This window comes from Phoca vitulina, unplaced genomic scaffold (genome assembly GCF_004348235.1).
Source record: "Phoca vitulina isolate PV1807 unplaced genomic scaffold, GSC_HSeal_1.0 scaffold11, whole genome shotgun sequence".
Taxonomy (NCBI): Eukaryota; Metazoa; Chordata; class Mammalia; order Carnivora; family Phocidae; genus Phoca; species Phoca vitulina.
Window position 1 is genome coordinate 10949748 of NW_022589714.1, and position 144179 is coordinate 11093926.

Consider the following 144179-nt stretch of genomic DNA (forward strand, 5'->3'; position numbering starts at 1 on the left):
TTATATTTAGCTTTTACTTTACAGATTCTGCCCCTTTTTGGGTCTTAAATCCTTTTTGTAACACAAGTTTACAAAGATAATCTCCTATATTTTCTTCAGAAGTTAAACATTATATATATATATTTAATCCATCAGGAATTTATCCTTTGGTAGTGATGTGGGTCCATATAGGAAAAGATTGTCCAGGCATTACTAAGGTGTCCATTCTTCCCACACTACTCTAAAATTGCAGCTCTGACTTCTTTCATACATGTGAAGCTCTGCCTCTGAGGTTCCAATTTTTGTTTTATTGCTATATTTGTCTATTTCTGCACCAGTAACACATTAGTGAAACTTTAAATAAACCTGGAAATCTGGTGGGCAAATTCTCTCCATCTCCATATGCACATTATTTTCCTCCAATAGTGTATTGACTATTCTTCTTCCTACTTGGCTATTCTTGTTCTTTTGCTCTTTTATATAAATTTTGCCATTAGTTTATCAGATTTCACAAAAACAATTCAATAAACTTGTTGCAGGTTTACTTTCTTTCCTTATAATTTTTCTATAACATAGGCTGAGTCTGCACAAATTAGTGTTAAACCATTTCAAAGGAAGGCTGAGAGATTAAGGAATGCGTTAACTCAGTAGCATCAATCCTAAAACATTTAATTAGCGAGATTTCATTCTGTTTAGAAAACATGGAGCATCATAGCCTATAGGAAGCCAGCCAAGATCAATGAATAGAGATATATACTCTATTTCAGCTAGTTCATTTTTGAATCAGGCCTATCTTGGGAGAATTGAAGCTTTCAATAAAATCAGTGAACAAGTATTTATTCATAAGCAATTATAATGTACCAAACCCTGTTCTAGATACTATAGAAAACATATAAGTGGAGTAAAATGTGATTTAAGTCTTCTAAGGATTTATAGTTTATTGTGGAAACAATAGATAAAAAAATAAAATCCCAAACTTTAGTTCTGACTATGAGCTGTAATGGAGTAAGTTCAGAGAAAGGAGAGAACAGTGCAAATTAGAAGTAATCAGGATAAATTTCATACTAAGTAAGTAGGGTTTTTTAAAAATAAGGAAAGGAAGAGCAAGTAGTAGACATCCAATAAATATTTGTAGACATCCAATAATATTTAGTAGACATCCAATAAATATTTGTAAAATGAGTAACATCAAGAATTATTTGGCCAAATTGGTACAGAAACTATATATGGCACTCCACAGGAAAGTCCGTTTGATAGGTTAGATGGAGGACAGAGTGAACAGAGGAGAAAATGAACCACAAGGTAGTGGATTAATCCAGTTTTAAGGCAATAAATTTCTGAAAAACACACCCTGGCAAAGTGAAGAGAACATAACTTGGCAAATTAAGAAATATTTATCAAATAATCAATGAAATTAGTGACCTCTTAGGTCACTAAAAAGGAATTATTAAGATAATTAGTATCTAATAAGAAAGGGAAGAGTCAAAGGTTACCTCAAATTTTCTCACCCAGGATCCATAAGTATGATTAAACTGCTGATTTCCTCTCCCCTACCCCACAAATTAAGAAGTTAGAAAGACTTTCTAGCAGGTTTGAGGGGACTGATAATACTTTTGTTCTGGACATACTGAGTTTGCAATAAGCAATTGGAAGCATGAGATGAGAACATAGTTGAGATGTTAGCTAAGTTTTTAAAAACTGAAATTACAGTGGGATGTCTCAGCCTGAGAATTTAAATAGGGCTCTGTTTGGATGGGGCACTTCCGAATGTCCTAGAGATTGGCAGAGGCTGCTGCTCAATTCCAGAGGTTTATTGGATGAATTCAATATGATTCCAAGCCTCAAATGTTTGAGCACCAGCAATCAGCCGGATATTGCTCCTCAGAAGTCCCTGCTGTCGTGGAATCCAAAATCTAGTAGGCACTGAGAGACTCTTGGGAAGTAACTCACTCAGAGGGAGGCGAGTGTTGAACACAAGTTCTGGGATGAAAGGAGAGAGCCCTCAGCTCCTCTGCTCCTCTACCTTCCTCCTCACCCCAAAACTCACCATGGCAGACCACTCATCTCACTTAATACTAACTATAGGAATGTTGAGGAAACATGCAAGTTCTGAGAAGCAAGTTACACCAGGATCTACCCGGGAAGAGCTAGAGCAGGAAAAATCACCAGCAATGATGAACCAGATGTCATTGCAGAAAGTTAAAGCAGGAAGAAGGCAATTAGCTGCTGCTGTGTGGGAGTGGAGAGGACTATTTCATGAGTACAAGTAAGATGTCCCCTAGAGGCTCCATAATTAGTTGGGAGAGATTTAGAGGGGAGAAGGAGTTCTGCCTTTCTCAAATTTGCCTGTACCAGTGAATCTCACACAATTAGGGACGATACCATACCCCCAGAGTATTTGTAAATGTGTGTAGGCATTTTTGCTTATCACAGTGACTCTGGGGCCCCACAGGCATTAAGTGTGTTGGGACCACGGGTGGCAAGCTAATGCAATGCTCAGAACAATCTCACACAAGGAATTCTTTTTCTGCCCCAAATGTGAATAAATAGCGCCTCTATTGAGAAGTCATACATTGTAACGATACCAAACATGGTAAACTGAGAGGTTGTATTCTAATTCTCTTTGTTCCCCAACATTTAAGATATTTGGTAAATGATGAAACATCAACTACATTTAATGAGCATTCATTTTTTAGTAAAACAACATGGTACAAGTAGTAAAAGACGTAATTTGCGAACTCAAGGAAAATACAAACCAATGTTGAATTTAAAAAATGTAATACGGGGGGTGCCTGGGTGGCTCAGTCGTTGGGCATCTGCCTTCGGCTCAGGTCATGATCCCAGGGTCCTGGGATCGAGCCCCGCATCGGGCTCCCTGCTCGGCGGGAAAGCTGCTTCTCCCTCTCCCACTCCCCCTGCTTGTGTTCCCTCTCTCGCTGTGTCTCTCTCTATCAAATAAATAAATAAATAATCTTAAAAAAATAAAATTAAATTAAATTTAAAAATGTAATATGGAATAAAATACAGTGCAGTTTTATATTCTTAAAGTTTCTTCTGCCACGCATAATGATCATTGTAGGAGGCCTAATTATTATTGTGTTCTTGTTTAAAATAGAGAATTTTCTCTTTTCCAAATCCCAAGAGAATGGAGATTATGAGGCAATTCAGCGAATGAGGGCTTAAAGAAATTTATCATCTGTCTTCTCTAATTCCAGGGAAAATAACATATAAATTGTTCCAAGAATAGTTTTCTTTCCTTTGTGGAAGGGAAAAAGAAACAGCAATTATCCTAACTGAATGTATTCCTCCCTTCCTAAGTAGGTTTAATATTATATCCTCCTGTTGTTGAAAATCCATTTCTTCCTTGTTCTCCTGCCAAGGAAAATTCCATTTCATTAATCTAAATGGGAATTTTCCAAATAAAAAGGGAGAAAAACCTTATCCAGAAAAAGAGGAAGACGCTAAGCCAGAAGCAGCAGGAGATATACCAGGAGAGCATTACGGGTCACATATCAAAGAGAGTCCACCTTCAACTGCACAAACTGCTGGGACACCATAATTTCCTCTCTATTATAATTACAGAAGTGGAAAGCATATTCTAGCCCTTCATACATAATGTATCATTCTATCACCCATCTTGAATATTAAAAGGATTCACTTCTGTGAAGTTTGTATATTTTTTGAGAATCCTTATAAATGAAAATAGAGCATATATTTTATTTTAAGTTAAATAACGTACATTGGAAGGGTCTCCTTTTTGAAAAAATTTAGAAAACAGGGAGGAAGAAAAGGTGTTCTGAAAAGAATACTAATTTGGGATCCAGATAGCTCGAGGTTAAATCCCAGCATTACAACTTGCTGTGTGCAATTGGGCAAATTTCTCAGCATGGAGTACCTCATCTGCAGCCTCGGAGATTCACATTTTCTAATAAAATATCATGGCAGGATTAGTAAAAAACAGAATTTGCAACCTCAAGAAAAGTACAAATTAATATTGGATTTAAAAATCTAAAAAACTGAGGGGCACCTGGCTGGTTCAAGTCAGAGGGGCGTGTGACACTTGACCTCGGGGTCGTGAGTTCGAGCCCGATGTTGGGTGTAGAGATTACTTAAAAATACAATCTTCAAAAATAATCTAAAAATGGACTAAAATATAGTACAGTTTTACACTCTCAAGGTTTCTCCTTAAGGTCATTATCTTCTAAATCCTGTTTATAAACTGAACAGTTCCTACGTGAGCTCATCTCTCTCTGATACACAGCGACGAGAAACCGGTTGGCACTGCCTAGAAATCTCTTTAGTCAGATCCATAGGTTTGTCAGACATATTTTCTATTTTCCAAGGTACCACAGGTGACATAGTAAAAATTGTTCCACTAATAACTCTCATGGGTCACCCTTTTTTCAGCCTGCCATAGCAGCTTACTTATTGTTGTTCCAGCCTTCACTCATCGTCTGCTCAACATTTTTCCAGCCTCTGTTAACACTTTTCTTGCTACTATTCCTGTCTTTGCTAACAGCCTTGGTCCACAGCTTTCCCAGCTTCCACTTGCTGCTACTCGTGCACATTTTAGGTATTTGCTCTGGCAACACCCCATTTATAGATACAAATTTTTATATCGGTTAATCTTTGTTTATAACAAGCCACCCACCCCACAAAATCGTCCTTTAATAGCATAATTAGTTATTAGCTCACAAGTCTGTAGATTAGTAATTTTGGCTGCATATATCCGGATGTTCATGTCTGGATGGTCTCTCCCAGATTCACTTATGAGTCTACATTCACCTGGGGTGTCACTGGGATCTAGTTGCTTATGAACGGCCTCACTCACATATATGGTAGGTGAATGGCAGGGCTCCAACATGCAGCTAGCTAGCCTAGGCTTTTTCACATGGTTTCTGTGTTCCAAAAGCAGCAAGAGAAAGTAAGTTTCAATGTGTAATCATTTTTTTAAGTCTCTGTGTCACATTTGCTATTTTCTCATTGGACAAGCAGGACACTTTGGCAAAGGCAAAAGTCAGTGGTCAATGTGGTACTTATTTTCCAAGGTCATGGGTGTAAGGGAGGAAATTTTAAAAACAATGTATAACAGGTAGTGATGACTGCACTTGGTTTTACAGATAGTCAAGTGGGAAGGAAACTCACTGCAAGAAGAGGGAAAATTATATTGAAAGCCATGGAGGAACAAGCATCATAACCTTTTCTGAAAATACATGTTTCTACCCTTTCTTCATTTTGCCACCATTCAACCTTGCATATTTCAAGCTTCAGAAAAAGAACCTAGACAATTTTTAATTTTATTTTATTTATTTATTTTTTTTTTTTAAAGATTTTATTTATTTATTTGAGAGAGAGAGAATGAGAGAGAGCACATGAGAGGGGGGAGGGTCAGAGGGAGAAGCAGACTCCCTGCTGAGCAGGGAGCCCGATGCGGGACTCGATCCCGGGACTCTGGGATCATGACCTGAGCCGAAGGCAGTCGCTTAACCAACTGAGCCACCCAGGCGCCCAAAGAACCTAGACAATTTTTTAATGTAAAATTTGAATTTCAATCCCAAATTTGCTCACCCCAATAGAAGAAATCTTAAAACTCATGAAGAAAACAGTAAAAAAATATAATTTGTATTGTTAAACCAACTTGCCTATCAAACTTCAAATTGTCACCATTTTCTAAATATAACATTTCGAGTCAGCTCACTAACAACAATTAATGAGTCATTAATATTTCTTCCCTTCAAAGTCAAGTCACATTGGGAGTGGTGGTGGGTAGGGTATGAAAACAATAAGCACACCAGCGGAATTCCTTGAAAAAATAGACTGTTGGCTATGATGGATTTTACAGCTATAACTAGGTGGAAGGGATGACTGAGTAAAGTTTATGACTAAGTAAAGTTTATTAGTGAAGTTCAGTTTTACGCAGAAAATGATTTAGCCAGTTATGATAGTTGACCTATCGTGTCACATACCCTACTGTGTGCTTAAGTGACATTATACAACCCTCCATATTCTGATGTTCTGAATTGAAAGAAACATCTGCATTGAGATACATTTCACTTTTAGCTGCAGGAGCCAGAATATTTTGCTACCAAACCTCTTTTATGCCTTTGCCAAAGTGTCTGTTTTCTAACATTTTACCTCTGTGATCTAGATGTTGGAAATTGTTGCTCAGAGCACTTGTAACCCAAATTTATGTCTTGACTCCCTCATGACCTATGTGATATAGTGAGAATTTTCAGATGAATGTCACACATTTGGAAATCAGTGAATTACTAAGCTTTTACATCTGGAGTCTTGCAAAATTACTAATTCTTTTTGGCAAAGGTGTGGGGAGATTAATCTTAGAGTATTAGAATTGAACTGGAGATTCTATTTTCTTATTTCCAATATGGCCCAACCTTCAAATATTCATATTCCAATATGGTCCAACCTTTCATCTTGGCACTGCCCAGAGAACTGAAGGATGTTATCCAAAGCTACATAGCCAGTTAATTGCAGAATTGAGACCCTAACCCAGACTACCCATCTTGTTCTAGTGCTCTTTCTACCACATCATGCTGCCTCTGATCAAAATTAAATTTGTGGTACAAATAAGTCACATTTCATAAATATTTCAAGAAAAATTACTTAGCCATTGATATGAGACCAAGTGACAGGTGCTTAAGATATAACAGTGAACAAAACTTAGTACCTGCCATTATCTAGCTTACAGCCTGGTTAAAATAATCACAGAGCTGATGATTATGACATCTTGTAACTGTTTGCTCCTGCAGTCATTCATTCGACAAATATTTCATAAGTACCTAATATTATGTAATCACTTCTCTAGGCACTGGGAAAGTGTCAGTGGATTGGAAAAAAAATTCCTGTTTCCATGGAACTTGTAAGTATTCATTTAAAAATGTATTTCTTTCTTTAAAATAAATATAAATATAAAATATTCTAAATCTAAAACATTAAAATAAATTAAATATAAAATGAAATAGAGTAAATAAAATAAATATTATAGAACTAAAATGTACATATAAATAATAGGGCATAGAGCAAAGGAAATTTTCTAGTAATCAGGAGTTGTGAAATATATATATATATGTATATATATATATATATATATTTTTTTTTTTTTTTTTTTGAAAGAGAGAGCATGAGTGGGTGGGGGTAGGGGCAGAGGGAGAGAGAATCCCAAGCTGAGCATGGAGCCCGATGTGGAGCTCCATCTCATGACCCAAGATCATGACCTGAGCTGAAATCAAGAGTCTGATGCTTAACCGACTGAGCCATCCAGGAGCCCCAGGAGATGTGAATTTTAATTTTTATTTTTGCCTCAAAACTGTGTGACTTTAGCAAAGTTATATAACTTTCCTGGGTCCCAGGAAACAAGGGGAATAGACTAATCCCACACTATCTAATATGGTAGCCACATGCCAGACCCTGGTATCCACCAATCCTTTGGGAAGCCCTTGTTCCTTTCAGCGGGGCATGACATTAGAGACCAAGATCTGGGCACTGGGTGTACTCGAGGTTACCGGAAAGTTCTGTTTCCAGGCTTTCTCCCAGGACAGAGCTCCTCCTGTTTTTTTTCCTCCAGCGTACCTGTCTTCTCTTATTTACCTCAGTTATCCCTAGCTGCTTCTGCATCTTTCAGCCTAGGTGCCTTCCTTTTGCATCTGCAATACACTGTTATTCTTTTTTTTTTTTTTAAGATTTTATTTATTTATTTGACAGAGAGAGACACAGTGAGAGAGGGAACACAAGCATAGGGAAAGGGAGAAGCAGGCTTCCCACAGAGCAGGGAGCCCGATGTGGGGCTCGATCCCAGGACCCCGGGATCATGACCTGAGCTGAAGGCAGACGCTTAATGACTGAGCCACCCAGGTGCCCCTGCAATACACTGTTATTCTGCCAATCAACCCTCATTCTTGATTTGCCCTTCTTTTACAGATCCAAATAGATACACGTTGACTTATTTCTTTTCTTCTTTCATTCTGTGCCCTGGAAATGGTGGAATCTGTCTACCTTTTTGTATGTGTGCGAGTGTATGGTTGGATTATGATTTTTATTTTACACTTTTTTTTTTTAAAGATTTTCTTTATTTATTTGACAGAGAGAGACACAGCGAGAAAGGGAACACAAGCAGGGGCAGAGGGAGAGGGAGAAGCAGGCTCCCCGCTGAGCAGGGATCCTGGACCCTGGGATCATGACCTGAGCCGAAGACAGACGCTTAGCCGTCGGAGCCACCCAGGTGCCTCTTATTTTACACTTTCATTTTAATAGTTCTTACATCAAATTGGTCTACCTGGAGTACAATATTCTTCCAGCAACTTCTTTAGTTCTTTTCTCCCGTTACAACTTTCCTGACTACATCCTTTTGTTTTCTTTTAATTTGAACTTTGTTCATTAAATCATTCATTTGCATGTGTGTCGTGACTACGCTTAGTATACCAGATAATAAGATGGAAAAATAGACATCCTCTGCAGCAGTAATTCTAATCAAAGTCTATGCCACCAAAATATTGTTTTTACTTGGTGATAGCTACATGGACATTCATTATATTAATCTCTATTTTTGCATATGTTTGAACATCTTTACAATAATGAGTTAAATTAAAATACACCCAAAGTGCCAAGAGTCATCTTATAGGCTCACCTCAGTTTATTAGCAGAATCTTTTGCTGAGCAACAGCCGTCTCACCATTAGTCAGAAGGTCAATTAGGGATGTTTCTTATGTCTCGGAAAACTCATGTAGAGTTTTCATGTTTTGAAGTAAACGTATCGCTATATTTAGTTAACAGATTCTGTGGTCTGAATACCTTCCAATAAATTGCTTCCTCCTTTCTAAAGGGATTCTATAAATCACGTTTATACTATGTATTTATGCAACTATGGAAGATCCGTCCTGACACCAGGATGTAGTGCTATCCTTATGTGTGCAGAACCCTAAACCACCGCCTGTTTTACAGCGGTCGACCCTTCTGTGTATAGATGACCTGTGTCCAAACTGCCCATTTAGAGTCTCTCCATCTCTGGAGCTGAGCTGTCTGCAGGAGCTACAGCAGCAGGCTCTACACACGCCATCTGACCTGTTATTCGCTTCCCAGGACTATGTCACCTCCTCCCTTGCATGTATCACTCATTCAAGTGAAACTCCTCTGACGCTCAGAGCAAAACAAGGTGCTGATGTGTTTAAATTAGTTTTCTCTCTTAGGAGATTCTCATTTAGGATATCAGTTTGCATCATAAATGTTTTCTTTCTTGAAATTTCAAGAAAAACAAGACCCCAGTCAGATCTGAAAGATCACAAGTCCTAAATCATGGAGGTTCAAAACAATAAACTGTAATATACATAATAGTCTTTCCATTCCAACCTGATTAATTCCAAATTCCCCATAATCAAGGTAACTTTTCTCCTGGATGCATTCTGGGAAAAGTTTTTTGTGCCAAATGAGACATATAACTGAATAATTGTCTCATAAAACATTAAAATTTACTTAGAAAAAAGACATTCTCTGGACATCTAATGTTTGCTGGCTGACGCAAGGTTGTGTCCTAGCAAGCTTATCTGCTACTAATTACAATGCTCTTTCCTCCAGTGCGCATTTAGTCCAAATGTAAATATTCCAAACATAATTACTCTTGGAAGGCTACTGCATGGTAATAGCTGTGACAATCTGGGAACATTCCCAGTGGAATAGCTCCAGTTTTCTCATTTATCTATTAATAGTTCCACACATTTTTTTCATGTACAGATGTTCTTTGAAAACCTATGCTAGATGCTTTTTGTTGCTCAAGAAGAATTGAAATCTTTAGTATTTTGATAATTTGGATAATTCATTATCTTCTCCTTAGTCACAAATTTTAATTTTTCTTGTCATGAACCACTAAAATAATCATGACTTTAACAGGCAAAAAAATTACAGGTAGGTATTAATGTTAATAAAAATTAAAATATGACTCACCGTTATAATTCAGTATTTCTTCTTCTTTCCTCAATCACCTTATTTATATCAGTTAGTTTTGAAATGATGTATAAGGTATTATAAAAAATATTAATTGCAGATAATCTTTATATCTGTTATTAAAACTAAAAAAACTTTCATTTTTTTTTTATCAAAGTTTGTTGAAATGTATATATCCTTCTACTTGGACACCCAGGAATCTATAATTATGCATGTGGTTAGGGAAGAAATATAAATTTACAATTGCTATTTTGTATATTTCTCACATAGGCAGAAACACTTGAATTATTATAAAGTATATGTTACCTTCAGTTTTCAAAAGTACTTTTTCTTTTTCTCATCATAAAAGTTAAACATGTTCATGATAGACAAATCAGAACATACATTTAAAAATTAAGTTAAAAAATTATTGTAGTTCCACTACCCAAAGACAAAAGTAACATTTTTGCACATTTATTATACTTTTATATGGAAGTTTATTTCTTTAGAAAAAATTATTATATTTCCTCTCATTATAAATTTTATAAATATTTTAAATGTTTTCCAAAGTTTAATCATATACTGTAATATATTTAATCACATTACTATTTATGGTATGTTCAATTTTCTTTTATAAACGAATTTGTGATAATTGTGTACACAAAATAATTTATGTATTTAGGAATTTCTTCAAGGAGAGTAATTTTAAAAGTGAAATTATTGGGTTAAGAAATATAGTCATTTTAAGACTTTGTATATATTATTAACAGAAAGGTTTAAACCAGTTTATACTCCTACCCAGTATGAGTATGCTTTTTTAAATTATTATTATTCAAGTATAATCAGCGTACAGAGTTCTATTCGTTTCAGGTGTACAATATAATGATTCAACAAGTCTATAAATTTCTCAGTGCTCATGAAGATAAGTGTACTCTTAATTCCTTTTGTCTATTTCACCCATCCCCTACCTCCTCCCTTTTAGCAACCACCAGCTTGTTCTCCCTATTTAAGAGTACGGTTTTTTTTGGTTTGTCTCTTTTTTACTTTGTTCATTTGTTTTGTTTCTTAAATTCCACATATGAGTGAAATCATAGGGCATTTGTCTTTCTCTGACTGACTTATTTCACTCAGTATTATATCCTCTAGGTACATCTATGCTGTTGCAAATGGCAAGAGTTCATTCTTTTTTTATAGATTCCATTATGTGAAATTCAACATCTTTTTTATCCATTCATCTATGGATGGACACAGGTTGCTTCCATATCTTAGCTATTGTAAATAATGCTGCCATAAACACAGAGGTGCATTTGTCTTTTTGAATTACTATTTTCATTTTCTTTCCCAGTAATAGAAATTACTGAATCATATGGTAATTCTATTTTTAATTTTTTGAGGAACCTCCGTAGTGTTTTCCATGGTGGCTGCAACAATTGTTTTCCCACCAACAGGGCACAAAGGCTCCTTTTTCTCCATATCCTTGCCAGCACTTCCCATTTCTTGTGTTTTTGATTTTAGCCATTATAACAGGTATAAAGTGACATCTCATTGTGTTTGTAATTTGCATTTCCCTGATGATTAGTGATATTGAGCATCTTTTTATGTATCTGTTGGCCATCTGTATGTATTCTTTGGAAGAATGTCTACTTAGGTCCTTTGCCCATTTTTTAATTGGACTATTTGGTTTTTTGTGGTGTTGACTTGTTTAAGTTCTTTATATATTTTAGATATTAACCCTTTATCAGATACATAATTTGCTAATTTCTTCTCCCATTCAGTAGGTTGCCTTGTTGGTTTATTTGCAGTTTCCTTCACTCTGCAAAAGCTTTTTATTCTGGTGTAGCCCCAATAGTTTTACTTTGCTTTTGTTTCCCTTGCCAGAGGAGGTATATCTAGAAAAATGTTTCTATGACCAATGTCAAAAAAATTACTGCCTATGTTTTCTTTTAGAATTTCATGGTTTCAGGTTTAACACTTAGGTCTTTAATCCACTTTGAGTTTATTTTTATGGATGGTGTAAGATAGTGGTTTAGTTTTATTCGTATGCATGCAGCTGTCCAATTTTCCCAACACCATTTGTTGAAGAGATTGTCTTTTTCCCATTGGATATTTTTGCCTCCTTTGTCATAGATTAATTGATCATAAAAGCATGGGTTTATTTCTGGACTCTCTATTCTGTTCCATTGATCTATGTGTCTATTTTTGTGCCAGTACCATACTGTTTTAATAACTACAGATTTGTAGTGTGTCTTGAAATCTGGGATTGTGATTCCTCCAGCTGTGTTCTGAGCATGGCTTTTTTGTTATCTCCTTACAGGCATTCAGTATTTTTATTTTTGAAATATGAAATAAGTGGAGAAATGATAATGGAATCTACCTGGATCTAATTATTTTAAAGGCTTCTAATGATGTTAGACTTTTCCACATTTGTTAACATGTATTAATTTCTCTTTAGGCAATTATCTATTCATATCTTTTTTTGCGTGTGCTTCGTGGAGACTTTTTTCCCCCTATTTTTAATCTCATGAAATTTCCTCTTTGCAGAAATTTGATAAAAATTGACTTTAATTTTATGCTTGCTTTTTATATTTTGAATTTTAAATTTAATTCCTAAATTCATTTGGTATATATTTAATGAAATGGTATAAAGTCCCAATTATAAATAAAGATCTCTAAGCCCACGACTTTTCCCAGAAACATTTAATGAATAATTCTTTGTTTTTTTTTCTTTGACTTGGGACATTTACTTTATCATATATTTTAATTTTGTGTTAGTACTATTTAAATGTCTGGACATTTTCTATCTCTCCTCATAATTATTATTTTTCATTTTTAAAAACTCATTTTGTGGGTTTATTCATCTAAAAATTTTAAGATCATTTTGAATAACTTAAATGGTTTTTGAAATGTCAGTGAGCCTATAATTCAATGTGGGATGATTCAACACGTTTAAATTATTCAGTTTCCTTTTCCAGGGACATGATATATTTTTAGTTTTTTCCTTATGTAGGTCACAGAAGGTGACTACTGTGAATGAAATGTCTTGTCTTTTACATTACTTAGCGAGATATTGGCAGCTATATAATGACAATATCTGTAATAGTCATACTTGTCTATATAATAATCTCTTTCATTGTCTACCTTGATATTACCAGGTATAAAATAATAAATAATAATACCTACATTCATTAGCCTTTGGGTTTGCTAAGCAATTACCTTATTTAACTTTCAAAACAATCTGAGGAAGTGGGCATTATAGTTTCCATTTTACAGACAAGGAAAGTAAAACAGTGAGTTGAGTAACTTGCCTCAAATTGCAACTTCTGAACGACAAAGCCAAGTCTCTCTGACCTCTGTGGTCTTAACCACACCACTTTATAATATGAAAGCAATTAAATTTTATATTTTTCATCATATTCCGATTGACTAAATTTCAGGATTTAGAGAAAAGTATATTTGAATTACAAATTTCAAGTCAGCATTCTTTATTCCCTATTGCAGACTCCTCAATAAATCCTCTATTGAATTTCAAAGAATACTCCAGAAACAAGAACTCTCAAATGACTGTCAGTAGAAGGTCAAAAGAAGATTAGAAAGGCTCTATTAATATTTTTGCATATATTATGTCCTAAGCACAAACTTTGCAATTTAAATATTATATCTCCCTCCCACCCCGGAATTTCTTATATAAAAAAAGCTTCTGGACACTTCTTGAAACTCCTATTTAATTTTTTTATACATTAGAAAATCATTATAATAATATAGTATTAATACAACTACTATAGTTACAACAGGAAAAATAAGAGGGAGAGATAGGTTATTTCCTCTCCAAAGTCCATTGAGAATTGTATTTATGAGCTGGAGTTTCTCAGCACAGCTCAACTGACCACGTAACTAAAATGACCATTAAAAAAATGGATAACATATCAAATAATAGCTTGTGAACAACTATAGTATTTCTTCAGAATGGGAAAAGACTAGATATGGGACCAGACCATATAATTTTCTCAGAAATCTATGTATTATCAAAGATATTTAGTGGAAAAAGAAAGAAAATGGCTCAGTCTTACAAGATTAAGTCACCCAGGTTCTTTGGTATTCTGATGGTTTCTGTCCATCATGGCTGCAAGCATCACCCTTTTTGTTTTGATACATCATGTTTGCATGTCCATCCAAGTGGTAAAAAACAAAACAAAACAAAACAAAAAAAACAAAGAAACAAATCAAAACCAAAACACATATTAAAATTTTGGGTCCCTTCTATCCACTGGGGTCACAGCATGGATTATTTTCATTTAGATGATAAATTTCTTCTTCATGAAGCTCATTTGAACATGTGAATATTTTGTCTAAAACTGAGGTTTTGTTGTGATTTTGAAGGGGTTCATTACAACTCAGACCTGAAAAGTATTTCCATGTGTAAGAAAACATACAAACACCATCTTCCTTCCTTTGTATTTTTGATCAGAGTAACATCAGGACCGGCAGGTATAAACCCAGAGGCCATGGCAGATAAGATGCTGAAATGAGAACTTTGTTCCTTGACTTGCTTCAGCTGTGAACTCTGTCTTTTCTTTCTTCCTTTGGTTGTGTAGAACATGTAAGTGATTCTCAAAGGAAAATTCCAGCCAAGAACTGAAAAGCAGCTTCCAAATGAAAAACTTTTTGAGAGTCAGAATCCTCTCTGGTTTACTGCAATCACAATTAAAATGGTCTGAATCACCAAGACAATGAAGGGGTTGATTCCACACCCCAGGGCAGAGCATCCTATGCTTAGAGTAACTGCTATTTGAAATACTGCTATCATTATGAGAAGCATCCAACCTATCTTGAATATCAAATAATCAGTACAGCATGCTCAGAAGTTAATTGTGAAATTTGTAAGATATAAAGTCTCTGATTTGACAGCTGAGAATATTCCTAAAGCAACCATGAGTTTTCCTAAGCCAGTACTTTTCAAACTTTACTGTGCAGACAAATCACCTGTGATGAAGGTTCTTATTCTGTAGGTCTGGGTTGGGGCCTGATATCCTGACTGATTCTCAGCAATGCCGGCACTGTTTGGTTCATGGACCCCACTTTGAGAAGCAAGACTGTGGCCAAAGGAGATCCCAGCTGACTTTTAGATAGCCCACTGGGAAGACAGCCGTGACTCCCTTAATATTTCAATAGCCTCTACTGCTCCATTATATGGCAAAGAATTGGGGATGAGGCTTTGTAATTCCAAATAACTTGTACATAGTTTAATCATGACAGCCTGTAATGAAAAAAGTCTGCCAGAGGGTTCAGTAAAAAAGGTGCTTAAAAAGTAAAAATCCTTCAAATTTTGGAAACATTGCACAAAAACTCTCAAATGACCTTCATCAGTGATCCTTGAAGAGTGGATATTTCTTTTTTTTTTTTTTTAAGATTTTATTTATTTATTTGATAGAGAGAGAGAGCATGAGTGTGGGGGACAGGCAAAGAGAAAGGGAGAAGCAGACTCCCCACTGAGCAGGGAGCCCTATGCAGGGCTCGATCCCAGGGCCCTGGGATCATGACCTAAGCTGAAGGCAGACGCTTAACCAACTGAGCCACCCAGGCATTCCAAAATGTGGATATTTCTGAAGGGACTCTTTCCCTGTAGTAGGCTGGCATGATACCATTTTGATGTTCAATTAACACTGCATCCTTGACTACTGACTTTTGTAGCAGATCTTTCCTGGATGTTGCATAAAAGAATATGCTCTTCTGAGACATTGACAGAAAAAGTGTTAAAAGGCACAGAGACAGGTGCCACGGTCATGGCATCGAAGTACACAGAGCAGAGGTCTGCTGAAGGCACTGATAGTTGTGGCAGCATGGAGACTGCTATGCAGATGTACCTTCTCCAGTAACCAGTTACTCTCTGGTCATACTCTGCATTAACCACGCTGTACGTGACAAGTTCTTCCTGCAGAAGAACTCAACAGCCTGCGTGGCCCTGACTCCTTGACCAAGTAAGAACAGCATAAGATCATGTCTGATTTGTAGGGACATGGTCAGCAAGTGCACAATCAGGAAGCAACAGCTTCAGGTAGAGTATGTCCTAATGGGAGGGTCTCATGTATGATTTCTGTGGTGGTCAGATTTGTATCTGGTTGCAATAAATGTAAGAGGGAAAATGGACATGCGTGCTCCTCATCATACAGAAAAATCTAAATAAACAGGATCACAGTGGGGCAAAATCCAGGAGTGGCTCAGTAAACTCCATGGTTGGTCGAACTTTCCATTCTAGTGTACATTCAGAATTTATTCCTTTCTGAAAGTTGTGCCAGCTTCCTCTCTTCAATCCCAAATTTTGCTTCTTCCAATTACCAGGGACTATAAAAGCCTTCCTTCTTGGCCTCTTTGATTCTCCTTTATTCAGCTAAATATTGTTTTAAATTCTTAATTTGTATGTATAATACTTTACAGCAAACCCATGGTCGTGACATTTTCTTAATGATTTTTTTCTACTATAGAAATAATGCAGATAGGTAACTTGGGAAATGTAGAATTGTGGAATCCACCCCCCCCGAATTGTTCATAATTCTTATCATTCAAAAACAACCACTATTAACATTTTAATGTAACATTTTACATTTTCCAATTACTTCCACTTGAAAATTAGCTTGTTTTTAATTAAAGCAATATCAAAACTTAGAAGCCCTTTAAAATTATACAAATGTGTCTGTGGGAGACTCCTAGCCACTCCTCCCACTTCCTATGCCAAGTCTCACTGCCCAGACATAATCATTTTCATCAATAATCATGCCCATTGAATATTTTTAAGGGACTTTTGTTTGTTCATTTGTCTGTGGTGGTTATTCTTTAAAGGATACATTTTACTTGTATTTCTTGACTTATTGATTTGAGACAGTATTCATAAACTTGTTATGGAAGATGTGGAAATTAGGACACCTCTACCTCTGTTCTTCCTGATTTTTGTTATACTTCTTAAATTGTTGATAGTTATATTTATATTGTCTCAGTGTTTTCATTTTTAAAAAGTAGCTCTTCTATTTTGTATTTATAGATTGATTTTGGAAATGTAAACCCAGGGGGAAGAGAGAAAGAGTAAGGGGAGTGGGGAGGACCCAATGAATGGTCTCAGCACTTCTTTAATAAACTGTGCTGATGATACCCCTATGCTGAACTGACTTTTGTAAATGTTACCTCTGAACTTTGAATTTTTCTGGACCTACTTTAGAAAGGAGTTTTGGGGCTATAGTGCTTCACTCTTCTGTGTGTTCCTTCAGTCAGATCCTGTTTAGGTTTTTGTTTGTTTGTTTTTGTTCTTTTCCCACTTTTAAAAATTTAAATTCAATTAATATAATGTATTTTTTGTTTCAGAGGTAGAAGTCAGTGATGCATCAATCTTATATAACACCCAGTGCTCATTACATCACATGCCCTCCTTAATATCCATCACCCAGTTACCCCATCACCCCACTTCCCTCCCCTTCAGCAACCCTCAGTTTGTTTCCTAGAGTTAAGAGTTTCTTATGGTTTGTCTCCCTCTCTGATTTCATCTTGTTTTTTTTTTCCTCTCTTCCCCTATGATCCTCTGTTTTGTTTCTTAAATTCCACATATCAGTGAGATCATATGATAAATTTCTTTCTCTGATTGACTTATTTCACTTAGCATAAAACCCTCTAGTTCCACCCACGTTGTTGCAAATGGCGAGATTTCATTTTTTTTTTTTTTTTTTTAAGATTTTATTTATTTATTTGACAGAGAGAGAGAGAGAGCTAGAGAGGGAACACAAGCAGGGGGAGTGGGAGAGGGAGAAGCAGACTCCCCGCTGAGCAGGGAGCCCGATGCGGGGCTCGATCCCAGGACCCTGGGACCATGACCTGAGCCGAAGGCAGACGCTTAACGACTGAGCCACCCAGGCGCCCCGAGATTTCATTTTTTTGATGGCTGAGTGGTATTCCATTGTATATATATTCCACATCTTCTTTATCCATTCATAGGTTGATGGACATCTGGGCTCTTTCCAGAGTTTGGCTATTGTGGACATTGCTGCTATAAACATTGGGGTGCACGTGCCCCTGCAGATCACTACATTTGCATCTTTGGGGTAAATACCCAGTAGTGCAATTGCTGGGTCATAGGGTAGCTCTATTTTCAACTTTTTGAGGAACCTCCATATTGTTTTCCAGAGTAGCTGCACCAGCTTGCATTCCCACCAACAGTGTAAGACGGCTCCCTTTTCTCTGCATCCTCACCAACATCTCATTTCCTGACTTATTCATTTTAACCATTCTGACAGGTGTGAGTTGGTATCTCATTGAGGTTTTGATTTGGATTTCCCTGATGCCCAGTGATGTTGAGCATTTTTTCATGTGTCTGTTGGTCATTTGAGTGTCTTTGGAGAAATGTCTGTTCATGTCTTCTGCCCATTCTTTGATTGGATTATTTGTTCTTTGGGGTGTTGAGTTTGATAAGTTCTTTATAGATTTTGGATACTAGCCCTTTATCTGATAAGACATTTGCAAATATCTTCTCCCATTCTGTTGGATGTCTTTTGGTTTTGTCGACCGTATCCTTTGCTGTGAAGAAACTTTTCATCTTGATGAAGTCCCAGTAGCTCATTTTTGTCTTCATTTCCTTTGCCTTTGGAGACGTGTCTAGCAAGAAGTTGCTGCGACCGAGGTCACAGAGGTTGCTGCCTGTGTTCTCCTCAAGGATTTTGATGAATTCCTTTCTCACATTTTGGTCTTTCATCCACTTTGAGTCTATTTTTGTATGTGGTGTAAGGAAATGGTCCAATTTCAGTCTTCTGCATATGGCTGTCCAATTTTCCAAACACCATTTTGAAGAGACTGTCTTTTTTCCATTGAATATTCTTTCCTGCTTTGTTGAACATTAGTTGACCATAGAGTTGAGTTCTCTATCCTATTTCATTGATCTATGTATCTGTTTTTGTGCCAGTACCATACTGTCTTGATGATTACAGTTTTGTAATAGAGCTTGAAGTCTGGCATTGTGATGCCATCAGTTTTGGTTTTTTTCAACATTCCTTTGGCTATTTGGGGTCTTTTCTGGTTCCATACAAATTTTAGGATTATTTGTTCCAGCTCTGTGAAAAAAGTTGATGGTATTTTGATAGGGATTACATTGAATGTGTAGATTGTTCTAGGTAGCATAGACATTTTAACAATATTTGTTCTTCCAGTCCATGAGCGTGGAATGTTTTTCCATTTCTTTCATGAGTATTCCTCCTCAATTTCTTTCCTGAGTGTTCTATGGTTTTCTGAGTACAGATCCTTTGCCTCTTTGGTTATGTTTATTCCTGGTATCTTATCGTTTTTGGTACAATTGTAAATGGGATCGACCCCTTAATTTCTCTTTCTTCTGTCTCATTGTTAGCATATAGAAATGCAACTGATTTCTGTGCATTGATTTTATATCCTGCCACTTTGCTGAATTTCTGTATGAGTTCTAGCAATTTTGGGGTGGAGTCTTTTGGGCTTTCCACATTGAGCATCATGTCATCTGCAAAGAGTGAGAGTTTAACTTCTTTGCCAATTCAGATGCCTTTTATTTCTTTTTGTTGTCTGATTGCTGAGGCTAGGACTTCTAGTTCTATGTTAAACAGCAGTGGTGAGACTGGACATCCCTGTCATGTCCTGACCTTAGGGAAAAGCTCTCAGTTTTTCCCCATTGAGAATGATATTTGCTGTGGACTTTTCATACATGGCTTTTATGATATTGAGGTATGTTCCCTCTATCCCTACACTGTGAAGAGTTTTAATCAAAAAAGGATATACTTTGTCAAATGCTTTTTCTGCATCTATTGAGAGGATCATGTAGTGTATCACATTGATTGATTTGAGGATGTTGAACCACACTTGAGCCCAGGAATAAATCCTACTTGGTCTTGGTGAATAATCCTTTTAATGTACTGTTGGATCCTATTGGCTAGTATTTTGGTGAGAATTTTTGCATCACTGTTCATCAGGGATATTGGTCTGTAATTCTCCTTTTTGGTGGGGTCTTTGGTTTTGGGATCAAGGTAATGCTGGCTTCATAGAAAGAGTTTGGAAGTGTTCCTTCCATTTCTATTCTTTGAAACAGCTTCAGAAGAACAGCTAAAATTCTTCTTTAAATGTTTGGTAGAATTCCCCTGGGAAGCCATCCTGCCCTGGACTCTTGTTTGTTGGGAGATTTTGATTATTGCTTCAATTTCCTTGCTGGTTATGGGGTTGTTCAGGTTTTCTATTTTTTCCTGTTTCAGTTTTGGTATTTTCTTTTGTCTCTAGGAATGCATCCATTTCTTCCAGATTGCCTAATTTGTTGGCATATAGTTGCTCATCATGTTCTTATAATTGTTTGTATTTCTTCAGTGTTAGTTGTGATCTCTCCTCATTCATTCAAGATTTTATGTATTTGGGACCTTACTCTTTTCTTTTTGATAAGTCTGGCCAGGGGTTTATCAATCTTATTAATTCTTTCAAAGAACCAGCTCCTAATGTCATAGTTCTGTTCTTCTGGTCTTTTGGTTTCTATTTCATTGATTTCTGCTCTGATCTTTATTAATTCTCTTCTCTTTGCTAGGTTTAGGCTTTATTTGCTGTTCTTTCTCCAGCTGCTTTAGGTGTAAGGTTAGGTTGTATATTTGAAGCCTTTCTTGTTTCTTGAGAAAGGCTTGTATTGCTATATACTCTGTAGGACTGCCTTTGCTGCATCTCAGAGGTTTTGAATAGTTGTGTTTTCATTTCCATTTGTTTCCATGAATTTTTAAAATTCTTCTTTAATTTCCTGGTTGATCCATTCATTCTTTAGTAGGATGCTCTTTAGCCCCCATGTATTTGAGTTCTTTCCAAATTTCCTCTTGTGATTGAGTTCTAGTTTCAAAGCATTGTGGTCCAAAAATATGCAAGGAATGATCCCAATCTTTTCATACCAGTTGAGACCTGATTTGTGACCCAGAATGTAATCTATTCTGCAGAATGTTCCATGTGCACTTGAGAAGAATATGTATTCTGTTGCTTTAGGATAGAATGCTCTGAATATATCTGTGAAGTCTATCTGGTCCGGTGTGTCCAAGTCCTTGTTTCCTTGTTGATCTTCTGCTTGATGATCTGTCCATTTCAACAAGTGGGGTGTTAAAGTCCCCTTACAGTTATTGTATTATTATCAATGTGTTTCTTTAATTTTGTTCTTTTAAAAAAAAAAAAAAAAGATTTCATTTATCTATTTGACAGAGAGTGAGAGAGCACAGTAGAGGGAACAGTAGAGGGAGAGGGAGAAGCAGGCTCCCTGCCAAGCAGGGAGCCCGATGTGGAGCTTGATCCCAAGACCCTGGGATCATGACCTGAGCCAAAGGCAGATGCTTAACCATCTGAGCTATCCAGGCACCCCTTTAATTTTGTTCTTAATTGGCTTATATAATTGGCTGCTCCCATGTTAGGGGCATCACTATTTACAATTGCTAGATCTTCTTGGTGGATAGACACTTTAATCATGATATAGTGTCCTTCCTCATCTCTTAATACAGTCTTTGGTTTAAAATCTAATTTGTTTGATATAAGGATTGCCACCCCAGCTTTCTTTTGATGTTCATTAGCATGATAAATGGTTTTCCACCCCCTCACCTTCAATCTGGAGGTGCCTTGGGTGTAAAATGAGTCTCTTGCAGACAGCATATCGATGGGTCTTTCTTTTTTATCCAATCTGATAGCCTGTGTCTTTTGATTGGGGCATTTAGCCCATTTACATTCAGAGTAACTATTGAAAGATATGAATTTAGTGCCATTGTATTATCTGTAAAGTGACTGTAAAGTGACCGTTTCAGTATATTGTCTCTGTTCCTTTCTGGTCTATGTTACTTTTGGGCTCTCTCTTTGCTTAAAGGATCCCTTTTAATATTTCTTGTAGGGCTGGTTTGGTGATCACAAAGTATTTAAGTTTCTGTTTGTCCTGGAAGCTTTTTATCACTCCTTCTATTTTGAAAGATATCCTAGCTGGATAAAGTATTCTTGGCTGCATATTTTTCTCATTCAGCACCCTGAATATATCATGCCAGTCCTTTCTGGCCTGCCAGGTCTCTGTGGATAGGTCTGCTGCCAATCTAATGTTTCTACCCTTGTAGGTTACAGACCTCTTGTCCCGAGGTGCTTTCAGGGTTTTCTCTTTGTCTCTGAGATACTCAAGCTTCACTATTATATGTCAAGATGTTGACCTATTTTTATTGATTTTGAGGGGGTTTCTCTGTGCCTCCTGGACTTGGATGCCCGTTTCCTTCCCCAGATTAGGGAAGTTCTCCCCCATAATTTGCTTCAATATACCTTCTGCCCCCCTCTCTCTTTCCTCTTCTGGGATCCCAATTATTCTAATATTATTTCGCTTTATGGTATCACTTATATCTCTAATTCTCCCCTCATGATCCAGTATTTTCTCTCTCTTTTTCTCAGCTTCTTTATTCTCCATTATTTTCTCTTCTGTATCATGAATTCTCTCTTCTGCCTCATTTATCCTAGAACTTAGAGTCTCCATTTTTTATTGCATCTCATTATTAACCTTTTTGATTTCAACTTGGTTAGATTTTAGTTCTCTTATTTCTCTAAAAAGGGGTTCTTTAGTGTCTTCCATGATTTTTTCAAGCCCAGCTAGTATCTTTATAATCATTATTCTGAACTCTAATTCTGATATCTCACTTATGTCTGTACTGATTAAGTCCCTGGGAGTCAGTACGGCCTCTTGTTCTCTTTTTTGAGGTGAGTTTTTCCATCTTGTCATTCTGTCCAGAGAAGAATAGATGAACAAGAGAACAGAATACTGAAATGGCAACAATGACCCCAGAGAAAAGGGCACTAAACCAATCAGAAGAGACTGGAAGCCAATAAGTAAATAAGTAAATAAATAGATAGAAAAAGAAAAGAGAATATTATCAGACAGATGAACAGAATAGAGCAATCCCTGGATCCTGTGTGTATTTTGGTCCTTTTGTTAGAAAACTAGATCCAAAAATTGTAAAGAAGGAAAATCTTATATATGTACAAAAATAAAATTAAATACAACGAAAGGATAGAATGTAACTGTAAAAATGAAAATTAAAAGACAAGAAAAAACAAAAGAGGAAAAAAACAACAAGAACAAAAAAGAAAGGGATATAAACAGACATGTGAAGAGAACAGAGCAATACATTATATCTTGTCTGTATGTTGGTTGGTTTGTTAGAAGAAACTAAATCTCAAAATTGTAAAGAAAGAAAAACTTATATATACAAAAACAAAATTAAATACATTGAACTGATAGAAAGTAATTATATAGATGAAAATTGAAAGACTAACAAAACAAAACAAAACAAAAATAAAGGAAGAAGAAAAAAAAGACTATGATCCAACAGGTGAATAGAACAGAGCCATACACTAGATTTGGGGTGTCTTTTCATCTGTTAGAAGAAACTGCATCCCAAAATTATAAAGAAAGAAAAACTTATATATATGTAAAAGCAAAATTAAATACACTGAAGGGATAGAATATAACTGTAAAAATGAAAATTAAAAAAGATTTAGGGGCACCTGGATGGCTCAGTCAGTTAAGCGACTGCCTTCAGTTCAGGTCATGATCCTGGAGTCCTGGGATTGAGTCCCATATCGGGCTCCCTGCTCAGCGGGGGGTCTGCTTCTCCTTCTGACCCTCCCTCCTCTCATGCTCTCTCTCTCTTATTCTCTCTCATTCTCAAATAAAATAAAATCTTTAAAAAAAGATTTAATAAAAGAGTTATAAAATAAGAAATTGGTTGAAAATAGAAAGAGAAAAAAATAATAAAAAATTAAAGTTGAAAGACTAAAGAATCTTGGTCAAAAAAGCCATGAATTCTATGTGTTGTATTCCCCTAGCACTGGAATTTTGCAGTTCTCATTGAATGGTAAACCTGGTCTTGGCTGGATGTCCTTGCTGATTTTCTGGGAGAGAGGCCTGTTGCTTTGATTCTCAAGTGTATGTCCCCCTGAGGAATTGTACTGCCCTTACCGGGGGGCCAGGCTAAGTAATCTGCTCAGGTTTGCTGTCTGTGGATTTCATTCTCTGAAAGCATTCTGTGCAGCTTTAGAGGATGAGAATGAAAATGACGGCCTCCCAATCTCTAGCCCCAGAGCCAAAACCTCAGGGTCCCACTCAGTGCACCCTCAGAAAAAAGCAATCAATCACTCTTATCTCCCTGGTCTCTGTCCGCACTCCATGCTCACCCAGCCTGTGACCCAGCATTTTTATCCCTGGCACATGACCTGTTTAGAGTCTCCAAACCCTGCAGACTCCTGTGGTATCCTCCTGAGCCGCTCCTCCAAGGGGGGGGGGCGGGTCTCGCCTGTTCTGCTGCTTGTTGGGCCCCTGCTCAGAAAGTGGTTGCCCAACTGTGCCATGGTTTGCAGTTTATGGCAACCCCGAGCTGAGGCTACACTCCTGGGCTTTCTGATTGCAGCTGGCTTCCCCACTCCGATGTCTGGGAACTCTGCCATACTCAGGCTCCCTTGGTCTTCCTGTGACCATGAGGATCCTGAGACCACACTGTCCCAGCTAGGGTTCCACTCCCACTTAGTCACCTGAGTGACGTCCCTCACTGGAGCAGACTTCTAAAAGTTCTGATTTTGTGCTCTGCTGCTATATAGCTTTCTGGTAGCTGGCTTAAGGAGGTTCCCTCCCCCTGTAGTTTATCTTCTCATATATTGCCTAGGATTCACTTCTTAGATCTCTGGTTGAGTTCACAGGTGTTTGGAATGATTTGATAGCTATCTAGCTGAATTCCTATGACCAGATGAAACTAAGATCTCCTACTCCTCCGCCATCTTGGACTCTTTCTCCTGTTTAGGTTTTATCTTCCAGGATTTCCTCAAATTTGTGGTCAGTGGCTAACTCCATTCTATGCCCCCTCACTTAATGATATGTTTTTAATCTTTAAAAAAATTTTTTTTAATTTATTTAATGACTCTCCCATTATTTTACTGAGACTGAGAGGCCAGGGGTTAGATAGGTATGTGCAATGCACCACTTAGCAACACTAAGAATAATTTCTCCCATATATCCATTGCTTGATTTCAGCCATCTTCTTATGAGCCTGATGTCTTACTGATTGGATTAATCAATTTAGATCTTAATGAAAATGAAGCCACAGGATTGCATCAATATTTATTCAGATGCCAGGGACCTGGAGCTCCCTTTTCCTCTTTGTCTTTATGTTCTGCCATCCGCTCATTATTTCTTCTGTTAGATCCATACTTGCCCTAACCAATTACTTATGTGATTCCCATAAACCCACTCTACAAAAACCAAAGGGAAATTGAGGAGTAATTATGTCCCACTCCTACTCAAAATTGCTTTCATTTTTTCTTAAGTATTTTTTTAGTGCCTACACTGTTCTGGGCCCTATTTTAGGTGCTAGGCATACAGCAGAGAATGAAACAGAGATGAATTCCCACCCTTGTGGTGATTATACTCTAGAAGGCAGGGATATGTTATATCCTGTAGAATTATAGTCATGGGCTCCATACAAACTGGTGAACACTAGAAGGATAAAATGTGTAATGCTGCCAACTTAAACATATCATCAAAACTCCTGGCTGTCTTCTAACAAATTATTAGGTATATAGAATCACTTTGGTCTACAGATCAGTGGATATTTAGTAATGATAATAATAATCACATAAAGGAACAAATAAATATAATTCAGTTCTTAACATTTGAAAACAATGTCAGTGTCTTATAATAGAGTAATGGTTAAATAAATTATGACATATCTGTGAAGTGGAAATATGAGACTATCATAAATTATATTAATGAAGACTTTTTTAAATAGATGACAAAATTGTTACTATTAAGCAAAAAAATCATGATATAAAATTATGTATATAGTTTAACACTGTATGTTAATTGGGCCACCTTAGCTCAGTGGGTTATTAATAAAAATAGTATCACTTTTTTTCCCCCCAATCACTGCTTTCAACTATGCTCTAGTGAATTCCAGATTAACATCTTGGACAGATTCCATAAGATTCTGGTTACTTTCATGTTTTGAAGTGTAGTCCAGTTTGAAAACTTCAGTCTCATTTCTGATTCAATCTCTTTCCTTTCCCCCACGTCGTAGAAGTCAGAACTCTGAACACCACAGAAATAGGGGAGATGGTGCAACTGGCTCTGGTGGAGGGATAGGGAAGTCACCACCTTCTTATGTGAATGACCAGAGGTCAAGCTGAGGAGGCATCACTGGCCTCACGCTGGTTCAGCATGTTCATATCTGAGGCCAATGCCCCAGAGGATGAGATGGTCTCCAAGCACATGAAGTGTACCTCCCTTGGGATAATGCTCATCTTTACCTAGCTCCCTTTTGTTGTGAGGAAGAGAGGGGCAAACTAGACTTCCCTCAGTTTGACCAGGAGTTCACCCTCTCAGCTTCATCTCTGGGTTGTACATCTGCCACCCAGCAACCTCCTAGGCAGCCCTGTGCAGCCCTGTGCTCTCCTCTAACTTGTCCCTCCTATATACGGAATCATGAAACCTGGACATCCCTGCCATGGCTTTTGAGGTCATGAAGAACCAGACTGGGGCCAGGAGCCCTCATCTTCTCAGCTATACTGTATCTTTAAACGTTATTTGGAATGGTTTTTCGACTCCTATCTTTAGGCATTTCTAGAGTAGGAATGGACATTAGTGTCTTACGGATGCCCCCATGAACAATGGAAAACACTCCTAAGTACTGTCTCAAATGCTTTACTCCAATGGCAGCACAAGGTTACAAAGGAGCTGCAACAAAGGAGAAGACACAAGTCAGGAATCTAGATGATAGCTTCTCCTTCTTCATGGCACCTTATGGATCTCTACGAATTCTTCTCTTGGAGTCCCTCCCCTCACCTCTACCCACTAGGCCATTCCTTTGGTGAGGTGAAGGTGAAGAGTTTTCTAGGGGGTGGTTGATGGTAGTAAGGTTGGTTCTACACTTTTTAATAAGTATCAGTAGATTTCAAGTCCTAATTACTTATGGCTCTTAAGAGAATTATCTCAGCTTTAGACAGTAGCCACAATTCTAGGGCAACAGGAAAAATTCCATGCAAGATTCCATTTGGCAGGAAGTAGGGAGGGAGAGACTAGAGACACTTTCAAATTTAGTAATTTTTTACTTCATTATTTGTATTGTTTAATTTGTATTATCTGAAAAATCTCAATTCATTCAACTACTATGATTTTCCTAAATATCTTGGATTATGTTATATTGTTAGAGTCTACCTGGCTTCTGTTCCCATTTATTAATTTTGGTGTTATAAACTGGATCATAACACATGAAACTGATATGCTGCTTTCCCTACCTTGCCACCAGATCCAGATACCATGATCTTTTTTTTTTAAAGATTTTATTTATTTATTTATTTGACAGAGAGAGAGAGAGAGAGAGAGCACAAGTAGGCAGAGTGGCAGGCAGAAGGAGACGGAGAGGGAGAAGCAGGCTCTCCACTGAGCAGGGAGCCAGACGTGGGGCTCGATCCCAGGACCCCAGGATCATGACCTGAGCCAAAGGCAACCGCTTAACCAACTGAGCCACCTAGGCGCCCCCAGATACCATTATCTTGACCCCACTTCTTTCCCGTCACTAAGAGAGGCAATTGGCCACTATGCCCTTGATGAGAAGAAACAGAGTTCAGTGATGTCAAACAGGCCAAGTGGGATCATGCTTCCTGCTATCTGATTTCTTACCTGAGTCTACACAGCCAGGTCCCTTGCTCTTGTCTCGGGATCCAATATAGTGAATCACTAGGTTTTTCCCAAGGCTTACTCACCTCTGGCTACACTGACCATTGCGTGTCCAGACTTCTGAAGCAGAAGAGAGGTTAAGAGAGGTTATAGCTAACTTAGGAAAAGTGTATGAAGGCAGGTTTCCCTTTGTCCCCTAGAAAGAGAGGCAGGATCTTGGCTGTGACTACAGCCCAACTGTAGACAACCAAGTTTCCTAGGAATATTAACTTCATGATTTTTGCTATTTGTATTGATTGGTCATTTTTTAATAGAAAGGAACTTTACATCACTGGAAGGTCAGTGTTATTTATAAATGGAAGAAACTATGAAAATTGATACAATTTAAACATAGTTATTACATTTTAGCTAGAAACTACTGCATGCAGTTTGCGTGCAAAAAGCCAGTTCTTGTTTTTTGTAAAAAAATGATTAACAATATTAGCAAGGTGCTAAAGACTACCAACAGATTGAGATGTTTTCTTTTCTGAATTCAAACAAATTCGAAGCCAGTTACTTAATACTATATCAATAGACCACTAAAGTGATTTCAAGTACCGCTAGTGTTAAGTGGTCAACATTTTGGGCAGCACCGCTTTGTAAATGTTTTACAGTTTTTGTCACGTTTCCCTTGTGTTATGTGAGCCCTTCACACTTTACTCAGCCTAATAAAAATTCCTTATAAGCATGTAGGGAGAAGGAACTTCAAATAATATCTTTTATAATTTCTTCTCCTTTGGAATCATATTTCTAAAATTATTTTCCTATTGACTTAATTATCAAGAAAAAATTTCCAGGTGCTGAGATCAAAGAAGATTAAAAGCATAAAAAGTTAAAAAAAAAAAAAAAGGAAAGAAAGAAAAGGCATGTTAATTCCTCTTTAATAATTCAAGATTTCAGTGATCTGAAAGTATTGGGGGAAGAAAATCACCTGAGTAATAAAGCATGCATCATTTGAATGGATTAAAGTTCAAATCACTGCAAAGCAGCTTATTTTTCATCCATCACCATGGCTACGAAAGGACAGCTGAAGTGCAGGCATCTGACATCACAAGCATGCCCAAACAGGCCCAGGAGGAGAGCCGCTGCGTGCAATGCCAGCACCACAAAGGACAGAAGAAAAGCAGTGAAGGGAGGGGAGAGAGAGACAGAGGGAGAGGGTCATTGTTAAGGCGATGAATCAGAAGTTCAGTTGGGAGGATTAAATGCGGGGAGGCGCAGGGCCATTTGAGAAGCTTGGAGACCGGCTGTTGTTTACACCGACCTTTTAATACCTTCTTAGCCAGAAATAGAACCAGAGGGGACTGAGAGAGAAGGTATATCAGATAATTCGCTACTCCACCGGCAGTTTCGATAATTTCTTTTATGTTCTCCTTATGTTTAGGCATTAATTTAACTAATGTTCTTTGAGCTGCCCAGCTCACTTAATATTAAAAACCAATCCCCCAACTGACCGAAGACTCCAAATAACAGCTTGAAAAACAATGGATCCAGTACCCACAGGACAATAGGAAGTGGTAAATATGGAGAAAAATGGCTATTTTTGGTATTAAGTCCTTTTCCATAAACAGACACATTTTTTTTAACTTTATTTTAAATTTTTTATTACCTTAAAATTGTGTTTCCTGTCCAAAGGCAGTGCATCCATTCTCAGGTTGCTGTGTAGCATGTAAAGACCTGGACTCAGGAACACTGGATACCAGGCTGCTGGGAAAAGGTTTTAACAACCAGTTCTCTGGAGAAAGCCCTGATTTGTAGCATATGCTGATTTCTGTGGTGTAAATATTTTCACCATGGCTGATTCCCAGCGACCAACATGATGGCAACTGGCTTGCAGAACGTCTGAAGATGTAATAATCGGCCCTTGTGAGCTGGTGCCAGCTGGCTCTAGTGTATCAGTGACTGGGGTCTGGGGCAGCTCTGCCATCAGCTTAGGGTGAGATTTTGGGCACCTCCCTGGGCCTCAGTTTCCCCATCAGGTGAAAGGGTTGGAGCTGGGCTTAAACTCTAGTTGTTAAAAGTCTGCATGAGTTTGCCCTGGTGGTTGGAGAGACGATTCTTGGTGGGGGAGGTATTTGAGAGATGCTGCACTGTTAGGGTTTTCTACCTCCTCACATCCACTTCAACTTTGAGGGCCCATCCTGACTCTATCATAGGGGATTTTAGATTTCTGTGTTAGGTACTGTTTGAAGAAAAGCTTTGATTAATAAGAAAAAAAAATCAGAAAGCCATTTGAATAATTGATCTCAAAGAACTCCTTCCATTTATGAAAATTGATGATTCTATGAAACTTAAAATGCGAGTCAAACACCAATATAAGGATGTCTGTGGATAGTACTGGACTTTCTTTCTTGGATAAATCTTAAACTAACACTGGTTGAAAGAGTCAACCATGCCTGAGTGGAATTATATACATGGAATCATAGACTTTTTAAAATAAGTAGGATCTTAGAGAAGACTCCCTCCAAGCGTTTTCAAAGATGCCCAAAGTGTTCATCAGAACCCCCTCAGAAAATGCCTGTGTGTGCGCATGTGTGTGTGCACTGAACACATTGTAATCCACTTGTGACCCCTCCCCTCCCCACTGCCATGCCCTTTTTGATGGAGAAGCAGCCCTTCCTATGCTTCCTATGAAACTATGCTTCCTGTTTTTAAAATAGTGGGTTTCCATATAAGGTTTCTTTAGAAGAAAGGGTTCTGCTGGGGGATGGGAGGGGAAGTAAAGACAACTGATTAATGCCATTTGCTTTGTTTAACAAACCAGAAACCAAGCTTTAAAGAAAACAAATACCTTGTCACTATCCCACAACCAGTAATAGGCAGACTCATGTCTGGAATTCAGGTGTCTGAATTCAGGTTTCCAGACCAGTATTTCCCTTTTCAGAAGCTGGCTACCTGGGAACACTACTTCCCATTATATGTCTCTGGGTAAATAATCTAATCCTATGTTGTCCCAGTAGGGTAGTCACAACCCAAATGTGACTATTGAAGTACATGAAATGTGGCTAGTCTGAATTGAGATGTGTTATAACTGCAAAATACACACCGAGTGTCAAATTCTTAGCACAAAACAGCAGTATGAAATAGCTCATTGATAATTTTAAAATATTGATTACATGCTGAAATAATACTTTGGATATATTCTGCTAAATAAAATACATGGTAAATTTAATTTCTTTTTTCAAAACTTATTTTAATATGACTACTAGACAATTTAAAATTAAATATGTGGCTCACGTTGTGTTTTTATTAGGCAAATCTAATCAAGTCTAAGGGTCATCAGTCTCCACACCTATTAAAAGTGGAAAATATCTGCCCTTCCTATTTTTCAAGGTTTTTTTTATTTTTATTAAAAATTTTTATTTTAGTAATCTCTACACCCAACATAGGGCTCGAACTCACTACCCTAAGATCAAGAGTCACACACTCTTCTGACTGAGCCAGCTAGGCACCCCTCTCAGGGTTGTTTTAAAATCAAATGAAGTAATCTTTGTGAGAATGTTATGCAAGATGCTACTCAAATATAAGATCATATTCTGAGGCATTTTAATGCTTGCTTGGTCACCTATTGTGTTAATTTTTCCCTGGAAAGCAGTAAAAGTTTTGTGGAGTTTTTTCTTGGTTATTGTTTATATGTTTTGGTGGGAAGAAGGTGGCGGAGGAGGTAGATAATAGTGTAGGCTGCAAACATTATAATGAACCCATTCATTCAGTCTTATTATATTGTGTGTGTGTGCTGAGCCCATCTACTCATTAGCCTCAGTGCAGAGCCATATAGATTGTAGATGCTACTTACATACAGTGAGAAATCTCAGTTTGAGTGATAGACCTCAGAATCCTCCCGAAAAAGAACTTTTCCAAGGGTAAGAGTCAAGCATGGCTATCTTGATCAAGAGCTGTCAAAGAACGTAGTGTCTGACTATAGCACAGTGACTTATTCAAAGCTATACCAGGCCAGCTCCCTACTGGGTTTGTGTCATAATGCAAGAGAAATGAAAGCGCTGTTTAACTAACTTACATAAAACATCTGGGCATAACAAATGTCTTAGTTCAGGCTGCTATAACAAAAGTACCATAACGTAGCCTGGGTGGGTTAAACAACAGAAATTTATTTCTCACAGTTCTGGAGGCTGGGAAATCCAAGATCAAGATGCTAGCAGATCTGTTGTCTGGTGAGGACCCAATTCCTGGGTTGCAGATGGCTGTCTTGTTGTATCTTTACATGGCAGAGAGTAGAGAGCTAGCTTTCTGGTGTCTTCTTATAAGGGTACTAATCCCATTCATGAGGGCTTCATCCTCGTGATGTCATTACTTCCCAAAGGCCCCATCTCTTAATACCATCACATTGGGGGTTTGATTTCAACATATACACTTTTCTGGGAGGGGGGCACAAACATTTAGTCTGTAATAGCAAGTAATGCTTTACTGGGATCCGTCTAACAGAGAGTAATACATAGGGAAGGGGGCATTTCATCTTCACCTCCAAAATTTGGTTCTAGAACACTGGATCAGTCAGGATACTATCAGGAAAAGAGAAACCACAATAGGTTTGAACAGAGGGTATTTAATACAGGGAATTGGGACATAGGTATTGAAAGGCTAAAAGATCACAAAGGGAACACTGAGATAATCCAGATATTTGTACTGTAGAAAGCTGTTAACCTGTATGGTTAAGGGAACAAAATAATTGGGGTTGGGGGTCACCAGAACCTAGGAACTTGGAGAAGAGGCCTCACAGGGCTGGTATCTACACACATAGGGGACAGTTCTAGGTATGTAGATCTAGGAACAGCAAAAGATATATTAGAATAGAGCCAACTGCTGGTGCTGTATTAACACTGATAAAAGTAGGGACATCAACAAGGAACTTCTTTCTCGCCAACTCCCACATTTCCACCTTTTCCTAATGCCTTCTGCTGGCAGAACCTAACAATGAACCAACTAGCAAAGGGTCTGGGAAATGTAATTCGTTGAGTCCTAGCCCCAAAACTATATAACAGAATATAGGAAGGCAGGTTCGGATCTGAGAAACAATAGGTATACTTCTGGCATTATTCCAATTCAACTTTGGCACTGATATAGGGTGGTACCCTAACCCAGTGACAGCCACCAGTGAAAACTGTTGGGTTCTGGAAAGAAATGGGATAAACTGTTGCATGACAGAGCAGTGGTCCTGCTGTCTTTCTTAGCAGGGACTACCAGTGAAGGTCTGTGTGTTTGAAGTATGAGACACTCTCTGGGAGGTCCCAGAAATTCCTGTGGGAAAGTCTTTTGACAGTGTAAGTACTATAAATCAGAAGGGGTCAAAAGACAACAATATATGGCTGATATTATCTATATTTACAGCCTGGGGAACTTATAATTACATATGTTTTTCTTAAATGAATTTTAAATTAAGTATGCCAGACTGGTTTACAAACCTATTTGAATAAAATTGTCATCATCACGTTTGGGGACTTTTTTTGGTTTTGTCTGGTATTCCTTTTTCTAGTAACAACATTCCAGTTTTCCTTTGGAGAAACATTTCTCTCAGCTCTTCTGGAAGAACATGAAAATTCAGGAGATTTGATCATACCCTTTCTACTTCCTCTACCCCAAGCAACCCCTTGGCCATAGTAATGAGTTCATGTTCAGGTATGAGCAATTAGAATGAATACCAGGATTTCTGTTGGACCAGTCAGAAAAGAGGTGTTCTTTTCTCCATGGGGTTGCTAGGTGAATAGAGTCTAAGTTTGGAGCTTCAATGTTAATACCTGGCTTTTCCTACAGCCTGCCTGATAGCAAGCCAACACATAGGATAGTACATGCAAGATGAAGAGAAAATAATTTTTTTTTTCAAAGAGAAAACAATTTTAATGACATTGAACGTATGGATCTAACCATATTTGGAGATAGGTCTAATTCTAGATTTTTCTATTATGTAAGTCAATGCACTTTTTTAAAACAAAGTCATTGAAAAAGTTGAGATAACATTCAGTGTTAATACAGTGAAAAACACCTATCTTAAACTGATTATTGGTGGCAATATACAGACTATATTCTTTTGTGGTTGACTTCTTTTGCTCAACATACCTTTGAAATTCATCATGTTGATCAGTAATTAATTTTATTGATGCCCAGCATTACATTGTAAGGATATACAATTTTTTTTGTTTTTTGTCTTTTAAAGTTTTTATTTAAATTCCAGTTAGTTAACATACAGTGTAATATTAGTTTCAGGAGTACAATTTAGTGATTCAATCCTTCCATACAACACCCAGTCCTCATCACAAGTGCACTCCTTAATCCCCATTGCCTATTTCATGCATCCCCCCACCCACCTCGCCCCTGGTAATCATCATTTTGTTCTCTGTAGTTGAGTCCGTTTCTTGGTTTGTCTCTGTCTCTCTTTTCCCCTATGATCATTTGTTTTGTTTCTTAAATTCCACATATGAATGAAAAAAACACATTTCTTAACATGACCTAAAGATATAATCACTTGTTGTGTACATATAAAAAAAGGAAAAACCCAAAACTTAAAATCATGTGTAGTAATCACTGCTCAATATTCAGTCTTAAAAATGTTTTAGGTATCAAAAGATTATTCATTAATTAAATTGATGTACTATCAATCCAAGTTTTTAAGTTTCCTAAGGATTTTGGAAATTATGTTTAAACTGAACTACTACAAAACATAATTACTGTTATAAAACATTAGTTGAAATTATGATTCAATTTAGTTGAATGCAAAGGGATATACATTTAAAAATTTATGCTCATGTTGATGGATATTTGGGTTGTTTCCTATTTTGTCTAATATGAATAAAGCTGCTGTAAACACTGTTAAGTATTTTTGGATATATGCTTTTGTTTCTCCTGTTTTACCTTGGAGTAAAATCACTAGGACATGTTAGAGATGTGTGTTTAACTACATAAGAAACACTATCTGCATTTTCACCTGGATGTCCCATAGATATCTCAAACACAGTCCCCAAATTACTCATTACTGTCCTTTACCACACACCTGCATTCTGTACTCACTGTTTTGGTGAAGTGTGCCAAGTGTCTCTTCACTACTATTGCATACTTGTTGTAAATTAAAAATACAGTCACTGATTTTAACAAAATTTCCTATGGATTATTGTCTACTAAGAAAATTGTATTGACATTCTCCCTTTCAAATCTAACAGTGTGAATACAAATAGAATTATGGTTTCCTTCAAAGCTGTTTCTACTGCTTTGGAGATAGCATTTAGTCTGTAGGTCAATTTATTTAAAAATGTAGTTGTGGAGTAATGAAATCTGAAGATGTTTTAAAAACTAGCTTAAACCAACTTTTGGCTTAACACTTGTTATGCAAAAGTAAAAGATCCCCATGTTCAAATAAATTCCATGAAATTGAGAAACTATCAATGATTTACTTACCAATTATGAAAGAAGAAAAATACTAATAAACATCTCAATGGTTTTATTTTTCTCCACTAACAAAATAACTTGTAAGTTTCATATAGCGATCAAAAAAGATTTATCCTTTAACTAAACAACCAATAATCAAAGGTTATCAACTTTCTGTACTGTAAAGGCAAATCATAACAATCAATTAGAATAAATTTGTTTCTGGAAGATCAAATCACTGTCTGTGTCTCCAACTGTTACTGTTATTTACACCTGGCTCAAGTTTTCCTAAGCCATTCAATTTCTTTTAAACATCCAGCATATTAGATGCTGTTTAAAAGTTAGTATTATATGCTGACAATCTATTTACCTGTAATTTCTTTTTTTTTAAAGACTTTATTTATTTGAGAGAGAGAGAGAGCACACGCACATGCGCAAGTTGGGGGGGAGGGGCAGAGGGAGAAGCTGACTCACCACTAAGCAGGTAGTCCATTGGGAGCTGGATTCCAGGATCCTGAGATGGTGACCTGAGCTGAAGGTAGACACTTAAACCGACTGAGCCACCCAGGTGCCCCTACCTGTAATTTCTTAATAAGCTTAAATTTTTCTAGCAATATGGACACTAGAAGTTAGATTTAAAAGTTTTAAATTTTTTATTTTTATTTTTTTAAGAGTGTCTTTTATTTTTTTATAAAGATTTTATTTGAGAGTGAGGGATGGTGAGAGAGAGTGAGAGAGAGAGAGCACAGGCAGGAGGGAGGAGCAGGCTTCCTGCTCAGCAGGGAGCCCGATGTGGGGCTCAATTCCAGGACCCCAGGGATTGTGACCTGAGCCAAAGGCAGAGCCACCCAGGTGCCCCTAAATTTTTTATTATCACCTATCTAGGTAAAATATTTAAAATTGTGACAGTGCTTTTTTTTTTTTTTTAAGAATGGTATTAAATGGACAACTAAATTTTAGCTAAGGATAATTATACTGGTGTGCTTTCCAAGATATGATTATTTATAGTATGCCCCTTTTAAAATGTAGTCATTGTAATTTCCGGATTGTCTACAGTTGGAAAGTCTACCTATCAATTTTATGAAACTTCTGACATATTGTTCAAACTTCTTAGTTTCTCCACATGGAAAACAGGAGTAATTTTATTGGTAAGCACTTCTAGGAAGATTTTAATTAATCTTATCTGTATCATCACATGGCATTAATCAAGGCAATCAAAATCTTGCAGAAAAGGAACATTCAGTTAGCAATATAATCTGGAGATATTGCAATACTGTGTAAGGCCAAAATATTAAAAATAAAACTCCAAAGTGCTTAATGATCATTAGTATTATTCCTTTCATAAATATAATCTTTTTTTTTTTAAAGATCTTATTTATTTATTTGAGAGAGAGAGAGCACATGAGAGGGGGTAGGGTCAGAGGGAGAAGCAGACTCCCCGCTGAGCAGGAAGCCCTCTGACTCGATCCTGGGACTCCAGGATCATGCCCTCAGCTGAAGGCAGTCGCTTAACCAACTAAGCCACCCAGGTGCCCTCATAAATATAATCTTTAAAAACACTAAGAAGCCTGGGGCAAGCGTCTGCCTTCAGCTTGGGTCATGGTTCCAGGGTCCTGGGATCTAGCCCCGCTCGGGCTCCCTGCTTGGCGGGAAGCCTGCTTCTCCCTCTCCCACTCCCCCTGCTTGTGTTCCCTCTCTCTCTCTCTCTCTGTCAAATAAATACATAAAATCTTTAAAAAAAAATAAGAAGCCTGATTCCTGTTAAATATCATTTCAAGTGACAGAATATAAAAATATACTTTTGTTGGTTTTCTTTTTTTTGTAAAGCAGAATAAAAAATTTAGAAATTATCTCATGTTTTGGGATAACTTTTTAAAAAAATTAGTTCAATAAGCTGGTTTTTACTCCTGGAGATTTATAAATCCTTTGTTTCTTTATTCAAGGTCAAATAAATTGATAGTCACTGTTACTCCAGATATGATAGAGTGAATAAAACTGCACATTGTAAACATCTTGAAAATGTGTTACATACAATTAGACCATTTTTTGGAGACTCCTAACCTTTTAAATACTTTCTTGCTTTCTAGCAACTCTATTAACCTGTAGGTGAAACACATTAAAGGCATTCAATTTGAAGCCTGGAATTTAGCTGACCTAGGCTTGATTCTTGCCCCTACCCACTTACTATTTTAGTATCTCCTGGTAGATTCTTTCTCTCTGAATCTGTTTCCTCAGGTATAACAATGAATAACAGTACCTGTCTAGAATCAGGAATGAAGATGGAATGGGATTATATTGCCTAGCACATTACTAGTGCAGAATAAAGGTTAGTTTCGTTCTCAGCTGTCCTTGAGCAACCTGCATTTGACTCCTCGGGGAGAGACGTGTTTTTTAACCTAAATACAACACGTTTCTTCACCCTTTATAGCTATTTCCTTTAAAAGTACTCCACTAATGCGTTTATTAAACTACATAATATTAACTCTAACGGAGTCAGTAATAACCAGTGAGCTATTTTAACGAAGAGTATTAGCAGATTTACGCTGATGAAATGTTATTTATGTGCACTTTAGGTATTACTCATCTTTATTTTTCACTAACATACACTCCTATCTTCTACTTTCTATACAGAAAATTGCATTTAATTACAGTATTTTTTAGGTGGGTTAGTCTGTAACTTGAAGTAAAATATATTGGCAGGATAAAATGAAAGCTTTGAAATAGTGCAAAGTTGGTTGGGAAAATGAGGTCAGGCAAGAAACAGAATTACCATAATTCATGGTGAGAAGATTGATTACAATGCATTTGCCTTCAAGATTTAGATTCTCTGCAGAATGGGGGCAAAGCCCAGTGTTCAAGAAATTACCAATGGCGAAAAAAAGGAGGGTGTGGTATTAAGCCATGTTGATAATCAGAAGGTTCAAAATGGCTTAAAATAACCTTCACCGAAGAGAGGATTTTCTTTTTACTTTCCCTGCCTCCCACAATTAATGCCGTTTAATGCACTGTCAATTTTTTTTAAAGGGGAAAATGCCATACTGCAGTTCTCAATAGGTTACTGACATGCGCCACAGACGTTTACTTAAAAAAAACAAAACAAAACAAAATCCTGCAAACGTCTTAAGTGTCATTCCACCTCTAACGCTTTCCAAAACCTAAAAAATCACTTTCAAGCCAAACTCACGGCGCGTTCGTGATTTACAAAGGCCAGGACCTCGAGGAAGGAACCTTTAGTACACTAACTCCACCTCCTCCTGAAAATAAGCAATTTCGGTGCTAAGACCGAGAACTAGTTATTTCTTTTATAATTAATTTCTTTCTAATTTAAAATCAATTAATTTCCAAAAAGGATTCAAAATAATTTTCAATGTTTTCAATCACGCATTTGCCAATTTCTACAATTTACACCAGCCCCCTTTCCCCTCCGCCCACACCCTCCTCGCACCACCCAAAGGCCCCTACGCCGTGCGATCGCGCTTTGCCCAGCACTGCCTAAAAGGCCCCGGCGCGCCGGGCTGAGCCTGGGCGCAAACCACTTCCCTACTCTGGGTCGCCGCTGCTGAAGCGGTCAACCAATGGCTGCCTTCTCCCGTACTCATTGTCCCGCCTTCCAGTTCCACTGAACTCAATAGGAATGGTCGTCTCGTGCCGGAGGCCAATGGGAGATTGGGGGGGGGGGTGCATCATTGGTTGCAGTCGTGCCGCATTGCAGTATGGTCCTCCGTCTCCGTTACCCTGGTGCCGAAGTCGCCGCGTCGCCACCGCCGCCGCCGCCGCCGCCGCCGCCGCCGCCGCCGCCGCCAGGGAGCTGCGGTCCCCGCCCCTACCCTGGCCGTGTGTTCAAACTTCCCGCACCGCGGCAACCTCGGCGCCCGGCCCTTAATCTTCGCAGCAACCAGGCACCCACTCTTCGGCGGCTAGACGCCGAGGCTCGGCGGGGAGTTTGGTCCGCGAAGAGAAGGCAAGGAGGCGGGACGCCGCGTGGGATCTGAGGAGGGGCCGGGGCGGGTTGGGGGTGGGCTTTGGCGTGGGCGTGGAGACTGGGGGGTTGGGGGTGAGAAGTGAGGCTGGGACTGGAGTGTGGGGGCTGGCTCTTCGTGGATGGAGGCATGCGAGTGGAGTTGTTAAAGCGGGGAGGATGAGAGGATTAGGGATAGGAAGGGTTTGAGGACGCGAAGAGAACAAAATCCTAGGAAAATAAGTGAAGAGCACGGCAGCTGGGAAAGGACCGGGAGGAGGGGAGGTTGAGCTACAGGTGGGGGATTGGGAAGTTTGGAAGAGACGGAGTTGTAGAAGGTTTGGTTATTTCTTGGAATCAGGAAGAGGAGGAAGGGAGCTCATTGCAGGAGGATCTAGAGAAGAGGTTAGGAATTATTAAGAAACCCTAGAGGCCTGTGGAGGCTGAAGATGGGAAAGGAGAGAGAGAGCCAAGAAGGGGAAGAAGGCTGTGAAGCTTTCGATATCTCTGGGATAATAAAAAAATTGGAGGTTGAAGACAGTGTGGTTAGAGTGGAAAGGCCCATTTGCCCCGGCTGTGAAATTTTTACATGTCCTCCAAGGATGGGATGAGAGGAAAGATGTTTGGCAAAAAATGCGCCCTCTTGGCATAGATGAGTGGGAGTGCTCTGGTTGGTGTTATACGTTGGCAGGACCAAAGGATATAGTGTTTCACAGTGGTGAAGATCATGGGCCAGGTTCACCTGAGTTTAGACCCCTCTCATTCACTTTGTGACCTTAGACAAATTAACAGTTATTACTAATTGTAACAAATTATTGGCTAGTAACAAATTACTAGGGGCATATATATTTTTTCCATTTGGGGATGGGAATAGTAGATATTGTTGTGAGGATTAATTTATTGAGATGTTCGTACCTGTACTTAGGCAAAAGAAAAAAATTGGGTGCTTCTGTTAAAGTGGATTTGTTCTTGGGATTTGGTTTGTGTGAGCAATTCGATGGGCTGCAATTACTGGAGATTTTCTTAATGTTTTGCTTCTTGGATCCTCCTCTGAAAGTCTGAAGAATGTTTTGGCCCTTCTCCCTAGGAAAGTACACTTGGACACAAACATGTTTATGCTGGTCCTTTACCTTCAGTTTAAGAACTTGGATTAAATATATCTTTGGGATCAAAAGTCATCATTTAAATGGTTTTTATGTATTTGGCAGGAGGGGTCTACATCAGGTTTGGAAAAAGGGTACAGTTCTGGAGATTATTATGTTATTTTAATCCATATTTTTTCAAGTTATAGTTCCACATTTGAATTTTATATTACTATTCTATTTCACTTTGGGCTTTTGTTGCATGTTGACTTGTATGTTTATCCAGACACACAAAAAGAAATAACAGTTTGTTTTGATTTTCTGAATTGACAGAGTATCATTTTAAATATCAAAAAGTAGTTGGTGACTTTGGAAAAGAGATTTTTCTTTTTTTTGTCAGCGTCACATCTTTTCTGTTAAGCAATCACAGAATAGCATAAGACACAGAAGAAGTTCATTCGAAGATGCTACTCTTGGGGCACCTGGGTGGCTCAGTTGGTTAAGCTTCTGATTGATTTCGGCTCAGGTCATGATCTCTGGGTGGGGAGATCAAGCCCTGCATCGGCTCTGGGCTGGGCATGGAACCTGCTTGATTCTCTCTCTCTCCCTCTGCCCAGCCCCCCCTTCAAAAAAAAGAAGATTCTGCTGTCTCACCTGGTTCTTCTCCTGCCTGTTATTATTGATCTTCTTTGCTTCTTTGTGGAATCCTGCTCCTCCTCTGCTCAACATATAATTATTGCGTTTCCTCGTAATTTAGTCTTTTGCCTTCTCTTCACTCTGTGTTCTTTTCTTGGCTGAGTTCATCCTTAGGCTTCTGGTTGTCTTGGCTTCCACCATCTATGTTTTATTAATGCACAATCAATTTCTATCTCTGTCCTGGAACTCTTGAATTAACTCTAAATTTGTGTAGCTAATTTTTGATATTTCCACGTAGATTTCCCACAGGCATCCTAACTAAACTGAGTGTGTCTGAAATGAAACCATCATCTTTCCCCACCAAATCTGCCCTATTGAATGGTACCACATTTACCCAATTTTGTAAACCCAAAACTTTGGAATTCATTCTCTGAATTTGGAAGAACTTGGAATTCTTCTCTGTTCTCACAGTCCACATATAATCTGTCATCAAGTCCAGTTTGTTTTACTTGATAAACATTTCTTAATTCTGTACTCTCTATCTCTGCTTACCCTCTGTTACCGTCACTTGCCACCTGATTTCAAGAGCACCTGGTCTTCTGCCTTCAGCCTTATTGGCCCTCCAATACTTGGGCTGGGGATGGATCTTTGTTAAGTGTCAGATCTGATCATTTTAATCCTACTGAAAATCCTTTTTTTCTAACCAACTTCTTTGTATGATATAAAGATCCTTCTTGTAATAGTCTCTTCCACTTGATCCAGTCTCATTTATTACTTTATCACTGACCCCCCCACCAATGCAGCATTGTCTAAAAGAAATATAATGTGAACCATATACATAATTTAACACATTTTTTTTCAGTAGTCACAGGAAAATAAACAGGTGAAATTAATTTTAATAGTATATCTTATTTAATCCAGTACATCCAAAATAATATTTTAACATGATGAATATTTAAAAATATCATTAAGGAGATAGTTTATGTTCTTTTTTTATGTACTAAGTTTTCAAAATCCCATGTGTATTTTACACTTACCGCATATCTCAATTCTGACTAGCTACATTTCAGGTGCTCAGTAGCTACCATGTTTGATAGCACAATTGTATACTATTTACAGTTTGATGATATGCCTCACTTATCTCTTACCTTTTACTTTTGCATATGCTGCTTCCCCCTACTGAAATAGAGTCTTCTGTTATGAACTGCATTCTTTTACTAACCTCATCTATCTTTCTTAAAGTTGTATAAATCAGATAATCACTGTGCTATTCCATATATAGTAAGCTTTCTTACTTAGACCTACTTTTGAATCATTTGAAACTGGATATAAAGGAGGCATTCTGGTACTGAAGGGGTTTATGGTCATCTTTTTTCTGACCTGTTACATGTGACCTATACTATTTGGGATTTTTTTAGAAAGCAGTTTATTTTTGGATGAAAAATGACGTGTTAGATTTGCTAGTTTTCTAGCATTGCCACAGTAGCACTCCTGGCCATTTTTAGAAAATAAACAATTCTTAGGAATTGAAATTGGGCAAGACTTGTAGTTTTTCTTTTTTGCTTTTATCTAGTTACCCTTGTACAGATAGGGGAGACAGATGAACAACTGTTAGTTGATTTATTCTGCATCACAAAGAATTAGCTTAAATTTACTGAAATGTACTTGGAATATAAATCTTCAGTGTTCTGTTAATCTAGGTAACTTTTTTCTTTTAAGAGAAAAATAATATTCATTTATTCATTTAGTGATATTGTGACTAGTTTATATTAGTCAAACAAAGTAGTGTTGTAAGTACAGGTGAATTTTATTTTGTCTGAAGCCCTATTAGGTCATCTCAGTTATTTAAAATTAACTGAGTCAGAATATTCCAACTTTACTATGGTAATGGCTCTGAGCAGACCTTTTTGATTTGCTAACTTTTCTCCCTTAGGAATTTTAGAGGTTCAAGTAAGTCTTACTTAGTTATTTAAAAGAGGGGAAATTTAACATTTCCTTTAAAACAGAAAGACAAATTTTAAAGAATGAAATTGTTAACGTTCTATTTGGAATAGCTTTATAGAATAATCATTCCATAAAATATTAGTGAATGGTGTTGTTACCATTGTGAACTAGGTGGACGAGGTTTCTGTTCTTATGTGTCTTCTATTTAGTAGGAAGAGAAAGATAAATGTAAGATTATTTCTAATAGTAACAAGGTCTATGAAGAAAATAAAACAGTAATTAAGATAGAGTGACTGGGCTCACTTTAATAGAAATGTCAGGAGAGCCATCTTTGAGAAGGTGACATTTGTGCTGAGGACAGGACAAAGAGAAGGAGCCACCTTTGTAAAGTTCTGAGAAGGGCATTTTAGGTAAAGGGTGCTTCAAGTACAAAGTCTGTGAGTTGGCAACAAGCTTGGCATGTTGGAGGCACCAAAGAAGGCCACTTTGGCTGAAAAAGTATATGAGTGGCATGAGATAAGAAAGGAGAAGTAGGCAGAAGGGCTAGATCTTGTACGAGTTTGCAGGTCTGGTTGAGGAATCTGATGGTTGTAAGAAGCCATTGAAGAGTATTAAGCAGGAGAACGATGCTATCTGATTTCTGTGTCAGGTAGCTTCGTCTGTGGAAGCAAGGATGAAAGCAGGGTATCAGGAGGCTATTGCAGAAGTTCAAGTGAAAAAAGATGGTGGCTTGGACTAGGGCAGTAGCAGTGGGAATGATAAAAAATAATTAATGTGGAATGTATTTTGGGAGATAAAACCATCTGGTTTCACAGGTGGTTTGGATGTGGAATGTGAGGTTAAGAAGGAATCCAGGATGATCCTTAGATTTGCGACATGAGTAATTTAGTAGATGGAAGTGCCATTTAATGAAATTAGAAAAATAGGAAAGAGTGGGGGTAGAAAGAGGACAAATTATGATTTTGGTTTTGGACATGTAAGTTTGAAAAGATTTTTAGATACCCAGGTGGAGTTCTCACATATGAATGTGGCTATGTGAATCTGGAAGTCAGAGTAAATGAAATCTAGATGAGATCACCTAAGGAGAGAGTGTAGATGAAGAAAAGAGAGCCAATATGGGGTGCCTTGGTTAGTCCAACATTTAGAGATAAGGAAGAGGAGGCAGATTCAACAAAGTGGAGATAACATTCTAGATTCTAGATTACTCTTCAAAAGAGATTTATTGGAAAATTAGAACAACTGGGTTATAGATGTATTAGGACATGGAGTCAAGCAACAGCTTTATTAGAGCCTCTTTGTTGGTAGGAATGATCCTGTACAGAGTACAGTAGCAGAGGCACAGTCCTGAGATGGAGGGAAGATATGGGAAAGGAGACAGGTGAAAGGTTTAGCTCCGAAAAGGAGCAAAAATGCTTCTTCAGTTTTAGTGGCAGGAAAGCAACAGTAGTATGGGATAGATGCAAATGGAGATGACTTCAAAGATGAGGTAGTTCTCATCTGATTGTTGACATTGAAATGCCTAATGGGTTACTCAACTAAGAGAAAACTTGTATAGGCATACCTTGTTTAATTGCACTTGGATTTATTGTGCTTTGCAGAAACTGCTTTTTTTTTTTTTTTTTAACAATCTGAAGATTGGTGGCAACTCTGCATTGAGCAAGTCTGTTGGCACCATTTTTTCCAATAGCATTTGTTCACTTTCTGTCTGTGTCACATTTTCTAAATTCTCATAATATTTTAGACTTTTTCATTACAGTATTTGCTATGGTGATCTCTGATTAGTTATCTTTGGTGTTACTATAGTAATTGTTTTGGGGTGCCATGAACTTTACCCATATAAGACAGTGGACTTAATTGATAAATGTGTGCATTCTGACTGCTCCACCAACCAGCCGTTCCCCCATCTCTCTCCCTGTCCTTGGGCCTTTCTATTCCCTGAGATACAACAAGATTGAAATTAGGCCAATTAATAACCCTATGATGGCCTGTAAGTGTTCAAGTGAAAGTCAGACATCTCTCACTTTAAATCAAAAGATAAACATGATTTAAGCTTAATGAAGAAGGCATGTTGAAAGCCAAGATAGGCCAAAAGGTAGGCCTGTCCACAAACAGCCAAGTTGAAAAGGCAGAGTTCTTTAAGGAAATTAAAAGTGCTACTGAAGTGAACACATACAGTAAGATAAGAAAGTGAAACAGCCATATTGCTGATATGGAGAAAATTTTGGTGGTCTGGGTAGAAGATCAAACCAGCCACACCAGTCTCGTAAGCCAAAGCCTATTCCAGAGTAAAGCCCAAACTTTTTCAGTTCTATGAAGGCTGAGAGAGGTGAGGAAGTTGAAAAGAAAACTTGGAAGCTGCAAGAAGTTGGTTCATGAGGTTTAAGGACAGAGACCATCTCTGTAACATCAAAGTACAGAGTGAAGCAATAAGTGCTGATATAGAAGCTACAGCAAGTTATCCAGAAGATCTAACTCAGAAAGTAAAGATGGTTGCTTCTCTAAACAACAGATATTCAATGTAGACACGACAGCCTTCTATTGGAAGAAGATGCCATCTAGGACTTTGATCGCTACAAAGGAGAAGTCAGTGCTTGTCGTCAAAGCTTCAAAGGACAGGCTGACTCTCTTGTGAGGGGCTAATGCAGCTGGTGACTTTAAGTTGAACCAGTGTTCATTTACCATTCCAAAAATTCTAGAGCCCTTAAGCATTATGCTAAATCTACTCTGCCTGTGCTCTATAAACGCAACAACAAAGCCTGGATGACCGCACATCTGTTTACAACATTGTTTACTGAATATTTTAAGCCCACTGTTGAGGCCTACTGCTCAGGAAAAAAAAAATTCCTTTCAAAGTATTACTGCTCATTGACAACACACCAGGTCACCCAAAAGCTGATGGAGATATACAGTGAGATTCATGTTGTTGTCCTGCCTGCTAACACAGCATCCATCTGCAGCTCATAGATCAAGGAGTAATTTTGACTTTCAAGTTTTCTTATTTAACAAATACATTTTGTAAGACTGTAGCTGCCATAGGTAATGATCCCTCTGATGGATCTGGGCAAAGTAAATTGAAAGCCTTCTGGAAAAGATTCACCGTTCTAGAGGCCATTAAGAACGTTTGTGATTTGTGGGAAGAGGTCAATATATTAATTTTTTTTTAAACAATTCAGGAATGTTCAGTGAATTCTGGCATCATTAAGGGTTACTTTATTTTTTTTAAAGAATTTATTTATTTATTTCGACAGAGACAGTGAAAGAGGGAACCCAAGCAGGGGGAGTGGGAGAGGGAGAAGCAGGCTTCCCGCGGAGCAGGGAGCCCGACGGAGGGCTTGATCCCAGGACCCTGGGATCATGACCTGAGCCGAAGGCAGATGCTTAACGACTCTGCTACCCAGGTGCCCCCAATATATTAATATTAACGGCAGTTTGGAAAGAGTTGATTCCAACCTTCATGGGATGACTTTGAGGGGTTCAAGACTTCAGTGGGGGAAGTAACCACAAATGTGGTGGAATTAGCAAGAGAAGTAGAAGTAGAGCCTGAAGATGTGACTGCATTACTGCAATCTCGTGATCAAACTTGAACAGAAGAGGAGTTGTTTCTTATGGATGTGCAAAGAAAGTGGTTTCTTGAGATGGAATCTCCTCCTGGTAAAGATGCGGTGAAGACTGTTGAAGTGACAAGAAAGGATTTGGAATATTACAGAAACTTAGTTGACAAGGCAGTGGCAGGGTTTTAGAGGATTGACCCCAATTCTGAAAGAAGTTCTGTGAGTAAAATGGTTTCACACAGCTTTGCATGCTACAGAAAAATCGTTCATGAAAGGAAGAGTCAATCAATGAGACAGACTTTGTTGTATTATTTTAAGAAATAGCCACAGCCACCCAGCTTTCAGCAACCATCACCCTGATTAGTCAGCAGCCATCAACATTGTGGCAAGGCTCCACCAGCAAAAAGATTATGACTCACTGAAATCTCAGATGATGATTAACATTTCTTAGCAATGAAGCATTTTTAAATTAAGATATGAACATTTTTTAAAGACAATCCTCTTGCATAGTTAGTAGACTATAGTATAAACATTCATATGCATTGGGAAACCAAAAAATTCATTTTATTATTTTTATTTCAGTCTTTGCTTTATTGCAATATTAACTTTATTGTGGTGGTTGGGAACTAAACCTGCAAAATATCTCTGAGGTGTGCCTATGGTCCATTTCAAGGCTTATTCACTTAACTCTGTCACCTTAGGTAAATTGTAATCTTGGGTAAGTTAGTTTGTTTTTCTGGGTGTTAGTTTCCTTATTCTTTTCAAAGAAAAAAGTGATTCCCCAGGGTTCCTTCCAGTACAAATTTGGCATGTAACCTTATTAAGCTATACTACTTATTTTTATTTGTTTATACTTTTTTTTTACTGAAGTCCAGTTGACACATGTTACATTAGTTTTAAGCATACAGCCTAGGGATTTAACAATTCTATAGGTTATGCTGTGCTTACTATGAGTGAGGTGTCTGTCACCGCCAGTGCAACAGTTTACATTCCTGCCACTAGTGTGTGAAGGTTCTTTTCTCCACATCCTCTCCAGCATTTGTAGTTTATTCTTTTTTTGATACTAGCCATTCTGAGTGGTGTGAAGTGATGCCTTATTGTGGTTTTGATTTGCATTTCCCTAATGATTAGTGATGTTGAGCATCTTTTCTTTTGTCTGCTGGCTATCTATATGTCTTCTTTGGAAAAATGTCTATTCAGGTTCTCTGCCTACTTTTTAATTGGATTGTTTGTGTTTTGGTGTGGAGTTGGATAAGTTCTTTATATATTTTGGATATTAACCCCTTAACAGATGTACTAGGTGGCCTTTTTGTTTATGGTTTCCTTTGCTGCGCAAAAGTTTTAATTTTGGTAGAGTCCCAATAGTTTAGTTTGCTTTTTTGTTTCCCTAGCCTGAGGAGAAATATCTAAAAAATGTTCCTAAGGTCTATATCAAAGAGATTACTGCCTTTGTTTTCTTCTAGGAGTTTTATGGTTTCAGGTCTCACATTTAGGTCTTTAATTATTGTGAGTTTATTTTTGTGTGTAGTTTAAGAAAGTGGTCTAGTTTCATTCATTTGCATGTAGCTGTTAGTTTTCCCAGCATCATTTATTGAAAAGGATGTCTTTCCTGTTGTATATTCTTACCTTCTTTGTCATAGATTAATTGACCACACAGTGTGGGTTTATTTCTGGGCTCTCTATACTGTTTCACTGATTTATGTGTCTATTTTTATACCAGTACCATCTGGGATTGTGATACCCCCATCTTTTTTCTTCTTTCTCAAAATTGCTTTGGCTGTTAAGGATCTTTTGTACTTCCATACAAGTTTTAGGATTACTTATTCTAGTTCTGTAAAAAATATTGTTGGTATTTTGATAGGGATTGCATTGAATCTGTAGATTGCTCTGAGTAGTTTGGACATTTTAACAATATTCTTCTAACCCATGAGCATGGTGTGTCTTTCCATTTGTTTGTGTCATTTTCAATTTCTTTCCTCAGAGTTTAATAATTTTGAGAGTACAGTTCTTTCACCTTCTTGGTTAAGTTATTCCTAAGCATTTTATTATTTGCGGAACAATTGTAAATGGAATTTTTTTTAAAAAGTTCTTTTTCTGGGGCGCCTGGGTGGCTCAGTTGGTTAAGCGACTGCCTTCGGCTCAGGTCATGATCCTGGAGTCCCTGGATCGAGTCCCGCGTCGGGCTCCCTGCTCAGCAGGGAGTCTGCTTCTCCCTCTGACCCTCCCCCACTTTCATGTGCTTGCTCTCTCTCATTCTCTCTCTCTCAAATAAATAAATAAAAAATCTTTAAAAAAAAAAAGTTCTTTTTCTGCTACTTTGTTATAAGTGTATAGAAATGGAACAGATTTCTGTGTATTAACTTTGTATCCTACAACTTATTTATTCTGGTAGTGTTTTGGTGGAATCTTTAGGGTTTTCTATATGTAATATCATATTATCTACAAAGAGTGACAGTTTTACTTTTTCCTTCAACAATTTGGATGTGTTTTCTTTAATTTTTTGTCTGATTGATGTGGCTAGGACTTCCAGTGTTATTTTGAGTAAAAGTGGTGAGAGTGGACATCCTTGTCATGGTCCTGATCTTGGAGGAAAACCTTTCAATTTTTCATTGAGTATGATGTTAGCTGTGGGTTTGACATATATTGCCTTTATCATGTTTCAGTATGTTTTGTGTAAGCCCACTTTATTGAGAGTTTTGCTCAATAGATGGATTGAATGGATTTTGAATTTTCTCACGTGTTTTTTCTGCATGTAATGAGATGATCAATATGATTTTTATCCCTCATTTTGTTATGTGGTGTGTCATGCTGATGGTTCACAGATATTGAACTGTCCTTATTGTATTCCTGCAGTAAATCCCACTTAATGATACTGAATGATTCTTTTAATGTATTATTGAATGTGGTTTGCTAATATTTTGTTGACATTTTACATCTATGTTCATCAGGTGTATTGGCTTGTAGTTTTCTTTTTTTGGTAGTATCTTTGTCTGGTTTTAGTATCAAGATAATGCTGATCTTGTAGAATGTATTTGGAAGCTTTCCTTCCTCTTCTATTTTTGGAATAGTTTGAAGAGAATAGGTATCCTTTATTTTTGTTTTAAGTTTTTATTTAAATTCCAGATAGTTAACATACAGTGTAATATTAGTTTCAGGTGTACAGTATAGTGATTCAGCACTTCCATACAACACCTAGTGCTTAATCACAACAGGTGCACTCCTTAGTCCCCATCACCTATTTAACCCATCCCCCCACCCACCTCTCCTCTGGTAACCATCAGTTTGTTCTCTATAGTTAAGAGTCTATTTCCTGGTTTGCCTCTCTTTTTTTCCCCCAAGCTCGTTTGTTTTGTTTCTTAAATTCCACATTTGAATGTAATCATATGGTATTTGTCTTTCTCTGACTGATTTCGCTTACAATAATACTCTCTTGTTCCAGTCACATCATGACAAATGGCAAGACTTCTTTCTCTTTTATGGCTGGGTAATATTCCATTCTGTATATATACTGCAACTTTTTCCATTCATCAGTCAGTGGATATTTGGGCTGTTTCCATAGTTTGGCTATTCTAGATAATGCAACCATAAATATCAGGGTGCATGTATTCCTTTGAGTTAGTTTTTTTGTATTCTTCAGGTAAATACCTGGTAGTGCAATTGCTGGATCATAAGGTCGCTTTTTTTGTTTCATGTTTTTTGTTTTGGGGGGGCTGGGGAGGAGCACAGGGAGAGGGAGAGAGAGAATTTTAAGCAGTCTACGTGCTTTCAGTGTGGAGCCCAACATAGAGCTCAACCTCACGACCCTGAGATCATGACCTGTGCCGAAACCAAGAGTCAGATGCTTAACTGACTGAGCCATCCAGGTGCCCCGGTAGTTCTATTTTTAACTTTCTGAGGAACCTCCATACTGTTTTCCACAGTGGCTGTACCAGTTTGCATTCCCACCAGCAGTGCAAGAGGGTTCCCCTTTCTTCACAACCTCACCAACACCTGTTGTTTCTTGTGTTTTTCATTTTAGCCATTCTGGCAGGTGTGAGGTGATATTTCATTGTAGTTTTGATTTATATTTCCCTGATGATCAGTGATATTGAGCATCTTTTCGTGTGTTTATTGGCCATCTCTGTCTTCTTTGGAAAAATGTCGAGAATAGGTATTCTTTAAATGTTTGGTAGAGTTCACCTGTGAATTCATCTGATTCTAGATTTTTATTTGTTGGGAGTTTTTTGATTGCCAATTCAATTTTTTACTAGTAATCAGCTGTTTAGATTTGCTATTTCTTCATGATTCAGTTTTAGAAGGATTGTATTTTTTTTTTAGGAAATTACTCATTTCTTCTAAGTTATCTAATTTGTTGGCATATAATTTTTCATAATACTCTTATAATTCTTTGTATTTCATTTGTTACGTTTTAATTTCTGATTTTGTGGTGTTCTCTCTTTTTTTCTTGGTGAGTCTGGCTCAAGGTTTATCAGTTTTGTTTATCTTTTCAAAGAACCAGTTCTTGGCTCCATTTTTTTTTTCTTTTCTTTTCCTTCTTTTAGTCTTTATTTCACTTATTTTCACTCTGATCTTTATTATTTCTTTCCTTCTTGTTTTTTTGAAATTTTGCTTGTTTCTCATGTCCCAAGGATTTTAGACTGCTGTGTTTTCATTTTCATTTGTCTCCAGGTATTGTTTTATTTCCTCTTTGATTTCTTTGTTGACTCATTGGCTGTTTAGTATTTATTTATGCTTTTCTTTTTAAGATTTATTTATTCTAGAGAGAGAGAGAGCCCGAGAGAGCATGAGTAGGGGGGCGGGCAGTGGGGAAAGAATCTTCAAGCAGACTCCCCACTGAGTGGGGAACCCAGATGGGGGGCTTGATCTCGTGACCCATGAGATAATGACCTGAGTCAAAATCAAGAGTTGGATGCATAACTGACTGAGCCACCCAGGCGCCCCAGTACTTTATAAGAAAAATTAATATCTGTTGTTTTAGTAGTTGTCTTATTTCATCTTTATTTCTTCCTGTTTCTTTTAATTTCATATTTCATGTCTTTTGTTTCTAATTTGTTACTTTTTGTTTCCTTATGTGAACTGTACTATTAGCCAGGCTACAGTGTTTCCACAAGGTCTAAGTACTAATTTTTTAAAAGTGAATTTTCAGGTGTCGAAGTGTCTGTTCTTTGGGAAGGCTTAGATCATTGAGTGCTATATTTTCATGAAGAATTGTAACATACTATGGGATGTTACAAGTTTATGTAGGTTAGAAATACCCACCTTAGTTCAGAATAGATCCTAAATCGGACACTGGACAAAGATAAGATGTTGTCTAGTATTTTGGGGGTTACTCTTGTATTTTTTTGTTACTATTAAGAAAGGTTTTTCATATAATTAACAGGTAATGTTTTTAGGGACTATATAAACGATATGTACATAATATATTATTACTTTTTCTTAATTGTCTCTCTTTGATGGAAGAGCCAGACCCTGCCCTAAAAGAACTCTCAGTGTATTCTTGCTCACATTGCTTTCCTCATTGTCTATAATGGCATCTGTACCATCGGTAATTTTTGTTGACTGAATTGGTGCATTAATTGAATAGTAGTTTCTTGGACTTTGGAAAAGTGATTGCTTATATCAAGTTGTCTTAAAAGGGTGAGAATAACTGTTTGAAATAATTGGCTTTAAAATATATTTGTTATTAAAGATGTAGATTTGTGTTTTTCTTCTCTCTTCTTGAAGACCACATTAAAAGTATATTAAAGAAAAACAACAATGAACCTATGACTTTGAAGGGATATTAGGGTACTCTCAGTGGATAAGACATCACCGCACATTTCTGAAAAAGGAAAAGAGTAACAATAGATGAAACACATTGAAACAGAGAAAACTGTGTCTGAAAATATTCAAGAGGGAACTATAGCAAAGACAGATTCAGGTGTATCCAAAAGAATCTTAGAGGATCTTAGAACTTGAAAAGTCAGAGAGAAAGGATAATTGAAAACGGGAAGGAAGAACAGTTGAAAAACTGTGTAATACTTATGCCTCCTTTCCTACCCAATCCCATACACAGTGACTCAGTGTAATATTCCCTGCCCTTCACCACTCCCTTTCTTTCCCATCAAAAAATGCGGAAGTAATTTCTTGAGGAAATCAAAATAAAGACAACCCTAAAAGAGAAGTAGAGTTGCCATGGTGGATATTTGTGTCTGGAGATTATCCCTCCTAATTCTAGCTTTTAGGGAGTCCCCTGGAAAATGGCTGATTCTCTGCTATTCATCCTAAAAGCAGAGTGTGCCTGTCAGGAAGCCCTATTCATAAGTACCTGTTTTCCATTTATTCTTTTTTTTTCTCTTTTTTATATATCAATGGACAACTGAAAATTACTTCAAAGAAATAAAACCATATATAAAGGAAAAGCCAGTGGTAAAAAGAAAAACTGTCACCATGTGATACAGAGTTCCTTGATCAGAAGAGACTTTAAAGCAAATAAAATGTCTATTTAGTGTTCTCAGAGAAATGAAAATATATTGCCTCAGTAAAGCAGGAACAGGATAATTATTTAAAAAAACCAGAACAAGAAAGAATTCTTGAAACTTAAGGTGTTTGCACAAAGTAAACAAAAACACAACAACCCTGGATAGTTAAAAGATAAGTTGAGTGAAAATAGAAAAATAGAGCAGTCTGTTATTTAGCCAGTAGAAGTCTTAGAAAGAATACACAGGAAAGTCACTTATCAGAAAAGTAACATAAAAACATTTCTAGTGCTTAAAGATACTTGTTTCAATATTAAAAGGAAGAGGGAAATAAAGGGGCAGCACAATTAATGAAAAAAGACTCACACCTATACATGTTGTGGGATTGCAGTATTAGAGGAGGGAAAATCCTGAAAACTCCTAGGGAGGAAAAGAAAAAGATAACCTATAAGGGAATGGAATCAGATGAGCATAACTAGAGTGTAAACTCCATCATGGCAGGGATTTTTGTGGTTGTTATTTTCATTATGGTTACATGGTGAGAGCTCAAAAGAAATACATGTTGGATAAAAGAGAGTATAACATCTTTCAAGAACCTCTGAGAGTTTGGAAGACAGCGGAACAGTGTCTTGAAAGTTCTGAGAAAAATAACTTAGAATGCAGAACTTACGAAAACTACCAAATTGGAGGGCAAAATAAAGACATTCTTAGGCATACAAGGACTCAGAGCATTTATCTCAACCTATTTACCCTTTCTGTAGAATTATTTGAGGATATGGACAAGTAAAATGATGATCAAAACTAATAAAGATGATGACATGAGCTATTAGAAATGGTGGATTAACTCAGAAGTACTATAAAAATGATTCCAGAATGACAGTGGTACCACAGGTCTACAGAATAATTGGTTTAAATTAGAATCAGAAATAATTGGTCTCTAAGAAAAATGTTTTTAAGAGGAGAAATGGAATGGATTTCAGGCTATAGATAGAATGACTATCAAGCTAGGTAAATATTAGTGATATAGGAAGATTGTTTTTTCTTTTCAGTAAGAAGAAAGGACAATTAGGAATTCCAAGAAAAAAAACCTTCCATAACTAACAAGTTGTTGCATGTTGCAACCATTTAAAATGAGTCACAGTTAAATCCTCATCTTTCATAGTCTTAAGTTGCTAATTCAAGAAATAGCATAGGCATGAAAGTATAAGCCACTAAAATAGCTATCCCAGGGAGAAGGACTTGAATAATGGGGCAGTGGATGTTTCCTTTTTTTTTTTTTTTCTTTTTTTAGAAACTATATGCATATATTTGAGGCAGGGGTGGGGAAGAATGAGTGCTGGTGCATAGGAGATGAATGGCAGGTAATGTTCTGTGGGGTCTGTCTTTTGCAGTGAAAAGTTAGGTGGCACCTCTGATTAAGATGGGACAGGCCATAGGGAGCTACTTCTGCTATATGCATATAAACAAATAACCCTAATTTATACCATATGATCGGCTTTTAATTATATTGTAATTAAAACTGAGTCTTTGACAAGGAATATCAATCAATTTACTAAGCATCTTGTATGTTTGAATTGTAAATGTAATTGTTGATTTTTACTGAGTGCTGAGTGTGTCATAGTTATTGAATTATCCTATTTAACTATCACATTAATTCTATTCTAGTCTAGAATAGACTAGAATAGAATAGACTCTAGAATTAACTGTCACATTAATTCTGTTCTATTCTATTACTATTAGTATTTCCTTTAAAAATGAGATCATTGAGATTCAATGAGCCAAACACCATTATGTATAGTTTTTAAAACTTAATTAAAATTCAACAAAATTATAAATTAGTCTTCAGTAACATTTGCCATATTTCAGGTGCTCAGTAGCCACATGTGGTCAGCTACCATACCAGACAGCACAGATTATAAAACATTTCCATTCTTGCTGAAAGTTGTATTGGACAGCCTTGCCTTGCAGAACCCCCCCCTTTTTTTTTTCAGTAAGTGTTTAGTTCATCCTTTTACTTTTTAAAAATATGAAGCATTATGTATACAAACTTGTAATCTTTTTTTGATAATGGTAATATACTGTACATGCTTTGTCCATATTTCTTTTCTTAGTATATTGTGGAGATCACTCCAGACTGCAGAAAAAACACAGAGGTAGTGCTCATTCCTTTAGTAGCTTCATAATACTGTATTTCATTATGTGGTTGTATGTCGCCAGTTCCTTACTGATGGTCCTTCTGATTGTTTTAGTCCTGTCTACCACTGTAATACTGCTGTAGTGAACAGTAGTAGTGCTGCCTTGTACATAGGTCTTTTTCCATATAGTACTAGAACCACTATACTTGAAATACTAATTTCATCAATGGGATTTTTGTTTTTTTTCTGAATATTAAAAACAATTATTCCAATGCAAAAGGTAATCCAATTTTATTTTATTGGAAAATAAAAATATATAGAGAAAAAAATCATCTAACATTCATGTTGCCCAGATACTATTTTGGTGTATATGTATCTCGTACTTTACAATTTTTTTTCAATTTCTGAGGGAAGAATACTCAGTATTTTCATTATTTTTTTTCAATCGATATGTATAGTTGAGATCATACTGTATTCACTAGTTTGAATTTTGTCTTTACCATAGTACTATAAACATTTCCTCTGGTAACACAAACTTTTTGTAAGTGTTTCTAACAACAGCATGATATGCTGTATTGATTTTTACAATATTCTTTTTTTTTTTTTTTTTTAAAGATTTTATTTATTTATTTGAGAGAGAGAATGAGATAGAGAGATCATGAGGGTCAGAGGGAGAAGCAGACTCCCTGCTGAGCAGGGAGCCCGATGTGGGACTCGATCCCGGGACTCCAGGATCATGACCTGAGCCGAAGGCAGTCGCTTAACTAACTGAGCCACCCAGGCGCCCCTACAATATTCTTAATTATTCTGCAGTTATTTGACATTTACGTTGCTTCTGTTTTTAAAAAAAAATTGTACTGTAGGGGAACCTGGGTGGCACAGTTGGTTGCATGCTCTCTCTCTTTCTCAAATAAATAAATCTTTTTTTTTTTTTAAAGATTTTATTTATTTACTTGACAGAGAGAGACACAGCGAGAGAGGGAACACAAGCAGGGGGAGTGGGAAAGGGAGAAGCAGGCTTCCCGCGGAGCAGGGAGCCCGATGCGGGACTCGATCCCAGGACCCTGTGATCATGACCTGAGCTGAAGGCAGACGCTTAACGACTGAGCCACCCAGGTGCCCCCATCAAATAAATAAATCTTTCAAAAAATTGTACTGCATAAACATTTGTACATAACTTTTCCTCTATTTTTAGGATTATTTTCTTGTTATTTAGGAACGGAATTATCGGATCAAAGGTTAAAAGTGCAATTAAGGTTTTAATACATCTTTCCAACTTTTTTTACAAAAATCCTGTGGATCTTTTCTTGATAGGCGTTCTAGCAGCATTGAGTGTTGTTTTGAAAAATCTTTGATAATTGGTACGTTTAAAAATGTTATCTGAAGTTGAATATTTTTATGTGCCTATCATTTGTATTGCCCGCTGTGGGTCTTAACATGTATTTGCTCATTTAATGTTTTACCTCATATTTTTCTTATGGGGTGGTATGGGTTATTTATACATGTTAAGGATGGTAACCATTTTTCTGTCATGTTGGAAATGTTTTTCTTCACACGTGTTTTAATTTGATTAATTTTTTACATACTTTAGTTTTATACTTTTATGTAGTTAGGTTTTTTTTGTTGTTGTTCCTATAGGCAGACTTGCCTTAACCACCACCTGCCTCCCCAGAAAAGAAAAAAATGGTGATTTGGTCATTATACATCTGTCAAAAATCAGCATTTGTCTTTATTATAAATCTTAAGATTCAAGGGAGTCAAATTCAGTTAATTTTTATTCAAAAACAATTATATGTCAGGCATTTTACATGTTCTCTGTCCAGCCTACAACATTCTGTCTATTCTCCAAATAGTATAAATAACAATGTGTGAAAATATAGGTGAATTTTAAAAATTATAAACAGTATATTATTTGCTTTTAGCATCTTTCATTGTAATTAACCATAAAACCTATTTCACGAAATATAATGAGTTTCCTTTCCCCTTCCTTAATTATAGGGGCAAAAAGTGTATCTTCTGGTTGCTAATGTGTTAATCTCTACTGCAGATACCTAGAGAAACAAAGTGCAGACATGAATATTATCACCAGGATCTGAAGACTCTAAACATTGCTCTTCAGGCTTGTCATGGAGTTTTTTGGAAAAAGGAATCTGTGAAATTATGTGAATAGAGACTATTTTTCAAACCATGGGGGAACAAGAAAGAAGTCCAGATAATGATCAAGAAAGTAAGACAGGCAAACACCATTACTCTTACTGTTCATCTGATTTTGGAACTACCCCACAGTCTTCTGGCCGGTCATCGCTGGTCAATTCTTCTTCACCTACAAGTATTAAGGGAAAAAATCCTAAAAGACAAATTTCAGATGGCCAAGTGCATCATCAAGGTAAGCATTCTTTAAGAGTCCAGTGGACCTAGAAGACTCATTTTGAGTTTTTAGGAAAGTTGTATGAATGAAACTTCTATTATTATGTATGTATTGATATATGCATGGAATTGGGCTCATCTACATTTTGAATAAGATGTATTTTTGTATATATAGTTGTTATATGTATATATATATATATAGTTGTATATATAGTGTTATATATAGTTGTTGCCTATGGTGCTGTGTATTATCCTTTGTTAGAATCAAAATCATACTATATACAGAAGAAGGAACCATTAATAAGCCTTCTCATTTTGTTCTCTTCTTCCTAAATAAATGTTTGTCTTGGTGTTGCTGAGGTACTGTGAAGGCAAAAAAAAAAAAAAAAATCACAAAATGTTTATACCTTTTTTAATCTTCACCTCTAAGAAGCAGCAAATGACATTGCTATAAAGTAGTTAAGGGGCATTTTTATATAGAGAGTAAAATTACTTCCTCTAGGTTACACAGTGCTTACTGCAAAAGTTCGAATTACATCTAGAAATGGAATTTGGGACTTGGGACTACCACTCTGTTTTCTGTAAAACTGTGTTATAATGGAAAGAAGATTAATCATTAGAAATAATTTGTCTTATTAAAATGTTCCTAGTTTGGAACTACATATTAATACATATTTGACATATTTGTTCTAGAAATCTCTTCTTCATCTTAATGAATTTCTGGTCAAAAAACCCCAGTTGTACTTAGTAACAAAGTATCTAAGGACAACCATAGAAAAATACACCATAGAAAATTAAGCTAAGGTAAATGAGGTAATTACAGTATACATTAATGAATACAGCACAGTTATAACAACACTAGCTTAGAATGATTATATAGAGTTTAGATTGTAAGGCACAGGGAGGGGTAAAATTGGAAGCTGAAAAGGAAAACAGGTCAGTCAGGTCATGAAACACCTTGAAACCTATAATAATATATTGGCTGTCTGTTTCTGTGGGGAAATAGTTAGCTATTGAACACATTTAAGCAGGGGTATAATTAAATGTGCTTTTATAAATTTTTACTTTGAAAAGTAATATTTGCGTTAAAAAAATATTCTGGAAAGAATATGTTACTTTTGAAAGCATCCCTCTTGTGGACCCTGATCTAACTTCCTAGGAATGTTATTCTTTTTTTTTTTTTTTTTTAATTTTTTTATTGTTATGTTAATCCCCATACATTACATCATTAGTTTTAGATATAGTGTTCCATGATTCATTGTTTGTGCATAACACCCAGTGCTCCATGCAGAACGTGCCCTCCTCAATACCCATCACCAGGCTAACCCATCCTCCCAACCCCCTCCCCTCTAGAACCCTCAGTTTGTTTTTCAGAGTCCATCGTCTCTCATGGTTCTTCTCCCCCTCCGATTTCCCCCCCTTCATTCTTCCCCTCCTGCTACATTCTTCTTCTTCTTTTTTTCTTTCTTAACATATATTGCATTATTTGTTTCAGAGGTACAGATCTGAGATTCAACAGTCTTGCACAATTCACAACGCTTACCAGAACACATACCCTCCCCAGTGTCCATCACCCAGTCACCCCATCCCTCCCATCCCACCCCCCACTCCAGCAACACTGATATGAGGAATTCTTAATCTCAGGAATGTTATTCTTTAACAGTTAGGTGCTTTTTCTTTTTCTTTCTTTCTTTTGCCTGTACAGTGCTGCAGGATTTTGGTCTTTTCCTCCAAATCTGTCTCAGTGTGAGCCTCTTGTTTTGATTTTGTGTTTGAATGCATGATCTGATGTTAAACTTTTGCTATCTAATGAAGAACAAATGGACTATAGGGTTGAACCTTAGAAAAATGCCTATTTATTCCTAAGAAATAACTTACATATTTGGGGAATTATTGGTATTATTGGTAGGAATACTTTAATTTTTCACTACTTCCCCAAAAGAAATTTAGGAGGCCACCTAATTAAGGAGTCAGAAATTCTTCTTTTTTTTTAAGATTTTATTTATTTATTTGACAGAGAGAGACCCTGCGAGAGAGGGAACACAAGCAGGGGGAGTGGGAGAGGGAGAAGCAGACGGGAGCCCAATGCAGGGTTCGATCCCAGGACCCTGGGATCATGACCCTAGCCGAAGGCAGCCGCTTAACGACTGAGCCACCCAGGCGCCCCAAGGAGTCAGAAATTCTTAAACCTTACCTTATTTAAGAAGATAATTGAGAAAAAGGTTTGAAAAACAGTTTTAACATCATGCAGAAAATTTCAGTTATTATCTTCAATCTGACTTGTGCTATTTTCTCCTTTGTATTGTCTTCTGAATTAAAGTCTGTGATAATTTGTCTACCTTAGATCAATCAATAGGACCACACCAATTACAGTTAAACACTTTAGTGTTTCCTTAAGCACTGAATTAGTTTCTTTTTAAGATGGCAGTGTACAGCTTAGGACAGTAAGGAAAGAACAAATGTGATTAAAACAGCATCTTAAACACTTGAATTTGTGGATTTGCATGTTTGATAGCATATTCTTCCTCTTTTTAATTTTCAGTATATCTAATTTTTTAAAATAAAGTTGCTTTATCAAAAGTTATATTCATAATAAAATTTAATAGTTTAAGTTATACATGTTTATATATTACATGTTATGTATTTATTATATTTCATGTTTTATCAATAGTATAAACATCTTAAGTCTTTTATAGTTGGATAATTCATCTTTACTATGTGTTTCTTAAAGGAGTCATATTTTATTTTTATCACCTGAAGGAAGAAAAAAAAGCAATATTTTCTCACCCTCTTTTTCATAGTGACTTAACGAGGGGTAGATGAAGTGATACACATGACAGTCAATCATCTTTTCTCACTCTTATTAGCACTGTAAATCATCTTGATAGTTTTAAAAATGAAAATAAAAAAGTAAATGGCAGCTGAGTTCAGGTTAAGTATACTTTTTATGATCAGTTTGTAGTCATGCTAATAGAATATTGCCAAAAATAAATGTTCAGATTTTTAGGATGTGAAAAAGTTGGTTTTGGAAGCCCCTCCTGTCTGAACAATTAAAGTAAGGTATTGGTGGAAAATTCTATCCTAATTCTTATATAGGCTTTAACTTTTCAAATAAAGTAAGTTTCTGTTTGTATGAAATCTTGTTTGCTGAGAAATACAATTTTATACATAAAAATCAGAGATTTGGAATAATTAACATTCATCTTTATGCATAATCATTTTTATGCATAAAGTTTCTGTCATTCCAAGAATTGAGTACATATTTCATGGAAGTATATGGATACCGAAACTGTTAACTCAGTGTGTTGGGAAGGAAAGAAAATTGAAATGATGGATGCCCCAATTTAAAATTGGAGCACTGCTGTCCAGGGGAAATATAATGCAAGTCACAAACACAAGCCACACATGTAATTTTATATTGTCTGATAACCACGCTAAATAAGAAAAACAGGTATAATGAATTTTAATAGTATATTTTATTTAATCTAAAATATCCAAAATATTATCATTTTAAAATGTAGTTAAAAGCACTGTATTTGAAACATTATGCATCTTTTTTTGAACTAAGTGTTTGAAATTCAGTTATGGCATATCTCAGTTTGGACTATCCACATTTCAAATCTCTCAAGCCACATGTGGCTAGTGACTACTACTATATTGGAAAGGGTAGTTCAGAGTTATAGGCTTTCCCCCATTTCTTATTATTACCACGTCCTTTTGTGTATTCAAACAATTATAGACCTGAAATCCCAAATCAGTACACATTCAAAACACATTCTTTAGAATCTTCCATTTTTTTAAATGAAACTTTGTAATGTAAATTGTAAATATTACTTGTTACTCTTTACTTGTTTACATAATGGAATCAAGGTATCCATGGCTGGAGAGAGGGTAGGGAAAGGTTGAATTTTCTAGTTTTTCTTTTTCTTTTTTTTCCCTCCAGAATGCATTTCCTTCTTGGAAAAAATGCAGTCACCTTGGAGATTAAAGTTCATTATTCTCAACTGCAGCAGACTTCTATATGTCTCTTTTTTAAGGGCAGGTGCTTTGTATATTGGGGCCTAAGTTTAATGAACTTGTAGTAAAAATAATGACATTTCAAATTTTTGCGAAATGTTATTTAATATGTACAGTTTAAAGATTTCATATGCCTATATTTTTTAGGGTGTAGGTTTTTGTTTTTATCTTGTTCTCAAATTATGTCAAATGTTTTTGATTTGAACCTCACACAAAAGAAGGCCCCTGAGCAAGCATTTAAAATCACATCTGTACTGCTAAAAGTGTTTGTCATTTTCAATCACTGATAAATGGGATTAAGTTATTACTGACAGAGAATATTTGTGGAGAACTTCCTTTTTTACATGCATTCTTTGTTTAATCCTCACAACAACCTAGTTATGTAGGTGGTGTTATCCTCATTCTATGGGTGGGCAAAATAGACCTGGAAAGGTTTAGCTGAATTGCCCAAGGAGTTATAAAGTGGTAAATCAAAGTCCCAAACCCAAGTCTTCTTGTCATACAATGTGTTCTTGTTTCCCCAAATAAAGAAAAAGAGTTCTAATTAGAGAAAACATACATTTCCACATTCCAAATTATAATCCCAAATACCTTGGCATAAATTATTTGAATATCACAGTATTTTGTCCAGTGTTTATTAAACTCCATGCTGATGCTGATGCTGATGATGCTCGTGTTCGAATTCTGCCTTGCCATCTTACGTATAAAGTTAAAAATGGTAAAGCGTGATGCTGCCATTTTTTTTAATTTATTTTTTTATTATGTTAATCACCATACATTACATCATTAGTTTTTGATGTAGTGTTCCATGATTCATTGTTTGCGTATAACACCCAGTGCTCCATGCAGTATGTGCCCTCTTTAATACCCATCACCAGGCTAACCCATCCCCCCCACCCCCCTCCCCTCTAGAACCCTCGGTTTATTTCTCAGAGTCCATAGTCTGATGCTGCCATTTTTTAAAGTAGTGTAAAATAATTTCCTGTAAACCATTGGGATATCATTTTGATAAGTCAGAATATTCTTGACCTTTCTTAAAAAGGATTCTGAACCTTTCTTAATAAAAACATTATGTTAAGAGTCTAAATAAAACTTGATACTTAAATATTGTAAGATCATTTTTTAAGGAACAAAATAACTAAAGAATGTTATAGATCCACTTGTGTTAGAATGAATAAATAATATTACATTGGTACAGCTTTCACTTTACATTATTACTATTTCTTTTTTAGCCCCTAGGAAGCCAAGCCCTAAGGGTCCACCAAACAGAAAGGGAGTCCGAGTGGGATTTCGCTCCCTGAGCCTCAATAGGGAGCCACTTCGGAAAGATACTGATCTTGTTACAAAACGGGTTCTTTCTGCAAGACTGCTAAAAATCAATGAATTGCAGAATGAAGTAACTGAACTCCAGGTCAAGTTAGCTGAGCTGCTAAAAGAAAATAAGGCTTTGAAAAGGCTTCAATACAGACAGGAGAAAGCCCTGAATAAGTTTGAAGATACAGAAAATGAAATCTCACAACTTATTGCTCGTCATAACAATGAGATTACAGCACTCAAAGAACGCTTAAGAAAATCTCAAGAGAAAGAACGGGCAACTGAGAAAAGGGTAAAAGATACAGAAGGTGAACTATTTAGGACAAAATTTTCCTTACAGAAACTGAAAAAGATCTCTGAAGCTAGACACCTACCTGAGCGAGATGATTTGGCAAAGAAACTAGTTTCAGCAGAGTTAAAATTAGATGACACCGAGAGAAGAATTAAGGTAAAATTTATACAGTTTCTAATTGTGCTGTTTTGTGTTGTTTTTCATTGAATTTAATGTGCTCTATTAAGACTGCTTATTGCAGTTCAGCATATGCTTGGAAATGAAAACTATTTTTTTTAATATTTTTAAAATTATCTTTCTGAGTAAGAGATTAGGAAAAAATTAAGATTGTGTATTTAAGAGCAAGATAAAAAAAATTTACACGTTAATGGGCCACCTGTTAATGAATGTTTAATTCCATGAATCTTAGTCATTTTGGAGAAATACATTATTTGATTATTTGATTTTCTCTAAAATTGGAAATGATACACTAATAGCTGTAGCATATAAAACTGACATTTGGGGCCATTGTGTAAGAAATGCCACATGAAAAATACTTTGTTTTTATTTCTTAGAACATTTGTAAAAGACATTTTTGGGGGCAGGGCTTACCCTTATTTCCCCAGATAGAAACTAATATGAGAGGTAGGTGGAAGAATGTTGTTACTAGTCTGAGAATATAGCAGAGCTTTTAAAAAGATATTTTTCTTGGAACAAGTTGAGAAAAGAGTACTACCCCATGACTGTTACACAAAGAATTTGTATTAGATGCTACCTTGTACGTGTGTGTGTGTGTGTGTGTATCATGTACATGTGATAAAATTGCATAGAACTAAATACGTACACGTTTATATGAATATATGTGTGTGTATATATGTATATCAAATAGAAGCCCTGAGTTAGGGCTTATGAAAATTGATGAGTAGTTTGGAAAGCAAAACTAGGGAAAAAGTACAGGAATAATGCCTGCTATTAGAGCTCTCTGAACAAGTGCAAGTCAGAACTACAAATAAATTAACTTTCTGCAATGTATTAATTAGGTGTTTTTAATACATGGTATGTTATAGTGCTTTTTTGTATAGTATACCATGTTTGGTATGCCAATGCTAAGCCCAGGGGCAATGGCTTACTAATACTGTGTACATCAGTGATTAGAAAAAGTACCTAACTTATTCTATACAATTAGCAATCGTTATCTTCTGTTTCAGTGCTCAGAAGTTACCCTATTGTGTAGGCTTCACCAGTGATCAACCCAAACTGTAGAGAAAAGATGTGGAAACTTTTTTTTTTAAAAGGGCCACTTACCTTGAGGTGGGGTGGGGACAGAGTCTGAAAGCAATTATTGTCACAAAAAACGACAAACATTTTAATTATTTTTAAAGGGGAGTATAAAATGTGCCGTATCATGAATTTTAAAATTGGGAACCAAGAGCACAGATGCTAATAATGATAAACAAAAAACACCTGTGTATGTATAAAACTAGAGCGAACACGGTGTCGCAATGTAGACACACACACATATACTATGGTTCTCTCTTATAGCCAGTTATGAAGGAGGTTTATGGAGTGTTGGGGGAAAGAGGAGAAAGAAGGAAGAGAAGAAAAACAGAAGTCTTTGGATTCTGAGTAGTAGGATGGAGGTTAATTATGTAGCTGCCCACGGGAGCATGAAAATCAGTCATCTGTAGTGATGTCTTTGAAATAGTTAACTGTATAGTGTCCTCAATTCTTTTCTTACTGGATGTAAAAAAATGTTTTTAACTTTTTATTTTGAGTTAATTATAGATTGATATGCAGTTGTATGAAAATTATATAGAGAGAACCCATATATGCTTCATCCAGTTTCTGCAGTGGTAACATAATGCATAACTACAATATAATACTGCAACCAGGAAATTGGTTTGGATACAGCAATGCAATCCATCAACCTTACGCAGGTTTCACTAGTTTTACATGCATTCGTGTTTGCATGTGTATGTGTTTAGTTCTATGCAATTTTACCACATGTGTAGATTTATGTGACCACCACCAGAGTCAAGATGCAGAACAATTCCATCATGAGGATCTTGTGTTACCAGCTTTTATAGGCACAGCTACCTTCTTGCCTTCTCTCTAACCTGTGGCATCCACTAATCTGTTCACTATTTCTGTAATTTTGTCATTTTAAAAATGTTATATAAGTGGAATCATGTAGTATTTAACCTTTTGAGATGAATAGATTTCATTTTTTTTCCATGAGCTCCATCCAAGTTGTATATATCAGTAGTGTGTTCCTTTTTTATTCCTGAGTAGTATTCCATGGTATGGGTGTATCACAGAGTGTTATGGTACATCCCATTGGAGGACATCAGGGTTGTTTCCGGTTTTTATCTATTACCTAATAATGCTGCTATGATTATTCTTATACACTTTTTTGTGTGAACATAAATTTTCATTCTTCTGGGATATATGCCTGAAAGTGCACTTGATGGGTTGTATAATAAATGCATTTTTGGTTTTGTAAGAAACATCATTCTCTTTTTAGAGTGGCAGTGCTATTTTACATTTCTAACAGCAATGTATAATTGGTCCTGTTTCTCTACATCCTTGCCAGCTTTTGATGTTATCACTCTTATATTGTAGCCATTCTAGTAGGTGTTTAGTGCTATCTCATGGTTTTAACTTGTATCATTCCTAATGGCTAATGATGTACATCTTTTCATGTGCTTATTTGCCATCTGTAGATTCTATTCATGTTGGTCATGTTTTTTTGCCTATTTTCTAATTGGCTTGTTTGTGCAGTTACTGATTTTTTTAAGTTCTTTATATATTCTAGTTACAAGTCCTTTGTCAGATACGTGGTTTGCAAATATTTTCTCTCAGTCTGTTGCTTGTCTTTTCATCTTCTTCACAGGGTCTTTTAGAGGGAAAGTTTTAAATTTTGATGTAATCTAGTTTATCAGATTTTTCTTTTATGGATTGTGTTTTAGTATAAAGTCTAAGAATTCTTTGCCTATTTTTATCACCCTTTGCCTGTAGCCCCCAAGATTTTCTACTGTGTTTTTATCCAAAGGTCTTACGATTTTGTGTTTTACTTTCAAGTTCATTTTGAGTTAATTTTTGTATAAGATGTGAGGTTTAGGTTGAGGTTCTTTTTTCTTTCTTTTTTTTTTTTTTTTTTTTTTTTACCTGTGGTGCCCAGTTACTCCAGTAACCATTTGTTGCAAAGTTACTCCAGTAACCTTCTTCCATTGAATTTGACACCTTTGTCAAAAATCAGTTGGGCATGTTTTTATGGGTCTATTTCTGGACTCTTTAGTCTGTTCTATTGATCTTTGTGTCTGTCCCTCTGCCAATACCACATATTATGTAATTATAGGCAACATAATAAGCCTTAACATCAGGTAGAGTGATTTCTCTCATGTTATGCTTTATTTTTAAAAGTTTAGCTATTTTAACTATTCTGGGTCCTCTGCCTTTCCATATAAACTTTAGGATAATTTTGTCTTTGTCTATAAACACCTTCCTGGGATTTTAATGGGAAATGCATTAAACATGGATCAATTTGTGGAGAAATGTTGTGTTGAACCTTCCTACTCTTGAACACACTATATTCTTTCATTTATTTAGGTCATCTTTGATTTCTTCCATCATCATTTTGTCATTCTCAGGATATAGATCCATACAGGTTTTGTTAGATTATACCTAAGTATTTTATTTTTTTAAAGCAATTGTAAATAGTCTCAGTTCTTTCTGGATGAGAAAATTATCTTTGAACTTTTATTTTCAAATTTCAAAGCTTATTTTTGTTGTAATAATTTTTTTCACAAGGGATTATGAATTTTTTTTTTTTTTTAAAGATTTTATTTATTTATTTGACAGAGAGATAGCACAAGTAGGCAGAGAGGCAGGCAAAGGGGGAGGGAGAAGCAGGCTCTCCGCCGAGCAGGGAGCCCGATGCGGGACTCGATCCCAGGACCCTGGGATCATGACCTGAGCCGAAGGCAGATGCTCAACCGACTGAGCCACCCAGATGCCCCGGGGTTATGAATGTTTTATGCACATGAAGGATTAGCTTGGTTTTAGAAGTTTACTCTCAAATTTTAGGAGTGTAAATTAATTATAAACCTCAGAGTTTAGTTGGGAGATCTAAACTACTTCATTTCTAGTGTGTTTGAAGTTATACTGGAATTGACATTTAAAATGTTATTATGAACCTCCTTCTCTCAAATCAATCTCATTTCAGCTGTCATACCATATACTAGTTCTCTTCTGAATGGAGGAGCCTCGGCAACCCACCTGAGGGTAATTCTCTACTTTCTAGCTTACCTTTTCATACTTCCTAAAGCCTTTGGCCCATTATGTCTAATTATATCTTTCATAATCTCAGTAATCAACCCAGAATTTGAAATATTTGCTATTGAGTTTCTTAATTTAGTGTGAAATTTAGCTTTTGTTTTTGTGCCTCATTCATTTACTTAATTTTATTACTTTATCCAACACTAAGTTAATCTTTTTTTTATAATTTTATTTTATTATGTCATGTAAGTCACCATACATTACATCATTAGTTTTTGATGTAGTGTCATGATGCATTGTTTGCGTATAACACCCAGTGCTCCATTCAATACGTGCCCTCCTTAATACCCATCACCGGGCTAACCCATCCCCCCACCCCCCTCCCCTGTAAAACCCTCAGTTTGTTTCTCAGAGTCCATACTCTCTCATGGTTCATCTCCCCCTCCGATTTCCCCCCTTCATTTTTCCCTTCCTACTATCTTTTTCTTTCTTTTTTTTTTTTTAACATATAATGTAGTATTTGTTTCAGAGGTACAGGTCTGTGATTCATCAGTCTTACACAATTCACAGCACTCAGCATAGCACATACCCTCCCCAATGTTCATCACGCAGCCACCCCATCCCTCCTACCCCCCACCACTCCAGGAACCCACAGTTTGTTTCTGAGACTAAGAATTCCTCATATCAGTGAGATCATATGATACTTGTCTTTCTCTGATTGACTTATTTCGCTTAGCATAATACCCTCTAGTTCCATCCACGTCGTGGCAAATGGCAAGATTTCTTTTTTTTTTTTTTTTTTGATGACTGGATAATATTCCATTGTATATATATACACCACATCTTTATCCACTCATCTGTTGATGGACTTCTTGGCTCTTTCCATAGTTTGGCCATTGTGGACATTGCTGCTATAAACATTGGGGTGCACGTACTCCTTCAGATAACTACATTTGTAACTTTGGGGTAAATACCCAGTAGTGCAATTGCTGGGTCGTAGGGTAGCTCTATTTTCAACTTTTTGAGGAACCTCCATACTGTTTTCCAGAGTGGCTGCACCAGCTTGCATTCCTGGCAACAGTGTAGGAGGGTTCCCCTTCGCATCCTCGCCAACATTTGTCATTTCCGGACTTGTTAATTTTAGCCATTCTGACTGGTGTGAGGTGGTATCTCATTGAGTTTTTGATTTGGATTTCCCTGATGCCGAGTGATGTTGAGCACTTTTTCATGTTTCTGTTGGCCATTTGGATGTCTTCTTTGGAAAAATGTCTGTTCATATCTTCTGCCCATTTCTTTTTTTAAGATTTTTTTTAAATTTTTTTTTATTTGACAGACACAGAGAGGGAACACAAACAAGGAGAGTGGGACAGGGAGAAGCAGGCTCCGCACTGAGCAGGGAATCTGATGCGGGGCTTGGTCCCAGGACCCTGGGATCATGACCAGAGCCAAAGGCAGACGCTTAATGACTGAGCCACCCAGACGCCCCTCTTCTGCCCATTTCTTGATTGGATTATTTGTTCTTTGGGTGTTGAGTTTGATAAGTTCTTTATAGATTTTGGATACTAGCCCTTTATCTGATATGTCATTTGCAAATATCTTCTCCCATTCTGTCAGTTGTCTTTTGGTTTTGTTGACTGTTTCCTTTGCTGTGCAAAAGCTTTTTATGTTGATGAAGTCCCAATAGTTCATTTTTACCCTTGCTTCCCTTGCCTTTGGCGATGTTTCTAGGAAGAAGTTGCTGCGGCTGAGGTCGAAGACGTTTCTGCCTGTGTTCTCCTCTAGGATTTTGATGGATTCCTGGCTTACATTTAGGTCTTTCATCCATTTTGAGTCTATTTTTGTGTGTGGTGTAAGGAAATGGTCCAGTTTCATTCTTCTGCATGTGGCTGTCCAATTTTCCCAACACCATTTGTTGAAGAGACTGTCTTTATCCATTGGACATTCTTTCCTGCTTTGTCAAAGATTAGTTGACCATAGAGTTGAGGGTCCATTTCTGGGCTCTCTATTCTGTTCCATTGATCTATGTGTCTGTTTTTGTGCCAGTACTATACTCTCTTGATTATTACAGCTTTGTAATAGAGCTTGAAGTCCGGAGTTGTGATGCCGCCAGCTTTGCTTTTCTTTTTCAACATTTCTCTGGCAGTTCGGGGTCTTTCCTGGTTCCAAACAAATTTTAGGATTATTTGTTCCAGCTCTGTGAAAAAAGTTGATGGTATTTTGATAGGGATTGCATTAAATATGTAGATTGCTCTAGGTAGCATAGACATTTTCACAATATTTGTTCTTCCAATCCATGATCATGGAACGTTTTTCCATTTCTTTGTGTCTGCCTCAATTTCTTTCATGAGTATTCTATAGTTTTCTGAATACAGATCCTTTGCCTCTTTGGTTAGATTTATTCCTAGGTATCTTATGATTTTGGGTGCAATTGTAAATGGGATCGACTCCTTAATTTCTCTTTCTTCTGTCTTGTTGTTGGTGTATAGGAATGCCACTGACTTCTGTGCCTTGATTTTGTATCCTGCCACTTTACTGAATTCCTGTATGAGTTCTAGCAGTTTTGGGGTGGAGTCTTTTGGGTTTTCCACATAAAGTATCATATCATCTGCAAAGAGTGAGAGTTTGACTTCTTTGCCAATTTGGATGCCTTTGATTTCTTTTTGTTGTCTGATTGCTGTGGCTAGGACTTCTAATACTATGTTGAATAGCAGTGGTGATAGTGGACATCCCTGCCACGTTCCTGACCTTAGGGGGAAAGCTCTCAGTTTTTCCCCATTGAGAATGATATTCGCTGTAGGTTTTTCATAGATGGTTTTTATGATATTGAGGTATGTACCCTCGATCCCTATACTCTGAAGAGTTTTGATCAAGAAAGGATGCTGTACTTTGTCAAATGCTTTTTCTGCATCTATTGAGAGGATCATATGATTCTTGTTCTTTCTTTTGTTAATGTATTGTATCACGTTGATTGATTTGCGGATGTTGAACCAACCTTGCAGCCCAGGGATAAATCCCACTTGGTCGTGGTGAATAATCTTTTTAATGTACTGTTGGATCCTATTGGCTAGTATTTTGGTGAGAATTTTTGCATCCATGTTCAGCAGGGATATTGGTCTATAGTTCTCCTTTTTAATGGGGTCTTTGTCTGGTTTTGGGATCAAGGTAATGGTGGCCTCATAAAACGAGTTTGGAAGCTTTCCTTCCATTTCTATTTTTTGGAACAGTTTCAGAAGAGTGGGTATTAATTCTTCTTGAAATGTTTGGTAGAATTCCCCTGGGAAGCCATCTGGCCCTGGGCTCTTGTTTGTTGGGAGATTTTTGATTACTGTTTCAATTTCCTAACTGGTTATGGGTCTGTTCAGGTTTTCTACTACTTCTTGGTTCAGTTTTGGTAGTTTATACATCTCTAGGAATGTATCCATTTCTTCCAGGTTATCTAATTTGCTGGCATATAGTTGCTCATAATATGTTCTTAGAATTTATTTCTTTGGTGTTGGTTGTGATCTCTCCTCTTTTATTCATGATTTTATTTATTTGGGTCATTTCTGTTTTCTTTTTGATAAGTCTGGCCAGGGGTTTATCAATCATATTCTTTCAGAGAACCAGCTCCTAGTTTTGTTGATCTGTTCTGCCGTTCTTTTGGTTTCTATTTCTTTGTTTTCTGCTCTGATCTTTATTATTTCTCTTCTCCTGTTGGGTTTAGGCTTTATTTGCTCTTCTTTCTCCACCTCCTTTAGGTGTTGGGTTAGGTTGTGTATTTGAGACCTTTCTTGTTTCTTGAGAAAGGCTGGTATTGTTATATACTTTCCTCTTAGGACTGCCTTTGCTGCATCCCAAAGATTTTGAACAGTTGTGTTTTCATTTTCATTGGTTTCCATGAATTTTTTTAATTCTTCTTTAATTTCCTGGTTGACCCATTCATTCTTTAGTAGGCTGCTCTCTAGCCTCCATGTATTTGAGTTCTTTCCAACTTTCCTCTTGTGACTGAGTTCTAGATTCAAAGCATTGTGATCCAAAAATATGCAGGGAATGATCCCAATCTTTTGGTACCAGTTGAGACCTGATTTGTGACCTAGGATGTGATCTAGTCTGGAGAATGTTCCATGGGTACTAGAGAAAAATGTGTATTCTGTTGCTTTGGGATGGAATGTTCTGAATATATCTGTGAAGACCATTTGGTCCAGTGTGTCATTTAAAGCCTTTATTTCCTTGTTGATCTTTTGCTTAGATGATCTGTCCAGTTCGTTGGGGGGGGGGGGGGCTATTAAAGTCCCCTACTATTATTGTATTGTTGTCGATGTGTTTCTTTGATTTTGTTATTAATTGGCTTATATAATTGGCTGCTCCCATGTTAGGGGCCTAGATATTTACAAATGTTAGATAGATCTTCTTGTTGGGTAGGCCCTTTAAGTAGGATATAGTGTCCTTCCTCATCTCTTATTATAGTCTTTGGTTTAGAATCTAATTTGTCTGATATAAGGATTGCCACCCCAGCTTTTTGATGTCCATTAGCATGGTAAATGGTTTTCCACCCCCTCACTTTCAATCTGGAGGTATCTTTGGGTCTAAAATGAGTCTCTTGCAGGCAGCATATCGATGGGTCTTGTTTTTTTAATCTAATCTGATACCCTATGTCTTTTGATCCCAATTTACATTTAGCCCATTTACATTCAGGGCAACTATTGAAAGATGAATTTAGTGCCATTGTATTGCCTGTAAGGTGACTGTTACTGTATATTGTCTGTGTTCCTTTCTGGTCTATGTTACTTTTAGGCTCTCTCTTTGCTTAGAGGACCCCTTTCAGTATTTCTTGTAGGGCTGGTTTGGTGTTTGCAAATTCTTTTATTTTTGTTTGTCCTGGAAGCTTTTTATCTCTCCTTCTATTCTCAGTGACAGCCTAGCTGGTTATAGTATTCTTGGCTGCATATTTTTCTCGTTTAATACTCTGAATATATCCTGCCAGTCCTTTCTGGCCTGCCGGGTCTCTATGGGTAGGTCTGCTGCCAATCTAATGTTTCTACCATTGTAGGTTACAGATCTCTTGTCCTGAGCTGCCTTCAGGATTTTCTCTTTGTCTCTGAGACTTGTAAGTTTTACTATTAGATGTTGGGGTGTTTGACCTATTTTTATTGATTTTGAGGGGGGTTCTCTGTACATCCTGGATTTTGATGCCTGTTTACTTCCTGAAATTAGGGAAGTTCTCTGCTATAAGTTGCTCCAGTATACCTTCTGCCCCTCTCTCTCTTCTTCCGAGATCCCAGTTATTCTAATACTGTTTCGTCTTATGGTATCACTTATCTCTCGAATTCTGCCCTTGTGATCCAGTAGTTGTTTATCTCTTTTTCTCTTTATATCTTCTTTATTCTCTCTCATTTGGTCTTTTATATCACTGATGCTCTCTTCTGCCTCATTTATCCTAGCAGTTAGAGCCTCCATTTTTGATTGCACCTCATTAATAGCGTTTTTGATTTTGACTTGGTTAGATTTTAGTTCTTTTATTTCTCCAGAAAGGGATTCTCTAGTATCTTCCATGCTTTTTTCAAGCCCAGCTAGTATGTTTATAATCGTCATTCTGAACTCTAGTTCTGACATCTTACTAATGTCCGTATTAATTAGGTCCCTGGCATTCGGTACTATCTCTTGTTCTTTTTTTTGAGGTGATTTTTTCTGTCTTGTCATTTTGTCCAGAGGAGAATAGATGAATGAAAGAACAAAATGCTAACAGGGTAACAACGACCCCAGAAAAATATACACTAAGGAAATCAGAAGAGACCTGAAACCGGGGGGGCGGGGGGGGGGAAGAATGGGAAAGAAAGAAAGAAAAAAAAAGAAAATGATCAAATATGATTAGGCTAGTGAATAGATCAGTGCCACACACTAGAGTTTGGGCGTATTTTGGTCTGTTAGAAGACACTGCCTCCCAAAGTTTTAAAGAAAGAAAAACTTATGTATGTACAAATATAAGGGTAAATACAGTGAAGGGATGGAATATGACTGTAAAGATGAAAATTAGAAAACAGTTAATAAAAGGAATTGATAAGATAAGTTGGTTGGGAAAGAAAGAAGAGAAATTTTAAAAAAACCAACAAAAAAGGGAGAGAATGTGATCAGGCAGGAGACTAGAACAAAGCCATACACTAGAGATTTAGGGTATATTTTCGTCTGTTAGAAGAAACTGTATCCCAACATTTTAAAGAGAGAACAACTTATATATATACAAAAAATAAGGTTAACTACAGTGAAGGGATAGAATATGACTCTAAAAATGAAAAACAAAAAAGATTTTAAAAAAAGGGATTGGGGCACCTGGGTGGCTCAGTTGTTAAGTGTCTGCCTTCAGCTCAGGTCATGATTCCAGTGTCCTGGGATCGAGCCCCACGTCGGGCTCCCTGCCCAGTGGGAAGCCTGCTTCTCCCTCTCCCACTCCCCCTGCTTGTGTCCCCTCTCTCACTGTGTCTCTCTCTGTCAAAGAAATAAAATCTTTAAAAAAAAAAAAAAAAGGGATTGATAAGATGCTGGTTGAAAAAGGGAAAAAAATTCAAAATAGAAAAAAAAATAAAATTTAAAAAATTAACTTTGAAAGACTAATCATGGGGGGAAAAAGCCATGAATTCTATGTGCTGTATTCCCCTAGAGCTGGAGTTCTGCCATTTTCATTGATCTGTAGACTTGGTCTTGGCTGGCTGTTCTTGCTGATATTCTGTGGGAGGGGCCTGTTGCAGTGATTCTCAAATGTCTTTGCCCCAGGAAGAATTGCACCGCCCTTGCCAGGGGCCAGGCTAAGTAATCTGCTAGGGTTTGCTCTCAGTAGTTTTTGTTCCCTGAAGGCTTTTCATACAGCTTAGGAGGATGAGAGTGAAAATGGCGGCCTCCCAATCTCTGCCCCAGAGTAACTGAGACCTTAGGGCCCCACTCCTCAGTGAACCCCTGGAGAACAGCAGTCAATCACTCCTGTCTCCCTGGTCTCCGGGGGTACTCCATGCTCACCCGGCCTGTGGCCGACCGTTTCTATCTCTGGCACACAACCCCATTTGGAGTCTCCAAACCCAGAAGATTCCTGCGGTGCACTCCCGGGCCTTTCCTCCCAAGGGAAGAAGGGGAGTCCCTGCTCGAATAGTAGTGGCCCGACTGTGCTGCGGATCACGGTTTATGGCAACCCCGGGCTGAGAGCCCACTCCTCTCCTCCGTCTCTGCAGCCAGCTTCCCCGTTCCGATACCTGGGAACTCTTCCGCACTCAGGCACCCCCTGTCTTTCTGTAACCCGGAGGGTCCTGAGACCACACTGTCCCAGCAAGGGTTCCACCCCCAGATTAGCCACTGGAGCGATGTCCCTCAGCAGAGCAGACTTCTGCAAGTTCCAATTTTGTGCTCCACTGCTCTATCACTTGCCGGTAGCTGGCTCCCTCCCCTGGCGGTCTATCTTCCCAAATAGCACCTCGGATTCACTTCTCCGCATGTCCTACCTTCCAGAAAGTGGTTGCTTTTCTGTTCAAAGAATTGCTGCTATTCTTTTCTTTGCTCTCCTGTTGAGTTTGTAGGTGTTCAGAATGGTTTGATACCTATCTAACTGAATTCCTGGGACCAGACGAAATTTAGGTCTCCTATTCCTCTGCCATCTTGCTTCTCCTCCTTAGGATTCACTCTTTTAACAACTTTCATGTATATCATACAGCATGCTAACTGTAGTCACCATGTTATATATTACATATCTAGTACTTATTTATCTTATAACTGGAAGTTTATACCTTTTGACTATCTTTCTCCAATTCCCCCTCCCCACCATTTCCCTCCTGGTAACCACAAGTGTGATCTCTTTTCCTAGGATTTTTTTAAATTAAATATTCCACATGTAAGTGAGAACATAGAGTAATTGTCCCTTTGTGACTTATTTTACTTAGCATAATGCCTTCAAGGTCCATTCATGCTGTCCCAAATTGAATGATTTTCTCATTTTTTTTATAGGTGAATAATATTCCATTGTATATGTATGTATACATCACAACAGCTTTATCCATTCCTCCATTGATGGACACTTAGGATGTTTTCATGTCTTGGCTATTATAAATAATGCTGCTATGAACATGAGGATGTAGATATTTTTTAGAGCTAGTGGTTTTGTTTCCTTTGGATATATTCTCAAAAGTGGAATTGCTAGATCATAGAGTCATTGTAATTTTAGGTTTGTGAGGATCCTCCATACTGTTTTCCATAGCGGCTATACCATCATACAGTCTCATCAGTCATGTGTAAGGGTTCCCTTTTATATTCACATCCTTACCAGCATTTGTTATTGCTTGTCTTTTTGATGATGGCCGTTCTAATAGGCATGAAATAATATCTCATTGTGGTTTTGATTTGCATTTCCCTAATGACTGGTGATGTTGAGCATCTTTCTTGTGGGCCTTCATATACCTTCTTTGGAAAATGTTCAGGTCTTTTGACCATTTTTAATTGGATTTTTTTTTTTTTTTTTTTGGCTATTGGTTGTAGGATTTCTTTTTATATATTTTGGATATTAACACCTTATGTGATATATGGCTTGGAAATATTTTTTCCTGTTCAGTAGGTTGTCTTTTTAATTTGTCGATGGTTTCTTTTGCTGTGCAGAAGCTTTTTAATTTGATGTTGTCTCACTTGTTTATTTTTTATATTGTTACTTGTGCTTTTGTGTCCTATCCAAAAAATCATCACCAAGACCCATGTCAAGTTTTTTTTCCTGTTTTCTTCTACGAGTTTCATCATTTTAGGTCTTATGCTTAAGTCTTTAATCCATTTTGTTAATTTTTGAGAGTGGTGTCAGATATAGGGGTCTAGTTTCCTTCTTTTACATGTGAATATCCAGTTTTCCCAGCACCATTTATTAAAAAGACTGCTTTTCTCCATTAAGTATTTTTGGCTCCCCTGTCAAATATTAACTGACCATATATACTTGGATTTATTTCTGGGTTCTCATTTCTGCTCCACTGATCTCTTTGTTTTTATGCCAGTACCATACTGTTTTGATTACTATAGCTTTTTATAGTATACCTTGAAATAAGGAAGTGTGCTGCCTCCTGCTTTGTTCTCTTTCTCAGGAGTGCTTTGGCTCTTCAGTGTCTTTGTGGTTCAATGTAAATTTTAGGATTTTTTCTACTCCTTTAAGAAATGCCATTGAAATTTGATAGTGATTGCGTTGAATCTATAGATAGCTTTGCGTGATATGGACATTTGAACAATATTATTAATTCTTCCCCTGTATGAACACAGGTTACCTTTTTCCATTTATTTGTGCTCTCTTTGATATCCTTTGACAATGTATTTTCAGAGTAGAGATCTTTCACCTCCTTGATTTAGGTTATTCCTAAGTATTTTATTGTGTTGGTGTTAATTGTAAATGGGATTGTTTTCTTTCTTTTTCAGATAATTCATTGTTAGTGTAAAGAAATGTTACTGATTTTTGTGGATTAATTTTGTATCCTACAACTTTACTGAATTTGTTTATTCATTCTAACAGTTTTTTGGTTGAGTATTTAGGTTTATTTTCTCTATATAAAATCATGTCATCTCAAATAGAGAAAATTTTGCTTTTTCCTCTCCAATTCTGATGCCTTTTATTTCCTTTTTTTTTTTTTTTTTTTTATCTGAATGCTCTAGGTAGGACTTCTGTTAAATAGGAGTGGTGAGAGTGGTCACCCTTGTCTTGTTCCAGATCTTAGAGGAAAAGCTAAAGCTTTCATCCGTTCACTATTGAGTATGGTATTAGCTATGGAATTATATATGGCCTTTATTATATTGAGGTATGTTCCTTCTATATCTAATTTGTTAAGAGTTTTTATTATGAACAGATGTTGAATTTTACAGGTCCTTTTTCTGTATCTATTGAGATGATTATATGATTTTTTCTTTCATTTTATTAATGTGATGTATCACATTGTTGATTTCTGTATGTTGAACTATCCTTGCTTGCATCCCATGTATAAATCCCACTTGGTCATGGTAAATGATTCCTTAATATGCTGCTAAATTTGGTTTGCTAGTATTTTATTGAGAATTTTTGCATCTGTTTTCACCAGGATATTGTCTGTGTTTTTTTTTCCTGGTAGTATCCTTTTCTGGCTTTGATTTTTCCTTTGTGGTTATTTATCATGATATTTATACATAAAATATCTTTAAACTGTAACACTATTTTAAACTAATAACAAGTTAACTTCATTAGAATTCTTATGCTTTACACTTTTACTTCTCCTTTCCCTCACATTTTAGGTTATGTTACAACTTACATATTTTTGTAAATATTGTGTAACTAATAAGATTATTGTAGTTATGGTTATTTTTACTGTGTTTTTATAAACTTTTAATCTAGAGCTGCAATTGAATTATGCATCAAAATTACCATATTACAGGATCAAATTGTGACTCTATATTTACAATTATCAGTGAGTTTTACTCTGCCTTCTTATGTTTTTAGGATATTAATTAGTGTTCTTTTATTTCCATTCAAAGAACTCCCTTCAGCATTTCTTGTAAGGCAGGTTTAGTGATGATGAATTCCCTCAGTTTTTGTTTGTTGGGCAGAGTCGTTATCCCTCTATTTCTGAAGGAAAGCTTTGCCAGGGAGCATTCTTGGTTGACGGTTTTTTTCTTTCAATATTTTGAATATGTCCAGGCACCTGGGTGGCGCAGTCAGTTAAGCGTCCTACTCTTGGTTTCAGCTCAGGTTGTGATCTCAGGGACATGAGATCAAGCCCCATGTGGGGCTCCACGCTTAGCATGGAGTCTGCTTGGGATTCTCTCTCCCTCTCCCTCTGCCCCTCTGGTCATGCATTCATACTCTGTCTCTCTCTCTCTCTCTCTCAAATTAAATAAATTTAAAAAATATTTTGAACCTGTCATCCCATTCTCTTCTGTCCTGAAAAGTTTCTGTTGAAAAATCCACTGATTGCCTTATAGGGGTTCCCTTATGTGTAACTTCTCTCTTTTCTCTTGATGTTTTTAAAATACTGTCTTTGACTTTTTACAATTTCATTATAACATGTCTTGATGTAGCCTTATTTGGGTTCAACTTATTTGTGGTCCTTTGGGCTTCTTGAATCTAGAGGTCTATGTCTATCCCCAGGGTTGGGAAGTTTTCAGCTATTATCCCTTTAAATATACTTTCTGTCCCTCTTTTCTTTCTCTTCTTGAAATTCCCATTATGTGAATATTGTTTCTTTTCATTGTGTCCCATAACTTTCATAGGCTTTTTTCACTCCTTTTCATTCTTTTTTCTTATACTTCTCTGACTGGATATTTTGAAATATCCTACATTCTAGCTTGTTTAGTTCACTAAAGTTTAAGAGGATTATTCTTTTTTAAAAAAATTTTTATTTAAATTCAATTTAGTTAACATATTATTAGTTTCAGGGGTAGAATTTAGTGATTCATCAGTTGCATATAACACCCAGTGCTCATTACATCAAGTGCCCTCCTTAATGCCCATTACCCAGTTACCCCATGCCCCCATGCAGTTCCCTTCCAGCAACCTTGTTTGTTTCCCATTGTTAAGAGTCTTTTATGGTTTTCCTCCCTCTCTGTTTTTATCTTATTTTATTTTTCCTTCCCTTCCCCTGTGTTCATCTGTTTTGTTTTTAAATTACATATGAGTGAAAACATACGGTATTTGTCCTTCTCTGACTTATTTCACTTAGCGTAATATTCTCTAGTTCCATCCACATTGTTGCAAATGGCAAGATTTCATTCCTTTTGATGGCTGAGAAATATTCCATTGTGTATGTGTGTTTGTGTGTGTGTGTATATATGTGTATATATATATACCACATCCTCTTTATCCATTCATCTGTCAGTGGACATCTGGGCTTTTTCCATATTTTGGCTGTTGTGGCTATTGCTGCTATAAACATTGCGGTGCATGTGCCCCTTTGAATCACTATTTTTGTATCCTTTGGATAAATACCTAGTAGTGCAGTTGCTGTGTTGTAGGGTAATTCTATTTTTAACTTTTTAAGGAACCTCCATACTGTTTTCCAGAGTAGCTGCACCAGTTTCCATTCCCACCAACAGTGTATCAGAGGGTTCCCCTTTGTCAAGAGGATTATTCTGAATTGTCACAGTTCATAGATCTCCATTTCTTTATGATCAATTATTAGAGCTTTATTAGTTTCCTTTGGTGGTGTCATATTTGGTTTCTTGTGATCTTTGATTCTTACATTGGTATTGCACATTTGAGTAAGTAGTCTCTTCTAGACTTTGCAGGTTCACTTTGGCAGAGACAGTTCTTCTATAGTTAGCTTGGCTTGGGTTTCTGCTGGTAATGTCCTTGGGCAGGTGGCGCCTGCTATTAGGGTCTGTTTTGAGGGGAGGCACTGTTTGCACTCTGAGGTCAGGGGTGGTGGGACATGCCACTGACTGAGAACAGCTGCTAGGACGGCTGGCTTGATTCCCCGCCCAAGTGAGGTTGTAGGATGGACTCTGCTATTGCCTAGACTCTGATCAGGCTTATTAGACAGTCAGTCCTGAGTATTATACTCAGCATTAGGCAGGGCAGCAGGACAGGACCCAGGGCCTACACAGCTCATTGTTTGGGGATCCAAACAAGAGTGTGCATCAAATATCCTGTTCTGGTGAAGCCACTGGTTTTGCTCTCCAGACAGAGAAAGTCACAGGCTGTGCTTTCTGTTCAAGTGCTACTGTAAGCATGGCTGTTGGATGGGTTACACAGCTTCCCATGTGGTCTGGTAAGTTTCCCTGGTCAGGTGGGCTGAAGGCTGTATTCAGCAATAGGTGGGGCTATGAATTAGTTTCCCCATCCAGGCATAGCAGGAGAAGCAGCTCCAGGGCCACTAATGCTCTTTGTTTATGGTCTTGACTCAACCTGACCTGTGCCCCAAGTTCCCTGGCTGAACAGGGCCACTAGCTTTGTCTACAGGTCTTCAGCTCTGCTTGCCCACCTCTTAGCTTGAGTTACTTAGTTATTATGCAGACTCCAGCTGTTCTTGCCAGCTCTTACTGTCAGAAGGGACTATGAGCCATGTTCTGCAGGCTTCTACTTGGGCAGGATTAGGAGGGCCCTTTCTAGACAACTCCTGAATTTTCCAGAACAGGCTTTCTGGTCTCAAGAGGCTGGGAGCCACAATCCGCAATAGGGTAGGGCTGTGACTCACCTCTGCTGGTCTTGGGAAGACCAAACCCCAGGGCTGGCAAAATTCCTCATTTGGGGATCCAAAGTAGGCAGACCTGCACCCACTGAGTTTCCTAGTCAGACTCCACCCTAGACTTGATCTACAGATGAGCAGAGCTGCTGCTTGCGATTACTACTTGGGCTCTGCAGATAGGTATTTGCTCTGCCCAAATCTAAGTGCTAGTGGTTAGAAGTCTCTCTCCACTTCTGTCACAGTCAGATTCCCAGTGCTTGAGTCCTGCAGTTTCCTGTGATCCTTGTGAAGTGAAACCAGAGTAAGGGCTCCACCAGATTAAGGGCTCCCACCAAGCAACCCACAATTCTGCAGGAGCTCAGTGTCCTTCTGGGCCATCTCTTCCCACTGGAGGTACTAGAGGCATGGTGTTGTGGCAGCCTATAGGAAGGGCGGTGGGATCAGAGTGTAGCTGTTCCTCTCACCCTTCTAATGCAATCTGTCTTGGTCTCTGGTGCAGGAGGTTGCTTCAGCCTCACTCCTGTGTTCTAGGATTGTCTCAATGGTGTCTTGTCCATGAATAGTTGTTAATTGTTCTTGTAAGGGGGAGTGATGTTAGGAATGATGTATGTCATCATTTTGGTGACATCACTTTCTCCTGCCTCATTCTTTTTGAAGGTGATATACTATTCCATTGTGTAGATACATCATAATATGTTGAACCTCTTCTCTTACTAACACATATGTTAGGAACTTGTTTTGGTGTAGTATAAATATACATTATGGTAGTGAACTTAAGTTTTTGCATGCATATATAAGCATACTAATGGAAAATTCCTGGAAGTGGAAATCAGTAAAGCATTTTCAAATCATTTTTGGTTATTTGTTGATAAAAGGAATATAAAGAATGCTTTTGAATAATAGTTTTTCTTGTAGTAATAAAGTTAAATTCTTTTATTTTAAAGATTTTATTCTTTATTATAAAAGTTAAATATTATAACAAGTAATAAATATAAAATATAAAATATTCTTAAATACTTTTAAAGATTTTATTCCTTAAAATAAAAGAATTTAACTTTATTACTACAAGAAAAACTATGATTAAATTGACTTTCCTTGTGATTAATATCACTCAAGACGATTTTAAAATACATGCATTTTTGTGAAAGCATCTTTAATATAGAAACAGTGATGACTTTTGCTAACTTGTCAAAAATTATTGGCTCAGAATTTAAGAGCAAATAAAAAAATTATTTAGTTTATATTTAATTATGCTGTTAACTAATACTACTTCCTAAGGTGTTGAGTTCCTAATGAAACAGAATTTTATACATGCACACAGATATTCAACCTAGGTTCAAATTCTGGTTCTCTACTGGGCTAGCTTTATGATATCCAATGCCGCTTAGATTATCTGAACTCAAGTTTTCATTCTGTAAAATCTTGCAGATGGTGATAAACAGTGTTTGAGATAAAGTTCATGATGATTCTAGCTCAGTGCCTGGTACTTTTTAGGCACCTAATGTATAACTGAAAAATAAAGTGCACTCAAAGTACATTATTTAAAAGTAAATACATCACAGCATAGTAGTATTTGAGACTTTGAAAGGACCATAGAAATCGTTTTTGCACTGGTTTTCAAATGAGCTCAGTGTACTTCAAGGATTCTGTTGTTTTCCAAAAATATTTAAAAACTACCAATTTCATCCATTGGTTTTTCAAATTTTAGCATTTCTTCACAGGCAGCCAGATAAAGGCTGAACTATTCTGTGTGGTGACTGGTGAGTTAGACTGCAGAAACTCAGTTGCCTAGCAATCTGATGCAGCCCTGAAACACCTTCTTGGGGAACTCTGTAGTCCAACTCAAGCATTTAACAATTGAGGAAGCTAGGACAGAGAGATGTTATTTTTCTTCTTCCAGATCACATAGAATCACACAGGTCACTAGAACCACAAGTTCGGAACTAGAACAGCAGTCTGCTGTCTCCCATTCTGTTGCTCTTTTTATTCTATTACCATTTTAATAATATCCTTGTAATTTTATCACATTTTTAAAAGCTGAGTAATATGATCTTCTTGTAATAGTACATTTGAGTTTTTTCATAATTTTATGGTAGCATGAATTAAAATATTAAAATTAATTTTGGCTGTCTTATCAGTAACTTCTGATAAGATGATGCACACACTGGAAAAGCAACAAATTGTTTTTTTCAAAATCTATCATATCATGCTGATTCTTTATATGCAGTTTTTTGAGCAGGAACCACTTCTGAAATCTGTTTTATTTTTGGTACTAGCCATGCTAAATACTGTGGAGTAAAATCTAGTTGTATGTTTGAAGACAAAAACTCAAAGAGTGAGCAAAGGCTTGTAGACACTTTAAAAGAAAACAGCAGAGTTTTCATTAGAGTAATAAGACCAAAGCCCACTGCTTGTAATGCTCAGAGAAAAGTGTAACTATTAGATTCCAAGTTTGCTTCTATCTTGTCCTGCTCAAAGCAGATGAAGAAATAATAAGAGATAGATAACTTATTTAAATGAGCTCATTCTCCACAGTCAAATGAATTATCCCCCAGAGGACTGAAGAACCTTATGAATGTGATTTCAGAGCCTTTGTCAGTATACACTGGGGAGTTAGGAAGACTAGGGACAGGTAAGAAAAGTGAGAAAAAGGAAGTCCCACTTTTCAAAGGTAGGCAGAGGTGAATGTTAGACATTATTAATAGGTAAACTTAATGCCAGTCTCTACCAAATTTTTGAATGTTTTGGAACATATTTCTCACTTAGAACTACCCTTACTCTTTTCCTCATAAGATTGCAAGATTGGTACAGCAAAGTATACTATACCTATTAATTTTTCTCTATACAAAGAATAGATGTAGTATATGCTAGTAGATATAGTATATCTTCATGTATAGTAGATATAGTATATAGTAGATATGGGAAATCTTTCTTGTTTGTGTTTTAATGGACAAATGTGGACTGGTTGAAAATGTTAGAAAGCTTTACAATTGGATCAGCAACTGAACCCAGAGGGTACAAATAAATAAACAGTTATCAGTTTGGAGACAGCATTTCTAGGTAGGTGCTTTGGGGTGCCATCTTAGACCCTGGCCCTTTGTCAGCATATTTATCAGTGAATTTGATTGGGCTCCTAAAGGGCAAGAACAGGTCCTATTTCATTTTGTGTTTGTAACATTTGACATTCTATCTGGCTAGAATTAATGTTTTTTTTAAAGGATTGAGTGGATAGATGGATCAGTGAAAGAAAGTGGCATTCATGACAGGTTCAGAAATAGGAGGGGCAGCTATTTTGATGGATGACAAGATTAAGATCTCCCTGGGCTCAAAAATCTGGCCCCAAACAAGCAAGATAAAATTTAATCTGGTTAACTGTTGAGTCCTTAGTTTTTTTCCATCTATTTTATGCCTACTAATATGGGGAGACTTGATTTGAAAGTAATTCAAGTTTTAAAAAAAGCATAGGGTTTTAGTTGTTGAACTTGTGGTCATATAGCTGCTTAAAAAGTTAACAGAAGGAAAAAAACAGTTAACCAATTATGCTGGTGCCCAGGCCCTGGTATTAATAACAACTAATTTTACCAGCTAGATCACATCTGAAAACAGGTACCAAATTTTAGGTAACAAAGTGACATGTAGAGAGCAAGCAGAGAACCAGGGGGTGAAAAATAGTAATATAAGAAACAGTGGAAAAACCATGGAACCGTGAATAAGTTTCAAATTAAGGGAAACGTAATGTATTTCAGTATTTAAAGAGCTGTTTTGTTGGAAAAGGAGAAATAGACATGTTCTTGGATGTTCCTAAAGGCAGTACAAACCTAACGGATATTTCTGGGAGCAGGTTTCTGCTTATTCATAAGGAAGACCTTCGAAATAATTGGAATTGTCCAATGGCAGTGAAATTAGACCCTTTGAATTACTGAACTTTCTGCCACCAGAACTATTTGTGCAGAGACTGAATGATCACCTTACTAGCACTGTTGTTAAAAAAAAAAAAAAAAAAAACTATTCCTATAAATTGGGCTGCGGTCCTTGTTTACCCAAGGGTCTAAATCTTAAGGATTGAGTTATAGTAACTCAGCAGAGATGAAAACAACAGACACTTACAGACCTTTTTAAACAAATGCAGTATTGTTATGTTATTGCTTTATTAATAAGCAGTAAGTGGAGGTAAGATTAGTTATCCTTTGGGTTTGCTTGCAAAAGTTGCTAAATTATATAAACCTTATTTCTTTTAAAGAGTTACAATTGGTGAAGTATCAGTTAAGTATTTAAATTTTTGTGTAAAGACATTTTGAAATTGACAGTAAAGTAGGGGAAAAAATACCGGTAGTCCTTCCAGCAAAAGATAACCACTATTTACATTTTTTCAATTCCGTATCTTTAATTTCTAGAAGCACTTTTAATTTTTTTCTTATGAAATATTCTTATGAAATAATTTTTTTCTTATGAAATTCTATATATGAACATATAGAAAAGGAAATATTTAAAACAGTCATGAATCTACTTAATATTTTGCTACTTTTCCTTTAGATCATATACTTAAACGATGTTACTTTAAGGCTTCCCTGTTGTACACTTTTCTCCAAAACATCCCTTTTTCTGCTTTCCTCAGACGTAATTATTTTTCTGAAGTTGATAGATATATCTCCTTCCTATTTTATTTTCATTGAGACATATTTTTAAAAATTGTCATTTTATTTTTATATAAGTAGCACATGTGCATTATTAAAAAAGCGAGAAAAATAACTAAAAAACATTCTTACACTCAGATATCACCAATTTTAGCATTTTAGTGTATACCCTGTATCTTTTCTCTGTGTACATATTATGTATATTATATGTGAAGAAATTTACTTCTTTTACTAGCTTGCTAGGAATTTTATTTAAAATCATGGATAATAATTTTATTAAATGTTCAAATGCTTTTCTTCTATTGAAATGATTATTTTTTCTCATTTAATAAACATGGAAAATTACATTTATATATTGTTATTAAACTACTCTTATCCTTTGCTTTCTTGGTATAAATGGTACTTAGTTGGGATATATTTTTTGTACAGTGCTCTATTCCTTTGGCTAATATTTGGGATTTTTACAATAATATTCACATATAAGAATGGCATATGATTTTTCAGGCTGTCCTTATCCAGTTTTTGCATCAAGATTATAAAAATTCTCAAAGAATGACTAATTCGAATTAGTGTTTTCATTTTCTTTGGATAAGTAAAATTACTGAATCAAATGGTATTACTGTTTTTAATTTTCTGAGGTACCTACATATTGTTTTCCACAGTGATTGCACCAATTTACATTTCCATTGACAGTGCACGGGGGTTTCTTTTCTTCTATATCTGTGCCAACACTTGTTATTTCTTGATTTTTGATTCTAGCCATTCTGACAGGTGTAAGATGATATCTCATCGTGGTTTTAGTTTGCATTTCCCTTATGATAAAGGACGTTGAGGATCTTTTCATGGGTCTGTCGGCCATCTGTATATCTTCTGGAAAAATATTCGGGTTCTCTGCCCATTTTAATCAGATTATTTGGTTTTGTGGTGCTGAATTTTATATCTTTATATATTTTGGATATTAACCCCTCATCAGATATATTACTTGCAAATATCTTCTCCCATTTACTAGGTAACCCTTTTATTTTGTTGGTTTCCTTCTCTGTGTGAAAGTTTTTTTATTTTGGTGTAGTCACTATAGTTTATTTTTGCTTTTGTTTCCTTTGCCTGAGAGACATCTAGAAAAATGTTGCAACAGCCAGCGTCGAGACTACTACCAATGTTTTCTTCTAGGAGTCTTACGGTTTCAAATCTCACATTTAGGTCTTTAATCCATTATGAGTTTGTTTTCGTGTATGGTGTAAGAAAATGGTCCAGTTTTCCCTGCACTGTTTATTGACAGACTGTCTTTTCCCCATTTTCCACTCTTGCCTCCTTTATTATAGGTTAATTGACTATGTAAGTGTGGGTTTGTTTCTAGGCTCTATCCTGTTCCATTGATCCATGTGTCTCCTTTTGTGCTAGTACCATACTGTTTCGATTACTACATTTTGTAGCATTTCTTAAAACTGATTGTGATGCCTCTAGCTTTGTTTCTCTTCTGAAGATTACTTGGCTATTCAGGGTCTTTTGTGGCATTCATACAAATTTTAGGATTATTCCAGTTGTATGAAAAAATGCTGCTGGCATTTTAGTGGAGATTGCATTGAATCTTTAAACTGTTTTGGGTAGAATGGTCATTTTAACAGTATTAATTCTTCCAATCCATGAGCATGGAATATTTTTCCATTTGTTTGTGTCATCTTCAATTCATTTTATCAGTTTTTCATAGTTTTGAAAGTACTGGTCTTTCACTTCCCTGGTTAAATTTATTCCCAGGTATTTTATTTTTTATTTTTTGTGTACAGTTGTAAAGGTGTACAACTGTAAAGGAAATCGTTTTCTTAATTTCTCTTACTCCTACTTTATTAGTGTATAGAAGCGTGGCCAGTTTCTGTGAATTTTCTATCCTATAACTTTACTGAATTCATTTATAAATTCTAATAGTTTTTTTTTTTTTGATGGATTCCTTAGGGGTTTTCTATGTATAGTATTATGTCGTTATCATAGTTTAACTTTTTTCTTACCAATCCAGATGCCTTTTATTTCATTATGTTTGATTACTGTGGCTAGGACTTCTAGTACTATATTGAATAAAAGTGGTGAGAGTGGACATCCTTGTTTTGTTCCTGTTCTTAGAGGAAAAGCTCTCAGTTTTTCACCATTGAGTATGGTGTTAGCTATGGGTTTATATGGTTTTTATTATGTTGAGGTATGTTCCCTCTAAACTCATCTTGTAGAGAGTTTTTATCATAAATAGATGTTGAATTTTATCAAATGTTTTTTCTACATATTGAGATGATACGATTTTTATCCTTGGTTTTGTGTTTGTGGTGTATCACATTGATCGATTTGCAAATATTGAACCATCTTTGCATTCCTGGAATAAACTTCACTTGTGGTGAATGATCCTCTTAATGTATTATTAAGTTAGGTTTGCTAATATTTTATTGAGGATTATTGAGGATTCATTGATGTATTTGGAAGCTTTCTCTCCTCTTTTATTTTTTGGATTAGTTTGAGAATAGGTACTAATTCTTCTTTAAATGTTTGGTATAATTCACCTGTGAATCCATCTGGTCCTGGACTTTTGTTTGTTGGGAGTTTTTTGATTACTGATTCAGTTTTATTACTAGTAATCAGTGTGCTCAGATTTTCTGTTTCTTCCTGATTCAGTTTTGGAAGATTCTATGTTTCAAGGAATTTATCCATTTCTTTTAGGTTGTTCAATTTGTTGGCATATAAATTTTCATACTGTTATAATCCCTTGTATTTCTGTGGTGTTGGTTGTTACTTCTCTTTCATTTCTGGCTTTACTTATTTGGGTCTTCTGTCTTTTTTCTTTACTTATTAAGTCTGGTGAAAGGTTTATCAATTTTTTTATCTTTTCAAAGAACCAGTTCTTGATTTCACAGATCTTTTCTGTTTTGTTTTGTTTTAGCCTCTATTTCATTTATTTCTACTCAAATCTTTATTATTTCCTTCCCTCTTCTTTTTCTGGTTCCGTTAGGTGTAAGGCTAGATTGTTTCCTTGAGATTTTTCTTGTTTTTTGAGTTAGGCCTTTATTGCTATAAATTTCCCTCTTACATATGGTTTTGCTTCATGCCAGAGATTTTGGAACATTGTATTTTCACTTTCATTTGTCTGCATGTGTTTTTTTTAATTTTCTCTTTGACTTTTTGGTTGACCCATTGGATGTTTAGTAGCATATTATTCATACTCCATGTGTTTGTGCTTTTTCCATTTTTTTTCCTTAATGTCTAGTTTCATACTGTTGTAGTCAGAAAAATATGCATGGTATGATTTCAGTCTTGTTAGATTTGTTGAGGCATTGTTTTGTGGCCTAACATGTGATCTGTCCTGAAGAATGTTTCATTTGCACTTGAAAATAATGTGTACTCTGTTGTTTTGTATGGAATGTTTTGGTTATATTTGTCACATCCATCTGGTCTAATGTGTCATTCAGAGACATTATTTACTTCTTGACTTTTTGCCTGGATGATCCCTCCATTGATGTAAGTGGGATAATAAAATCACCTACTTTTATTGTATTACTACCAACTTCTCCCATAATGTCTTAATATTTCCTTCATATATTTAAAATTTTTATATCCTCTTGTTGGATTTTATTATTATTATTATTACTTTATTATTATGTAATGCCCATCTTTGTCTTTTATTATAGTCCGTTTTAAGTCCTGTTTTGTCTGGTAGAAGTGTGCTACCCTGGGTTTTCTTTTGCTTCTATTTGTATGAGATATCTTTTTGAATGCTTTCACGTTCAGTCTGTATGTGTCTTTAGGTGCGAAACAAGTCTCTTTTAGATAGCATATAGATGGGTTTTGGTTTTTTATCCCTACCCTCCCGCCTCTATAACTTGTGAGTGGAGCATTTAGACTATTTACATTTAAAGTCATCATTGATAGTTATGTACTTTTTGCCATTTTATTAACTGTTTTCTGGTTGTTTTTTTAGTTCTTCTCTGTTCCTTTCTTGTCTTGCTCTTTTTTTGTTGTGATTGATGGCTTTCTGTAGGGTTATGCTTGGCTTTATTTTTTTATGTATCTATTATAGGTTTTGGATTTGTGTTTGCTATGAGGTTTATTTATAAGATCCTAAGTATATAGAAGTCTATATTAAGTTGATAGCCCCTTAAGTTTGAACACATTCTAAAAGAAATCTTTTTTTACATTTGATCCATTTGTCATATTTTATATCTTTTAATTCATAACTTTTTGTTTTACTTCTAATGTGGATTTTTCTTTTCCACTTAAAGAAGTCCCTTTAACATTTCCTGTGAGGCCAGTGTAGTGGTGATAAACTCCTTTCTTTAACTTTTGCTTGTCAGAAAAACTCTATCTCTCCTTCCATTCTGAATGATAACCTTGCTTGGTTTTAGGTATTTTCCTTTTAGCACTCTGAATATATCATGCCACTCTCTTCTGGCTTTCAACGTTTCTGTTGAAACGTAGAAAAACGTTGAAAAAATCAGCTGATAGCCTTATGGGCTTTCCCTTCTATATAACTTTGTTTCTCTCTTGCTGCTTTTAAAATTCTCTCTTTAATCTTTGACATTTAATATTTATGTCTCTTGGTATGAACCTCCTTAGGGTTACCTTGTTTGGAACTCTTCTTTTCTCCTGAACATGGATTCTGTTTCCTTCCTCCAGTTAGGTAAGTTTTGAGCTATTATTTCTTCAAGTAAATTTTCTGCCTTTTTCACTGTTCTCCTTCTGGGACCCCTATAATGCAAATGTTTGTTTGCTTAATGTTGTCCATGAGATCATTTAAGCTATCCTCATTTTTTTAATGCATTTTTCTTTTTGCACTTCAGCTTAGGTGCTTTCTGTTATCCTGTCTTTAAGACTGCTGTTCCTTTCTTCTGCATCAGCTAATCTGTTGATTCCTTCTAGTGTATTTTTCATTTTTCTTATGTATTCTTCAACTCTGGTTCTCTTTTTTTTCATTTTATTTTCAAATTATTTTAAATTCAATTAACATATAGTGTATTAGTTTCAGAGGTAAGGCTCAGTGATACTCAGTCTTATATAATACCCAGTGCTCATTACACCACATGCCCTCCTCAGTGTTCTTCACCCATACCCCATCTCCCCAGCCTCTCCCCTCCAGCAACCCTCAATTTGTTTCCTACGATTAAGAGTCTCTTATGGCTTATCTCCCTCTCTGATTTCCCTTCCCCTATGATCCTCTGGATTTTTCTTTCTTAAATTCCACATATGAATGAGATCATATGATAATTGTCTTTCTCTGACTGACTTATTTTGCTTAGCATAATACTCTCTGGTTCCATCCACATTGTAAATGGCAAGATTTTATTTTATTTTTTTGATGTCTGAGTAGTATTCCAGTGTGTGTGTGTGTATACACACGTGTGTGTGTGTGTGTATACACCACATCTTTATCCATTCATCTATCAGTGGACATCTGAGCTCTTTCCATAGTTTGGCTATTGTGGGCATTGCTGCTATAAACATTGGGGTGCAGGTGCCCCTTCACATGATTACATTTGTATGTTTGGGGTAAATACCCAGTAGTGCAATTGCTGGGTTGTATGGTAGCTCTATTTTCAACTTCCTGAGGAAGTTGGAACCTCCATACTGTTTTCCAGAGTGACTGCACCAGCCTGCATTCCTACCAACAGTGTAAGAGGGTTCCCCTTTCTCCACATCCTCGCCAACATCTCTTATTTCCTGACTTGTTAATTGCAGCCACTTTGACAGGTGTGAGGTAGTATCTCATTGTGGTTTTAATTTGTATTTCCCTGATGCTGAGTGATGTGGAGCATTTTTTCATGTGTCTGTTGGCCATTTGTATGTCTTCTTTGGAAAAAAGTCTGTTTATGTCTTCTCATTTTTTGATTGGACTATTGTTCTTTGGGGTGTTGAGTTTGATAAGTTCTTTATAGATTTTGGAATCTAGCCCTTTATCTGATAAGACATTTGCAAATATCTGCTCCTATTCTGTCGGTTGTCTTTTGGTTTTGTGACTGTTTCCTTTGCTGTGCAGAAGCTTCTTATCTTGATGAAGTCCCCATAGTTCATTTTTGCCTTTGTGTCCCATGTTCTCCTCTAGGATTGTGATGGATTCCTGGCTCTCATTTAGGTCTTTCATCCATTTTGAGTCTATTTTTGTGTGTGTTGTAAGGAAATGGTCCAGTTTCATTCTTCTGCATGTGGCTGTCCAATTTTCCCAACACCATTTGTTGAAGAAGCTGTCTTTTTTCCCTTGGACATTCTTTCCTGCTTTGTCGAAGATTAGTTGACCATAGAGTTGAGGGTCCATTTCTGAGTTCTCTATTCTGTTACGTTGATCTGTGTGTCCATTTTTGTGCCAGTATCATGCTGTCTTGATGATTATGTAATATAGCTTGAAATCTGGCATTGTGATGCCACCAGTTTTGGTTTTCTTTTTCAACATTCCTTTGGTTATTCGGGGTCTATTCTGGTTCCGTACAAATTTTAGGATTATTTGTTCCAGCTCTGTGAAAAAAGTTGATGGTATTTTGATAGGGATTGCATTGAATGTGTAGATTGCTCTGGGTAGCATAGACATTTTAACTATTTCTTCTTCCAGTCCATGAGCATGGAATGTTTTTCCATTTCTTTCATGAGTATTCTTCCTCAATTTCTTTCCTATGGTTTTCTGAGTACAGACCCTTTGCCTCCTTGGTTAGGTTTATTCCTGGTATGTTATGGTTTTGGTGCAATTGTAAATGGGATCGACCCCTTAATTTCTCTTTCTTCTGTCTCATTGTTAGCATGTAGAAATGCAGCTGATTTCTGTGCATTGATTTTATATCCTGCCACTTTGCTGAAGTCCTGTATGAGTTCTAGCAATTTTGGGGTGAAGACTTTAGGGTTTTCCAGATAGAGTATCCTGTCATCTGCAAAGAGTGAGAGTTTCACTTCTTCCTTGCCGATTTGGATGCCTTTTATTTCTTTTTGTTGTCTGATTGCTGAGGCTAGGACTTCTAGTACTATGTTGAATAGCAGTGGTGATAGTGGGCATCCCTGTCATGTTCCTGACCTTAGGAGAAAAGCTCTCAGTTTTTCCCCATTGAGAATGATATTTGCTATGGGCTTTTTGTATATGGCTTTTATAATAGGGATATGGTTCTATCCCTACACTGTGAAGAGTTTTAATCAAGAAAGGATGCTGTACTTTGTTGAATGCTTTTTCTGCATTTGAGAGGATCATATGGTTCTTGCCCTTTCTGTTATTAATGTTGTGTATCACATTGATTTGAGGATGTTGAACCACCCTTGCAGCCCAGGAATAAATCCCACTTGGTTGTGGTGAATAATCCTTTTAATGTACTGTTGGATCCTATTGGTTAGTATTTTAATGAGAATTTTTGCATCCATGTTCATTAGGGATATTGGTCTGTAATTCTTCTTTTTGGTGGGGTCTTTGGTTTTTGGGATCAAGGTAATGCTTGCCACATAGAGTTCGGAAGTGTTCCTTCCATTTCTATTTTTGAAACAGCTTCAGGATAATAGGTATTAACTCTTCTTTAAATGTTTGGTAGAATTCCCCTGGAAAGCCATCCTGCCCTGGACTCTTGTTTGTTGGGAAATTTTGATTATTGCTTCAATTTCCTTGCTGGTTATGGGTCTGTGTTCAGGTTTTCTGTTTCTTCCTGTTTCAGTTTTGGAAGTTTATATGTCTCTAGAAATGCACCCATTTCTTCCAGATTATCTAATTTATTGGCATATAGTTGCTCATAATATGTTCTTATAATTGTATTTCTTCGGTGTTGGCTGTGATCTCTCCTCTTTCTTTCATTCTTTTTTTTTTTTAGGCCCTTTTTTTTTTTTTTTTTTTTTTTTTGATAAGTCTGGCCAGGGGTTTCTCAGTCTTATTAATTCTTTCAAAGAACCAGCTCCTAATGTCATAGTTCTGTTCTTCTGATCTTTTGGTTTCTATTTCATTGGTTTCTGCTCTGATCTTTATTAATTCTCTTCTCCTTGCTAGGTTTAGGCTTTATTTGCTGTTCTTTCTCCAGCTCCTTTAGGTGTAAGTTTATTTGTGTATTTGAAACCTTTCTTGTTTCTTGAGAAAGGCTTGTATTGGTATATACTTCCCTGTTAGGACTGCCTTTGCTGCATCTCAAAGGTTTTGAACAGTTGTGTTTTCATTTCCATTTGTTTCCATGAATTTTTTAAATTCTTCTTTAATATCCTGGTGGATCCATTTATTCTTTAGTAGGATGCTCTTTAGCCCCCATGTATTTGAGTTCTTTCCAAATTTCCTCTTGTGATTGAGTTCAAGTTTCAAATCACTATGGTCTGAAAATATGCAGTGAATGATCCCAATCTTTTGGTACTGGTTGAGACCTGGTTTTTGACCAGAATGTGATCTATTCTGCAGAATGTTCCATGTGCAGTGGAGAAGAATGTGTATTCTATTGCTTTAGGACGGAATGTTCTGAATATATCTGTGAAATCCATCTGGTCCAATATGTCATTCAGAGTCCTTGTTTGCTTGTTGATCTTTGCTTAGGTGATCTGTCCATTTCAGCAAGTGGGGTGTTAAAGTCCCCTTACTGTTATTGTATTATTATCAATGTGTTTCTTTAATTTTGTTATTAATTGGCTTATGTAATTGGCTGCTCCCTTGTTAGGGGCATCACTATTTACAGTTGTTAGATTTTTTTGGTGGCTAGACCCTTTAATCATGATAGAGTGTCCTTCCTCATCTCTTAATACAGTCTTTGGTTTAAAATCTAATTTGTCTGATTAAGGATTGCCACACCTGCTTTCTTTTCATGTCCATGAGCATGATTATGGTTTTCCACCCCCCTCACTTTGTTTCTGGAGGTGTCTTTGGGTGTAAAATGAGTCTCTTGCAGACAGCATATCAATGGGTCTTGGTTTTTTATCCAATCTGATACCCTGTGTCTTTTGATTGGGGCATTCAGCCCATTAACAGTCAGAGTAACTATTGAAAGATATGAATTTTGTGCCATTTTATTACCTGTAAAGTTACCATTTGTGTATATTGTCTCTGTTCCTTTCTGGTCTATGTTATTTTTGGGCTCTCTCTTTGCTTAAAGGATCCCCTTTTCTTGTAGGGCTTGTTTAGTGATGACAAATTCTTTTAGTTTCTGTTTGTCCTGGAAGCTTTTTATCTCTCTTTCTGATTTGAATGACATCCTAGCTGGATAAAGTATTCTTATTTAGCACCTGAATATAATATGGTCAGACCTCTCCGGTCTGGCAGGTCTTTGTGGATAGGTGTGGTGCCAGTCTGTTCTTGGTTTATGGCGACACTGAGCTGAACGCCCACTCCTGGGCTTGCTGATTGTAGCCAGCTTCCCCACTCCGATGCCTGGGACTCTGTTGCACTCAGACACCCCCATTCTCTGTGATCCCCGGGGGTCCTGAGACCACACTGTCCCACCTAGGATTCTGCCCCACTTTGCCACCTGAGCGCCTTTCAGGCAGGGACATCCCTCACTGGAGCAGACTTCTAAAAGTTCTGATTTTGCACTCCACTGCCATATCACTTTTCAATAGCCAGCTGATAGAGGCTCCCTACCCCGGCAGGCAGTTTATCTTCCACTATATTGCCTCGGATTCATTTCTCCTCACCTCCTGCGGTGCAAAAAGTGGCCACTTTTCTGTTTGTAGAGTTGCTTGCAGCTTTTCTTAGATCTCTGGTTGAGTTTGCAGGTTTTCAAAATGATTTGATAGCTATCTAACTGAATTCCTGGGACCAGACGAAACTACGGTCTCCTATTCCTCCGCCATTTGGGACAGGAACCAACTCCGATTGGTTCTTATATTTTTTTATCTTTTTGTTGAAGTTCTCACGGAGTCTTCCACTCTTCAGTGTGAGCATCTTTATGATTATTACTTTGAACTATTTATTAGCTAAATTGGTTTATGTTTCATTAGTCCTTTTTTGAGGTTTTTGTCTTCTTTCATTTGTAGCATATTTCTCTCTCTCTTCAGCTGTATCTGACATGGGGTGTGGTTCCTAGGGCACTCCATGCTGGGCCTGCCCTGTTGGGATGGCTAGAGCTGAAGTGGGTGGGGGCCGGGTCAGTCCTGGGTCTCTCCATGTAGAGGACACCCTGGCAGGACAGCTGAAGCTTAGTGGGTGCAAGTTGAGGGAGTCCCAGGGCTCTCCACACAGTGGGTGCTCTGGCCTGATAGCTGAAGTGGGTGCTAACTGGTTTGTCCTGGGGCTCTCGATACAGAGGACAACCTGGCCGTATGCCAGCCAGCAGGTCCTCCTCAGGGACACCCTGGCAGTGCAGCTAAAGCTGAGGTTGGGTACAGGTAAGTTTCAGCAGAAACTTTGCAGGCCAGAAGAGAGTGGCATGATATATCCCAAGTGCTGAAAGGAAAACATCTACAGTCAGGAATACTCTACTGGCAAGGTTATCATTAAGGATTGAAAGAGAGATAAACAGTTTTCCAGACAAACAGAAGTTTAGGAGTTTATTACCACTAAAATGGCCTTACCAGAAATGTTAAAGGGACTTCTTTATGTGGAAAAGAAAAGGACATAATTAGAAGAACATCATAAAAGTAAAAGATTTTATGAGTAAAAGCAAACACACAGCAAAGGGAGTAGAGCAATCACTTACAAAACTAGTATGAAGGTTAAAAGACAAAAATAGCAAAATTAATTTTAACTAAAAATAAGGGGACACACAAAATAGATGTAAAATATGACGACATATACATTAAAAATGGAGGGAGAAGTAAAAAAATGAAGTTCTTTTAGAATGTCTTTGAACTTAAGTACCATCACCTTAAGACTGGGTATATGTACGTAGCATGTTATATATGAGCCTTATGGTAACCACAGATCTAAAACCTGTAATAGATACACAAGAAAATGAAGAGAAAGTAAGCCAAACAAAACACTAAAGTCAGTCATCAGTCCAAAGGGAAGAGACCTTAGACCAGATGGGCTTAACAGAACATTCCATCCCAAAGAGAAGAAAGGAACACAGAAGAACTACAAAAACAACCAGAAGATAATTAACAAAATGGCAATAAGTATATAGATATTAGTGATTACTGTAATTGAAATGGCCTACATGCTCAAGTCAAAAGACATGGTGGGGAGGGGTTGGGAGGAATGGATAAAAAGACAGGACTCCTCTATATGCTGCCTGCAAGAGAGTCGCTTCAGATCTAGACACAGACTGAAAGTGCAGAGAGGGGAAAAGATAATTTCATGCAAATGGAAGTGAAAATTTAAAAAGCTGGGGTAGCAATACTTAAAACAGACAAAGTAGAATTTAAAACAGACATGTAGGGCACCTGGGTGGCTCAGTCAGTTAAGTGTCTGCCTTCGACTCAGGTTATGATCCCAGGGTCCTGGGATCCAGCCCCACATCAGGCTCCCAGTTCAGTGGGAAGTCTGCTTCTCCCTCTCCCTCTGCTCACTCCCCCCACTCATGCTCTCTCTCTAATAAAATCTTAAAAAAAAAAAAAAAAAAGTAGACATAATGCCTTTTTTCAATCTCTTACTACTACTAATAAAGGGGTTAATACCAGAAGAAGATATAACAATTGTAATTAACTATGCAACCAACATTGGAGCTCCTAAATACATGAAGCATATACTAATAGACATAAATGGAGAAAGTGACAGCAAAATAGTAACAGTTGGGGATTTTAACACCCCACTTATATCAATGGATAGATCATTTAGGCAGAAAATCAGTGTCTGAGTGACACATTAGACCAGATGGACTTAACAGAACATTCCATCCCAAAGCAACAGAATACACATTCTTTTCAAGTACACATGAAACATTTTCCAGGACAGATCACATTAGGCTACAAAGCAAGTCTCAATAAATTTAAGAAGATTGAATTCATATCATGCATCCTTTTCTAACTACAATGATATGAAACTAGAAATCGTTTACAATAAAAGAATATGAATAAACACAAACAAGGAGGCTAAACAACATGTTATGAAACAATCAAGAGGTCAACCAAGAAATCACGGAGGAAGTGAAAAATACATAGAAGCAACTGAAAATGAAAACACAGTGTTCCAAAATCTTTGGGATATAGCAAAAGCAGGTGTAAGACGGAAATTTAAAATGATAAAGGCCTACCTCAAGAAACAAAAATTTCAAATAATATAACCTTATACCTAAAGGAACTAGGAAAAGAAGAACAAAGCCCAAAGCCAGTTGAGGGAAGAAAATAATAAAGATCAGAACAGAAATAAATGAAATAGAGACTTAAAAAAACAATAGAAAAGATCAATGAAACCAAGAACTGGCTCTTTGAAAAAAAATAAATTTGATAAACCTTTAGCCAGACACACCAAGAAAAAGAGATGGGACCTAAATAAATAAATTCAGAAATGAAAGAGAAGTAACAAATGACACCACAGAGATACAAAGGATTATGAGAGGCTACTATGAAAAATTATATGCCAAAAAATTGGACAACGTAGAGGAAATGGATAAATTCCTAGAAACATACAGTCTTCTAAAACTGAATCAGAAAGAAATAGAAAATTTGAATACACTGATTACTGATTTAATTTTGTTACTAGTAATTTAAAAAACTCTCAACAAACAAAAGTCCAGGACCAGATGAATTCATAGGTGAATTCTACCAGACATTTGAAGAAGAGTTAATACCTATTTTCCTCAAACTAAAAAATAGAAGAGGAAGGAAAGCTTCCAGATATATTCTACAAGGTCATATTACCTTGATACCAAAACCAGACAAAAGCACTACAACAAAGAAAACTATAGGCCAGTAATATCCCTTATGAACACAGATACGAAAAAATCCTCAATAAAATATTAGCAAACTGCATTCAATATATTTTTAAAAATTATTCACCATGATCAAGGGGGATTTATTCCAGGATATCAGGGCAGTTCAATATTCAAAAATCAGTCAACATGATACACAGCATTAATAAAGTGATGGATAATATATAATCAGCACAAGAGCTGCAGAAAAAGCATTTGACAAAATTCAACATCCATTCATGATAAAGCCTCTCAATAAAGTGGGTGTAGAGGGAACATAACATAATAAAGGCCATATATGACAAACTTAGAGCTAACATCATACTCAGGGGGCAAAAACAGAGCTTTAAGATTAGTAACAGGACAAGGATGTCTTGTTCTTGCCACTTTTATATAACATAGTACTAGAAGACCTAGGCATAGCAATTAGACAGAAAATAAAAGGCATCCAAATTGGTAAGAAAAAAAACTTGTCACTGTTTGCAGGTGACATGATCATATGTAGGAAACACTAAAGACTCCGCCAGAAACCATTAGAAGTAATAAATGAATTCAGTAAAGTTGCAGGATACAAAATTAATAGAAGTCAGTTGTGTTTCTATACACTAATAACGAAGTAGCAGAAAGTGAAATTAAGAAAACAATTCCATTTACAAATGAACATGGGAAAAAAGAGAGAGGGAGCAAACCATACAACAGACTCTTAACTATAGAGAACAAATTGAGGGTTACTGAAGGAGGTGGCTTGCGGGGGATGGGTTAAATAGGTGATGGGGCCTAAGGAGGGCAGAAACAGATCCATAAAGACAGAAATCAAACTGATGGTTGCCAGAGGGGAGAGTGGTGGTGAGATGGGCAAAATGAGTGAATCGGAGTAGAGATACAGGCTTCCAGTTATGGAATGAATAAGTCACGGGAATAAAAGGCACAACATAGGGAATATAGTCAGTGATATTGTAATAGCATTGTATGGTGAGATGTAAGTTAGAGTTGTGGTGAGCACAGCATAGGGTATAGAGTTGTGGAATCACTATGTTGTACACTGGAAACTAATATAACATTGTGTGTCAACTATACTTCAGTAAAAAATGTCACCTTATAGAAAATATTTTTTCATATATACTCTCCTCCACCTCTCTGTATTATTTGGAAGTAGATATTGAATATCGTATTGTTTTATTCCTAAATACTTCATCTTGTATCTCTCTAAAATATAAAGACTAAAAACACAATGCCATTAACTGATACCAAGAGTAACATCTAAAAAATTAACAACTTTTTAATATTTTCAAATATCTAGTTAGTGCTCAATTTCCCAATTGTTCTTTGAGCTATTTAAAGACCTTAAGCCATCCCTAGGGACCAGAAGGCTCTATACATGTAACAGTACTGAGAAAATCAGGGGCCTTCAAATAAAATGCATAGGAGAAAAAAAATTATACAATTAAAAAAAGCTGCTGGACTGGAAAGAAGAAGTGTGGTGGCAGAGTGGAGGGAGGTGTGTGCTTACCACTTAATTCTTTGGCTGTGCCCATTTCCCACTAGGGGATCCTTGAGTTGGGGGATGTTTCCCAGAGATCCATGGATGATCTCTTGTCAGAATCCTGGGCATCCAGCCCAGGAAATGGTATTCCTTCATTCCTTCAGTTCTCTTTGCCTCCTTCCCTTTCCTTCTCCTCCCCTTAGTCACTGCGGTCTCTCCTCAGAGTTGAGTCCTCCGACTGCCGCACATGTGGCCGGGCAGATTCCCACTTAACACCTTTACCCTCCACCTCCTCTGCCAGAAAGGCCATATGGGCCTGCGACTGCCTCTGCCACCTGTCCCACCGCCCTGGCTCCATGGCCTCCTCTGATGTCCGGTCCACCCGCTTTCAGGTTCAGAGATGGATGGTTCTCTCAGGTGTGCTGTGCAGAAGTGCTTTGGTTTAATTATAGATGTTGTTTTATGGGTCTGGTTAGTTGTAAATTGAAAGGTGGGGAAAAAAGGAATGACTCATGCCACCATGATGTTGATGTCACCTAAAAGAAAATATTTTAACCTAATTTTTTTCACAAACTTTATGGAAAACGTTTGAAGACCATTGAAATGACTATTATTTTTATCTAGAAATGTTTTACAAAGTAATCTCTGCACCTTGAATAGTGCTGTGTAGTTTTATGCAGCTGCCTTGGTATATATTTGCCCGAACTCTGATTCCCAAAAGCCAGTGTTTCTCATCACGTGCTTTGGCTGAATTTGCAACCAACTTAAATGACTGTTCATGTATGCTTCAGGCAAATGCTTAAGGATTTATTTGCAAATCATTGTGAAAAGCAAAATAAGGAATAATAGGCTAAGTACCTTACTAAATTGTTGGTAGATCTGTTTTCCAGTTTATGTTCATGAACACTAAGCGCAGCCTGATTTGTAGGTCTTTTATGGTACTACTAAAAACATTATTTCAATGCTAAGTGCAGTGTTTTACTCTTCAGTTATTTTCAAGTACTATTTTTTTTATATGTTTGTATACACATTATAGGAACTATCCAAAAACCTTGAGCTGAGTACTAACAGTTTCCAACGACAGTTGCTTGCTGAAAGGAAAAGGGCATATGAGGCTCATGATGAAAATAAAGTCCTTCAAAAGGAGCTACAACAACTGTATCACAAATTAAAAGTAAGTATGTGTTTATTTATTTAATGGATAATATATATATAAAATATATCGAACATTCAGCATTTTAAAACACTCATATTTGTAAGTTGGGACAATGTAATTTACAAAATTCTGCTATTCTCTTTGGTACTTTTAAAGAAAAGTTTTGTTAATATAATCACTGTGAAAAATGCCAAAAGTGACACATTGAATCCTAATAGAATTGATATAACTAAATAAGTTATGAAATCCTGGAAGGAATTATGAGAACTAGAGTTTTTCTCTGTTGCGTGATTAAATATCCCAGTGTTCTTCCTCATATAACCCTTTTAAAATAATAGGGTTATTTTAAAAGTTGTTTCAAATAATGCCCTTCATTTTCACAGTGTTGAGAGGAAGCATTCACATTAATTAATTTTGTTAAAGGTGTTCTTAATTCTATCCAGAGGTCGTTGATGGGTGGAAATTTTGTGCAAAATTGAATGTTCATGTATTATCTTACATAGAATTTTTTGTTAATCAAATTCTCAGAACCATAGCCTCAAAATGATAAAAGAACACTGTGTTTTTAAAAAGTCCAATTTTTAACTTGTCAGTAACTCCAAAGCCATGTTTGAAAGATGCTAATGAAATTATTTTGGTCCCTGTTGCCAAGCTTGGAAGACAGTCTTAAGACCTTACTAGCTCTATTAGGTAGGAATGGGTAGAAAATGAATTTTGCCTTATTTACTCTAATTCTTTTGTCTGCCAGTACATATTGCACTTTTTAGGGAGAATCACTGCCCTAACCTAGATGTCCTAGAGATACTCCTTTCTATAGTTCAGTAATTAAGAAGGGAAACTGAACTAGGTATAATATATTCCAATTTGGTAAGGAAAATACCAGTTGACAAGGTGAGAATTTTTGTTTTATTTTAAACTGATACTCTACATCCTTAATTGTATTGGGTTACTTTTCAGGAAAAGGAGAGAGAACTGGATATAAAAAACATATATTCTAATCGGCTACCAAAGTCTTCTCCAAAGAAAGAAAAGGAACTTAGATCAAGAAAAAATGGTATAGTAGCTATTATTATTGAAAAACATTGTAGTTGTTGCTTATTAATAATAAAATCAAATAATTCTAAAGTAGAAGGAAGGGGAAAGAACTTCACTGAAGTAAATTTAAATTTCCTTATAGTTAATTTTCAGAAATCATGTCAATTTTCTATTTTTCCTAAGGTTTAAATTTTTTCTTATAATTTTTGAAACTTTTATGAAAATAAGATTCCAAACTGGTGCTTGATTATATTTTAATGAACCTTTATTTATGCATTGCTTAGCTTTAACAGTTACATATTTTACTAATCTCATTTCATCTATTTTTTTCTACTTCTAGAGTATTTTTTTTTAAGACTATTTTAAAGTAAATCCCAACTGTCATTTCATTTCACTCATAAATACTTTGGTATTATTATGCATATCTTTACTTTTTTTTTTTAAACAAAAGTATAAATTTTCCTCTTCTGAATTGCAGAAAGTAAAAACAAACTTTAACAGGGTTTACCTGTCTAAATTGTCCTCAAATTACATAATTGCTGGTAAATCCTAGAAAAAAAAAAACAGTAATAGTCATAGAGCTGAGCAAAACATGCATTATCTCATGTAGATGGCAAACATATACCAGTTAAATTCCATATATCTTAGCACTGTTCAGTGAAGACTTCTGTAATTTTCATGGTAGCCGCATGCCAGAGTGATTTTACAGACCAGTGTACAAAAGGAGTACAAACCAGTGAAGACGTGGAGCTGGAAGAATTTCCTATAACACCACAAACAGTTATGTGTTATGAAAACAGATGGGAAGAACCTGAACGTCTTACTTTGGTGAGTTTAGCAACATGATTAGGTACTAAACTCTAGGTTTGAAGTTATTCCCAAAAACACAATATCAAACATTTTAAAAGTTAGCAATGAAGCTAATACTGTATCTGTGTAAATATGCAAGTAGCCTTCTAAAGAGAGTATTTTATTAAATTCCTTTGGATTGACTTTTAGTTTTCATTGCATCTTCCAGATGCTTCGGGAAGGTCAGTTGTACCTTCTGGGCTGAAGATAGAGGTTTTTCTTTTTTTTAGAGAGAGAGAGAGAGAGAGAGAAAGCAGTGGGAGAGGGAAAGAGAAAATCTTAAGCAGGCTCCATGCTCAGTGCAGAGCCCAAAGCAGGGCTCGATCTCACAATCCTGAGATCATGACCTGTGCTGAAATCAAGAATCAGATGCTTAACCAACTGAAGCCACCCAGGTGCCCGAGAGATAGAGGTTCTTATCTTCTATGTACCCAGATAATTTCTAAAAACCCTCCTTGCTTTTACACTTAATACCAAATTTCACTAGTTTTCAAATAATTTTTTAGGATTTGTCTACATATTTTTTGGCCTCCTATTTGAGAATTTTACAGATTAGCTGAATGTTGAGCAAAGTATTGCAGTGGAATCTGACTTCAGACCATTCAAATTAGAGTGACATTCAGGGGAGTCTGTGTTGGGCCTTCATTTAGAAGGACTTATAAACAGAATACCACAATGTTCTTTTCTCTAAGAGGTTCTATATTTTGTATTTATAGTTTTAAATTCCAAAGAAAACAATATACCAGGACCCAGTATATTTCATATATTCCTATGTTTTTGTGCCTTATAGGTTTCCCAGTGACCCTGAGATTTTTTTCTTTTGGTATAAAAGAGAAAGGATGGTCTGGACATTGGGTTCCTGAGTAGCTATATCTGCTAAGTGTCTTTCTTTCTATATTTTCACTATCTTTGAAACTAAATCATGTTGTCTTTTTGAAATAGCAAAGTCATTCTTAACTTTAAAAGGACTAAAGGGACGCCTGGGTGGCTCAGTTGGTTAAGCGACTGCCTTCGGCTCAGGTCATGATCCTGGAGTCCCGGGATCGAGTCCCACATCGGGCTCCCTGCTTGGCAGGGAGTCTGCTTCTTCCTCTGACCCTCCCCCTCTCATGCTCTCTCTCTCTCATTCTCTCTCTCAAATAAATAAATAAAAATATTTAAAAAAAAATAAAAAAATAAAAAAAAATAAAAGGACTAAAAAAAAAATGGTCTTTGTAAGGTGCAGCATGAGGAGCAGCATCCTGATACAGTGAAAGGGTATAGCCTTGGAGTTAGCACTGCCTTTTTAATTAAATTCTGGTTTTGACATTGTTCTGTGACTTCCTGGAGCCCCAATTCCTAATCTATAAAACAAGGATGGGCTGTCCATCAGGTTGTGGTAATAACCAATCACACAGTTTATAAAGTTCTTAAGACTGATCCTGCCACTTTAAAGGGTCTCAGCAAAAGGGAACACTGTGAAAGTGCAAGCAAATTTGCTGTTGGAAAGAGACCCAGAATACAGTGGCTCAAGAAAGATACAAGTTTTCTTTCTTTTCTAATAGATTGAAGGTCAGTCGGTAGACAGCTTTGTTCCTTGGTAGTCATCCTCTGTCTTATTGTTCTTCCATCTTAAAGAGTGTAGTCTTCCTCTGTATGGTTGGAACTTGCTCACCACCTTTGTGAGAAGGAGGAACAAGGAAGTAGAGGGCAAGCAGCTTTTATTTTTATAAATGTGATCGGAAGTTGCATACATTCACTCAAATCCGTTTGGTCCTGTTTAAGTGCAAGGGAGACTAGCAAATGTAGTTTCCAGTTGAGCAGCCTTAAACCCTGCTAAAACTCAAGGGATTCTGTAACTAAAGGGAAGAAGAGGAAAATTGATACTAGGGGACAATCCACTGCTGTATTAATAATAGGTATTTTTCTTTTATTCAGAAAAATTATACATGTGAAAGGGACCATATAAAAGTAATTTTAAGTTTTCATTTTTATTTGATTTAAATATAAAATTTACTGGAGGCTTTGGACATAGTTAAGTATAAACTCGAAAGATTCAATGCGGTTGTTACTGCCTGTATTATAGTTCAGCAGCACCTTCTCACGTAGCCTCCATAGTTGGCTAATAACCTTTCCTCATTAACGGAATTAATCAGATTTTGTTGTGAAACGTACAAAGCAAGGATACTTCTGAAACATTTCTTTTCAGAATTTTATGTAGGGTATTGGCTTTAATTCCATGATATTGGTTCTGATAGATGTTATACTTTCTAAAAAAATTTTAACTAAAGTAAATAATCTTGTGTGTCTTTAAAGTATCTTTCAAAGGGTGGTAGCTTGTGACTTACTGCTTTATTAAATTAAAATTTGCTTTAATTTCTAATTTAGTTGGTGTCATATTTAATGGGAGATGACTCTATGATATTTAAATAGCTTTTCCCCCTTTTGACATGTGAACTTGCATTTTTAAAAAAATATGTAATAGGACCTGGAATTGCAAGAGAGAGGTAAACATGAAGAAGCAGGGATTCTAAACCCAATTGTGAAAAGAGAAGAAAAATTTGTTAAAGATCAAGGACTCCATGTTGTAAATCAGGAGGTTGAGAAGCTGGAAGATGGTAAGAAAGAGTTTGTTTACTCAAGTGATGAATCAGCATCCTTTGGGAAAGAAAGGGTTAGCATCCCCTGATATTTGCCAGCTGAACAGTGAATTGGTTATACAGAATAACAAAAGGTTGATACAGTGGTAGGGGATGGTCTATTAGGAATCACAAACATTTGAATAAAGTTACTAAGGAAAGAAAAACATAACTGTTAAGTTGCTGTTTGGGGTTAGGGAATAAGGACAAGTTACCCTCAGAAAATTCAGATGAAGTAAAATTCAGATAAAAGGGGAAATTTTTGTGTGTATGTTAACTAAAGCTTGATGAAGAGATAACTGAAAGACAATGCACTCTATTGGCGTGACCTTGAGACTCTACTCTGTAGACTAGCCCAAACATTAAAATCAATGAATTGTGAGGTCCTAAATATATTCCTGTAAGTTTTCTTTCTTTTTAGTATGAAAGTAAATCTTTAACATGTTTAACCAATAGTGTGGAAGTTTAATGAACCAACTCACATAGTTTCAGATACTGAAAATGAAGTTCAGGAATAAATTCATTTCCATCTGGATAAAATGTCTTAAAGGTATGGGTAAGAGGAATCCCTGACTCTAATCCTCTATATATTTCATTAGTTTTATAGACGCTTCTTGCAGAGAAATCCTTTTTTTCCCTTAAAGTTAATGGAACGTAAAATTATGACCTAATTGTTACTTAAATTAGTGAATGTATATTTGTGTGTGTGTACTTAAAACAATGTAACAGTTGAAATAGAAGATATATTTATATTACTATTGGTTAAGGCACAAAGGGAGATTCTTTCACATTATTAATAAAACATAGAATAGAAAGGTACTATGGTCTTCCTAGGTACCAGGAAAAGGAATAAAGTAACGGAAGACTGGCCCCTTCTTTTCATCTTTTTTTTTTTTTTCCTGGAGTTTGTATGGGATAATCTCAAACATCAGTGAGAATGTATGCCATTTACTAAAGTTACTAAGAGTAAGTTGTATATCTCATGCCCATACCTTAAAATACTTGCATGTGTACTTTTACAAAATAAGGACATTTTCTTACAACACATTTCTCTAATCTGCTGTCCATATTAGTTTTATTAGTTGACATAGTATTGTCCTTTGTAGCATTTTCTTCTCTCCAGGATATGATCATGAATTGCATTTAGTTCTATCTCTTTAGTCTTCTCTAAATATTTTGAGATTATTCATCAAAAATGTTAAAGACCCATTTTTAAAAAACAGGATGTTCCTCATTTGAGGTTTATCTGAAGTGTTCTCTTAATTAGATTCAACTTAATGTATCTTCAGTCAGAATACCAAATAAGTGATGTTGTGTCCTTCTCAGGGTATGACACCCAGAGGTTCAAGTTTAAAATAAACCCCATCCATCTCTTCAGTGTACATCCATTCAGTGTATAGCACTATATTAGGTATAAAAAAGAGAACCTTCTTCCTTACCTCTACACTGAACAAAATTTTTTCTATAAATGTGAATTTTAAATGCAATACACATTAAGTATATTCTTTCTGAATTCTAGAATATCAAGTGTAGCAATGAAATTTATGGTGTTCATTCTCACTGTACCAATAACTAGATAGACTGTTTTGTAACAGATGAGAATTAAGATTTCCTACTTAAAAATAATGACTGCTGTAAAATCCCATTTTTTAAATTTGATTTCATACAGAATGGGAAAAAGAAGAACTTGCTAAAAAGCAAAAAGACAAGATATCTTTGCTGGAGAGAGAAGAAAAGCCTGCAATGGAAACTGGAAGATACCAAATGGAAATGTACCAAATTCAAAATGTTGATAAATTGGAGGAGGAGGAGGAAGAAAGGCTGAAGAGAGAAATGCTACTTGCTAAACTGAATGAGATCGACAGAGAGCTCCAAGATTCTCGGAATATAAAATGCCCTCCTCTGCCATTGCTGCCTGATTCGGAATCAAAACTGCATTCCCCAGGGAGAAGCCCCAAAACATACATGTTCTCTGAATCCTCAGAGAGAGTATCTAATGGGCACCATCTGCAAGAAATCAGCCTTTTCACTACAAAAGGAGATGGTCAGAATCCAGGAAATATTAGAAGCCCAGCCTCCCCAAATGAGCTTGCATTTGGCAGCTATGTGCCTTCATTTGCGAAAACATCAGGGAAGTCAAATCCATTTAGCCAAAAGAGTGGCCTTGTGGATGTCCAAAGAAACAGTATAGAGAAACGTAGTAAAGACAGTGTAGATTTAATTACAAGGAGAGAGAAAAAAGCTCATCTGATGGAACAGCTGTTTGGTGCCAGCGGCAGCAACACCATTTCCTCTGAAAGCAGTGACCCGAATTCTCGGGCTGCCAGCAAAGGAGACTTGGACCCTCTAAATTTTCTCCCAGGGGATAAGAGCAGCAGGGATAGGGAACATGATGAAGAGGACGACTTTTTCCTCAGCGAAGGAAGAAGTTTTAATCCAAATAGACTCCGTTTAAAACATGCAAACAGTAAACCAGCAGTAAAAGCAGTGGAATCTGTAGAAGATGAAATTGAAGAAGTAGCCCTGAGATGACTGACTACAGTATACATTTTTCGAATTGTAAATATTAAAATATTTTAATACAATATTTATTATAAACCTTTAGAATTTTCAATATTAAAAAGTCCTTATTAAGGAATGATTTTTAATTGACAAATACAGTGTAAATGAAAAGAAGTAGATCATATCTCACCACATAGCTAGATTGCCAAGAATGAAGGAGACTTTTGAATGAACCCAAAAATAGAGATGTATTTTGCTTGGTTTTGGCTTTTTATTTATAAATAGGTTTTACCTCTTAATCAATCAGCTCTATAGGAAGTTTCACTCCATTGGAGTTCATATTTATTTCCTATTTTTATCCCTATTTATTTATTTACTTATTTTTGGTCATGTACTCACTGAAGTAAATATAGTCTTGTCAAGTGGAAATTGAAGGTGGGAGGCTCTGGGTTGGGAAGATAGCTCCCAGATGGTGGAGCACTGGTGCTACTTAGGAGCCCTGTCCTCTGTGGACAGGGGTCCCTTTCTCACATAGCGTAGTTGAGCTACTCTTAAGTGGAAGCTGTGACAACATAGGGATTTCCCACTTAAGAGAGGCATTAAATCGCTTACCTACAACTCTAACATATTAGGTTGAGATCAGAAGACATTTGTCTGTTTGCTTGGATAATTCCTCTGTCATGGCTCCTGGAGGCATGGGTACAGTGGTAATCAGTAATTCTTTTCCTCCTCCTCTTACACTCTGTACCTCAGTGACTGGGTATGAGATTTCATACCCAAATACATGAAATTAAAGAAATTTCATCCTAATATAGAAAGATTTTTCAACTCAGTTATGTTTCCAGAGTAATCTAACTTGGAAATTTTTAATATATATTTTTAAGGTTTGAACTTGCTGTCAAAACCAATGATAATGATAGTGTAATACTGTTGGGCTTATAGGATTAATTTTAAGGCAACCATTGGTTAAAAATGTTTTAGAGATGGGGCTTCTGCCTTGCTGAGTAGGGTGGATATTTTTCTGTTGAAATGTGTTGGTCTTCTGCTGTTTGTAGCTTACTTCAGCTACAAAGGAGTTGATGACCTTGGATTATGTTGGGTATGATTGGTCTTTAAGAAGTGATAATATACCACCAACCGAGGAGAAAACACTGTTAAAATGAAGAGTGGGAGAAACAGTGTGTCAGGGAAAGCATAAAAAAATGTAGATTGACACTTAATTCTAAAGTGAGCTTCCCCCCCACCCCCGGAATTTAGTATGTATTCACTAATAGTATGATTTCTGATGCCAAGCATATATACTGATGAGGGGACCCGAGTTACTGTTTTATCTTGAGTTCTTAACGCTTGTTATTGAATATAATTTCATAACTATTTGGCAAGACTTACCTGGATAGGTCTCTAATGAAAAGATATTCTATCTATCGTCTTCTAAATTGCGTTACTGTCATTCATTGGGAACTGAGTCTCCCAAAAGTGCTAAACTACATTAAAAAATTGTTTTAGCAAAGAGATTTTTATGTCTGATATAAATAAGCTTTTAGTATGTCGCAAATCATTCTAATATATGTAAGCCACAATATTGTAATGCAGTTCTTGATAAAATATTATGTAATGTTAATTTTGTTCATAGTTGCTAATTTTTCTGCCAAAAGTATTCTAATTTTTAGATTGCTTTGTTTTAAGAGGCTTTTTAAAAAGCCTTTTAGTAAAAGTTTTATATTCAGGTCATTTAATTAGTCTCTTGCTTTTTTCCTACATAATGTTTTCTAGTCTCTTTCACCAGATATAGTAAGACAGAATTATTAAAATTAAACCTAAAATTAAGTTATAGACTTAGAAGCATTATGGTGTTAGGCATTAAAATTTAAAGTGTACAGAACAGGTTTTTCTTTATGAACAAACCTGAGAGAGTAAATCATTTTTTTTCTAAATGTCAAGTTAAATTTGTTATTTGTACTAAGAACTCTTAACTAATAAAAGCTAAAAACACACTACGGCTCTTTGTTTGAATGATACCTTAGGTCATTTAGGAAATCCATGGTAGAAACAGGACCTGCAGAGTTAATTTTTATTTCGTTATTCTTTTTTTTTTCCTGTCCAGTATTTTTAATTGAAGTAGGTGAATTTGCCCTAAATCAGGTTAGACAGTATGCTAGTCTTATCAGATAATTATAGTTTTAATTAATCCTTTCACCCTTAATAGCTATCCTAATGGCATATATTGCTCATAATATAAAAAAAGGGGGGGTAAGGAGGATCAAATTGAATCATAAAATAAACTTATTTCATGGCTGACTCGCTGTTTTTCTGATCCTCCTCTCCATCTCCTATCAGACATACTCACCTTCTGGTATCCCTGGTTGGGTGTTAGTTGGATACAGCATGCAGATCTGCCTGATGAAAAGGGGAAGGGAAATATCTGTTACAGTGACAATGTGGGGTTTTTAGGATTAAAAAAGGAACTGTAAATTGTCAAGAAAAGATCTGCCTTTAAAGCTTTTTCCTTTCTACACAACAAATGCCCCTTTCACATTAAAGTCACCTTTTATATCATTTGAAAGTGCTCTTTTTTTTTTAGTAAAGAGCATATACTCATTCATTAACTGGGTGCCCTGCATATAGTAGGTGCCAGGAGAGTAAGATAGACCCTGCCCTTGCCCTCACAGTGAATGCAGAGCCCAGTAGGCCAGACTGTACACATTTCCCTCCCTGCCCTCCCACCCACTCTCTCACTGTCCTTGGGTTTACTCAGCTGTTACTTCTCTTAATACTTTTTAATGTGATTATGAGGGATGAATGAAATACTTAAGTTAATGCTTGGCAGGGTGCCTGGCACATTATAAGTGCTCAGTAAACATTAGCTGTTCTCATTGCTGATTGAGGTTCTTTTAGGGTATAATTGAAAAGTAGAGCATAGGTATGTACGTATATTGACACTATACTTTACACAAGGTAACACGCAAAAAAAAACCCCTCCAAATTATCTTAAAACATCTATACTAAATATATTGTGCCCCTTAGGTCTGCACTTAGAACTTTCCTTGCTTTATTCAGCATTAACCATGCAGTAAGCCTCACAGCAAAAATGAAATACAGAAAACACAGGACTTTATGATTGCATAATGTGATAACTTGTACCCCAGCTTTCCCACAATGTGTGTATCCTTGGATAAGCTACAACACCTCTCTGCACCTCCTTTTCCCCCTCTACAAGATGGGGCTAATGATAGTACCTACTTCATGGTGATTGCATATATTAAATGAGTTGATACGTGAAAAACAGAATTATAAAGGCTCAGATTATTGCTGTTGATGTTTTGGAAAGGTAATGGAGAAACAGGGAAAAGAAGTGATATTTGTTGAATGCCAGGCATGGCAGTTGGGGTTTTTATGCATGTGCTTTAGCTCCTCATAAATTTTTTTCTAAAGTAGATGCTGTTACTCCCATTTTACAGTTGGGGCTACTAGACTGTAATATGAAAGTGATGGATACAGGTAATAGACTACATTCAGTAGTCTCAATTTAGTCCAAAGAAATAAGATATTTTAGAAAAGAATTTTGCATTAGTACTCTTTAAGTGTTAAGTGACAGAAACCCAAATCAAACCAGCTTAAACAAAATGAGGAAATTATTTTTGGCTTGAATATGGAAAGCTCAGGAAAGTGTGGTTTGATCTGGAGGTTCAAATAATAGTGCTTACTCTGTCCACCTTTTAGCTTGGCTCCCTTCAGCTGGCACCCACTTCAAAAATAAAATATTTCCTATAGCTCTGGCAAAAGTCTGTTTGGCTAGTTTATGTTATATGCCACCTATAGGACTGGTGGCATTGTGTAGAAGGATGAAACTACTATCCCTCTTCATGGAATGATCACAACTTCTATGGATAGAGGAGGCATTTTTCCCTGATGAAGAAATTTTAGACAAAAAAAAAAACATTTACTTTATAATTATTGTGGATTTGGTTCTAGACCACCACAATGAGGTGAGTCAAATTATTTTTTTGGTTTTCCAGTGCATACAAAAGTTAGGTTTACACTATAGTCTATTAAGTGTGCAATGGTATTACGCCTAAAAGCAATGTGCATACCTTAATTTAAAAATATTACTAAGGGGCACCTGGGTGGCTCAGTTGGTTAAGCATCTGCCTTCTGCTCGGGTCATGATCCCAGTGTCCTGGGATCAAGTCCCACATCAGGCTTGCTGCTCATCAGGGAGCCTGCTTCTCCCTCTCCCTCTGCCTGCTGGCTCGCTCTGTCAAAAAAATAAAATCTTTAAAAAATATATATATAAAAATACTGCTAAAAAAAAATGCTCACCATCATCTGAGCTTCCAGCAAGTTGTAATTATTTTTGCTGGTGCAGGTCTTGCCTCAATGTTAATGGCTGCTGACTGATCAGGGTGATCATTGCTGACGGTGGGGTGACTGTAACAATTTCTTAAAATAAGACAACAACGAAGTTTGCCAAATCGATTGACTCTTCCTTTTATGAATGGTTTCTCTGTAGCATGTGATGCTGATTGACAACATTTTACACACAGTAGAACCTCTTTCCAAATTAGAGGCAATCCTTTCAAACCCTACCACTGCTTTATTAAGTATGTTTACGTGATCTTCTAAATCCTTTGTTGTCATATCAACAATCTTCACAGCATCTCAGGAGTAGATTTCCATCCCAAGAAAACACTCTCTTTGCTTATCCATAAGCAGCAGCTCCTCATCCATTCAAGTTTCCTCACAAGATTGTAGTAATGCAGTCCCATCTTGAGGCTCCACTCCCAGCTCTCTTGCTATTTCCACCACAATTGTGGTTACTTCCTCTGCTGAAGTCTTGAACCCCTCAAAGTCATCCTTGAGGATTGGAATCAGCATCTTCCAAACTCCTGTTCATGTTGATATTTTGACCTCTTCCCACAAATCACAAATGTTCTTAATGGCATCTGGAATGGTGAATCTTTTCCAGAAGGTTTTCAACTTGCTTTGCCCAGATCCATCAGATGAATCATTACCTGTGGCAGCCACAGTCTTACAAAATGTATTTCCTGAATAAGATTCGAGTGTCAAAATACCTCCTTGATCCATGGCTACAGAACGGATGCTGTGTTAGCAGGCATGACAACAACATGAATCTCACTGTACCTCATCAGAGTTCCTGGGTGACTGGATGTATTGTCAGTGAGCAGTAATAATTTGAAAGGAATCTTTTTCCTGAGAAGTAGGCCTCAACAGTGGGCTTAAAATATTCAGTAAACCATGTTGTAGACAGATGTGCTGTCATCCAGGCTTTGTTGTTCCATTTATAGAGCACAGGCAGAATAGATGTAGCATATTCTTAAGGAACCTAGGATTTTCAGAATGGTAAATGAGCATTGGCTTCAACATCACGTCACCAGTTTCATTGGCCCCTAACAAGAGAGTTGGCCTGTCCTTTGAAGCTTTGAAGACAGACAGTGACTTCTTTCTAGCTATGAATGTTCTAGAAGGCACCTTCCAATATAAGTCTGTTTCACTTACATTGAAAATCTGTTTAGTGTAGCCTCCATTAATGATCTTAGCTAGATCTCCTGGATAACTTGCTGTAGCTTCTACATCAGCACTTGCTGCTTCACCTTGCATTTTTATGTTATGGAGATGGCTTCTGTCCTTCATGAACCAATATCTGCTAGCTTCAGACTTTTCTTCTGCAGCTTTATCACCTCTCTCAGCCTTCATAGAACTGAAGGGAGTTAAGGCCTTGCTTTGGATTAGGCTCTGGCTGAAGGGAATGTTATGGCTGCTTTAATCTTCTGTCCAGACCACTAAAACTTTCCCAATATCAGCAAAAACGCTGTTTCACTTTTTATCCAGGTGTTCAAGGCAGTCGAATTTTTAATTTCCCTCAAGAACTTTTCCTTCGCATTCACAGCGTGGCTCTTTGGCACAAGAAGCCTAGCTTTTGGTCTATGTCAGCTTTCAACATGCCTTCCTCACTAAGCATAATCATTTCTAGCTTTTGATTTAAAGTGAGAGACATGTTTCCTTTCAGTTGAACACTTAGAGACTATTGTAGGATTATTAATTGACCGAATTTCAATATTGGGTCTTAAGGAATAAGAATGCCCAAGGGGAGGGTCAAAGATGGGGAACGACCAGTCAGCAGATCAGTCAGAACACACAACAGTTATCGATAAGTTTGCCATCTTATATGGGAGCAGTTGGTGTCCCAAAACAGTTAAAATAGTAACATAAAAGATCACTGATTAGATATTTTTGTATGGTGGCAGATGGTGTAGCTACACTTGCTGGGAGCACAGATAACATATAGACTTGTTGAATCACTATGTTGTACACCTGAAATTTATGTAACATTGTGTGCCAGCTACACTTTGATAAAAAAAAAAATCACTGAGTAAAGATCACCATACAAATAAAATGAAAGTTTAAAATATTAGCAAGAATCATTAAAATGTGACACAGAAATGAAGTGAGCAAATACTGTTGGAAAACTGACACCAACTTGTTCAATGCAGGGTTGCAACAAATTGTAAAAAATGCAATTATTTTTTTAAAAATGTATTTGTGAAGTGCAATAAAGTGAAGCACAATAAAATGAGCTATGCCTGTATTTTCCAATTAAAAATGTTTAAATTAATGGCTCTTAGGGAAAAACATTGAAAGGATCTTAATGGAACAAGCATTACTCAAAACACCTTATTCCTAGGAACAAGCTATTTTTGTGATATGATTATAACCATGGGGTTGCACTATGAAGTTCAGTTTGTTATTGACGAGTGAGCTGTTCCATCACTATGTAAGATAAGTATGCAAGACATTTAAATTATACTTTGGAATTCACAAAGTTCCAGATAAATATTTTTTCATACTAAATACTACATTTATGAAATATATTCATATATAAATGAACATATTCTATCACAATCTAGAATAAAACAAAAATTAGAAATGGGTAGCCAGGATAGGGTAGAAAGAATACTGGCTTTTCAGTCAGGAGTTAGGTTGGAGTTTACCCCTTACTAATTACAACTTTGGTCAAATAATTTAATTTTTCTTAAGGTTCCTCAGATGTGAAATGGGGCTGACCATATTTTACAAAGTTATTGTGAGGATTAAATGAGATGATGTTTTCTTGAGAGAAGAGAATAGATAAAATAGGCATGTCAGTAGAGGGAGAGCATTACCTATTCAGTGTTTTCTTTTGTTTCTGTATCAGCACCCCAAACTTTTTTTTAAACAACAGAACCTTGTCAATGTGGTATTTTAAAAACTAAATGTATTATTTTTCCTATAATCTGCCATCTTTGAAGTCATCTTGTCTTTAAGGACCCATGCAGAAGTTGCAGTGTCCCACAGAAAGCACTTTGCTGCTTCCATGAACAGGGAGCCTGTGGGAGAAGCAGTTTAACACACATAGTTTTGCTTCTCCAGCTGTTTCCATGGAGCAGTAACAGAAATCAGGAGCCCATACTCCGGTCTGAAGGCAGAGTATTAGAATTCAGGAAGAAGCCTCCCTGCTATATAGCTGGGGGATGCCATGAATAGATGGCCAAAGGCGGCTGCCTTTCTTCTCTCTTTAACTGACTTGAATGTCAAATTTCACAATTTTTGTCCCAGTTAATATGGATCCTGGTAAGGCCTACTTTTCACACTATCTGTAACAGCACATCACAGACTTCAGTTTTTTCACCCTGGTAAAAAGAACCTGAGTTACCATACATAGGCAATCATGGATACTGAAAACTTCTGGGTACATGTAGAAACAAGGGTTTATTGCAGCTTTTTTCCCCCTTCTATAAGAACTTCCCTCCAAATCTTAAATTTAGCTTCAATGTTTATTTCTAATGTCAGTGACATCCATAAAGTTTATTCTCTTACAGAGGAGCTCATTCAGGTAATCACAAATCTCTATGTTCTGTATCCAGAATATTTTTCAGTAGAGAAATAGAATCAGTAGAACCAAAGAACATATGTTAGGAAAATCTGTTAATGTTGTCACCTCAAACATTATCACTGGGGTCCAGAATCAATGGGGCCCATAACTCTGAAGTCTAGTTTTAAATAAACTAATTTGCTTTATACTCTAGGCAGTAGTTCTCAAAGTGTATTTTCCCCCAACCCCCAAGCCTCACCAGTGTCCCCTGAGAACTTGTTAGAAATGCCAATTCTCAGGAGCCACCCCAGACCTTCTAAATTAGAAACTCTGGAGGTAAGGCAGTCTGTATTTGTACCAGTCTTCTAGGGATTCTGTTGCAACTCAAGTTGGAAAACCAGTGCTCTAAGCTAACACCAGTAGGTAGTGGTTGGGGGCATTCCTATTTAGATTGGCTACCTGCAGGGTTTTGCAAATTGAAATTTAACACAGCTTGGGATCACAGTGTGCACGTACAGTATATGAACTCACCTTTGCCCCCTCACAGTGTACTTTCTGGACTAGAAACAAACTGCCTTTTTTATGGCTACAACAGTTATGGTCTGTACTGTCAGTTCTCTGTGGTTAATCTATCAGAAGAGTTAAACTAGTCAGGAAAGAGGAAAGCCATTGGAACAACCAGGACCAAAAAGATTGGGTGGTTCATATATCATTCCTCTATCATAGTCTATAATCCCCAAGCTTCCAGAAAAACCTTCAAAATGTCCTATAGCATTTCCTGAAGAACTAATCAATGTGGTTTAAATTTGACATTCTTTGTAGAGCATGCATTTTGGTATAGCAACAAGTTTATTAAATTTGAAAGTTTAGCTTTTTCAAAGTTTGAGAAAAATGTGTGTGTGTGTGTGTGTACTTAATGGTTCAGGCAAGTAGTTTCTGTGCTTGAGGTTTAATAAATATTAAAATTATCTAAATGAAATTAGCCTATAAACAGGGAATATGTTAAATAAAAGAAAAATTAGAACTAAGTATTCAAATTTCTCATGTGTCCACTTTTTGCCTCTGTGAAGACAGATGTATATAAACAAGAATTTCTATATACATCCCGGAGGTAGTGTTTACTTATAGATGAAGTAGGTCATGTTTTCATGAGTTTGGATTTTATATGCTATATAAAATTTCCATCTGTCTTGCTCTGGCTTCCTTGATTTAGATGGCTATTACCAAAAACCCCCCACCTCATCAAGGACAGACCTGTTGCTGTATAATCTGTTATAAACAGATTTCGATATAAACAGATAAAGATGGTACCAAGTATTGGACCATGTAAAATTGTGGTGGTGGTGGTGATGAGGTAGGAGGAGTGGTGGTTGAAGGAAGTGGTGCTAATGAAATTAGCTATATTCCCAAATGTGTACTCAGGAGAAATATATTTTTCCAGGGCTTAGGTCCCATAAAATGCATTGCCACTAGAAAATGTAGTGGGGTTGCAAGTTTTAAATATATCCTTAAAGCTGTGATTATCCCAATGTAATTTTGGTTCTGGACTAGCAATCTCTTAGAGTAATCAATATGTTGGTTCTGACACCCCCACAGCAATCATAACTTTACCAATTTCTTTGTGAAATCATAATTTTACCAATTTCATTTCTACTCTATTGATAAACATGTTCCAAGTAAAAAGTTCTCCTTTAGTTATGAAATTCTTCCCTTATGCTCCCTCACTAGTTCTCATTTTCAGCTATGACTTAATTTGTTTCTGTTTTAACCAATTTTTGGTTAACTACAAAGTTTGATAGAGCCAGCAGCATAATTAAATCGGTGTATATTGTCAGTTGGTCTTTCCTGAGCTGCTGAAAGGTTGCTAGGATACTCTTAAAGATACAATTCTCTTGATTAATTGCAAAACCTGGATTGCCCAAGTAACATTTTTATTAATTCATAAAAATACAGGTCAGGATTGCATTTAAATTTATAGCAAGATGAGTGCTATATATCTCTGGATGCTTTTAGCTTCACAGAAATGTATTTAGGTACACTTACAAAGAATGTGTTTTGAATAACAATTTAGTGGATGAGAATTAGTCACTTTTATTTAAGGGAGAGTATTCCTTTGTGTTGCACAATATATATGGGTTTGGAGCCGAAAGAATTCTGATTTTTAAATTGCCACTAGGAAATACATCTCCACAGTGTCTGTAATACTGCAGAAATCCTGTTGTAGTTACTATCATTATTATTATTGATGTATTCAATCCCAAACTTTCATATAAAGTATGATCATTGTTTCTGGCTGATTTAATAAAATCAAGAAACTTACAAAGAAAACAACTTCATCTACAATAGTTTGATGTGATATGGCCAGTTGTCTCAAAGGTTAAGGATGGGCAAATGGCTTTAAATGGTTAGCATTCTTCCAACAATTGTTTTATAGCTAATTATTCTGAAAATGACTGAAACTACTCAACTGTCAATCATCCAGTTTATTTATTCATTCATTTAAAAAGAGTTTATGGAGCTTCTATTATATACAGTGCACTTTACGAGAAGTCAAAGTGGATTTTTAGATGACATGAGGTTTTCCTTTTGGAAGAACAACTTCTATACTAATATGGAAGATAGATTACACCATTCAAGAATTGCAGATAAGAAATAAGAGAGAATGTAAATAACCAGAAAACAATGAACAAAATGGCAAAAAGTACATACCTATTAATAATTACTTTAAATGTAAATGGTCTAAATGCTCCACCCTAAAGATAGAATGGAGGAATGGATAAAAAACAAGACCCAACTATGCTGTTTATAAGAGACTCACTTTAGACCTAAAGACACATACAGACTAAAAGTGAAAAGATGGAAAAAGATATTCCACACAAATGGAAGCAAAAACAAAAACCAGGATAGCAACACTTAGACAAAATAGAATTTAAAGCAAAGACTATATTAAGAGACAAAGAAGGGCATTACATAGTGATAAAGAAATCAATCTAACACGAGGATGTAACAACTGTAAATATCTATGTACCCAATATTGGAGTACCTAAATACATAAAGCAAGTATTAACAGACATAAAGAAAGTGACAGCAATACAAAAATAGGAGGGGACTTTAACACCCCACATACATCAATGGATAGATCATCCAGGCAGAAAATAGAGTCTTTGAAAGACACATTAGACCAGATGGACATAAAAGAACATTCCATCAAAAACAGAATACAAATGCTTTTCAAGTGCACATGGAACATTCTCCAGGATAGATTACATATTAGGCCACAAAACAAGACTCGATAACTTTAAGAAACTGAAATCTTACATCTTTTCCAACTACAACGATATGAAACTAGAAAACAGTTACAAGAAAACAAACAAACAAAAAAACCCACAAACAAGTGGAGGCTACACAACATGCTAGTGAACAGCCAATGAAGAAATCAAAGAGGAAATTAAAAAATACATGGAAACAAATGAAAATGAAAACACAATGTTCCAAAATCTTTGGAATGCAGTAAAAGCAGTTCTAAGATGGAAATATACAGCAATATAGGCCTACCTCAAGAAACAAGAAAAATCTCAAAGAAACAATTTAACCTTACACCTAAAGGAACTAGAAAAAGAAGAACAAACAAAGCCTAAAGCTAATAGAGGAAAAGATATTAATAAAGATCAGAGCAGAAATAAATGAGACAAAAAAAATAGAAAAAATACATCAAGGGAAGCAAGAGCTTTTTTAAAAGATGAAATTGATAAACCTTTAGCCAGACTCATCAAGAAAAATGAGAGGGCCCAAATAAATAAAATCAGAAATGAAAGAGGAGAAGTAACAACTGACACAGAAATACAAAGGATTATAAGAGACTACTACAAAAAAATTATATGCCAGCAAACTGGACAACCTAAAAGAAATGGATAAATCCCTAGAAACACAATCTTCCAAAACTGAATCAGGAAGAAATAGAAAATCTGAACAGACTAATTTCAAATAACAAAATTGAATCAGTAATCAAAAAACTCCCAAGAAACAAAAGCTCAGAACCAGACGGATTCACAGGTGAATTATACCAAACATTCTCCTCAAACTAATCCAAAAAATAAAAGAGGAAAGAAAGCTTCCAAATACATCAATGAATTCTCAATAAAATATTAGCAAACCTAATTTAATAATACATTAAAAGGATCATTCATTACAAACAAGTGGAATTTATTCCAGGAATTCAAAGATGGTTCAATATTCACAAATCAATTAATGTGATACATTGCATCAATAAAACAAAGGATAAATATCATATGATCATCTCAAACGATGTGGAAAAAGCATTTGACAAAATTCAACATCTGTTCATGATAAAAACTTTCAACAAAGTGGGTTTAGAGGGAACATACCTCAACATTGTAAGACCACATATGATAAACCCAAGCTAACATCATACTCAATGGGGAAAAACTAAGATCTTTCCTCTAAGATCAGGAACAAGACTAGGATGTCCACTCTAACCACTATTATTCAATATAACACTGGAAATCCTAGCCACAGTAATCAGACAACAAAAAGAAATAAAAGGCATCCATGTTGCTAAGGAAGAAGTTAAACTGTAACTATTTGCAGATGACATGATACCATACATAGAAAACTCTAACGATGCTACCAAAAAAACTATTAGAAGTTATAAATGAATTTAGTAAAGTTGCAGGATACAAAAGTAATACCCAGAAATCAGTAATGAAAGATTTGCACTTTGAAAACTATAAAACATTGATGAAAGAAATTGAAGATGACCCAAACAAATGGAAAGATATTCCATCCTATGTATTGAAACAATTAATATTGTTAAAATGTCCATACTACCTAAAGCAATCTAAAGATTCAATGCAATCCCTATCAAAATACCAATAGAATTTTGCACAGAACTAGAATAATCCCAAAATTTGTATGGAACCGCAAAAGACTCCAAGCAGCCAAAGCAATCTTGAGAAAAAAGAACAAAACTGGAGGTACCACAATTCTAGATTTCAAGATTATAAAGCTGTAGTAATCAAAATAGTATGGTACTGGCACAAAAATAGAGACATAGACCAACAGAATAGAAAGCCAGAAATAAACCCACATGTATACAGTTGATTAATCTATGACAAAGGGGGGGAAGAATATACAATGAGGAAAAGACAGTCTCTTTAATAAATGGTGCTAAGAAAATTGGACAGTTACACACAAGAGAATGAAACTGGACTTTTTACACCACACAAGGATTGGAGACCTAAAACCATAAAACTCCTAAAAGAGAACATAGGCAGTAATTTCTTTGACATTGGCCACAGCAATATTTTTTTAGATATATCTCCTTAGGCAAGGGAAACAAAAGCAAAAATAAACTATTGGAACTGCACCAAAATGAAAAGTTTTTGCATAGTGAAGAAAACTATCAACAAAACTAAAAAGCAACCTATGGGAGAAGATATTTACAAATGATATATTTGATAAGGAGTTAATACCCAAAATATATAAATAACTTACACAACTGAACACCAAAAAAAGCAAATATTCAGATAAAACTTTTTTTTCCAAAGAATGCATACAATCAACAGACACATGAAAAGATGCTCATCATTAATCATTGGAGAAATGCAAATCAAAAACACAATGAGATATCACCTCACACCTGTTAGAATGGTAAAATAAAAAAGACCAGAAATAACAAGTGTTGGCAAAAATCTTGAGAAAAAGGACCCTCATGCACTGTGGTGGGAATATAAATTGGTGCAGCCACTGTGAAAAACGGTATGATGGTTTCTCAAAATTTTTAAAATAGAAATGCCATATGATCCAGTAATTCCACCACTGGGTAAACAAAAAACAATTAGATAAGATATATGCACCCCTATGTTCATTGCAGCATCATTTACAATAGCTAAGATGTGGAAATAACCCAAGTGTCCATTAATAGATAAATGGATAAAGAAGATGTGATATGTAAACAAATAAATAATGGACTATTAACTATAAAAAAAGAATGAAATCCTGCCATTTGTGACAACATGAATGGACTTAGACTATTTTATGCTAAGTGAAATGTCAGAGAAAGACAAATACCATAGGATTTCATTTATATGTGGAACCTAAAAAGCAAGCAAACAAAGCAAAAGCAGAAACAGACACATAAAAACAGAGAACAAACTAGTGGTTGCCAGAGGGAAGGGGGGTGGGGTAATCTTCAAAATGGATGAGGGGGAGTGGGAGTACAGGTTTCCAGTTATGAAATAAGGCACAGGGATGGAAGGTACAGCATAGGGAAAAGAGTCAATAACATTTTAACAGTCTTGTGTGGTGACAGGTGGTGAGCATAGCATAGCCTATAAACTTGTTGAATCATGATGTATACCTGAAACTAACCTGTGTCAACTATACTTCAATTTAAAAAAAAAAAGAATGAAAATTGATGTTACCAAATGGTAAGGTCGCTTCCTCCTGAAGCTCCTTCTCGTAAGACCAAGTAACAACTACTCATGGACAAAACACCATTGAGACAATCCTAGAACATAAGAGTGAGGCTGAAGCACCGCCTCCCCCCACCACCCCCAGAAACCTGCTTTAGAAAGGTAAGAGGAACAGCTGCTCTTCCCCCAGGCTGCCATAGCACCATGACTACAGTTCTTCCAGTGGAAAGAGAGAACCCAGTAAGTACATCCAGGAACCCCAGCATTATGGATCATTTTGTGGAAGAGCCTACTCTCGTTTTGCCCCATGGAGATTGCAGGGTCATCTGCTGGGCTCAACCACTGAGAATCTAATTGTGATGAAGAAGTGTTGAGGGGCTTCCTTTGTTTTGTTTTGTTTTGTTTTGAGGGGCTTCTAATAACCACCACTCAAGATCTTGATAGAGCTCCTACCAGCACAGCCCAACTAGTAATCCCAACTAGCAGTTCTGCTTATCTGCAGACCAAGTCAGGGGAGGGGGTAGTCTGACCAGGGAACACAGTGGGGTGCAAGTCTGCCTGATTTGGGTCACCAAACAAGGATTTTTGCCAGCCCTGTAGCCTGGTCTTCCCACAAACAGCAGAGGTACTGAGTCATAGCCGTACCTGCTGTGGATTTGGCTCTGAGTTCTCCCTACCAGAAAGCCTCTTCAGGAAAATTTAGGAGTTGCTGGAGTGGGCCTCCCTTGTCCTCCCAGGTAAGGAGGTGTTATATAACCCCACTTGCTGCACCTGGACAGGGAAATAATTCACTGCTCCACCTATTGACAATAGGTGGATACAGCCCTCATCCCGCCTGACCAGGGAAACTTAACAGACCACATTGGAAGCTATGTAACCCATCCAATAGCTGTGCTTATAGTAGCACTTGAATAGAAAGCACAGCCTGTTACTTTCCCTGTCTGCAGGGCAAAACCAGTGGCTTCACCAGACTAGGATAATTGATGCACACTCTTGCTTTATTTGGGTCCCCAAACAATGAGCTGTGCAGGCCCTGGGTCCTGTCTTGTGCCCTGCCCAATACTGAGTATAATACTCAGGCCTGACTATCTAATAAGCCTGATTAGAGAGTCTAGGCAATAGCAGAGCCCATCCTACAACCTCACTTGGGCAGGGAATCAAGCCAGCCGTCCTAGCAGCTGTTCTCAGTCAGTGGCATGTCCCACCACCCCTGACCTCAGAGTGCAAACAGTTGCCTCCCCCCCAAACAGACCCTAATAGCAGGCACCACCTGCCCAAGGACATTACCAGCAGAAACCCAAGCCAAGCTAACTGTAGAAGAACTGTCTCTACCAAAATGAACCTATAAAGTCTGGAAGAGCAGACCACTTACCCAAATGCACAGATACCAGCATAGGAATCAAGGATCATGAAACATCAGGTAAATATAATACCACAAAAGGACACTCATAAAGTTCTAATAACTGATCATAATGACATGGAGATCTATGGACTGCGACAAAGAATTCAGAATAATCCTCTTAAAGAAGTTTAGTGAACTACAAGAGCACACAGAAAACTGAACATAAATTAGGAAAACAATGTGTAAATAATATGAGAAGCTCAACAAAGAAATAAAAAAACATTTTAAAAACCCCAGAATTCCTAGCATTGTAAAATACAATAACTGAACTGAAGAATTCAATACAGAGCTTCAAAGGCAGATTCAACCATGAAGAAGAAAGAATCAGGGACCTGGAAGATAGGACTTTTGAAATTATCCAGTCACAGTAAAAAGAAAAAAAGAATGAAAAAAAAATGAAGAGTGCCTATGGGAATTGTAGGACACATAAAAAGAAACAAAATCCACATTACAGAAGGAGAAGAGAAAGGGACATAATATATTTAAGGCAATAAATGTAAACTCTGTAAACTCAAAGAATTAAAAATAGAACTATCATATGATTCAGTAATTCCACTTCTGGGAATATATTAGGAAGAAAAACACTAACTTGAAGTGATATCTGCACCCCCATGTTTATAGCAGCATCATTTACAATAACCAAGATATGGAAACAACCTAAGTGTTCATTGACAGATAAAGAAAGTGTGATATATATACACAATGGAATATTATTCTGCCATAAAAAAGAGGAGATCTTGCCATTTGTGAAAATGGACCTTAAAGTCATTATGTTAAGTGAAATAAGTCAGACAAAGAAAGACAAATCCTGTATGATCTCATTTATGTCTGGAACCTAAAAAAATAAAAAACTTATAGAACATAGAAAAAGTGGTGGGGTGGGTGGAGGAATTGAGAAAGTTGGTAAAAAAGTACAAACTGGATTTATACATAAACATATACATAATGACTATAGTTAACACTGCTGTATGATATGTAGGAAAATTAAGAGAGTAAATCATTGGAGTTCTTATTATGAGAAAAATCATTTTTTTCTTCTTCTTAACGTATCTTTAGGAGATAATGGATGCTCGCTAAACTTACTGCAGTAATTAATTTACAATATGTTAAGTTAAACTGTTATGCTATATTCCTTAATTTATACAGTGATGTATGTTAATTATATCTCAATAAAACTGGAAAAAAAATGAAGTGAAAGAAAGAGTCAATGAAAATACACTATAGATGGATTGTAGAGTTATTCAGGAGAGGGAATTTGTAAGTGCTTGGTTATCAATTAGATATGGGAGAGTGGGGAACAAGAAGAGGCTGAGGAGGTGCCAGTGATACAGACTTCTCTATGAACAGAGCAGATTTGGGAGGTAGGAGATGAGATGAGTAGTTCCTTTGTAAGCCTATTGAGTTTGTTGTGGGACATCCATTAGAACATGTCGAGCCAACAAAAGGAAGATCTACACAGAGACACCGACTCAGGACTCAGTCACATATGTATGGAATTTGTAGCCATGGGTCTGCACAGGGTTACTCAGTGTGTAAAAAAAAAAAAAAGTGTAAATGGAAATAAATCAATAAATAGCAGAGGATGATCATGTCAGTTTCCCTAAAGATCATGTCTCACTTATAATCCTGAGTTTCAAAAATACCTGAAATATATACCTGAGATACCTGAAATAGAAATACCTGCAATTCTTTCTCCCCTTCAAATCCTTCAAGGTAAGAAATGTATCTTTAAAAAAAAAAATGAGAGGCTATCAGTTTTTAAACATTTTAAAGAAGAAAAAATAAGCTCATTGAGGAAATAGACAATACAGATAAGCAAAAGAACACAAAATTGACCTCTAATTCAACCACTTATTTGAAAAATCAATCTTAGTGTGTGTGTGTCTATTTTGGGACTTTGTCTTGTTCTAATAATCTGCCTTTTCCCACACCAGAATTTACTGTTACATCTTTTTAAAAAAAATTAAACATTTTGCCTAGGTAGTAGGCATTGAACCATTTCATGGTTCAAATACCAAATGACAATAAAAGGTATTTAATAAATTCTTGTTCCTTTCCTTGTCCCGAACCAGTTACACATGCATACATGTGAATCCTTCCAGACATTATGCCAAATTATGCCAACGCAAGCAATATGAATTTTTATTCTTCCTCTTTTGTAAATGAAAGCTATACACTATTTTGTACCTTGATTTATTTTACATTCAATATATATCTTGACAATTATGATGGTTAGTTTTACATGTGAACTTGGCTGCCTATAATACCCAGTTATTTAGTCAAACACCATTCAAGAGGGGAACACCACATGAAGATGGAGATAGATACTGAAGTGAAGGCTACAAGTTAAGGAATGGGAAGGATTGCTGGAAACCACCAGAAGCTAGGAGAAGAGCATAGTACAGATCATTTCTAGGGCCTTCAGAGGGAATGTGGTGCTGCCAACACCTTGATTTCAGACTTCCTTCTCCAGAACAGTGGAAGAATAAACTTTTGTTGTTTTAAAGCCACCCAGTTTGTGGTGATTTGTTATAGCAGCCCTGAAAAACTAATGCAATGATCTTTTCATATCATTACATAGAAAGTATCCTCACTTAAAAAAATAGCCTCATGTTATCCAAAATTAATTTACCAGTCCTCTATTGATGGACATTTGGATTGCTTCCAATCTTTGCTATTACAAACAATGCTTTGTTGAATGACTTTGTACATCAATTTCACATATATCTAAGTATATCTGTAGGACAAATTTCCAGCAGTTGAATTGATGGGCCAGAAGGTATACCATTTGTTATTTTGACAGATACTACAATATTATCCTCCATGGGTTTAACCAGCTTATACACACATAAGCAATACAAGTGCCTGTTTTGCCCTTCTGATAGATATCTCAATATAGTTTTCATTTGTGATTTCCCTTACTAAGTGTGGGATTGTGTTTTAAGAGCCTTTTACATTTCTGAACTGCCTGTTCATATTCTTTTCCCATTTTTCTGTTAGGTTATTAATCTATTTCTAGGATTTATTTCTACATTGAAGAGATTAGCCCTTTATCTGTTATAGGACTTGGAAACACTTCCCCCCCAATTTGTCACTGTCTCTTGATTTTGCTTATTGTATATGTGTGTGTGTGTGTGTTTTGCTTGTTTTTCTTTTCACCATGCATAATTTATTTTTATGCAAATTTATTTTATCAGTTGTTTATTTTTAATTACTATAGGGTTATAAAAAAATCCTCCTTTATTTTAATCTAACAATTCTTTTAGTTCCATTTTCTGTAGAATTTATACTTGTATATACTGTGAGATAGTTTCAACTTATTTTTTTCCAAATGGCTATCCAATTGTCCTGACACTATTTGTTAAAAGTCCATCTTTAAACTTTGATTCGAAATTCCACCTTTATCACATATGAAATTATGTGTTATATACATACGAATACACTTGGACCTATTTCTGAAATTTCTATTATGTTCCTTTGGTTGACTATTTATGGGCTAATACTACACTGTTTTAATTTTTGCAACTATAAAATAAACATATCTAGTGGCACTAGACCTTTTACTTCATTACTCATCTCACATTTTCCAGAGTTTTTCTTGATATTGTTTTTTGCCTTGTAAACTTTAGAATCATTTTGTCGTTTTTTTAAAAAAGTTTTGGTTTTTTTTTTTTTAAGATTTTATTTATTTGACAGAGAGAGAGGGGCATGCAAGTGAGCACAAGCAGCGGGAGCAGGAGAAGCACGCTCCGTGCTGAGCAGGGAGCCTGATGCGGGATTTGATCCCAGCACACTGGGATCATGACTTGAGCCGAAGGCAGATGCTTAACCCACTGAGCCACCCAGGCACCCCGAGTTTTGGTGTTTTAAAATAAATTGATACATTTATAATATTTGTCTGACATCTAAGAATGTGTTTCCCTTTGCTTTTTTGTTTTGTTTTGTTTTGTTTTAAAGATTTCATTTATTTGACAGAAAGAGACACAACGAGAGAGGGAACACAAGCAGGGGGAGTGGGAGAGGGAGAAGCAGGCCCCCCGCCAAGCAGGGAGCCCGATGGGGGCTTGATCCCAGGACCCTGGGATCATGACCTGAGCCGAAGGCGCCGCTTAACGACTGAGCCCCCCAGGCACCCCTCCCTTTGTTCAGTTCTTTTGTATCCTTCAGTAATGTTCTAAAGTGTTTTTTCTGTATAGTCTTGCACATTTCTTGTTAAATTCATCCCTAGGTTTTTAAGCTTTGTGTTGCTATCATAAATACCAACTTTATTTTCATCATATATTTTTTTTCTGATTATTGTTTGTATATGTGAAGCTATTTTTCTCAGTTTTCCATTGGATAGTTTTAGCTGTTCATTTCCATTTCTCCTGTCTCTACTTTTTTCTCTTGCTTGATTGCATTGGCTCTTTCTTCCAGTACAGTATAATATATAATAGTAGTGACAGTGGTCATATTTGTTTTATATATAATTTTGGGTGGGGATGCTTCTCTTGTTTTCCCTTTTAAGCATGATGCTGACTTTGGGCTGAGATAGATTTATCATATTAAGTAAATAATCATCTTTTCCAATTTTACTTAAGTATAATCAAGAGTGGTTATTCAATTGTTTTCCAAATGTTTTGGTGGCAATAAGATTATATAATTGTCTTTTTAGGTCTAATAATGTGGTGAATTGTATTAGTAGAATATGTTTCTATTTTTCCTTGCAGGTTGTGTAATTTTTGCTTTATAAAATTTGCAGAAGTATTATTTGGTAAGTGAAAGATTCATAATTATTATTTTTATGCATCATTTCTTGCTTTTTGGTCTGACTTCTACCTTTTTTTGATATTTAGATCCTAAACCCATTTTTATTTTGGCAGGTGTTTGCCTGGTATTTATTTTAAAAACTTCTGGGTCTTTTTGTTTTAGATATGTCTCTCGTATAAAGCATAAAATTGGGTTTTATTTTGTGATCCAGTCTGGAAATCTTCATTTCAATATATACATTTATTTTCTTGATATTCTGATAAGCTTGATCTTTGTTCCACTGTATTATTTTATGTACCCTATTCTAGCAGTTTTTAAAATGTCTTTGACTAAGTGGTTAGTTTTCTTTGCACATGCATATGCCTATGTGTATTTTTTCTGATATTTAGAAAGGTTTAAGATTTTGTTTTTTCTACTACCTAATACCTTTAGTCCTCTACTACTTTGGACAGTATCTATTAATTCCCTATCCCACAGTGTTAAAAATTAGCACATTTCTTTCCTCTGACCCCTCTTCTCCAACAACACATTTTAGTTGATAATATTGCTTCTTACTCTTTATATTGTTAAATATCATTATATTTCTCTTTCTTGGATTGTCAGCTTTAAATGATATCTTTTAACTCTATTACAGATGAAGCAATTAATATACTTACCATAGCTCCTATTTCTTTCTCCTTTTTCTTCCCAAGTTTTATTGGTTTTATAATTCTCATATCAGGACATAAAACATTTTTATTCTATTCTGATACCCTATTATGTATTTGCTTTATTCTTAATTCTGTAGTTAAATGTATTCAGCACTCATAGGCATCCTTTTGTGGTGATGTTTCTAATCATCTCTCAGTTACCTGAAGTTCATTCCACCACAGTGGGGTTCTCATTGTCATCTGATTGGTGAATTTGGTTCCAGACACCATCCCAAGGTGAGCTTTCCAGACCATGCTTGACTTACCTTGTGTTCTGCAAGAGGGAAAGGTGAGCCTGAGATAAGAGCTTATGTACAAGGAGTTTATTTGAGAAGTGATACCAGGAAGTGGGAGTGAGAGACCAGGGAGACTGAAACACGGAAAGGAGGGAAGTCCAATTCTTAGGTACATTATTGGGTTGATGAATGTTAATGGGAGAGTGGTCTTTGATCCCATAAGGATATTATGAGGACTATACTAAATGTGTTTTAGCATTGTCTCCTTAAGGGACAAAGGAAGAAGTATTTCTCCATCGATTCCCATCTCCATTGGTTGAGGGCCTTAACGTCCCCTACTTCCTGGTTGAGAATCCATGAGTGCTCAGTATGCCTCACCTTTGAAATACACTGCCATATACACAAAATAGGGTGAAACCTGTGTGGAAATATAATTTAACTTTCTGAAACTGATTTTTTTCTCTTTGACTAGAAAGTTAGAATTATTTAATATTTTTAACCCATTTTAAATTTTATTGTTGCTTTGTATTGTTAATTTCCAGTTCTATTTTTACAGTCAGAGAATATGTCAGGTAAAATTGTCACTTTTGCGAGCAAGGGCAAGCGGGGCAGGGGCAGAGGGAGAGAGAGAATTCCAAGCAGGAACAAGGTGCTTATGAAATGAGAACTGAAGGAGCAGGCTCTAGATGGGGGTTCTGCAACTGACTCCCAGAACACTCCTGACTGGCCCACCCAGGGCACCACTTCCTCTGCGGTAATCAGGAGGCCACCTAACTTCAAGGATGCCTAAACGCAGCTCCAGTTCAGAGAATTAAAAGCCAGGAGCAGAAAGCTACCATCCCCGCAACTGCCAGGACTGGAGCCCGGACTCTGGTTCCCGCTGTCCCTGCAGAGGCTAGAGACTCTATACTCCACAGTCTTGGTTGCCAGTAGAAAAAATGCCCCAAGTTAAAGCAAGAAAGCCTTCACCCCATTGCATCCAGAACCCTGAGTATGAACAGCTATGGGGAATGTCACTTTTAGCTTTCTAGTTTGGAGCCCAGAAAAATCATGGCTTCCTGATTGGTGGAATCTTGGACTCCTGGCTGGACTAGTCTGATGGAGATCAAACGCCTCCAGTGATGGACACTGTAATAGGTAAGACTTCAGAAATAGTCCTCAGGACTTTATTTTCTTTCTCTTTATTGGAAGACCAGTAAGCAATCCTGCTGGCCATGAATATGCTGGACCAACGCTCACTTAGGTAAACAATCCCACTGACTCCTGCCAGTTCTTCTTTCCTTGTCCTATCTCATAGCACTTTAAACCTGTCCCCAAAACTGTTCCTGTTGTTCTGGTCACCTAATCAATGCTCAAATCCAGGGGAAACATGAAATTTGCAAGAATAATTGCCCCATTGTGTAAAAGAAACATCCCAAATAACTCTACAGTTGAATGACTATTATGTTCCGGCAGAGAGTACAGGTCAAGTTCCTTTACCTAACAGATATAGTACCAAAGCTCTGTCACCCAGTACCCTTCTAGCACAAAGCAGAATCCTATTATCTTGACCAGTTTTTTTTGAACAACCAAAAGATCCATGGGTGTGCTCCTGAACATCCTATATGAGACACTTCAAAAGATACATATTTACTCACAGCTTTCATCACCCCTAAAAGCCATGAGAAAATTCTGTCCTTTCCTTATCAAGACAGTGAACATTTTAAGATACCATCTCCAGAAAGATCTTAGAGGAGAGAGACCAAGAGGAAATACTTCTGATCTCCTACTGGTGTTAGTTATTTTATCAGATTGCCTTGTTGACATATGGCACAGGACCAAAGGGAGAGTGGATAAATGATATAAAGCAAAGAGCACTGGTTTACAGGGAGGAAGCCAAGGGTTGTTAGCTAGCAGAGTACAGTCAAGCCCAATCATTTAATTTCTCCCAGCAGCAAGATGGGGATAATAATACTTGTCCTGCCTACTTTGTGGGGTTGCTGTCCATGCTAAATGTGTCTATGTCCAAGTACTAACAACCATACAGAGCAACATAATAATAATTAACAGGACAAATGGAGCTGGCTTGTGAAAGTGAGAAGACTCTGTGATTATGGGGTCATTAGGAACTCAACAGCACCCTCCCCAGGGCCACAGGCTTTGGCCTCAGACAGAGTTTAGTGCATAATACAGAAACCACCATTTCTGTTCAGTGGCCAAGGCACTGAAGGGAGATGCTTCTGACCTTCAGTTGTACCCAGGCTGTATCTGGGTTGCCCAGGCTAAAAACTTTCTCACTCAAACACCCAGAAGCTCCTATGAGCAGCAAACTCTTCAAGAGCCATTTTCCCTGAAGAGGGGCCTTGGTTCCAGAAGAGAATTCTGAAACACAGAACATTTCTCACTACACACTGAGATAGGGCAGTCACACACAAGAATGCTACGATTCATGTCCAGTCAGTTACTGGGCCATGTTGTGGTGCTGATAAACTGCTGAGAAGTCCATCGTTGGCACCTACTTTAGAATAGCTTCTTAGCTAACCAGAATAAATCAGAGGAGGAGGGATTTTTTGTGTTAACCTTCTGCCCTGGAGATTTAAAAGAATCTATACTTTCCTGGATCTTTTTCCAAGAACCATTCAGAAGGGAAATCTAAATAAACATTTAAACCCTTTTAACTCTAGCCTGTGAAGCTCAAAATGCATCCTAGGGGGCCTGCGAGTCGATGTAGTGGTGTAACTGAGCCAACTGCTTCCAGCAGCTTCTGCACACCTGCTGTTCTGATGATGCCCCTTTAGCTTTGGTGGTGGTTTGAGGAACCTGCTAAGAATGACTCTATGTGCCATAGTTCTCAGATTTCTTCAGACTAATGTGTCACATCTAATTAAGATGGTGCTGTATTATCACCTTGCTGTACTCACCGCAGCTGTCTCTGCTGAAATGTGCCAGTTAACCTGGATTGTCCCAAAAGCTGAGGAACAGCTTTGCTATGGTTGATGTACCATCCTAGCAGATTTTTATTTCCATTAATATATAACCTAATACCTCTTCAAGTGTTTTACTATTCCAATCAATCAGTAGAAAAAAATATTTGAAAATTAATTTTCCTACATAATCCTATCCATGTTCCATGAAGTTTTTTTTTTCTTGCTCTATTATAATAATTGCCCCGCTGACCTCACAAGATTGATGGGAGGCTCAGGTGAAGAACTGTCTCTAAATATACAGAGTAAGCTGACATGCACGCCATAGGTGTATGTGCTAAGTGCTAACCTGACCTGTGATCTTTGTTGCCCGACAGAGCTGGACCTGACTCTGAAGGAAGAGTCTTAAAAACACACATGGTGCTCTATATGTATAGCTTTGGTAACAGAATAAAATATTTTAAACTTCATTCTCAACTATCTCATTATGACAATAACTCTACTGCGTTACCTTATATCTGGGATTAACATTCATCTGTACTTACTTTTTGTGTCTCTAAGGCAGATATTAATCTTTAAAATTCACCCTGCTCCTAATAATAGTAATAATAATACAATAATACTACTACTCAGTATTTCTTGTAACATTATCAAGCAATTTGTGAATAATTCTCTGTATAACATGTACAATGGATAGAGAAAAGAAAATGTGAGAATAAACCACAAAATCAGATTGACAAAAATCCACAAGTGTTCCGTATCATCCTTTTCTTGTAACTTTCATGTGTTTCAGCCGAACTACACTGCCTTCCTCTTCTAAATCAGCTGATGCAGCTGTCTTGCCAATATACAGGCTTTCACAGTTGGCCCTGGGCAAAGAGCTGACGAGGCCTCCTCAGCACTCAATTCTACACATTTTCTCCTCAGTGTAGCACATTTTCCCAAGACAGCTACCTGGATCCCTTTCTGAATTTCCCATCTCAGAATCCAGGATGTCCAACCCTCAATTCAGAAACCATTGCCTTTCAAGAAACTTTCAAGGATGGTGACAATAGTTCATAGCAAGCAGAAGCAACTGGGGCTCAAGGATGATGTTTGCTCTACCAGTCGAAAATTTATGTGGGAAGCTACCTATTATCATAACTAATACTTATGAGGAGGGCCAGCTTTCACTCTTTTTATAATCTTGAATCCATTTGGTGAGTTACAATTAAGTAACACTTTGGCAAAACGCATGCTGAATTAAACCTTGATATTGAATGTACCTCCCATGGACTTCCTTTAGAGGGCACTATTGATTCTCTGAAACCATGGAAACCTTTCCTCATGTTTCCTTGGTAAAGTTGGCCAATTTTGAAATCATATTGGGTTTCAAATCTACTCATCTAGAATATTAGGACCATACTCATTATTGAATCTATTTTTAAAATATATTATAGAATAATTCAGAAGCTAAACCAGAATGCTGGTTGTTAGGACAAGACATCAGTACGACACATGTAGTTCCATATTTGGAAACTTCAGCTGGTTCATTTGCTTTTGAAAATTCTTTAAGTGGGAATTTCCATTTGTAAATTAAACAATTTAGTCTTTTGTTTAGAAAGACAAATTAGCACCTCTTTGGAAATTAATGTCCCATTCTAGAAATAGATAATTATTTACATATTTTTGGAAGAAACCATGTACTTTCATTCAGACATCCATTAAGGTCTGGAGATATTCTACTAAAATTTCTTCTTCATGTTTCTTATGTTTCATAGACTCTGCCAATTCAAAGAATTTTGATAAAGTCCCTAGGAGAGAACTTTCTTTTTTCATTCTCTAAAGTTAACAGAAGTAGCAATTTATAAGCTGGCTCACTGCAGTTTTTATCTAATTTCAAAATAATGGGAAACCTGAAATATTTCAAAGCTCAGGAACGTAATTTTTCATATATAAATACATTCATACCACCATCTACCAGGATTTGCTTAGCTTTCATATCATAAAATACTATTTCAACACATGTGCCTTGTATAATAACTTCTTACTAAATTACCAATATTCTAGGATAGTAGCTGATAGTAGTCCCACAGGTATTTTATAAACTAACAAATGAAGAAGCCATGTATGTACAAAGATAAGAGAAAAAAGATGATGGATTTTCATCATTTAATGAATTAAGTATAAATGATCAGACCAGCCTTTAAGACTCTTCAGAGAATGGTCCCAGTTTATCTTTCTAACCTCAACCTCCTCTACCAGTAACCTAAGCTCCCAGCAAATGGCACCACCCACTATTATCTGGACATCTGTGCTTCCGCATCTTCTCCCCTTTACTCATCCAGAGTCTTCCACTTGGAATGCATCTTCCTCCCCAACTGTCCTCTCCAAACCTAATAAATGCCCAGCCCCTCCTTTAAGTGGCATTTTGAATACCACTAACTCAACTGAGTCCTCTTCAGAAGGGATCTACCATCCTGTGAATTTCCATGGCTAGTTAGGTATAATATCCTTATGGAATTTATCAATTTTGTTTTGTATTTTGTATTTAAGTGGCTTACGTGTTTATTTCATCACTCCTTCTGAACTACACAATTTTTGTTTTGGGATCTGTATCAAGTCTAGTGTCCAACATGTGGTAACAGCTCTCTACATATTCTTTCAGTTGGGTTAAACTGAGACATTATTGCCATTTGCTTAATGAGGGGGCATGGAAGGCAGAATTTGGACAGTGTGGAATCAGAGGGGTAAGGATTAATGCCAGAGATATTAAAGGTGAAGTAAAAGGCCTTACCAACTGATTGAATGTAGAACACACTCTGTCACTCTTAAGTTCTCTATCCTATTTTACTTTAAATTATTACACTTTTCTGATATAATACAGTATGTAATCCTTCACTAAAATAAAGCCTATATGGGCAAAACATTGTTTAGGTCATCCGCTGTATCCGCATGGAAGAGTCCAAGATATATTTTAGGTGCTCAATATTTGCTTGGTGAATAGACTAATAAGGATACAAAGGTGACAGCAAATTGTCCTACTAGAAGGATAGCAGCAGCATCAACAGATTAGGAAAAAGAGAAGTAATAAGTTTGGAGAGAATATGATGATTTCAATTTAGTTAGAGGTACATGCATGGACATCCAAGTAGAGATGCTGAGGAAGCAACTGAAAATTGGTATTCATATTTGAGAAGAAAGTCAGACTCAGATGTGTAGATGTGGGGCTTATGACACATCTGCAATTTGTTGAAGCCCATGAGATTACATGGTGTTGTGAAGGGGAAAATGTGGGGAGGTCTGCTCTGGCTATATCACTGGGAAGCACCTCTGCTGAGGGGCAGAGCTAAGAGCCCAAACATCAGTGGAATTGGTCATACAAATAAGAAAATCAGAAATACAGAATGTCCTTTTCTTGACTAACCCCTCTGCTATATTTGACATAATTGAATTTTTCTTCCCATTTAGCTTTGCCATTCTTTACTGTTCCAGCCTTCCTACTCCATGCTAAATGCTGTAGATTTTTATCTTTTGAATTTATTCTACCTTCTTTTCACCAACCATTATAATTGTAGTTCAGAAACATCAACATCTTTATCCAAATTCTTTAGTACCCTTCTTACCAGTCCACCAGCTTCTGGGCACCTGCCTGCCTATTCCACCCTCCATCATTTCACAGAAACGATTTAACAATGACTCAATTTTTCTATGGCTACCCATGATCCATGTCACATTGTCAAAACCCTTGACCTGGCTTCTGCCTTCTTGAACAACTTCATCTCTTGCCCCTCCCCTACATTCTCTACCATCCGCCAACCATACCAAGCTACCTGTAGTTCCTGATTGCACCATGCTGTTCCTGGTGCCTTAGACATTTTCCAATTGACAAACTCCTTACTTTTTCCTAAAAACAGTCCAAGAATTATCTCTTTCTGAAGCTCCACTAACTCCTAGATTTAGATGCTTATTTCTCTACTCCTCTCACATGCCTCCACTATGGCTTTCAGCTGTTGTTTCACTGTCTTCCCAATAGCCTTTATCAGCCTCCTTGGGGGGAAGGACTAAATTCCTTTAATGTTTGTATTCTCAGCATTTATCCCAGTGTGTGGCACATGGCAGGTGCATGATAAATTTTGATCAAATAAATTGATGAAAAGGAGGAAAAAGTTCAAGGAGGAAGGATGTGGTGATCAGAGAAGCTGGAGCCCATCAATGACATTTGGATTCACTTACAGGGAAATGACTCAGAGAGTAGATTCGGTAGTGTGGTTAAGGCAGAAGCAAGATGACCAAGTTGAGGCAATGAAGATAGACTGTGTTTTCAATAACTGGTAGGGAAGCTAAGATAGCTTGTCAGAGAAGTAGATTTGGGGAAGCTCTAATTTTAAATTTAAATTTAAATTTTTGTTTATTATTTTGGATAAAGAAAAATGAGCATAAGTAAGTGACCCAATAAAAAGGGAACTGTTGCTAATTCAAACAAAAAGGATAAAGTAACAGAAAAGTTCCAAAGGAAGGAGGAAGAGATGGCCTCAAAAGCACATGGTGAAGTAGACTTTATGATGATCTAACCAATATCTAGTACCCTTTCTTGCAGTAACTACCCTTAATTTCAACTATCTCTTTCCAAGTGTAAGCCCACAAGATGACTAACTCCAGGAAACTCTATTCCTATTGTATTTTATGTGAAAGGCCCAGAACACAGTTCCAGAATAGAAATCCATATGAATCATGCAATTGGACAACGCTGCCTGGGTACTCCAAATTCTATGTGCATTGGAGAAAAATTCAACTCCACCCTATTTCTAGAAACAGAGTATGGGGTTCAAACTTAAAATAACATGAACTTATCAACTGACATTAGTTATGGGTTTAGGGAAGGCATTTCATCCAATTTAGACCAGTGAGATATGAGAGGGATTTTTTTCCCCCCAGACTTTTGAAAATGAAGCTTCTCTGCTCTTCTGAATGAAGTTTTAGAACAAATTCTTATTCTCTGCTTGAATATTTTAAAATGAAGCATGTGACCCTGGAACTGCTGCAGTCATCTTGTGATCCCAAGAAGCCCTAACCTTAAAGTGAAGTTGATATCAGCAAGAGCAGAGAAGAGAGCACAGAATTCAGTTCCTCATGACACTGCTGAGCTGCTGAAGTCATCCTCCCTCTGGACTTAGCTACAAGAATGTATAATTCCTCTTTATTGTTTTAGGCCAGTAGAAATACAAAAGGAGCTATGATAGTCTAAGAAAAAGAATACAGACTCCTCTTCCTCTGAGACCAGAGGGTAAAGATACAGAGAAATGATAAAGTAGAGAAATGTGAAATGTTTTTTTGGTTGAACATCTATTTGTGTGTTTTCTATGAGCTAGACTATACATTTAAGACTCTATACTCTTTTCTTATTTTTATTTTTTTTTAAAGATTTTATTTATTTATTCGACAGAGAGAGACACAGCAAGAGAGGGAACACAAGCAGGGGGACTGGGAGAGGGAGAAGCAGGCTTCCCGCTGAGCAGGGAGCCCGATGTGGGGCTCGATCCCAGGACCCTGGGATCATGACCTGAGCTGAAGGCAGACACTTAACGACTGAGCCCCCCAGGCGCCCCATGACTCTATACTCTTGATTCAGCATATCCTCACAACAGTTTTATGAGAACTATCATCATTTTATTTTTATTTTATTTTGTTGCCATCAATAAGAAATTTACTTGTTTTAAAAAAATCCAAATGCTGCCATTGTCCAGAAAAATTTAACAGGTTTATTTATAATGGTTATAAAAATATGGAACGCTTCACAAATTTGCGTGTCATCCTTGCACAGGGGCCATGCTAATCTGCTCTGTATTGTTCCAACTTTAGTATGTGTGCTGCCAAAGGGAGCACCATCATCATCTTTTATATGATAAACTGAGGCTATAAGAAATTAAGTGATTGGATGTGTCACTTGGCAGTAAGTAGAATTCACAGTTGAGTAGCATGTGAGTCTAGGTAGAGAGGCTTCCAGATCCCCTTGCCCTATGGTTGGGTTGTAGCAATTTTCCCAGGAAAGCAGGGAACATGCAGAGGCAGAGAGCATGTTGAGTGGGGGTATAGCAGTGCCTGAGGACTGTGGGATTGTAGAAAAAAAGCAGGGAGTCAGTTTGAGATAAATGAAAAAAAATTACCAAGGAAGAGAGAGGCTCTTGAAATACCAAATCTGTATTTCACAGATTATCTTGAACAGTATCACAAGGAAAAATTGTAAACTGCCTCTTGATGGTGCATCAATCTATCTTCGTATCAAAAATATTGAACGGAGGAAGACTTGAGCATCATCAAGTTGAGTTAAATTTCCTCACCTTGTAGGTATGGAATCTAAAGTCCAGGGAGGACAATATGTTATAATAATAAAGACTAAAGTCTCTGAAATTGACAGCTGACCAATTCTCCCAGGAGCTTGGCTCCTCTATCCATAATTTTTCTGGAAGCCACATTTAAAATAAACGAGCCAGATATGGGTGGCATTTATAGGGATAAACAGAAGAGATCCAACCCCTTACTCTATTTATAGACTCTCAGCTTGTCAGTGATACGTAAACACTAATTGATACTAGCTACTTCATTCTTTTACTACATTTTCTTCCTTCCAGGAAGACCCCCTCTTTAGTTTTTGCTTCCACTCTTTACCTTTGTATTCTTTTTACTGAGCCTGATGGTGGGAAATGCACTAAAACTCTGATGTAGAAAATGCATTTGAATCCTCCTCAGCCACTGACTATGCCTGTAGGTAGGATGCTTGTCCTGCTTACCTGAGTTGGGATAAATGAGTGGGAGGGGGTGACCAATGAAATGCCATACCATAAAGTCCTCTGTGAAAAAGCAGATATGGGACACTGGAGACGGTAAGACGATTTCTAGTCCTTACTCTCAAAGATGGTTTTCGGAGATGAGTAAAGATAGAGAAGGCTTACTTATCAATATGGGAAGGAAAAACTGGAAAAAAAAAAAACTGAATATAGGTAATACGTTGCTGGACAGATTCAAGATTCAAAATGAGCTTGATAGACTGGGATATAGAGTAAAACAAATGAGATATGGCTTAATAAGTATTAATAGAAAGTCTGGAAGCTGAATCAGAGATTGTTATAGCTGTAGAGATCCTGCTTTGGATTCAAAGAATTAATACAATGAATTCAAATTGGGGAAGATGCCTTTAATAGTTGCTCATGTAGAAATTCTCTGAAAAAGTTCTAGTTCACTTCATGTTGGTACAAACTATGGCCTTGACTGGATAGATATTGAAGGAGCAAACAAGTCCATTGGATGCTGGCTGGCCTGATCACACTGGGGACATGGGTGTACTCTAGATGACCCATCTTAAGAGGGATGCCAACAACTCAAGACAGGGAGGAATCAGGAAATCACAAAGAAAAGTTGGAAAAACTAGGGATATTATACTGAAGAAAAGAGAAATGAGAAAGAAGGGGAACAGTCTTTAAATAGCTAAGGAATTAATTATCTAGTGAATTAATGCGTGACTGAATTAAATGATCTCAAAGGCACTTCAGCTCTATGATTTAATGATTTATGATCTTTCAAAACATGTCTAATTCATGCAGAGAGAACCACTACTAATCTGGTCTAAATAGCCTTTCAGTGTTTTCTATGCATATTTACATATATTATTTATTCATATTCTACATATTTTTTTCTTAATCAAATAAGGACTATTCTGTGTATATAGATTATAATTGATTTTTTTCACTTAACATATAGGAAACATTTTTCTATGTCATTTTATGACCTAACTTTTAGAGATTATACACTGTTTATGTTCCATAATCATGCAAACAGCCCCCTATTTTTAGACACTGCATTATCTTCAATTATTTAATAATTATAAGTGACCATGTAATAAACCTTCATATCTTCTCTTCAGAAAAACCAGACTCATCTTTAAGAGCATCTAATTTTCCTTATAATTTTACTTTGCCTGGAAACATTTTGAAGCGGGGAATTCTGGCTTTTAAATATTCTATGCAGCAGGAAACACACTATTCATTTGATATGTTTTTTTTCCCATTTATAAAATTGTCCCCTTCATGTTAAAATTGCCTCAGGATACAAGTACAAAATACAAAAAACATTTAATTAAAATATATAAAGCAGAACACTAGTATGGTAGCATAATCAATGTTAATGACAATATGAAAATATAATAGTCACTTTTGAAGATGTAGGAGAAAACACTAGGTTAGTTTTTAAAATATAGGATATGAAGTATTTCAAATTATAGTTCAACATAATAAGAGTACCACACATGACCACATTAGATACAAATTGCATTATTTTAAAATAATGCTGTTTACTTTCCCTATTTATTTCATTTCACAATTCTGAGATAAGTGCACTAGAAGCAAAACACTTAATTCAAGAGAGTTTTTGGCCTCAAGATCAAAAAGCAGATGTGGGTAGGTGTGGGCACATTTGAAAAGGTTTCCCTTAGCAAATAATGATTGTTTTTGTGAATTCAAGCCCTTTTATTTTTGTGTGATATGATTTAGTTAGAGAAGTGCTTGTGGAAAATATTTTATTTTCAAATAAAGCCCTTTACCACAGAACTCACTTTGTAGGCATAAGCCCAAAGTTGGGCCCAATCTGCTTTTTCCAAAGAATTTTTTAAAATTTTAAGATAGGCAACTCTTATAAAAATCTCTAAAGATGATTAATGTGAGCTATGACTCAAGATGGCAAAAATCTCCAGGAATAAAACCTCTTCTCATTATCTGAGAAGGCTTCTTTGGCTAAGTTAGCACTGAAGGAAACAGGTTGGCAAGGAAAGGAATCTCAAGTAAAACAAAAAGCCACCTGAGAGGGCTTTAAAGGGAACTGTTCTAAGGCTTTGAGGCAGCTTTACCTAAATCACATAGTCACTTTCTTTAGGGTAATTTAATCTTTGTAAGAAACTGCATTGTTTGAAACTATGTGGCCCAGAATAAGTCTTCAACATGCTCTGTCTCTAGTGGAGAAGTGCAGTCCCTATGTCACCATGGAAATCAGACTTTTAGTCCTCGGCCTCTGAGATGACTTGTATTTGTTGTAATTTTCCAAGTGAGAAGCTATCCTTGCAAATAACATTCTCCAGGGGTCTGGCACCATGAGATTTGCCCAGAGACTTCTGTGGCATTTGTTAAGCTGAGGATGAAGACATGATGCTGAGGATGAAGACATGACACTGACCCTGTTCTCATTTTTTAGAGCCCAGTCACTATGTTAGCCTGAATTGACAGTGGCTAAGAAGAGGGTGTTGGGGACATAGATTGTTTTGCAGCTTATAAGATTTTGGCACAGAAAGAAAAGACAGAAATGGAAGGAAGAATTTTTTAAAAGGCAAACTGTGTCAACTCAGTGTGTAGTAAAGAATTAACCTTACCCAAAAAGAGGTCAGGTTTTTACCCTTAGTCCCTCTGAGAGGTGATCTCTAAACCCTTGAAATGTCATCTCTGATTAAGAGTGTCTGAGAACTTTGGGCCACACCAACAGCCTATCAATGTGATGCAGGGTGGGGACTTTAGGTCCTGTGTCATCAAGGAGACCTCCAGAGGGGCTGGATATGGAGGTCAGCAATGCAGATGACCAATCAGGTCTATGTAACTGAACCCCAATAAAAACTCTGCAAATCAAGGCTTAGGTGAGTTATCCTGATTGGCAATATTTTGTGCGTATTGTTTCACATTTTTACTGAAAGAGTTAATGCTGTCCACACTCCAGCAAGAGAGAACAATAAGAAGCTCTAAGTTTAGAACTCTCCAGGACTCTGCCTGATGCATCTCTTCCCTTGGTTTAATCCGTCCTAGTGCATTGTAATAAACCTTGATGATGAGTATAATGATTATGCTTTCAGTGAGTTCTATGAGTCCTTTTAGCAAATTATTGAAATGGAGGGTGGTCAGTTATACACCCAAACTTGCACTTTCTATCAGAAGTGAGGGTGGTTTTGTGGACTGCTTCCTAATGTTGCACTCAGCAGCAACACAGCTCCCTCCATTCTTCCTCATAATGACCCACCTATGAGCTATGTCACCTCTTCCTCCATATCTCCTCTTGGGCCCCCACCCCACCACTCTATAACCCAGCATGTCCAATACTATATAAGATTACCCCACAAAAATATTCCTCCTTAACCTTCCACTATCCCCTCGCTAGGAGAAGTCACCCATTCCAGTCTGGCTGCTCCCACCCTGGCTTCCCTCAGACATGAATATACTGTCTTTACTCAGGCTGTTTCGTTTCCCTTGATTGTCTCCTTCCCCTTATCTCATCCAAATCTACCTCTATAAACACTAAAAAGAGTGAGATCATTTCAATGGATGCAGAAAAAGCATTTGACAAAGTACAGCATCCATTCATGATTAAAAAACAAAAAAACAAAAAACAAACCCTCCACAAAGTGGGTTTAGAAGAACATGCCTCAACATAATAAAGGCCTTATATGAAAGACCCACAGTTAACAACATACTCAATGCGGAAAAAACTGAGAGTTTTTTCTCTAAGGTCAGGAAGGAGACAAGGATGTCCACTCTCACCACTTTTATTCAACATAATACTGGAAGTCTTAGCCACAACAATCAGACAACAAAAAGTAATAAAAGGCATCCAAGTTGGTAAGGAAGCAGTAATTTGCAGATCACATGATACTGTATATAGAAAACCCTAAAGAGACCACCAAAAAACTATTAGAACTGATAAATGAATTCAGTAAAGTTGCAGAATACAAAATTAATGTATAGAAATCTGTTGCATTGCTATTTACTAATAATGAAGCAGCAGAAAGAGAATTTTTAAAGAAATTCCATTTATAATTATACCAGAAATAATAAAATACCTAGGAATAAACTTAGCCAAAGAGGTGAAAGACCTGTACTCTGAAAATTGTAAAACACTGATGAAAGAAATTTAAGATGACACAGAAAGACATTCCCTCCTCATGGATTGGAAGAAAAAATATTGTTAAAATGTCTATACTACCCAAAGCAATCTACAGATTTAATGCAATCCCTATCAAAATACCAACAGCATTTTTCACAGAGCTAGAACAAACAATCCTTACATTTTTATGGAACCACAAAAGACCTGAAATGGCCAAAGCTATCTTGAAAAAGAAAAACAAAATTGGAATTATCAAATTCCAGACTTCAAGTTACATTACAAAGTGGCAGAAATCAAAATAGTATGGTACTGGAATAAAAATAGTTACATAGATCAATGGACCAGAATAGAAAACCCAGAAGTAAACCCACAATTATATGGTCAATTAATCTTTGAAAAGGAAGCAAGACTATGTGATGGGAAAAAGACAATTTCTTCAACAAATGGTGTTGGGAACACTGGACAGCTACATGTGAAAGAATGAAACTGGACCACATTCTTACACCACACAAAAACAAACTCAAAATGGATTAAGGACTTAAATGTGAGACTTAAAACCATAAAAATCCTAGAAAAGGGCACAGGCAGTATTTCTCTGACATCAGCTATTACAGCATTTTTCTAGATAGGTCTCCTAAGGCAAGGAAAACAAAAGTAAAAATAAAGTATTGGGGCCACATCAAAATAAAAACCTTCTTCACAGTGAAGGAAACAATCAACAAAACTAAAAGACAACCTATGGAATGGGAGAAGATATTTGCAAATGACATATCATCTGATATAGGGCTCATATCTAAAATATATAAATAACTTATACAACTCAACACCAAAAAAACAAATAATGCAAGTAAAGAATGGGCAGAAGACATGAACAGACATTTTCCCAAAGAAAACATCCAGATGGCCAATAGACACATGAAAACATGGTCAACATCATTCATCATCAGGGGAAGGCAAATCAAAATCACCATGAGATATCACCTCACACTTGTCAGAATGGCTAAAATCAAAAACACTAGAAACAACAAGTGTTGGTGAGGATGTGGAGAAAAAGGAACTTTCATGTACTATTACTGGGAATGCAAACTGGTACAGCCACTGAAGGAAACAGTATGGAGGTTCCTCAAAAAGTTAAAAAGAAGTACCCTATGATCCAGTAATTGCATTACTGGGTATTTACCCAAAGAATACAAAAACACCAATTCAAAGGGATACATGCACCCCAATAAACAAAGAGACACATGCACCCCAATGTTTATTGCAGCATTGTTTATAACTGCCAAATTATGGAAACAGCCCAAGTGTCCATTGATAGATGAATGGATAAAGAAGATGTATGGTGTATGTATGAAATGGAATATTATTCAGCCATAAAAAATATTTTTCATAAAAATATTCAGCCATAAAAAAGAAAGACATCTTGCTGGTTGCAAGGACATGGATGGAGCTAGAGAGCATAATGCTAAGCCAAATAAGTCAGTCAGAGAAAGACAAATATCATATGATGTCACTCATATGTGGAATTTAAGAAACAAAACAAATGAGCAAAGGTTAAAAGAAAAAGAGAGAGAGAGAGAGAAACAAACCAAGAAACAGATTCTTAACTATAGAGAACAAACTGATGGTTGCCAGAGGGGAGGTGGGTGGGGGGATGGGTGAAATAGATGAGGGGGATTAAAGAGTACACTTATCATGAGGAGCACTGGGTAATGAGTATTGTACAACTGAAACTAATGTTAACGCTGTATGTTAAATATACTGGAATTAAAATTAAAAACTTAATAAAAATGATTTTCAAAAAAGAGAGAGGGAAAAACTTCAATGTCTT

At 36.6% G+C, this 144179-nt stretch overlaps 2 protein-coding genes and 1 non-coding gene across 3 annotated transcripts; 2 read left to right on the plus strand and 1 right to left on the minus strand.

Annotated features, from left to right (window-relative positions):
- Window positions 1-38727: 38727 nt before the first annotated feature.
- Window positions 38728-56908, plus strand: LOC116635751 (glyceraldehyde-3-phosphate dehydrogenase, testis-specific-like). The gene is made up of 2 exons (XM_032410089.1): window positions 38728-38975; window positions 56826-56908. The coding sequence occupies exons 1-2, from the start codon at window positions 38728-38730 to the stop codon at window positions 56872-56874; spliced, it is 297 nt and encodes a 98-aa protein (XP_032265980.1). The 3' UTR covers window positions 56875-56908.
- Window positions 56714-111284, plus strand: LCA5 (lebercilin LCA5). The gene is made up of 7 exons (XM_032409401.1): window positions 56714-57164; window positions 62395-62924; window positions 100055-100192; window positions 101132-101228; window positions 101895-102037; window positions 104523-104655; window positions 106346-111284. The coding sequence occupies exons 1-7, from the start codon at window positions 56966-56968 to the stop codon at window positions 107206-107208; spliced, it is 2103 nt and encodes a 700-aa protein (XP_032265292.1). The 5' UTR covers window positions 56714-56965; the 3' UTR covers window positions 107209-111284.
- Window positions 111285-137219: 25935 nt separating this feature from the next.
- LOC116635946 lies at window positions 137220-137326 on the minus strand. Its single transcript, XR_004300243.1, has one exon. It is a non-coding gene; the product is annotated as a U6 spliceosomal RNA (small nuclear RNA).
- Window positions 137327-144179: the final 6853 nt, after the last annotated feature.

Excerpts from the sequence above, each read along its gene's own strand:
- LOC116635751 (XM_032410089.1), top strand. The coding sequence starts at position 38,728 with ATGGTCCTCCGTCTCCGTTACCCTGGTGCCGAAGTCGCCGCGTCGCCA. Across the intron at positions 38,976-56,825 it reads GTTTGGTCCGCGAAGAGAAG|ATACCTAGAGAAACAAAGTG; the intron begins GCAAGGAGGCGG and ends TCTCTACTGCAG.
- LCA5 (XM_032409401.1), top strand. The coding sequence starts at position 56,966 with ATGGGGGAACAAGAAAGAAGTCCAGATAATGATCAAGAAAGTAAGACA. Across the intron at positions 62,925-100,054 it reads ACACCGAGAGAAGAATTAAG|GAACTATCCAAAAACCTTGA; the intron begins GTAAAATTTATA and ends TACACATTATAG. Across the intron at positions 100,193-101,131 it reads AACTGTATCACAAATTAAAA|GAAAAGGAGAGAGAACTGGA; the intron begins GTAAGTATGTGT and ends GTTACTTTTCAG.